This window comes from Dryobates pubescens, chromosome 17, assembly GCF_014839835.1.
Source record: "Dryobates pubescens isolate bDryPub1 chromosome 17, bDryPub1.pri, whole genome shotgun sequence".
NCBI lineage: Eukaryota > Metazoa > Chordata > Aves > Piciformes > Picidae > Dryobates > Dryobates pubescens.
Window position 1 is genome coordinate 14,703,318 of NC_071628.1, and position 144,179 is coordinate 14,847,496.

Genomic DNA, 144,179 nt, shown 5'->3' on the forward strand with positions numbered 1-144,179 from the left:
GAACGAGAACGTGGTAGAGTGATGTAGTCAATCTGCCAAGCTTCACCATACCTGTATTTGGACCATCTGTCACCATACCACAAGGGCTTAATTCTCTTTGCCTGCTTAATAGCAGCACAAATGTCACAGTCATGGATGACTTGTGTGATGGCATCCATGGAAATGTCTATGGATCTGTCACGAGCCCATTGGTATGTTGCATCTCTGCCTTGATGTCCTGACGAATCGTGAGCCCACCGAGCTAAGAATATCTCACCTCGGTGTTTCCAGTCGAGATCAAGTTCAGAGTCCTTGTCTACTTGAGAAACTCTTGCAGCTAGATCTGCCTGATGGTTGTGCTGCTGTTCCTCAGTAGCTTTGCTCTTGGGAATGTGAGCATCAATGTGTCTCACTTTCACTGGAATTCTCTCGATTCGATCAGCAATGTCTTGCCACAGTTCAGCTGCCCAGATGGGTTTTCCTTTCCTCTGCCAGCCATTCTTTTTCCAGTTCTTTAGCCAACCCCATAGAGCATTGGCTACCATCCATGAGTCGGTGTAGAGATAAAGCTTTGGCCATCTCTCACGTTCAGCCACGTCGAGAGCTAGCTGGACAGCTTTTACCTCTGCAAACTGACTGGATTCTCCTTCTCCATCCTTCGCCTCTGCAACTCGGCGTGTTGGACTCCACACTGCAGACTTCCACCTTCGCTTGTTCCCGACGAGACGACAGGAACCGTCTGTGAACAAAGCATATTTCTTTTCATCATCAGAAAGGTCATTGTAAGGAGGAGCTTCCTCAGCACGAGTTACTCTCTCCTCTGGAGGTTTAGTACAGTTGGTACCTTCAGGCCAACTCGAGATCACCTCCACCAGACCAGGTCTTTCAAGATTTCCCATTCGAGCTCTCTGTGTTATCAGGGCCATCCACTTAGACCAGGTGGAATCTGTGGCATGATGTGGTGTGGAACCTTTGCCTTTGAACATCCAATTCAAAACTGGCAATCTGGGAGCTAAGAGAAGTTGTGACTCAGTTCCAATTACTTCAGAAGCTGCTTTCACTCCTTCATAGGCAGCTAGAATCTCTTTCTCTGTTGGAGTGTAATTAGCCTCTGAACCTCTGTAACCTCGACTCCAGAAACCAAGAGGTCGTCCACGTGTCTCACCTGGAGCTTTTTGCCACAAGCACCAGGTTGGACCATTGTCACCTGCAGCCGTGTACAAAATGTTCTTAATGTCTGGACCATCTCGCACAGGTCCCAGACCCACTGCTTGGACTACTTCTTGCTTTATCTGGTCAAAGGCTGCTTGTTGTTCAGGTCCCCAGTGGAAACTGTTCCTCTTTCGAGTCACATCATACAGAGGTTTCACAATCTGACTGTATCCAGGAATGTGTAGTCTCCAAAATCCCACTATCCCCAAGAAACGTAGAGTTTCTTGCTTGTTCGTGGGATTTGCCATGGTAGAGACTCTATTTACCACATCCACTGGAATGTGTCGGCGTCCATCCTGCCACTGCACTCCCAGAAACTGGATCTCTGTGGTAGGACCTTTCACTTTGTCTCTCTTGATGGCAAAACCTGCATTCAGGAGAATGTCCATGATTTTGTTACCTTTCTCGAAGACTTCCTCAGCAGTTTTACCCCAGACGATGATATCATCGATGAACTGGATGTGTTCTGGAGCACCACCTTCCTCCAGAGCATCATGGATTACTGCATGACAGATGCTGGAGCTGTGGATCCAGCCCATTGGCAGTCTGTTGAAAGTGTACTGGATTCCTCTCCAGGTGAAAGCAAACTGAGGCCTGCATTCCTCTGCTATGGGAATAGAGAAGAAGGCATTAGCAATGTCTATGGTAGCATACCATTTGGCCTCTTTGGATTCCAGCTCATACTGGAGTTCCATCATGTCTGGTACTGCTGCACTCATAGGCGGAGTTACTTCATTCAGGGCTCGGTAGTCCACTGTCAGACGCCAGTCTCCATTCGGCTTTCGCACAGGCCACACTGGACTGTTGAAAGGTGAATGAGTTTTGCTGATGACCTTCTGACTCTCCAACTGACGAATCAGATTCTGAATGGGCAACAAAGAGTCACGGTTGGTTCTGTATTGTCTGTGATGCACAGTCCGAGAAGCAACCGGCAACTTAATGTCCTGAATCTTGTGTTGTCCCACAACTGCAGATTCATCAGAAAGCTCAGGTCTAGCAGACAGCTTCAGTTTTTGTCCATCAATTTCTACAGAAGCTACTCCAAAAGCCCATTTGTAACCTTTAGGGTCTTTGAAACGCCCTTCTCTCAGAAAATCAATTCCCAAAATACAAGGTGCATCAGGTCCGGTCACAACTGTATGCTTTTTCCATTGTTTACCAGTTAAGCTTATATTAACCTCCACTTTACTTAACTCTTGAGATCCACCAGTGACTCCCAGAATAGTTATGGACTCTGATCCCTGATAATTTGATGGCAATATGGTGCACTGAGCTCCTGTGTCAACCAAGGCCCTGTACTTCTGAAAGTGTGAAGTGCCAGGCCACTGGATGTACACATCCCAATAGATTCTGTTATCTGTATTACCCCTCTCCTCCCCCTGGCGGGAGGCAGGGCACCCCTAGTTATGGGGAACATGTCCACAGGTGCAACGAGCACACTGTGCAGTGTTAGAACTGGAGCCACTGTTGGAGCTACTAGAGTTGTCCTGGGGAACTGTAGAAGTAACAGCTACCCTTCTGGTATTGCTACCTCGGGTTCTGCCACTTTGCAGTTCTCTCAGTCTCCTGAAAAGATTAGAAGTTGGTTGACCATCCCACCTGTTCATGTTCTCACCAAACTGATCACGCAGGGTAATCCAAATAGTCCTACGTGACTGCCTTGGTGGTCTGTTTTGGTTTGATCTGTTTTGGAATGACCTCCTTGGAGGATGTCTATTCCTCACAGATGAAACCTGTACCCACCTGGAGGAAGAATTGGAATCATCTCTTTGTGCCAATTGGGAGATGGTGTTTTTAAATTCATCCTTCAGCTCTTTCATGCAATTCTCCAGTTTTCCAGACAGAGTTTCAATGGCTGAAACCAAAGAAACACGTGTCATGCTATCATCCAATTGTCTCAATTGATCAGTGAATTGGCCAACCGTAAGAGGAGCTCCACCATAATTTCTTGCTACAATTCTGCTTGCCAGAATGTTTGCATAATTAGAAGGAGCAAGCTTGATGAGCTTTTTAGTAAGACCATTTCCTACAGGAACATCATCAGGATTCAGAGATTCATGTTCACCATAGAGTACCTCTCTAACAGCAAATTCTCTCAGACGCTTAATTCCCTCATCTATGGTAGTCCAGGGCTTAGGATTCCACGGAAGATCATCTCGGGAAGGGTATCTCATGAGAACCGCCATCAGAAGGCGTATCCACAGATTAACCTTACCGAGAGCCTTGCCTAGATGTCTATCTATTCCATTATCCTTCGAGAGAGTTCCTAGCTGGGCTGCTGACTTGTCTCCAACCATTAGAGCTGGAGCACCTGTATCATAACATCTACCAAGCCAAGCGAGAACTGGCTCCTTATCTGCTCTGAGATAGTCTTTTCTCACATTTCTAAGCTCCTCACGTGGTGAAGAGCAGTCGGTTATGTCATCTTGTTCTTGCTCCTCTGCCTCCTGTTCCTCAACTTGTGGTCCCAACAACCTCTCAAAGATCCCTTTAAGCTGAGAAGCACCACCACTAGCTGCTGTCCTACCAAGAGATGCATCTCGATCCTCTGATGATCTCAATAACTCAGCTATATTTTTAAGACAGATTTTCTCTTCCTCCCCAGCAGAAGAACCTTGCTGTGCATCCCCGTCAGCTCCTGAATCAGCTTTAGTCTTACCCTTCCTTGTTGTTAAAACTGCTACTTGCTTTACTGGAGCTGTGTTTGGGTTTCCAGCTGCCTTACTATCAGAAGCTGATAAGCTTTGAGACAGATTAGCTGCTTTAGAGGACGCTTCCGCTCCTGCCATGGAAGAAGGAGGAAATGACTTTGCCTCGTTAATGGTGGCTGCCTGGGACACAGGAGCCGCCATGTTTGGGGCTACTGTAGCCCCTGGCTGCTTGCCAGAATCATCACCATTGCTATTCAGAGCTGCCTTGCCGATTGACTTTTTAGCTTTATCTTTAACTGACACAGATTCTCCATTATCATCCTCACTGGATGTTCCTGAAACAGAGCTAGGGTGGCGTTTTCGTCTCTTAACCCTCCGTTTTATAACAAAGCATGCCTTAGAAACTTTTTTCTCCCGGTACAGTGCTACCAACAAATACACATTAATCATCACCGATAGCAGGACTACACACATCGAGAAAATCAGCTTTGGATCCCAGCCATCACTTAAAATTACCCTTTCACCGAGCGGAATCTTAAACTCTTTTATCTCAATAGGGAGTGTGCTAGATGTAACATTCCTGTACTTTTTAACATAAAAGAATTCCAGGCACTGATCATACAGAAGCCGAATCTTGTACTTAAACCACAAATATAATTTTTGCATTATATATTTACCTATCTTGTCGATAATCATACCCAGGCAATACTTGTAGATCAATACACCAAAGACCGAGAAGAACAGACGCTCAAAAAGCCAAAACACCTTCATGTTTGCTCGTTCGACTTAAGCAAGCAATAAATCAAACTAATTTGTCAGCAAGCCCCGAGTTGGGAAGCCAATAAATGTGGTAGGTTGAGAGAGGGCTTAGCTCTCCCTCCTCCACAGAGTAAGAAACCACAGCTAACTCAGTCGAAGAGCAAAAGCTATATATTTACAAGCATATATGGAAAGCAGGTTATATATAACACAATATATACAGGTATTTACAATATATACACAGAAATACACAGCAAAGACAAATAACACAACAAAAATCCCTCCCTCAGGGAGGGATCCCCTCTTTGGAACCCCCTCTCTCCCCCCCTTACCTCCCTTTTTCCCCAAAAAGGGGTTAGAGAGAGAGAAAGGCAAGTTACTAAGGAAAAGAGTTGTTAGCAAGCTTCAAAAGCCCATGCAGGATTAGTGTTTGCTTATCTGAAGGCCAAGTCCAGCAGTTCGCAGAAGAAGCAGGCAGGGAGAACAGGCTGAAACACCAAACTCCCCCAACTCCCAAACCCAACTGAACTGAGGAAAAAATTTTCCAACCGCTTCACAATCTAAAGCTGAATTTTTGTTTATCAACCAATGAAATTCGTTTAGAATATCAGAATGTTTTGGTTCTAGTACCAAAAACATTAGCCAGTGTGTTCCAGCAGTGTTTGTTCTTAAAGGCACAGCCTCAAACGACCACAATCCCACACTGTGTATCTCACTACCTTTTTCTGTCCTTCCTCTTTGTATTGTTGGCATGGATACTCACAGTCAACAGCCTTCCAGCCCAAGCACCTACTAGTTGCTTCTCATTCTGCGAGGAAACAAATGTGGGGACTGTCCTAGTAAATTTTAACATTTTTGAACACTCCATGTATCCTGAAATCTAGTACAATAGAAAAAGTAGTAGCAATTCGAGGAAAGCAAATGCATTATAATGTCCGAAACCCCAAACAGTAGCACCTGTATTCATACAGATATGACACATTGCCTTTTAAACACTGATATTATGAAGTTACAGGCTTAAAGGTATACATAACTAAGCTGACATCCATCTTTAAAGTAATAATCCTTTCAGTTGATTTTTGACAATAGTATTCTTAAACATGGTGTTTCAGAATAAACTCAAGAAAAGGCGGAGTGGATTTCAAGGCTTGAGTGCTGCTGCCATCTACATGGCAGGAAGACTATAAACCAAACACCAAAAATATGTATGTTGCATTTACTGGGCAGAGCTGTACGCCTGTTTGCCAGTGCGATTACAGAAAATAAAGTTCTGAAAAGGAATAGAATCTTTTATTACCCCAAAATTGCACATGGAAAACTAAATAATGATTCAGAGTACAACTTCTCCAAGTCCTTATTATCAAGAAGTGCACACATTATTTAGATCAAATTTAAGGAGAACATGATTATTTTCCAGTGCTGGATGTTGTTAATAGTTTTCTGCTGAGTATTAGGTTTTGAAATGCTCTGCAAAACAAACCAAACAAAAAAACCCACAACCAAAAAAAGCAAAACACAAACCAACCAAATAAACAAACAAAAAGAGAGACAATCTCCTAGCTGCTGTAAAATGAAGGGTGCAGTGCACTTCAGGAAATGACATATGACTGCTTCTTCCAGTGATGCTATTTTCCACAACTATCTGATTGAGACTATTACTAGAGGAAGAAATAACAGTTTTTATCCCTTTTTGCAAGACATAAAGTAAAGTCAGGCTGCACAACTCTGTCTTCTCAAACTTATGTTTCTAGAAACACATGGAAGAACAAGGTAAGTACAATTAAATTTGTATGTTGTTACAATTCTACCAAATGTACAGTCTACTACCAAAAAAATCTCTGATGTTTTTTAAGCTTTATAATGTTTGAGATGCTTTAGCAACTCGCACTGCTTCCCAGTCACAGCTGTATTTGTACTTACCCATCACATCATATCCAGGACACTCAGATTCATTGGAGGACGAGGAAGGTGGTCTTTCTGTGACATGCCTCTGTCCTGCATCACAGCTCTCAGACACACACAGGTGTCATTCAAGAAACAAACTTCCCATGGTCCCAAATAAGACAATCCTGGGTTACTGTGCAAATTTGATGTTGCATCTAAATTCAGTATTATTCCTTCAAAAATAAGATTGATGAATTTTAACTTTAGGGATCTATAAATTCCAACTGTAACCCAACTCAAAATCTTACAGCTTTTCTGACCAAAGTATGCAGTTTGCTTCCATACACTATGAAGAAGGAAAAAGGGGAAGACCAGTCCTTGAAATTCCTCTGCATCCTTTCTTCATGCAATAAAAATGGCCTGCAAAATTCAGCAGAAATATCCACTGCAAGAAGCAGGACTTGGTCTTCACAGATACTCCATCAGGAACATGTATGCAATGCTATTCAGCACTGGCACAATGACTTTGAGGTCTGTGCTGGACCTCACTGCCCTAGTCTGCCTTCAGAGAAAATGCTCTTTTAAATGGAGCAAAACTTGGAGAGAAGTAATGCTGCTTATTGCACCTGTCTCATTCTTTTCTGAATTTTCAACACTTCAGCTCACCCAGCCTTGCAAAATCATTTTTCTTGCTAGATTTCTGGTGTCGTTTGGAGCTTGTAGCCCTGTTACACAGCGATTCTGTTCAAGTGTCTCTTTTTCTAAAGAAACCCTGAATCTCATATACGTATTTAAACTTCCACGGCAATTTGCCTTCAGAACATTGTTCACTGGATTGGAAAGGAGCGTCGCTCAACAAAATACGACCCCAAAATGGATGCAGCTGACTTCAATGATTACATTTGAAGTATGTAAACAGCACCAGAGATTTCAAAATATAATGTTTGCCTTTGCAGCCATAAATAAACAGTTCAAAGTTTAGGGATGTTTCCAGGCAGGAATATAGGTCATTGAATATTTAGCACGTACGAATCATTTGGAAAAGTCAAAATTACTCAAATCAGTGATGTCAGTGAGTATTGGTTTGGACATATACTAAAGGAACAGTAACTTCCTATACATGGTTTATGTGTTGATTTTTATGTGTGTTTTTTAAAATTATTTTTTAATAATAATAAAATTAGCTATGCACATAATGTAAAGAGAGACCCCTGCATATAGCATTCCAAAACTCCAGTCCTGTGCTGAGCTAACACTGATGCATGTGCAGGTTGTCCTACACTTGCATAATAACTGCCTTGTTTCTTCCCTGGCTTGCTTGTTCCACCTCTGCTCTTTCCACTGAGGTCAGTACTTGCTTTGATGTGGCCTGGCCATACAAGCCCTAATACAAATGGAAGTGAGGAGACATAGAAGCCTATTGCTAGAGTGGGGAGAAACTACCCTGATTATGAAACCACAACTTGAACCATCCACTTTACTGGACCCTGGAACTTCTGGATAAAAAAAAAATACCCCAACATACCTTTCTCCTTAAGCAGTTCTGGCTTTCATTAATTTCTTAATCCATGTCTAAAATTTAGAAAACTATTCTAAAATATTAGCATATTACCCATTTTGGCAGGATTCCTTCAGCATAACAGAACAGAAATATATCCTTAATTACCTTGTGACTTCGTTGTAAAATCCATCTCCGTAAGCATGAATACAGTGGCACATCAGACTGCTTTAGTATAGAAATGCTTCTTCAGTTATGGCTTACGAGAAACAATTTCAGAAGGTTAAGATGTGTTTTTGTATATAGCTCTAAAATTGGCACTAATGCAGAAGGATTGTTCTAAGCAAGAGTTCATCTTGAGCATATGCTGCAAAGTTGGTTGTTTCAAAGACATTCAGAACATGTGGGAAATATATTTGCTTTACTAGGAAAGAAATGTACCTAATAAAAAAAGTTCCTGCCTTACCTTACTAATACTGTAATTATAATTAGCACAAAGCACGCACAAGCATGTGCCAAACACCAATCACCACTGCACAAACCATTCTAAAGGGCTGTCTGTATTGGCAGGCTGCTGATCTGCACTGCTTTGCAGAATTAAAGACAAGCAATCAAATATTATGTTGCACAAATGTAATTGCTGCTTACAGCAGTACTGGTGTTACAGACAATGCCAATTCCTTGGGCTATGAGACTTCTTCAAACACATCAGTTTTTAAAACATCAAGTAGAAATAGTTTTATGGAGATTTGTTACTCTGGCTCTAAGAACAGAGCTGGCCCAAGAAAGCTGACACTGATGCAAAGCAGAAACGTTTGTTGTGAAGGGAAGTAAGACTTTTCTATAGCAATGGAACACTACTGCAGCAAACTAGAGGTGACTGGTGACAAGTACATGTGACAAAGGAGATAGCAAGGTTCACCCTTTATTTGCTGTTTTACTGTCTGGTGATTCTGTGATTCTGTGATTCCTCTAGGTGCACACTAACTTCCTGTGGTTTCATTTGCAATTGTACTTTTTCCTTCTTGGTGACTGCAGCTCTGATTTAACCACAAAAGTTAAGATATATGTTGTTACAGGTTTAAGAGGCATAGAGAAGAGAAGTCCTCCAAGTACCAGAGAGGTGCAGGGAGGTGGACACCAGAAAATGCAATTGTTCGTTATTTCATTCCCATCAGCCTCCATCTCCCTTCCATCTACAAACTGGCTGCATAGTCAAGTCTCTTCCCTTCTCTCCCTCTCTCTGTTCCCAGACAGACCTTATCTCTTGTGGGGGAGGTTTGCGGCCTGGCTTCACCCGTGGCAGAACAAATTTTTACTGCATCATTCGGGCCTGGGTATGGTATGGGGCGGGGGGGGGGCAGTTAGGCCTGGTTGCAGGGGAAGGTTTTGGGAAGCTTCTGGCCTAGCGAGATCTTGGTAAAGCCCAGACTGGAGAGGACTGGGCTGAGGCTAAATAGGAATTGGTGTATTTAGTATATTTTTGCACTGTTGTACATAGTTGTGAATAGTACTTCCATTTAAATTTCCAGCTCTTTCCAATTGCTTTCTTTCACTCCTTTGGGAAAGGGTAAAAGGACTTCTGTCTGCTCCCTAAAACTATGGCATATGTCAGCTGGAGATGTATTCTGCTCTCTATTGAGTTCTACAGGTACAAATAAGTCAACAAAATTATTCCAAACATCCAACACAGTAAGTGAAACAATGAAGCCATAACACTCAACATCCAGATTGTCTAGTCACCATAATTCAAATACAAGGAAAATACCTGCTAAGAAGAAGTAGTTTCTTAAAAAACATCAACTGTGTAAAACCCAGTGACTTTTCTGTTAAAAATTGTCACTATTTTTCCTGCATGATAGTTATAATTACAGAATAATAATATAAATATCTTCTCTGGGTTGCAGCCTGTTTTAATGGCCCATTCTTTAGTTGAGTAAGGACAGAAATACTCTTTCACAGGAGGTCCTTCTACCCTGTTTCTCAAGACCTTGGTGTCATACACTGCAGTTAGAAACATGGACTCATGGGAGACAAAAAAGTAGAAGTTCCCATGTCTCTTTCATGTGTCAGTCCTGTAGCCATGACATTTCCCCATGAGAAAGCAAGCTTCACTGACAAGAGAATCTTTCCATACTGAAGAAAACTTCACTCTCCTAGTTCAGGCAGCTTATGGCTGACGTGACAACTGAAAAGGATAACATCAGACCACGACTCCCACCATAAGATACAGATACAGAAAAGCACATCCTCAGGTCCCTTTGACTTCATTAGCACTGACTGCTGGGAATACAGAGAGTGAGCTTACTGCTCTGGGTGGCCCTTATTTGTCAAACCAGCATAAATCGCCCAGAATGTTAGATGATAAATGAGTCTAATAAGCTGCAAATATTCTCCAAACATAATGAGATTTATTAAAAAATAGAAAGAAGACAAAAATGTATAGCTGCTTTTTCCCAGTAAGTGTAAATAGAAATTCAGTGAAGTATATAATTTCAGAAGAGGACTCCAGTGGGCTTCTCCACCTTCATATTGGTACTACATTTCTACAGCTGATGGTGATGGCAGTATTTATAGAAAATAAAAATTTGCATTCAAGACATGACCAGATTTATAATCAATTTCCCATGCTCTCCTGCACACAGAACATTCATTATGTTTTTAGTTGTTCCTAAATATTCCCCATTTAATTAAAGATGTGCATTTTTCCTTTAAATGCAAACACATTTTCTAGTTATTTCAAATGCATTTGGTTTTGCTCAGTGTTAAAAGTGTTACTGGTAATAAAAGTCAGAAACAAGGAGTAAGAGAAAGATTTAGAACTGATGTACGTAAAAGCATGTTAAATGAATACAAATGTTTTATGGCCAAAGTTTGGTGATTTGGGATCACTACAACAACTAGTGAAAACTGCCTCAAAATAAAGAGTTTATATCTTCTATATGAATGCTATGTAAATTTAATTGAATAAATGTAAATCTATTAGTGATGGAAATTGAAGCCAACAAATCAGCAAGAAGAGGCAGATCTTATGGAAGGTATTTCTTCTGGAAACGAGTTGCTAAAGGTACACAATAATAAATACACCAAGTCATTTCAAGTCTGCACCACTTGTGTCCTAGTTCTTGGCTGTTCTTGTGCATCTTCTTATTTTATCAGCTAAGCAGGGTCTTCTAACACACCTTACAGGAGCACACCTTAGATATCCAGGGATGTGGCTTCATGTCATCTGGAAAATAAATTAATTCATCTGGCTTAATGATTTTACAGTTTCAGGTACTAGATAAGACTTTGTTTTGAAAAAATAAGTTATTTGTCAGTATTTTTATACAGTAGTAAACTTTGTAATTTTTGTAAAGGAATGCAGTCTTTCACCACCACCATCCAGAAGATTGCTATACTATGAGATGCAGTATGAAACCCAAACCAGCTCGAGTATGTATGCTGTTCCTCAAAATTTTCCCCTTGAGCAGCCTTCTGCTTCTTCTTTTCTGTTTAAAAAAAACCCCAACATTCCAATGGATCAGCAAAAAAAGATAATTTCTGCTTTAAATTAATAGACTCCTTCTGTTTCCTCTGCAAATATAATTTCCAAATGATATGTATTTTCTTTCAGGAGAAATAATCCTTTGATACCTGTAAAAAAAGGTAACAGAAAGTTATACTAATAAAGCATTGTATTTTAATTCTGTCATGGCTTACCAGAATTCCACAGAAAAGCTCTTTCTTTACCTTCATGTATGGTAGTATTTACAACTCAAATTTTAAATATTACTTTGCTTAAACAGATACAACACCTTCCATAAGTACATGAACATCAAGAAAGCAGGACACTACTTCCCACTTTTAGGGTATTTTGTAAATTTATCATGTTTGCTACCATTTGTGTGTCATAGACACACACCAGTACACATTGTCTTGATATCTACTATGTAGTCTTCAGCTTTTACAGTTTGATTGACTATTAAAAAACTCCCAAACAAACAACAAAACAAAACCTAAGACTCATGATACTAGCAATCTGGATGTTACACTACAGCTCTTTTCAGTGAAATTCTGGATTCATCTGTACCTACACTGGAAACCTCAAGAACTCTTTCTGGAACAATTCCTAGGCACCAACATGTTACATGCAGCCACTGAGCAGTATGGGCTATCAGTGCCTGTCATCCGTGGGCTGCCCCAGCATTGCATCTTCTTCCTGCTTCCTGCATCACCACCACCAACCTACAGCAGTCAGTTCCTGAATCAGTCCTCATTTACTGCTACCTACTCCTCATGATGCAAATTCAAGAAACCATGCTTTTTGAGGGTTTATGTGACATGCTACTGATGTAAATAGCATACTCCCCAGCGGACAGAACTTGAAGCTGCTAAGTGAATATTCAACACAGTAACTATAACTTGCCTGATTGTAAGACAGTTGCAGTTTTAGTGCTGTATTTTAAAGCACAGAGTGGCTAATCTCATATTGATACCTTCTCATTTCTATTTGCTGCAGTTCTGTCTCACAGACTATTTCAGGGACAGTCAGAGATTTTTCCCATCTCTATGCCAAGGCTTATCTAGGACAAGCAACTAACCAAGGCTGTGGAAACTACTTGGATTCTCACTATTATCTGTTACACACCCAGAATAACATTCTGTTCTAGAAAGTCAAAGAATTAAGAGAGAAAAATTTAACATGGCCAGTGTTTTTGTGGAATGAAGGGATGGGAAAGATTATGAGCTGCAGAAAGGACCAGCTGACTCAGGCAGAGACTGTCTGGATACTGAAGGCCATAAGCATATCGGGTTCTTACCATTTACATGGTATTCAGCCAAAAGACAGAAACCACTCTCTAATCTGTCTACAGCTTCTGACTCAATCTTCCATTAGGGAGGTTCAATTTCCCTCTATTACCAAGTGAAGTAATAGTCTATTGTCTAGTCTACTGCAACATCTCTGTTGAGGGAAATAAGATGCAAGAGGCATCTGTGCCTTCATTATTTTTTGTGACTTCAGCTCAAATCTATTCCTTTTTCTCATAAGAGCTATACTTGAAGAATCCTCCTCAGTGGCACTGCACCACATATGAAAGCTAAGAAACCTCAAGTTGTGTCAAGTCGTGCTACAATCCTCTTACATTGTGACTGACAAAATTCAGAGCATTTTCAAACCCTTTAAAATCCATCTCAAGCACTTCCCTTGACAAGATGATCTGCCCTCTGGAGGTGTGATTTTTCCACCGTTTGTACAAGAGAACTTCAGTGAATAGGTCAGACCTTGAAGTTTAACTTGTACATTCATGTTCACTCAGTTTCAGCCTCTTTCTCATTTTCCCTAAATGCAGAATATTTGTCTGATAACATGGAAAACGCTGCTGGGAACACTCAGGGACAGGGAATTCTTTATAGGGGGTTGATACGATTAAAACTCAAGTTGTACAAAAAGCTGTTGTAGTTCTTATCTGATTATTATGTTCAAGGCCAGAGAAGAGACAAGTTTGAAAAGCCAAGGCTTTGCATGTCAAACAGAAGTAGTCCTCAGCATGTGGGGAAAATGGCAGTGATAAACCTACTATTAGGTATCTGAGAGAAAAGCCCAGTATCTCCTCTGTGTGGGGGCTAAAATAGACATGAGCCACTATCACAGATAATGGCAGCTTGTAGGCACATGAAGGGAGCAACTAAAATCCATTTCACTTAGACAAGAAACTGCAGTCTGGTATTTACCTGTGTCCATCACATCTGAAAAGTGTTTACTGTGAATTATCCAAGAGAAAAGTGCAGGTTGAGGGGTTTCATTACCTATCTGAGAGTAGTTTAGATCACACATTGAACACAAGAAATCACAGGTAAATCTCAGATTGGTGTCTTGGGTAGCCAAATGGATTCCTGCTATTCATCTGAGTGTATGCCTTTTTCTACAATTGCTGGAGGTCCAAATCCAGAGCAGTGAGGACACGTGCAGACACACAGGAAATGTGAAAGTAAAATAAGCAGAGTAAGCTATATATGATTTTAGAAAATTAAGACCACTCTGAGAATAACTCTCAGTCTAATGTGGAGGTTAGAGACTGTACCTCTCACCATTAGAAAACACAATGCACAGATATGTCTGTTGACAGCTGCTCTATAGGCTTCCTGGTTCTGGCAGAAGTTGTAATAAAGAACCCTGAATTTTTAATAAAATGAAGAACTGTTCCCGAGGAACAGCTGGATTTCCTTGCAGGTATATTGTCATATTTCCCACCCTTTCCTCATCAGAAGAGAAAATAAACTAAATATATTGCTTAGCATCACTTTTGCACATATGACAACACACTGTAAGTGAAGCTCCAGAGCCTCTGCAAAACACACAGATAGACTTTTTAATAAGAACTTAGAAATGGAGTTCCCAAGTTTGCCCAGACTTTCAATACATGTGAGAGGGCTTCTAAAGTCACAGGTTTCACTAAAGCAAATGCTGACCTCCTAGGCACTCTCACATTTCAAGACACAATTCAAAGCTAAAGCACCTGAGAAACACTGGAAAAAATCATAGCCAGCTGAATGTCATATTAGTGTTTCAATGTTTGCTACTAAAAGTAAGTGGTAAGTTTTAAGTAAATGTATTGTGTTACCAAATCTTTCTTTTCAAACAAGCACTTCAGGCAGAAGTGTCTTAATTTCTTATCACAGAATTTCATCCACACAAGGAGCAATAAATAATTCATGTTCCTAGCTCTTTGTTGTGTGTCCCTGAACTGCACAGAGCTGGAAGGCTGACAGCTGTGTCAGGACAAGCACCAAAGATCTGACATGACAAGTGACTAACAAGTTTCTTTCAGTCTATAGTGAAAGAAGACAATGGCATAAAGTGCAAAAACGAAATCCTGAAACAAAATGAAACTGTTTCTTTCTCTTTACCTAAGTGTTTGCTATGAGCTTATTTCCGACCCATAACCTCTGGTCATTTTATAGTACTGCCCAACCCCCTTTGCTCCTCACATTCGCCTGGCCATTTACGCCTGTCCACGGATCAATATGAGCAATTCTTGGAGAAATACGATGTCTCCATGACAACCAAGCCACAAATTCTCAGTGGAAAGCAGTGAGACCAGTAGTGAAATCTCTTGAGGTTTTCAGACCTATAAGACAAGATGTCTTAAAATGCAGGAATGGACAGAAACAAAAGCCAGAGTAATTCATTGTTTATTACTAGTTTAATGATGTCAGATGGACCGAATGGAACTCAGTTTTTAAGTTTAGATGCTTTATCAACATGTATTTTTGCCAGTCAATATTCACCTCCTGACAGGCTTTTATTTCTTCCATTACTTCCTACAGACATGCAGAGTGCAGAATTGGATATTCAAGTTCCCGTCCAAATGAGTACACTTTGCCACATGGTGAAAATTGAAGGTGAAAACTAATGTTACTTTAGGGTATATTAATTCTCACCAGAACACTTTAGTGCCACCTTGTTTTAATTCCTTCTTACTTCAGAAGAAACCATACTGTAGGTGCAGTAAGGAATTAAACTTGTCTCCTTCTGGAGGCGATTAGGTATTTCCTTCTAAATCTCATGCTGGATTCTACTGTACAGCATTGAGTCCAAGCCTGTGTGGCTTTGAAATGAATACAGATTTACAATTCATTGGTTTCAATTATTCTAACATACACTGCTGTCCACTTCTGTGGAAAAGATGAAAAGGGAATGTAGTTCAAATCAGGTATATGACAGCAGTTGAACTCCCATGGAATCTTGGAGGAGTGGAGAGTGCTGAAATATAATCCCCCAGACATGGGTCCTATCTGGGTTCTGAGACGACTTAGGGGACCTGACATGGATTTCAGACTGCACCCTTTGACTGAAAATTAAATCTCAGCAGTGTTCCTTGGGGAAGGATCAGGGGACTGTTGGCAGCTGCCCCCTGTCAGCACAGGCTGCAAGATTTGGAAATCTCTTAACTAAGCTGACAGGCCACAGAGACGATGAATCAAAAATATGATACACGGATCAGCACACAAAGATGCAAGAGGGTACACAGAGACCAGATAAAGCAGGGGAGGAAAATACCAAGTAAAGAAAGGTATTTAACTCTTTCACTAATGAGGACTGTGTGCAGGTTACATACATGGTCTATGTGGGTAAAGCTCACAGTTTGCTTAAAAGATCTTAGTATGCAGTCACACAGAATGTCTTTAATCGGCTGTGACTCGATACACTTTGTATTTAATTGTTTCCCTTTGGAATTCATTTAATAAATTTTGTAAATGTTCCATAACGAGAAAGATAATGAAACTATATGAAGATAAATCTTTTAGTCACCAAATAGGATGCACTTTATGGATGTTCCTGTGTTTAGCTGAATCAATGTAAAGAGCCATTAAAATGAAGTAATGGTTGTGAGCTGATTTAAAGAAAAGAATCAAGCTATTTAATGCCACCAATTTGCTTTCCTTCAGAGATACAGTGTCTGAATATCTGCTGCTACATTCAGCTGTAGTATATACTGAGTCCTTCTAATTTTTCATAATCTCATGCTACCTTCAAAGGGTCAGACATTGTACATACATTAAGTAAGCACTGTAGTCCAAAACTAATTATAATGGACTAGTAGTGTCAGCTTTCTTTTTGGTTATAAAGCCTTTATCCTTTCTAAGACCTGAATTCTTGATGAAAGAGGAAAGGATAACAGCTCCACACTGTGACCCCTGGAGGTGACCATTAATTTGACATTGCAGCTGCTAAAAAGGAAACAGCATTACAATGTGCTTTTTTATACAGACCCAAAAGCTGTATCAGATTTATCACTTGGTACTTGGTGGCTGTCTTTAAGTGCCTCTCACCTGGACTCTCAGACTCTTCCAAGACACATCTGTCAGGCACATCCTCCACATCTTGGAAGTTTGCCGAGTTTGAGCTGTTGTCATGCTTCAGCGCACTGACTGGAGCAATAAAGGAAGAAAGAAACGCAATGTATTCAAAAATAAACACCAACAACTAAAATAAAACAGAAACTCAAAGTACTGATACACAACCATACCACACATGAAAAAATTTGCAGATGAGAATTTATTCAGGGAGAAGTTTGAGGTGTTGGATTAAATGTGATCCCTTTGAAGTAAAAAAATAAAACCCAAACAGGTTTTGCTTATAGAATCCTAAAATAATAAAATAATTTACAAGCCATAAAAAATGCTTGTCTGTTTCAGCAATGAAGCCAGTAAACAATCTAAAAGATCAATTAGGTGGTTTTGTAATTACTGGAATCATTCACCAGGGAAAGAAATGGTGTTTGTTTTAAAATGAAAATATGTTGCCTATAACAAATTAGGACGTGTAATAAAAGCAGTGATAATTCCAAGGTGCAGTAAAAACCAGACTGTGTTGCAGTTCAGAGATCACCAAATTTGATTCCTGCAGCCTGGTTTTGTCCTGTTTTCAAAGCAAGAAACATGTTGCCATACCACTTTAGGTTGTTTTGTTTTGTTTTGTTTTGTTTTGTTTTGAACAAAATGAACATTTGCTGAAGGATTACTTAATTCAAACAACTATCTAAATTTTCCAAAATTATAAGTGAATCAACAAAGCCTTAGGGCATTATCCAGACAGGAAGATCTCAAAAGACACATATTCCACTTCAGTGCTCTGCACTTTCCGGTTTGCAGCTATTGATCCCAGGTTGCCAAAAGGTTCCAGCATTCTCAGCTCCTGCACCTACACAGAGCCCGCTGGAAGCAGTTGGGGTTTCAATACAATTGCAGTTACATCCTATAAAATGCAACATTAAGAAACAAAAAAGAAAAACAATAATCTTTGCATTTCACCTAAAAATAAAAAGCCAGAAAGTTTTGCTTAAATATCTACCTTGGATAGCAACTACGCAGCATACAAACCCCTGCCCAGTAGAGCAGGAACACTGGTTACGTTTCTAAGCTTACAAGCAGACAGTACACTTGTATCAATGGGCAATTTATGCACTGGAAGAGAAGTCCTAGTTCATGTCTCTGCCACATGACCTGCATGAGGTGAGCTGACACCTAAGAACAATTAACAGTAACAAATGTTCTTGTTCACACATGAAAACACTATGGTATCTGCAGGAAGAAAGCTCTTCAAAGGCATCTGTGCTTTGCTCTGATTTCTACAATACTTAAATGGTTTTCAAATATACTAATTGAAGGCCAGAACTCCTATTTCAAAGAAAGAAAAACTGTAAAATAGCAATATGTTTTTTTTTTTAAAAAAAAAAAAAGGTTTTGTGCCACATTTATTAGAAATTTTCTGAAGTAATTGTTGCTATTAAGCAGCCAGCTCCACTATGCTGACTGATAAGAGTCATTACATCTGCTCGAATTCAGAAGTCAGAATTACTCAGAAGCAGAGCAACAGGAAAATTTCCAACAGTGTACCATGATAAAAGGAAGAAAAAAGAAAAGTATGGCTGTGCCTCTACAGAGGAGGGGAAAAATCCCAAGAGCTGCTCTTTCTCAAAAATAAAGCAGTGACCAGAATTTCGGCATCAGCATTTTTAAATGACTGGCATGTTTTCATCCAGGGAGGAATTCTCATAGTGAGACAATGGAGGGAGATGCTTTCACAGCAGCAAGCACCAGTCCCATAGGAGATTGCAGGTACTGCCCTTGACTGAAGACTGTGCTCTAATTGCTGTTGAGTGGGGCTAGGTCAAACTTCTACAAGTGCTCCTCCACTGTCCCAGATCACATCAGCATAAGCAAGAGAATTTAAACTAACCTGCTGGATTTTACAACAAAGCAGAGCTAAGCAGTGTTTTGAGGGAAGGTACCAGATTAAGTAAATCATAACATGATGAGTAAAAGAAAACTAGAAGCAAATCCATACACAGATGAGATACATCAGAAAGAAAGTGTGAAGTGAACATGAAAGAAACCAAGACAGACTAGCAGAATCCTTGGAAAAAGCAGGAGGATCTCCAAGTGATATTTTTCACTAGAGATAGCAGTGGTTCAGGGATATCTGGGAGAGGATGAGGTTACTGAAAGCCAAGAAAGACAAAAATGAGACAAAAGGGATGAGAGGCACAGCATGGCTGACAATTCCATGACGAAACACTTGCACTAATAGTTAGTGGTAAGAAGTATTTAGGAGCAGTTTAAAGGCAGTGGAAAGCATGGATAGAAAGGGTTTTCATGAGCATGGAGACAGAGATCTCTAGACAACTTGTGTAAAAAGAGCTGCCAGACAATGTGGTTCAGCAGGAAAAAGTGAAGGGAGGAAAACACGTATTTCAGAAAACCAGGAGACAGCCTGGAACAAGTAAGCATTGGATCAGCAGTGCAAGTGAGAGATGTGTGTCTTAGCCTTGTCATTTGCTCAGGAATACACATATCTCTTGAGACAAATAAACTTCACAATACTTCAGGTTACAAAGTTACATAATGAGTGTATGCAGGGAGCAAGAAAGGGACCCAGGCAGAGACCTTTAGATCTTTCTTTTTTAAAGCATCACATGTTATATACTCAACTTGAAGAGGAAAATTCCTTAAAAATATCATAAAAGAACAAAGGGAACTGAAAAGTTAAAAATAAGGAAAGAACAACCTGGCCTAAATAAAGAGTGAAAGTAAAAGAAAAAATGGCATTATGTAATCAAGAAAAAAACAGCAAAAAAAAAAATCTGCACACCCAGGTTATTGCATTTTCCCTTAGGAGAACAGGATTTTATGTTCACGTGTCAACAGAGAAAATACTGTTCTGAACTGCTCACATGTAGGATGCTGACGGGATTTTAAGTTATTTAAACATAAACAGTGTGATCTTTATTCATTCTGAGGATACTCTGTCCTACTTCGGGCTTAAATGGACCTTAAAATTACTTTTCCTTCCACTTGAAAGATAATTTGTATAGCCAAAGTGATGTAAATGTCTGGAGTAAAAATGAGTTCCAAATCTACAAGTCAGAGAAAAATAAGCAACTTGATCTAATAACTCCAGTGATATTTTCTTTCTACTCAGTACAATTTCAATTATTACATGGGTAGTAGAAATTACCTTTGTTAGCATAGAAGTAGGGCAGAAGGGTAGATTTCATTGAGGCAATTTACCTTGAATTTAGCATGTAAAAATGACATTCATCTTTATTGTATGGGATCAGTCCCAAGAACTGTAGCACTTTTTTTTCCCTGATACATCTTAATAAGCACTCAAGAGTTGTTTACTGATTTGATAACCATTCTCTTACATTATTGAAACCTATTAAAAATAAGTATGAAATGCAGAATAGTAAAACAATGTCATAAGGTCATAATATTCGATGAAACATTTACGTAGGCAGTTTTGAAATAGTTCAAATTCTACGAAATAAACCCAAATGATTTCCAAAATGAGATAGCAGACTCATTGGTGCTCAGCCTATGAAAGAACACTCTTTGTGTGAATGAACTGTTAAATGAGAAGCTGTTCTCTCTGAACATACAGTAATCACTAATCACAGCGACAACTCAGCACTGGCTGAGTTTAAACTCTACAGTCATGCTCCTCCCTGGAAATAACTCACAGTAAGGTCTAAGTAATCTGCCCTGCATACCAATTTTCAGAAGGCAGACACTGGAGAAAAAAGTTTGCATAACACAGGTGAATAAAGCAGTGTGTATTTTCTGAGAAGATGTCTTTGCTATTGATAAGGTGAAGGAGTAACTTAAAAAACACCTGCCTGCGCAGCAAATGAGAACTTGTCATTCAAAGTAAGCAGACAGGGCAACAAAAAGTATTCTTCAGGTAGGCTATAGGTGATAAATATATTTAAGATCCAATATAAAACAGAAGCAACCTGAACCTAAATAAAATTGCTTGAAAAGAAGCTGCAAAAGCTAACAAAGCGCTGGTATTTAAAAGAAAGAAAATCTCATGAATGGGTAAACCAATCATGCTGTAATGCCACTGCTGGGATGCATGGGATCCACAGGCACTGTATTACACCCAAGGAACTTGATGGAGAGCTGGGCAATAAATGCTTTGAGTACTATTTTTAAAAGCACATTTAGATGGTGTTGGGTGATAGGTTGGACGTCATGATCTTGAAGGTATTTTCCAACCTGGCTTATTCTATTCTATTCTATTCTATTCTATTCTATTCTATTCTATTCTATTCTATTCTATTCTATTCTATCCTATTCTATCCTATTCTATTCTATTCTATCCTATTCTATTCTCCTAGAAAAAGTAGAAAATAAAACTACAGCAGCCAGTCTGGAGCACCCATCCTGCCATTCCAAGGGCAGCACTCTGCACTAAGGTATGTGCCAGCACATAGGGAATCAGACAGGCTGGGGACATGCCCTTGATGGCACCAGCGCCAGTACAACGCGAGAATTACTTAACAGGTTCTACAGGTGCTACTCCCCTTCACAGAGCCTGGTGTGGTGTTTGCCTTTGCTGCCACAGCACAAGCACTCTTTGCTCATGCTCAGCTTGTGATCCAGATCCTTTCCTGAGAAACTGTTACCTTGTTATTTCTTTCCCATCCTGTCTCTCTGCAGAAGATTAATCCTACCTCAGTCTAGATCCTCACTCTCGTCCTTATTGAATTGAACCCTATTTTTTTTCCAGACCATTTCTCAGGCCATAAAAACCACTAATTCATCTCACTGATAGAAAACATCAGTTGCTGGTCGTTTCATAATTTTTAGTGTCATTTAGAAAAACCTGCCCTGATGTATGGAGTTGTCATTTAATTGAGAATGGCTGGCTGTTATCTTATGATTAAATATCACACTGGCACGGTTTTCATTACATTTTAATTTTAAAAAGAGAGATTAAGAAATTAACCTGGAGAAACACATTATTACTCCGAAGTGAATGCTGCAGCATATGGAAATTGGAACTCTCCTTGAAATAAGCCAGTATGGAACGAGTCAAACTGGAGGCTACAGCAATTTAAATCCATTACCTTGAATGCAGAAGTAGGACCTAACATTACAGAGCTCGGTTTGCAGAAGTACAAACCCAGCAGGAAGCCTGAGCTTGCTGGTGCACTCTGTGAAGTCCCATGCAAATCAATCTCATTCCACTCACTAAGTGAACTGCAACTAAAGGACATTTTATCTTCTGCAAGTGTGAAATGTCTTCTAGGGGTTTTATATATTTCAAAATTAAAAAACACTCCTGAAAGCCTGTTTTCGCCTCTCCCATTTCTATGAGGACTGCATTACTCCAGACAGGAAACCAGAAATTTTCAGTGATTCTTTTCCCAATATACCTTGAAGTTTTATTCACCCAGAGGGACATCTCTACTTCTCTCAACTAAAATATAATGGCATGTAACAAATTACACTCTCAAAGGACATTCTATTTTTGTTTCATTAGTGCAATGAAACATTCACTCAATTTTAAGGCAGTTGTCTTGATCTTAGTTGTGATTTATACCAGAATCTGTCCATGTATTCTGTGTAGTATATATAATAAACCACCTAACTAGTTAAATTTGTCTCAGTGGGTTCTGCTGCAGGAAATAAAATACTCTCCCACTAAATACCCCACAATGTTTACTGCACAGCTCTGAAGCATGTGCTCCTGTAAAACTTAGGAGGACTTGAAAAAAAGAAAATGTAACCCCAAACTGTCTTCAAGGAATTCTTCTATCATTATACACTCCCTTTTCCTCTTGATGTCCTCTCTGGATAGAAAGACCATTTTTAAATTTCTCCCCCCCCCCCGATTTCCTGAAATGTGTGGAAATACATAATCACCCACCATGGTTATTTGATCACATTTGATCAACAATATTTGTCTCTCTCTCTGTCACTCTTCTTTTTCAACTGGCAGCTAGGAAGAAATAGAAACCCAATTTTTACAGGAATCAGTAAAGACCAAATTTCAGTTTTGGTAGTTACTAGAGAATTAGCTTCTTTATAATTAAATTATATAGCATCCCCTCATCTGCATAATTGTCTAAACATACATAGCAAAATTCCCCCTGGTTTCTGCACATGAATGGTGTGGGAGAGTACGTACTGCAGCTGTGACTGCCCATCCATGCAAGTGGCTTCCACAAAAGCAACAACAAAAAAGAAACACTTTGTGATCTCAAAATCGCATTATTGACAGTATTGACATTATCTTCATGACAGTAGATTGATTTGGCATTCAAGTCTAAAATCATTAATCAGGGGATTTTCAGAGGATTCAGGTTCAGTCCATTTCTACAGAGGCACTTTGGCTGCAGAATGCCTCCATTTGCTTTTAAAATCAAAATGAAACCAAAGTGTGTGCAGCACAGTTATGGCACTGACACAGCCTTGTGCATAATGTGAATGTTACAGATTGCATACTCCTCCTGTCTCTCGATCAAAGCTGTCCAAATAGCTTAATCCATGGGAAAAAAAATATACACAGAGCCTCTTTATTAACCTCTTCTGGCCAGATTATTGTTATTATTTTGCATTATGGCCTTGAAGATGTATTACTGATAGGAAGGTAAAGCCAACTGCAGCACAGCATGACTCTGCTGAATGGCTGCTGTATGAAAGTGGAAGTACTTATTTCCAAGACATTTCTGTGATGCTCCCTACTGTTAAAATATTATCTGACTTTAAAAGATTTTCAGTTCAATTGTAAGCAATAAGTAAACTCAGACAGCAGAGTGCTGTATACTGAAGAGTTTCACTAGCTAGTCAAACAGGCATTATTCCAAGAAACTAATGTTGTATAGGACTGCTTCCTGGTGGCTGAGACCTCTGATTGGCAAAAGCAGTGGACTTTTCAGTCAGCAAGCTAGTTACCCATGGATGTGGCTCAAGGCTGACACACAGATTGACTGGTTCACACTAATTTACTTCACACAGATTCCATTTATCTCCTAGAAGATCCCCTGGCAGCAGCTTATAATGGCATATCCTAGGATGCCTGCCTGCATGAGTTTTTAAAGCGGCAGAGCTTGATGAATCTAAGTCCAGAAAACAGTTCACAGATTGAGGACTAGGTGCAATCAAAAAACATCAAGTAGCACAGCTGGGACTTGCTAGCTTGCTTGACTGGTTTGAGCAGCTGAGCATTAACTACGCTTGCTTTCCCGCTGGCAGCCCTGTGACACTAGGACAAATCGGAGCACTATCCAACAGAAAAGGAAAAGGAAAAAAGAAAGAAAAAACAAAACAAAATAACAAAGGAAAAGGAAAAAGAAACAGAGGAAAATAAAAATATTTTGGGAAGGGAAGGGAAGGGAAGGGAAGGGAAGGGAAGGGAAGGGAAGGGAAGGGAAGGGAAGGGAAGGGAAGGGAAGGGAAGGGAAGGGAAGGGAAGGGAAGGGAAGGGAAGGGAAGGGAAGGGAAGGGAAGGGAAGGGAAGGGAAGGGAAGGGAAGGGAAGGGAAGGGAAGGGAAGGGAAGGGAAGGGAAGGGAAGGGAAGGGAAGGGAAGGGAAAAGAAAATCTGAGAAGATTATTGCATTGTGTGGGTGCTACTAACAGATGCAGGAAAAACTCACTAATATATTTAATCTTTACACAACTCCAGGATTATGAAACTAAATAATGTACTGGTTAGCAAGTTTTGACTTGGGAAATCTGGAAATTTTGTTTTGTTCATGCTAACAGTTTCTAGGAATAAGACCTGAATAAAAATAAAGGTGTTGCCATTTCTTTCCTATAGAAGATAAAACTATATTCAATCTGGTAATACATGTCCAATGAAAAATAGTTACTAAGATACTGGGGTTTACATTTTAACAAGGTGAGGTACAGGTCAACACAATTCTTCACCTCCACAGAGAACAGCAGAATTCAATAGGTGTAAGTTTATAAATTGTATTTTTAAAAGGACAGAAAACACAGGCTCACACCATAGCTCTACAAATTCAGATAGACAGAGACTTATTTTTTAAAGTCCTTCCCAGAAAGGAAGCAAAAATTAACATTATTAGACAATAACATTTGACAGCAAATGTATTGTGAGAGATCCAAAGCACATTTAGTACTTAGGAGGTTAAAGACTCAGCTGTAGTGCTAGTTGATGAAAAAGTAGGATTAAGGCTTTAGTATGAGTCTTGACATGATCATGTTGTCTGCCTGCTGTCTTAAGCTTCGAAAAACAGCTGGGATCATCTTCTTATAAGCTTCAACTCAAAGATGTTTAAGCAGTTCCCAATCCAATTAAACAGAGGTAAATATAGGGAAGGGTCCTACTGAGCCAAATCATCTTATTTTTTTTAATGAAAAACAGCATAATTGCAGGTTACACAACTCCTTAATCTCACTTTAAACCTAACAGACTGCTGCTTTATAGTGCACATGGCAGGCCCAGTTAACCCAAGCATTCTGGATTGGTGTGCTTAATTTTTGATCATTATCCTTTGTTATGTTACTTGTAATCCTAAAAGCCTATGATTGTGTCCAGATATTTGGCAAGGATTGTACCTGGATATACAGGGATTCCTCTTCTAAGAGTAATGGATTAATTGGATAGCACTGTGTGACTAGTAGATGGTTTCCAGTGAAACTCCTGTGCAGTTTTTAATTTGTGAAGTCCATTTCCTTCTGCCTCGGTCCCTATCCTTTAAACAAATAGCCTTTTTGAACATCCAGTGGTGCTGAAGTAGTAACCTAGCTATTCTCACCCTTAACGTGGCAGTACTATAGAACCAACACTGCCCTACAGAATGGGCTGATTACTAAATCCTCTTCATAAAAATTAATAGAAGATATGGAAATCCTGTTTTTTAGATGGAATTGCAATGTTTCGTTTAAAAGTGGCTATCTCACGCACATGACCCCATCGCAGCATTATTACTTAAAGGCTTAGAGCATTAGGCTACTTATTTTCCATAGAGTCAAAAGATTTTGGTGGTGGGCAGATGTGGTCATATTGTGCTAAGGTATATATTTTTTAAATGATTACAGTTTATTCCATAAAAGCAAAAATCCACAAGCATAATCCTTCTACTTTGTTCTATAAATAGGCACAAGGACATTCTCCAAGGATGCAAAATCAAAATCTCATCAGGGACTACTTCAAATACAGGCTCCTCATGTCTGTAAGAGCAAGAAGGAAATTTAAATGATAAGGAGTGAACTGTTTGCAGTAGCTGTGTTACATTATGCATGATTCCTGGCTGCACAGGATTTAATTAATGATTTCCAGTTACATGGTTAAGATTTGTAGTGAACTATGTTTAGGGCAGCAAACTAGCATCTGACAAATTTGTGTTCTTCTGTGTTTTTTCCCCAAACACCAGCTAGCAGAACTTGCTGTCCCTTTCTGTGTAGCTGGAAATATATTTTGTATTTATGGAAAATTACTCTGGGCTGTGTTGCAGAACCATGAATCTGGATTAGTTTTAAGGCAGCTACTCTCCTGATGCAACTGAGAACACAATCTGGATTTTTCTATTTTGTGAATTAATAAGCAGAATTTGTTGGTATGTGTAAGGTGCATTGTTGAACTGATGGATGATACATAATTACACCAGTAATGAATGTGGACCATCTGTTTCAGTTACCACAAAACAGACACAGGTTTGGGAAACAGGCTCTCTACAGATAAATCTGTAGAAAAGGAATGTGGCTTTCCTCCAAATAGGTGGATAAGCAAGGAGTGTGAAATACTGAAGGGGCAAAAGATGGACGCTGTATAATAGTGAACCCTCACTTCATTCACCCACACTCAACCTTATTCTTCAGGTCATTGGGAAGATGTATCTGTAAGTGGACAAAAGACCCTCAATCCTCTCTCTTTGAGAGGGGTAATAAACACATAAGGCAGAAACTACAGGCACTTTCAAGAAGACTGATATCTAAGGAGGTCTCTGTGGTCCAGAGGCAGTGTGGAATCATGTGTGAGGATCTAAAAAGCATGGTTCCAAAAAATACAGATGATCTGCTCTTCATAGGTGAAACCTGGTACAAGACCTGTTTCATACTGCAGTTAAGAACCATGGGAGGATGAAGAGGCAAGGAAATGTGAGCTCTTCCATGTTTTCTTGGGTGTATTCAAGTGCTACATGAGAGTGCAAAACAAAGACAATCTAGGTGAAGAAGTGAGAGGATTTTTAAAAAATGTCAAATCCATTGCATTTTGCTTAAGTAGGGTTGGCCAAATGTAACAGGAACATGCTGCTCAGTAATGCCAAACTTGAAAGCTGGCAGTTTTAGTACTTCCCACCTGCAGCAGAAAACTTAAGTCATCACAGGTATGAAGTTTTATTTAGGTAGGTTCTTTTACACTTTATTTTTATCGAAAGGTGTTAACCTTTTTGGGTGTTCATCCTTTATTGCCCAGAGAGATGTCATTTTATCTGTGTTTCTCTTAGTTTTATTACAATTTAGTACTTCCAAGTTATCCCTTTGCTATAATCACTGTGACTTTCAGAAAAGAAACACACAAGACACCGTAAGATTTCCCATAAAATTATGAAGGCTAGTGAAACTCCCTTACATTCACTGGCTATATATCCATGGTAGCCAAATCACAGGCTAGATTTTAATTTTTCATTGATATCTGACCATCAGTTTCTTGTTATTTCAGAAAGCAAAGATTTTATTGCTTTCTAAAATATACCTAGTCAAAAGGAGTTGGAATGTATTTAGATATTCTGAAATCTACCTGTCCCAGGGTGTTGCTTATCTGCTTATTCCAATTCACATATAGAAAAGACACGCATACACTAAGAGATGACCCAGCCCTCAACATGAAAATTCCCTATGTATGTGTCCTCCCTGTCTCCTGCAGGTACACCAAATTGTATTGCTGGTATTCTTCATTACTGGATAATTTGTTGTCTGTTCCTACATGCTTTCAACTAGCAGCTTGCCTGCACAATCAGAGGTGAATCTAGGGACAGTCGTATATACCTCTCCAGATATGAAAGTATAAAGACAATTTCAGTGTTTCAGGAAACAAAACTGCAAGTTCAGGAGACCACCAAAGGTTGCACTCCAACTTGTTAGATGAGTGAAGTGGAAATGCCAAAAGGGCTTCTGCACAAAAGAGGTACAACTGTGCAGCAGGACCTTGACTGCAGTTTCAAAAGTGCAGTGCAATGGATGCAGCATAATTAACAGAGACCACAGCGCTCTTGTAAAACAAATCACCGAATGCTCACCCCCTGCTCAGGGCACTGAGTTCAACTCTCTGTTAACTAGGTATGCTTTTATAAAAAGCAATACAGCTTCTCTTGATTTACCACAACATGAGTTTGGCCAAGGTGGCTGAGATGAAGCAAGCAGCACAGAAATTCTAATGGATACATAAAAATGATGAGAGCAGACACTGCAGAAGTAAGACGACTTTCCATATCTATGTTCAAGAGAGCAGAAGAGAAATTGACTTTCACCAGAATATAACTGGCACTCTGGAATCTGCCTAATTTCTTCCAAAATAACCCAAATAAACTCTTCATCTCCAAAATAAAGTTTCAGCCGCCTTAGCCCAATGATTTGAGACTGCACAGCTGTGCTCAGCAGTATACCTGATTTCAATGGTTAACGAAATGCACAAAGCCCACTGAAGCTCATAGGCACCCCAGTCTTTGCACACCCTTTATCACAACTAAGTGACAAAATCAGCTGATCTTCCAGGTATAAGCTGCTCCCATAGCCTATAACATTCTTCCAGACAAGGAAAGCCTATCTCTGCAAAGAGAGCTCTATCTCACATTTTTACATTGCTACAGAATTGCAAGAATTCTTGTGGCAGTATATGAAAGAATATCCGCAGCGCACGTGACCTACAGGACTTTAAGAGCATGCAAATCCATTTGGGGTTTAGTACCTAGGCTTGTCAGTTTGGTTAGAGACACTCTTTGTTCCCAGGAAAAACTGAAAGGCTAAAGAGCAGATTAAAACAGTTGTATCATTATGAAGAGCTAAATTCAGGTTTACAACGCTGGGATCACAGAGTTACTACCATATTGTATTATTATCAAACACATCTGTAGCCATTTGACACTTTCATAGCTGCCACTTCTCGCTCTGTTACAAGAGAAACACTGCCATCAGACACAAAGGAAAGGGAAAACATGGTTTAGAAGGACCAACCACTTGGTTTGGTTTAGATCATGAAGACAGCTATTGAGTGTAAATGAATAGCCAGGACTCACCATCCTTGCTGTCTTATTTTTAATTCTTGCCATGCCACCCACTAAAAAGCAGATTTTTTGTTGTTAGTTTCATTGGGACTTTTTGTTGAGTCTTTTGGATCTACATGCATTTTCTTTCCTTTACTTATTACTTGATAGGAAGTTTCATTTAAGACTCAAGATAGCATGTTTTTCATTTAGTTCTAGCACTTAACCCTACTGAACTGTAAGAATAATGATTGATATGTGTAAAGACATGACAGTCTCTGAGCATTTAAATGTTTCTTAAGAGAGTAAGATAAAACATGTTCACAAATCTGCTTTGTACTGTTTCCTCTACATTTTTCTTCTCAATCTCAGCAATATTATTGTGCAGTTGCTTTTGACTTTTAACTATCAGTCTTGGGTTTTTTCAGCACCAACAATGGTATGCCATTCTGCACATTGCTCCACTATAAATTTTGGAACATTTGAAACATTTTTATTATACTATGAAACACATCCTTGATGCCTTCTATACACACACCTCCTGCAAAGTACCTTTCATGGAACATGTAACATTTATAGTACGCAGGAGAAAGAATGACATGCGCCTTTTTTCACTCTGTGAAGTACACTGAGATATGTTGCTTTGGTGTGTTTTGCAAGTGTTAAGATACAGTTTCTCCAGCTGACACATATGGTTAACATTTACTGCACCACGATAACAGTCTGCATAATAATGAGGGCTGAAGTTGGACCTGCAGTTAGCTCACATTTAACAATATACAGAGATGTCTCTAAAGATTCAGACAGAATACTGAGAACTCTCACCACAGCTCACCTAGACTTGTTGGAAGCATGGCATGTAGTTAAAAGCAAACAAAATTTATGTATACAATTAGAGAATATCTGCGGGACACAGCTTACTTATTAATAATACACACTGTACTTCAGACTCTGCACAGGCACAACTACTGTTCTGCAATGTTAATCTACATTTTGTTAATATCCAATAGCTTTGTTGAATCTTTAGTTGAAAAACCACCACCACAAAAAGCTTTAATGTGCCATCAAGGCAGCTATCAAGAATGCAAGACTATTCCTAAAACTAAGGAATTTGTTCAAAAGGCCACTACATCATGTTATCACTCTCCCCACAACTGCTGGATGCCCAGCTTCCCCAGCTTTGAAGAAAACACCTCATTCCAACCAGATGTTGGGCACACCTAGACCTTACCACTATATGATTATTTTCCTCTGCTACTAGAAATACTGAGAGAGTATCTGACAACTGTACTGAGTACTGATTTATGACAGCACTGCACTTAGGAAGACAACTAACTACATTCTTTTGAAACACTAAAAATAAACTATTCACAACAATTTAAGAACCTCTACAAGTATGGATGTTCAGGTTTATCACATAATTTTAACTCAGTGCCTCCTTGTTTAAAGTACTCCTCTTAGTCCATGTGTATATGGTTGGACAGATTTCAGATATATGTACATTCTGTTATTTAAAGAACAGGTATTTTACAACAATATTTAACAATCCATAAATTTATTAGAGTATTATTGGAGGAAATCCATTTCTATAAAAGCTGTATGTTCACAATATATTGTTGAAGTATATATTGCATTAATACTTCACTGTGCTTATAAACGTTAATATAGGTTATTTGTTTATTACTATGTCAAGGTTATTCATCATATGCAGTGTCAGAAAGCACAAGCTGACATCTCATATTGTCTCCTTCAAGGGCAAGGCCAACGTGACCTTTGGCTCCTTCTTTTAAAAAGGATGAAATCATTCCTGAGGAATAATGCTGAACTACACAGCTCCCTTTAAGAATCAATCTGCCATTTATGGTTTCCAATTTTCCATATTGTAGCACGGCTCGTTAAGATCTTACGGCTAATTCTCCCTTCAAAGTTTAGTGTTCTGAAATTTCAAAAATACTTTGCTTATGGCAATGTGATTTATGATTCCTATTTATCCACCATGGAACACAAACGTCAAATCATCAGTTCCTTGTGCATTTTGCCAGGGTCCTTCTTAGTTCTGTTGAGGACTGAAATCATGGTGGCCAGCGAGTTCCTAGATCTGTATCCCATTTGTGATCAGAAAATATTTTAATAATTATTTGCATTCCCAGATGTTTTTTTTCTTTCCAGAATCTGTTATAATCTCCAAGAAAATTGTCTTTCTATTTATTGGCTTTTCTTGATTTATAGTTCTTCTAATTTGTCCTATATTCAGCTGATGCCTATCTGCAGCTGAAGGGGGAGATAGAGTTACTATTGAAGAGACATCCAATATATATATATGTGTGTGTGTGTATGTGTAAAAGGAATCTATCTAAAAGAATGGGAATGGTAAAAATGAGAGGCCATCTATTAACTATGGAGCTCTGCCTTTAGCTGCCACAGTACCACAAAAGCAGAAAGTAGATAGACAGTTTGAAGCTTGACTTAGATGCAAAGCTGCATGTGTTACTTCACCAGGATGACAAGATATACACATGATCCTGAAGCACACATGCAATTCTACAGGCAACTCTTTGAACTTCATCAACCTTAAAGTGAGTATATTTTTGAAGAGAGAGAGAGAGAGAGAGAGAGAGAGAGAGAGAGAGAGAGAGAGATGAGGTTCACATGAATTGGTAATTATATTATCTGTGCATGATACTGATTTCACTATAAAATTCAACCAAGGAGAATGCAGCATTCTTTGACCTAGCTGATAAAAGGTCAGAAAGCAATTTTGAATAATAAATGAGACCTGCTGACCTCATGACCCAAGTCTGGCAGGGTCAGCAGCAGCCCTCTCACCAGATGCTGATGGCAGATATACAGACGCAGACAGCTCAACTAATGAGCTTCCTGGATAAGGGGTTTAGATTCAGTGACATTTAAGTGCTATGCAGTACATAAAACAAACGTACAAATAATCTGTGTCATAAAAAAATAAAGTGATATTTACAGCAAAGTGTAATATGCCACATTTTGTAATCCTCACTACAGCAATTATTTTATTGCTTCTCCTAGATGGCCTTTAACCATGAACCGTAACACCTGACTAACATTTCCTTTAAGGTCTTTTCACATTTATATGGTTCCCATCCAGTGGCTGTACTTTGAAGAGATGTGCCTTTATAGTGCATTTGGTCAGTACCTCATTTAATACAAGTCAACAAAGATTACTTTCAAGTCTAATCTAGTTTTATTTAAATTCCAGTTAATGTACTTGCTCTTCAGTGAGTAAAGGACAAGTGTAGAGCATGCAAGTCCAAAACCTACTTTTTCCTGATCACTTCATCAACAGTTCCACTCAGGAAAAGTTACAAAGTAGATGGCTCATGAAGATGAGAAGGCAATATACCAGAATTTTGTCTCTCTGTCACCATTAGATTGCACTGTGGCCTAGGGTCACAACTCCCTTCCAGACTTTGGAAACACTAAGTGTTGACTTCACCCCGGGTGCTGGGCCAGAGTGCCACAAACTGTCGTTTCATTCCCCAGGTATGCTACAGATATGCTTGTATAAATTTGCAGGAATATAGCTACACATTTGCTTGTGTTCTGCATGAAACAGCAATGTAAGGCCAAATTTTTTAATTCCATTATTGGAGGCTTCTTGAGAGCTGTTTGTAAGGAAACATTACTGCTCAGCTTTTCCTGATGTCTAAATACTTTGCTGTGAATACAGTTAGCTACAGGAGCTACAAAAGCCAGAGGAGCTTTTCTGTGTCTTTTCAAAGTCACAATTACTTTTACAGAGGATGTCCTTTAAACACTGAAGTCCAGAGGCTACATAAAAAATTCTGCAGAAAAGTTATGATGCTGTACCCAATTCTGTATTGCTTTCCATAAGTTAATTTTAACTTACATAACAAGTGGCATTTAAGAACTCAGAAACATTCAACATTAGGTGGAGAAAAAAAGGCTGCCCCTTTTCATTGAAGGGGAATCTGAGGCCTTAAGTATCATGAAAAAATGTTTTATTTTCATCTTTTTAAAGCTTCAGCCTTTCAGTTTAACTGCATGCCTGCACATTCTTGAATTCTGAGAAAGAATAAAGAAGGATGTGTAGCTGATTTACTTTTGCAAAACAATTTGCAATTCTGCAAACTTCTACAATGTTCTTTCCTATTGTGTCAGTTTGGGCTGGGTACCTCCCGTTGCTGCCACATAAGTTACATCTCCGGTGTCCCGAGTGTTCAACCCAGTAAGGCGGACACAGAAAACAGCCTATTTCTGCCTATAAATCCATCTGCATCTTCCTCTTTCTTCCCTCTCTGCTCTTGTGGGAGATGCTCCCTATCAGGTAATGGTGGGGGAGTATCTCAAGGATTCTTAGGCTTAGCTAGGCCCACTGCCAGGAGGAGAAGGTGGGGGGCAGTCTCAGACCTGGCCAGCTGAGTCTAGCCTAGCAGTTGGAGGGGGGAGGAGGGTGGGCGTTGTGCAGAAGAAAGAGCCCTGGGGGTTGTGGGTGTACCCTCAGGTGGGGAGAAGGGAAGTGTTGGGAGGCTTTTGAGTGTGCTACAGGGGACTCTGTATGCTTTGGGATTCTTTTGTCACTATGCTTTGTAGCTTCCGTAAAATACTTGCTGCTTTCCATTTAAACTTTCCATTACTTTTGCAATTCATTTGTGTGTCATTCTTTCGCCCCTTTCTTGAGGCAACAGAGGATCTGCCTGGCCTCAAACTAGGACTATCTCCCCTTTAAAATAATTAGCTTTTAAAATTACACTTACGCAGAATCCTGGTTTTTTTCCTGCCTGTTCTTTAAGGTCTCCACTATTCAGGCCATATCTTTCAGAAAGAGTCAAGAGAAACAAATATGACCAAAAGAGGCTAAAAGGCCTCACAACCAATGCACATAACAACTTTGTAGTATATGCAGTGTTATTTACATTCTTATACTTTCACAGTGTATCACTCTTCTGAGTGCCACTGCACAACTTTTGAGTGCAATGCTACTCCTGACATTTATAGACGGAATTTACCTCCACAGTGGTGACTGGCATACCACTAGGGAGAGAGCATCTGTATCCTTCTGATCCAGGGGCTGCCAGGAGCCATTTAGATCTTTTTAATCAGTGCTGATTAAGGCAAGTCAGATGACTATCCTCAAATTTATCACTGCCTTTAAAGACCTTGCAGCATCCAATAGCCAGGGTAGCTAGTGCAAGGGATTGTCTTGACCACATGTCCTCCCTCTGCACTTGTGAGGACTTTCCAAGGGGAATTACACACTGTCTCTACATAATCTATCCCAATTTTTCACTGAGTCAAGCGTGTGCCCAGAATACAATTTTGGGACTTCAGTACTGTGTGTAGACACCAATTAAACTCATTCTTAGTGAACCCAGCTTCTAAATCTTAGTGCATTCATTAGAGAATCAGGAACAGTAACCAGCTCCTGTGCTTCCAGCCTGCATGCAATTGAAATAAAATTTGATTATAAATAGATTATAAAAGTTGCTAAAAAATCTGCTTGGAGCTTTGCTTCATGTATTTAAGACAGCACTCGCCTCCACAAGGGAAAGAATTTCTTACTGCATCTAGCACATCAGTAAAATGTACTTAGTCTTGCTTTGATTTCTTTCCTGCCACTAGATAGGTATATTTTTGTGAGTCTGCTGGATTTCCTAACAGTATTACATTCACTCTGCTTTATAATTGACATTGCTCCACAATAGGCAACCAGTGTTTAATATATAGCTGTGCTCCTAATTTAACCTCTTCTGTGTTCCCATCTCCTGAATAGTGCCTTGGTATTACAAAGACACATCTCTCCAAAAAGCAATATATCTTGACTCTCTGGAAAATATCATAAAGGGAGGGGAAAGAAAAAAATCAGCCAGAATTCTTTATGGCTGCTCCATTTTACAGCTATGAAAGCACAAGTCATTTTGGAAGTCAACAAAAGAGTTGGCCACCATTGCTTCACACCTATTTTCCCCCAAAAAGACACAACAAGGTTGTGTGCCAGCAGAAGGTTTTGCCTAGCAGAATAAAGCTTCCAGTACATAAATCAGCTGGGCTTATGTACATTGTTTGCTGGTAAACCAATGTGAAGCAGAACAGTGTGGTCTGTAATTAGATTCTAACTTTGAGAGGCATCTTAACCAACATCTCAAAATGCTTAAATCAAAGAGAGAAGAGAAGCTCAAGAGACTCACCTAGTGGGATCCCCTGCAAGCAGAAATTCTACTTGGCTTTGCTCAGCAGTAGCACAAATTGCATAAAACAGAGTGGATCTCACTATAGGCTTGCAAGGGTGTAAGTATGGAAGCAGAAGTCAGGAAGGTTACTGTACTCAACCAGCACTATAATAACAAATAATTATAGAAAAGAATCCCAGATAGGTTCTACACAGTAAATTTGTTAAGCAAGTCTCCTAGCTGTGCTCTGGTGTACCCTCTGCTCCTGTGCCACTGTAGTGACAGCTAATGCATGGTGGGATGGTGCTTTCCATTACTTGTGCACTTCATTTTTTTTATTCTGCATATTTATGCAGTGGCATGGACAATGAGAATTGTCCCAATATATGTATCTTTTACTGCAGCCACCAAAGGATACATTTTTAGTATTACTTCTGTGCCCTGAATAAGAAATGTGTAAATCAGCACTGTCCATTAAAAATCAACATGCTTTCCAGAGTATACAGTATTTGTTCTTCTCAATGTGGAATAGTGTCATCCCAAAAGCAAATAACATGCCTTAAGCTCTTTCTTCTTCTCCTACTGCAATAATTTGTTTTCAAATGAACAATTTCTCTATACATAAGCTCCAAGACGTCTAACAATACAAAATACAAGGTTTTGGTTTTACTTGCATTCCTTATTAGGGCCTTAATTTTCTATGACACCTTTTTGGGGGGGGGGGGGGCAGGAGGGAGGTGTTTGGGTTTGCTTTGTTTTGTCAAAAACCATTATAGTCTTGCAAGCATTGAACTGCACTTCACTTCAGTCCTCTTTTTAAAATTTTGCAAGATCCTAAGTGTTAAAAATGTATGAGCCAGACAACTGCCTCTGGACTTTGTGCCCAACTACAAAACCTCTTCTGCCTCCTCCTATTTTACATATTTGTCCCTATATCAAATTTTTAACCTTTACCAACCTTGAAGTCCTTTTTACATCATATGAGGAGCAAAGCTCATTTGCAGACAGCTGCAATATGAGTTTCCTCACCCTGCCCTGCCATTGACCTACAACCTGAGCTAAAAGAACCACCTTCTTTAGAGTGAGAAGTTACTCATTTGCTGTAATAGCTCCATTTTGGGCCTCCTCAGCAAAAACCAGACAATTGTACCCAAACAGCATCAGGTTTTGTGATACCATCCCTGTTTCATGCCTACTGAAAAAAAAAACACACGAATGTTACCGAAAAATTTCAGAGTATTTGACTGGATCACAAATCAGAGGCAAGAAAATCTAGGTTTATAAATGGGCTTAACATGTACTTCTCTAAAAACAAACAAACAAAACCACCTTAATTAAATATTAGAAATGTATACTTCTCATGCGGATTCACTTTCATTTTATTCTTTTTACTATGCAGCTTGTTTCTGGACTGAAATTTAGGTTTTAGGCATTTCACTGTTCACATCTTTAAAATTTTACCATAGTCAGAGAAAAAATGAAAAAGGAAGGATAATCAGGGACTGTGGAGTAATAATTGGAAATAAATAAAATGTTTCTGATGAAAAACAATTAGTCACATGAATTACAAGTTGAAATTCAGTTCAGTGTTAAAGAGACAGGTTAGAAGTACATGGTACATTTATCACAGCTCCACAGACAAGTTATTGAGCTGTCTGTGAGAAACAGAGCCAAACAGGAAAGCTTTCAGCAGAAAGCAGTGGTTGAGGTCCTTGATTGATAGAGTTAGATGATGCAAAGCTGTCTGATGGCCTTTCTGCAAAATAAAGTGAAGGAACTCAAGGTCTTTCATGACGATCTCTGACCACAGATGAACAGCTACTTTATTAGAGCACAGATTGAGGTTGCACCTTAGTCCATATTCTGCCACTTTTGGATGCACACAGTTAACTTTACCAACAATCCGCTCTGTTTAACGTGTCTGCCATCTTTATAAGATTTTAAAAGGGACACCAATTGCTGTAGTTAAAAGCTTCACCTCCTTTGCACTTAACTGCAGTGACTGAAAAAAAAAAAATCAGCTTCTTATTGCAATGATAAGGCTGATTGTTCAGGAAGAAGTGCCTTATTTAAAAGACACAGAGAGCCCCCTATTTTAGTTGAAGTTCCAACTGCATAACTGGCTGGGGGGCTGCTAAAGCAACTTTAAAGAGGTTGCTCTCTTTCACACTCGTCAACTCTCCTTTGAAGAAAAATGTGTTTTCAGACATTGATAGTCCTTTCACCTTAAGTATAGGTCTCTCATTGGCAAGGCCAAAGTAGCAGCTTAGACTAGATGATTGGTATAGGTCTGTTCCAACAGAACTAGTCTAGTGCATTTTATACTTGAGATGTTTTCATTCATCCTTACATTCATTTGTGTGCCTCAATTTGTGCAACTCTCGCAGCTCTAGTGCTCCAGTGTGAGCAGAAAGGTGTAGGTGGGAGTGACCTCATATCAGAGCAAGTCACAGTAAGGCCCAGAAAACTTATCTTTCTCAGGAGGCATCTCAGTAAGCAACCAAAGCATCAGTGACTGCAAAAAGCACAGTTCCTATGTGGACAGGTTCATGTATTCAGGCAATGTCTAAAAGAATTATTCCACCTTCTAACAATTTCTGTTCTGCAGTGAAGTGATGGCCCTTACTAATACCAACACATTTCCTCCCCACCTATTTGATGGTCTTGGATTTAAAGTCAGCGCTAATCAATGCTCCCCAAACTCTCATCCTCATAATAGCTTTTTCTTTCCATTACCTTAGTTTAATATTTACTTTGGAGACTGCTGCCGAAATTGTCTCTGGTTATGGAATTCAGTGTCTTGGCCATTAAATGACTGCCAAGGGGAAGCCTGCCTAGAAATGCTGATTTTGGAATGGCTAGTTCTCAAATGCTTTTAAAACTGTTTTTACTAGTGCTTCTCACTAACTGCACACTTCAAGTATGAAAAATGTGGGGGTTTGGGTGCTAAGCTCCAGTCCCCTAACTCGGCCAATATAGTTGTTCCAAAACCAGTGACTGATCAAGTAAGGCAAAGAAGTAGAGAAAAAAAAAAAACAAAAAGAAAAAAACAACAGTGGAGTAGCTGCCAGAATTTAGTGTTCAAAATAAATACTGTTACTTAGAAAAACATTCCATCATTCTGCAAGCTATTTAATCAAGGTACATGCAGTAGATATGCTTTTTAATTAGTAGATGTGTACACAAAAATGCATCCATTAATGCCAAGCTATATGAGTATTTTATAGTGTTTGAATTCACAGGACTGCCTAGCTCGTTTTTCATGGTTGCTGTGGTATATAGATACTTTAGCATATGTACTCAGCTTTCTGCTCAGTTATTTTACAACAAAAACACCCAGTGTGTCCAGTAACATACTTCAGCAGCAGTTTTAAATGATAATATTTTTTAACACCTCACTTGATGTTATATGGTTGTATTTACTCTGACTGATAGCATAATACACTGCAAGTCTTACAGGATTTTTCTGCAAAATGAAATTTAGAGTATGCCCTACCATTTTCCTTCTGCATCATATAAAAGACTCCTCACCACAGTGCTAACTGATAAAAAGGAAGATGCACTCAATTGCCTGGGTTAGATACCTGTCCAATGGAGTTGTGGAAAATGAAAATAACATTGATTGCTATTGGTAGAGACAGGCATTGAGAAATAAAGATTTCTCTCAAACTTCAAACTGAAATTGTGTGTTTCTAACCACAAAATGCAACGCAAACTTCATTTAAAATTATTTCAAAGCAGCATTTCTCTCTGGTTAATATTGGGAACACCCTGTTTGCACATCCTGAAGGCTGTTTTCGTAAACAATTCTATTATTACATCTTTCTGTTGTGTAAGCTCAGTCTTGGAATAAAAACCCTTTAAAACAAAACACCGTGTCTGGTTCATATAAATAAAGGTGTTTTAAAAACCTGTATTGACTTTTCCATGTTATTAAGCTTTTCAGATGAATCCAGTTGTTAAATGGCTGTTCTAGTAACTGGCCTGTCATCCGGAAATGTTCTTAGATTGTTTTTTTGACACAATGTCCCTGCAGAAAGTTGGGCAGTGTGACATAAAGAGCACAGGTTTGCCTATCACACTGATTACTTGATGTTATAGTAAGCAAGCTTAAGTGAACTGTGTGTCTTCAATCTTTCCAATCACTTAGGGATGGGCACCAGAGGATACCATCCATCATCCATGGCCTGAAACATATGGTGCATCAGCAATCTTAGGCTGACCTAAATGATAGTAAAAGCTGCTACGCTGTTCACAATAAGAAATTGTTGTCCACTGAATTACAGGTTTGTGATTAGATTGCTAACATGGCCAACTTGATGTATAAGTGAAGTGTCCAGGAAAGATATTCCCTAGGATCCTTTGAAGATTAATTTATACCCTTGAAATGTGCACCAATCACAAAATGAAAAAATATGTCAAGATATTTTTCTTGTGAACAAAAAAAAAGCACTGCAGTGGTAACAGCTATTAATTTATTTTTGGCAGCTTTAGCCAACAGAATTCAATAAACAAGGTTCTTAAAGGTTTTTGTTTTGTTGCAAGGCTTTTAATTCTTGCCTCCTGAAAGGACTGAGCTCTACAGCACTACCATAAGAGGGACAGGTACCCTTCACATTCTACTCTAAAATCTTACATACAGTTGCAAATACCACACAGACAACTGGAAAATATTTTTATGTACCTAGCTATAACTGATGAAAATTATCAACCATGCATATTATACTCTTCATGTTATTCATTCACTGGCTTAGGAAAAAATGTATCCACATCACACAGTTAGTTTCAAACTGCCCCATCAGCCTTGGTGAGACAGCAGGGGGAGTGGGTAGGCAGTGAGGGAAGGGAGGGCTAAAATCTGCTTAGGTGGAAGAACACAAATGCTAAGAAACACTTTAAAGAGGCACAAAGAGTGAAAAAGAATAGTGCCTTGTAATAACTGTGACCTATATTAGTGCACAAACAGCAATATGCTTGACCTGACCATTCAAGATCCTTTACAGTGTACTCTGGGCTGAGGGAAATTATAAGCCATGAAATGTTATAAAAATTGTTTTTTAAACATGGTTGCTGCATACAATTATCATGAGAAGACTGGAAACAATGGTTCTCTCTGCCCTGTCTGTCAGTCTACTTTTGTTTTTTGTGTGACATGCCTTGCTGTCCCTGTACACATGAGGGAGACCTGCTTGTTATGCCTGGTAGATTAGATCTTATACTAATGCTTTAGCTTTATTTCTAGCGTGCTTATCACTGACATAAGTCCTTAACCACATACAAGCCCCATTTTAAATCATCCCCAACCGTGCAACTAAACCATTAAATTTAATTACAGAAAAGCACAGGCTTACACTCACGATCTTTTTTTACTGTTCCCTAATACAGTCTATTGCCAGCAGTGTAATTCATATAATATACCATATCTTACACCCTGACATGGATAACAATGTCAGTGAAAGGGGCTCCTTTGGAACCTTCCAAGAGGCACATGCTAATTAAATAATGAATTCTTTCCTGTGGCTGGAGGATGGCCTTAATCTGCTAAGACTGTCTGGGACATACCTATTTGAAAGGTCTTACCAGCATATGAAAATGCTACTCTTTCCTGCAAACACAAAGTAAAAGCAGGGCCTGCTTAAGTTACATAGCAAGAAAAAAACCCCAACAACAACAACAAAAAAACCAACAAACACAACAAAAACCCCACCACTCAAAATAAACCAAAACAACCAACCACAATTGTCTTTTCAGTCAAAACACAGATTTATGTTCGCTGTCAGCATTAAACTCTCCAGTCTGGTGAGATACAAAACCTTGACAGCATTCAATTTTCAAAAAACTCCAGAAACATTAGCAATAGAACATTATCAGTACATAAAATGGAGCAGACATGCTTCTGTCAGATACATTCTGTCTCTTTCTTTTAAAATTTTACTTCCAAAACCTATCTTGATATAATGGTGGTAGGGAAGAAAAGAATACAAAGACCACCTATTAATTATTGTACAGAAAAAACGTCCTGGTTTCAGGTGCATACTTCACCCTCTTCGCTAGGCTATCTGAGCATCTTTTAGTAGTGCAGCAGGTGATGTGACTAACATCCATCATATGAGAACAATACAGGCATCTGGTCTTTAGGGGATTACTGATACAAGTTGGATTTTTCCAAGAGTAAGGAAAAAAAACATTCTCCTGCTTATACACTGGATGAAAAAATTTCCTCAGATGTACAAGCACAGTTTCTGTATTCACTGACATTTGAACTGCCATCTATATTACTAAGTACAACTGAAGAGCTAACATATAATACTGAAGCAAGATATGACACTGGGTGGATATAACTTTGGGCCTTAACATAAAGTATGTACTGAAACATTAAATATGAGGCAGACATACGAGAAGAAATTGCCGAACAACACACTTAAGTATCAGACTTTGAAAGTAATTCTGTGGTGGTAAGTCCTATGCACCATCCAAATATTAAATACTATTTCTAGTAGTAATGTTTATCTGTTCTGAAGCATCTTTATATGAAAAGTAACCTAGACTCTGAACTAGGTAAGATGTCAAACATCAGTGGATGTACTAAGGCTTCTAAAAATGCATGAAGGTGCAGAAGTGCGTGCAGACATGAATCACAGAATCACAAAATATACTTGGTTGGAAGAGACCTTCAAGATAATTTAATCTAAACTTCAACCCAGCATGAGCACATTCTCCATCCTGAAACTGAATAGTTCTGCTGATGTATGTTCTACATGGTGATGGATATCTGCCTTCGACTGGTTCAACATTTTCTCAATAGGCAAAAAAGGCTTCATTTGAGTTATTCCTAATTTTTGTTTGCAGCGACTAATGTCTTGCTCTCTTATTATTAAAGATGAGCCCTGATCAGTAGTGTTGCTCTGCTGGGCAAGTGTCAGCTAGCCTCAGCTTCAATACTAATAGTGAAGCCCTGTGTACATAAAGTAGTTCTGCCTTTCTGTGTGCTGCTCACAAAACGTGTAATAGAAAATTTCCATCCTGCTGAAAACTATTAGCAGTAGTTTAAAGCAATTTATCTTTTTTTCTGCAAGGATTTTTTTTAAAAAAAAACAAACAATACTATTGAAGAATTACACTTGTCTTACTGCCAGGTAATTATTGCACTACTGTTTACTTCAATATTTGAGTTGATTTAATATTGTAATTTCCTTTCACATAAGTTAGGGGAGGCAGATATTAGAATAGAATAGAATAGAATAGACCAGGTTGGAAGACACCTTCAAGATCATCGTGTCCAACCTATCATCCAACACCACCTAATCAACTAAACCATGCAACCAAGCACCCTATCAAGTCTCTTCCTGAACACCCCCAGCGACGGCAATCCCACCACCTGATCGGGCAGCCCATTCCAATGGGCAATCACTCTCTCTGTGTAAAACTTCCTCCTAACCTCCAGCCTAAACCTCCCCTGGCACAGCCTGAGACTGTGTCCTCTTGGTTCTGGTACTGGTTGCCTGGGAGAAGAGACTAACCTCTGCCTGACTACAACCCCTCTTCAGGTAGTTGTAGACAGCAATAAGGTCACCCCTGAGTCTCCTCTTCTCCAGGCTAAGCAACCCCAGCTCCCTCAATCTCTCCTCATAGGGCTTGTGTTCCAAGCCCCTCACCAACTTTGTTGCCCTTCTCTGGGCACTGAAATTCAAGGACAGGAAGATTTCAAATACAGTTATAGCCCAGATTCAAGAATCAACTCAGTATCTGCTAAATGATTAAAAAATATAGGATTTAAAACTGGGAGGCACATTGCTTCACATTAAAAAAACCCCAACTTGAAATAAATGCTATTCTGATCACATACAAAAAGACTAGATGAGGCATGGGAAAAAAATAACCGCACACTACAGATTGGACAGTGTGGACAATGAACAGGAAAGAATGTGGGCAGTTAAAGATTCTGAGTATTGCTAGGTTAAAATCGTAGAGGGACAAACTTCAAAACATAACCTAAACAGTGTGGAAAATGGTAGGTTTTGTTCCCTCTACCCTTTTGGATGAAATTAAGACGGAATTTTGGATGAAATACATTACATAGACACAGCCTGATGAAAACAAAGTATGACATGCAAGAAATGAAAACATTACATTGTAACTTAGACATTTGCTTTCCATGGTATGTTTACACCTCTTCCAGTTCTAAGGGAACATTTGGGAGGCTTACCCAGGGCTCTGTACACAGCAGGGTTCCAACTAAACTGTGAAAATTACCAATACTATGCTAGTAGCAAGGCTGAATGCTGCGTTTGACCAAGAACAGCAACGTAGGCAGAGACATTCAGAATAAAGAAATAAGATGTGACAAGAAGTGTCTCTTTAAAAAAACCCAAACAACAAACAGCAAACAAAAAAGGAAAACAACAAAAAACAAACTAAACCCCCCCAATAACCACTTACAGTAGAATACAGAGGAGGCTAGGCTTGCTCCAAAACAGTTGGGGGTGCTACTTTAAACATAGAGTATTTGCAGCTACTTTAGTTGTTATTTTGAAGGCCCAACTCAGAACCAGCTCTCAAATCCGACCAGGATTTATGTTGTATTTTGCCTGTACCAAATGAACTTCTAAATAAACAGCAGAGACTAAAACCAAACCAATTATAATTTTCTCTGTTCTCTATTAGCATCCCCCCAGACCTCAAGACCAAGAAAAGCACACAGAAAACAAACTTGTCTAAACAATACTGTGTATTGGAATTTAAAATACATGTCATCCTTCCTACTTTCTTGACCAGTGAATTGTATCCTTCCTAATGTTTTGGAGGAGTCTGAGATGGCGCCTGTACAATTTGATTTTGTGTAAAAATACACACCAAATCTGATTTCTGCTACATTAAGGAGTTCTCTGGTAAAATATATGACGCATGGAATGAAATAAACTGTAGTTCTAGAGCAAGTTTTTAAGCTTCCTTCCTTTAGTACTTGACCACTAATACTAAAGACCACTGGATCAAAATACAGTTTTAATTGTATATATAGGACATGATACAGTGGTATAGTTAAACCACAGGTTAGATGCTAAAATATAACATTGATTTGTATTCTTTTACTGGAAATATTTGTAATATGAGAGTAGGATCTAATACACTTATTTTTAATGCATATTCAGTACAGAGGAAACCTACTGCTGTCACCAGCTTATACTCAAAGTCTATTCAAACAAATGCTAGATTAATTGGCTGGCTGTTTCAACAGACTAAAAATGAGATTACAGCTGAATCTAAGTCTCATTAATAGTGATGAAATCTTGACCATACAAACATTTCTTATACTACTTCTTGTTAATGCATGCACAAAACTGGGCTCCCAGAGAATTTTTTTAAAGCCACCTGAAGTAAGTCTAACAGTTTAATGAATTGTGTTATATGCAATAACTTATCCCAGAACAGAAAATTTCAATTCTATCCAGAAAGCTTTTTTTGTTCATACTGGCTGAAGTGATTGAAGTACTATGAACAGAATGGACAGCGAAAAGAAATTTTATTTTGTGGATCATTTTTAACATCCTGGTTCTTCAGGTAAAAAAGGAAGTGTAAGATGGGAATGCAAAGGAAGAAAATAACCTGGAAGAATCTCTGTGGAAGACGTAACGTGCAACAGGTGAAGAGGGTTAAATGGGAAAAATGTAAGAGATGCCATACAGGAAAATTTTGAAGTCAAGAGTTAAACCAGTTAAAAAAACAAACAAACAAAAAAAACCCAAGAAAATATAACTGTAGTGTTTGTTTTGGATGTTGCTCTAAAACAAATGTATGGAAACACTTCACAGATTACATAGCAACAGAGAGCTTTGATCAGTTCATTTTGTGAGGCTCAGGACATTTCAGTTCGTACATTTTGTAGGATCCATGTATGAAAAGAATTCCTGAAGTGTAAAGGTTTCTTCATATCAACATTTTCACTTTTACCAAAGCTTCCGATTACCTCATGACAAGTCTGATTGTCTGATTCAGATTTCAACTTAAATGATCAGGACTCTACTTTGACCTAACCAGATCAGACCACAATATATTTTGCAAACATCATTTTGGCATAGCATAGAAATGTTTTTCTTGAGAAGAATTTAGATAGGTTCACCATTACTAAGAGCAACCTATTAGTCCTGTTGCACTTGCTTTTTGGCCAGTGGAAACATAAGGTCTTGATTTTCATATGCTAAACTAAGGATACTTAATCTCAATATCCTTGAAAAACCGAACTATGAGAAACCAGCAGGAAGTACTATTGGTTCCTTTGAAAAGCAATACAATCTTGGAAAAGCCTGTAGAATACATCACCTTAGGGTTTTGTCAAATATTTGCATTACAAAACCCAAAACCCAAACCAAAACAGAAGGTAAAATTTGTCAGTTTAACAAATAGGATACAAAGACAAACCTATGATTTGATTTCCTTTAGGGTATCTGTCATAATGAAAGGTGCTTCCTATTGTCTTTGGGGTTTTTTTTCTCCCTGTTTTTTTTTTTTCCCTGACAATAGAACTATCTTTTTTTTTTTCTCCATGTGATTTGACTGTGCTAAAAAAACCCAAAACCCAAAGAAACCAAACCAACCAACCAACAAAAAATACCAAAACAAAACCAAAAAGACAAAACCCATGCTGTTGGAATACAGGGATTCTTTTCTTTGTTTCTTTCAATCCAAACCCATACATGCTGTGTCAAAAGTCTCTTGTGCCCTTGTTGCAACTAATCTCAATCATCTTTACTATACTAGATATGGCAATAAATTATATTCTTGATTTTTTCAGTCAGCAACTAGTTTCCCAATTGTGATTTCCACTGGAAAACTGGTAACCTTTTTTACATGTTCACATTGTTATGCTTCCACAGTATTTTTTTCCTTCTCTATTTTCCTAGACTTTTTACCTCCCATTCCTTTGTATCTCATTCTGCTCTTTTCTTTAGCCTTTTCTTCTTCTGTTCATCAGAAATCCTTCCATAAGTTTCTCCTCTTCCCCTCACTGACTTAATCCCTGCTTATACAAGAAGTCAATCCACAAGAGAAGAGATTTCCCAAGAGCTGAACTGATAACTTTCATTTTCTGGCTATGTGGATTTCTAGTATCCCAAAGAAATGTCATCTGCTCCTTTTCCCAGATTTTGCTTGATTGCTGTCTCCATGTCGGATAAGGAACTCAGCAAGACAAACAGTTTCAAAGACTGAATATGGTACACACATCACAAGCCAAAATCCAAATTCTTTTACTTTTTAAATAAAAGAAATTTAAGGGTATAAGGACAGCTGGATGTTTACCTGAATGTAAAATTGTATGCCTGAACAACTTAGATGTTCAAGATTTATGGGCATGTAGTTTTTCACCAGAACACAAACAACGCAGGGAACATCACGCTTACAGAAAATTAGCACATGAACACATTTGATGCATTAACCCCTAGAAGTTATCTCGCCAGGAATCATGCAACCAAGGACAAGTTCTCATTGAAATCTTGTGCATAACATGTGTGATATCAATAGTTCAAATGGACCAATGCTAAGTCAGGGCTGTCTTTTGGGGTTTCTTTTTTTGCATGTTTACATAGAGTCAGAATGGTTTTTTTTTGCTAATATGAAAAGTGGTAGGTTGGAGCAAGATGACAGTATGAGCCAGAACATCCCTTCTCCTTATCATCACTTCCTTGACGAAAGCTTAAGGCTTTGCAGGCAGGCAAGAAGATTCATTTGCTATACAGAAACACACGGTCACAGAATGACTTCCTAAGAGGAGACATGAAAAAGTTGCTGCAACAGGACAGATTTCTGAAACCCAGACAATAGAAGTGTTTGAAACCCTCGGCTGCAGGTCACTACACTTTCCTGGTGAACAGAAGCTGTTATATCCCGCCTTTCATTGATTTACCATTACTGAATGGATTCCTCATTTTAACAAAACATTGTTATATTCCAGATAAGTCTTTGCCAATTCTTTACACTAACCTGTGGAATTCAATGGCCACCATTAATTTCACTCCAGTATTTATCAGCAGCAGCTTTTTTTTTGGTGAAAGAACCAATTTATTTAATTGAATAGTTTAAAGAGCTCCAAAACCACACACAAAGATGAGGTTATAGCTAATAGCTTTGCAATGTACTTAAAAGCATGAATTATCACCAGCTTCTTAAATACAGAATTTTTAAGTGCAAATCAGAATTTGTTGCAAACTTGTCTTAATGGTATGATATTTTTACATTTAGATATTTCACAAATAAGAAAGGCAGTTAAAATCCTATTTTGTATTTAGAAATAAAGCCTGTACACTTTCTGCTTTCCTTTGACTTTTCCAGTTTTTGGCATTCCTGAAATATCACATACAGCAGTTCCCCAGTTTAATATCTGAGCACAAATGCCTTAAACAGGCTTATCCTCACAATTTTACTCACAAAGGTAAATACATGCAGTTCTTCACATTCTAAAACTACCAAGGCACACAATTTCAGAATAACTTGTGTGCCATAATGCTGTTTCAGATAAGATAGCTTGGGCTCCCTGAACATTAGAAGAAATGAACATCCAAGGATGGCACAGAGGAAACTGTTTCAGTGCAGTAGCTAAAAGATCACAGTCATGTATGTAGCACAACTGGAGATGAGAGAATCTCATTTCTAATTCTTACCATTGCAAGTGTTTTGAGATTTCCATGAAAAGTGAAAAAAAATTTCTGTAGATGACTCACTGCAGAATGTCTTGAGGGTAGGCAATGAATTTAGAGAAGGATATGGGTTCAGATTAACTACAGGAGGGACTGTCCAATTTTTTTGTAGCCAATCACTGGGCTGTTGACAGAGAACAGCAGCATTTCTCCTCCAAAGTTCTGCACATGGCTGAGTATGGACTAGATATATACGTGAGAAGATCAAATACTACAAATGAAAAATGAATGAAGAATGCCACCCAATTTAGTTCCTCTTAGTTTATGCAAAAGAAAGTGGACAAATAGATCCTTAAGATTTAAAAATCATCGCCTCTGACTCAGATGGCAGTGGAAAACAGGACCACATTGACAAACTGTTAAACGGCACCGTTAACCTGAGATTGCCAGCATTTAGGAAAAAGGCCAGAAGGGATTAAAGCATAATGTCCCTTTCCAGAATTATGATAGCAAAAAACTTAGGGAAAACCCTAGCTACTTTGAAGAACTGAAACAAAGCTTGCAAAAAATCAATGCTAAAATTGCCATTGGTATGTTTGGAAAAGGTCCAGAATGATTATCTCCAACATTAACAAAGAAATTGCAAGTGTTTGCATTTATATCTCTCTTTAGCAACAATAGGAGGATGTCCTAGGACAGAACACACTTAACTCTTTCTCTGGCATGCTCTACACGAACAGCTCTTCTAATTCCCTATCTTTTGTTTCTGGAAAAATATCTTACAGTTTGGGGGGTTAATTTTTTTTTTTTCAATTTGTTTTTTCAATTGACAAACAATTCTGTCTGTGTGAAAGCTAACACTAAAATATGGCACTTCAAATTATTCAGCAAGTGAAGGTGTTGTCTAAATGCTATCACCCTTAGCCATGAAGTTAACCATGCAGGTACCTCATAAGGAGTAAGGAGCTCTGTATAATGTACTATAAACTTTAAAGATAATAAAAACCGAAGATTAAACCCTGAACATTTTGTTTCTCTTTATAAAGACAACTTCTAATGACTTCGGAGGTTAAGTGTCTCCAGAGCAAATCTATGAATTCCAATTAAGCAAAAATGCAATACAATACCATGATGATGGCAGATAAGATTCAGATACTTTTACTTTGGGTCAGATTGTATGATCCCAGACTTGAATTATTAGTTAAAAACCTGAAACAATATTTAACCTTTATCTGGATGACAGCTATTGTACAATGCTTAGAGTATCTGACATACATATCAGATGTACTACTTAAACTAGATATAATTACTTGTCTTAGTAATTACACTGGTTCTGGACTTAGTCCTAGATTGGTTTTTAGTAACTTCTGCTTATCATTACATGCCACAAATGGATTGACTCTTTAAACATAATAGAAATCGCAAAAAGATATTTGTTAATTTCTGAATGAACTAGAAAATTTCTGCAGAAAAATACAAACCAAACCAAGTATATTTGTGCTATTTACATAGATATACACATAATGAAACAAGCTAAACCATGAAAGGAAATGAGAACAACAGAAAACTAATGTTATGTACTCGTAGCACAACGTCTCTTTCTTAATCTTCCTGTATGTTTTTAGTATATTCCCAAATACTTTAAATTGCTGAACAATGATACATCAAAAAAATCACTCTGATGTCCAGGATATATTTATATAGTTCAGGTCATAAAGTATGAGTGCCAAAAAACACCCAAAAATGACAAATGCAAATGAGTGCCCTGCTTATTCTAGCCAAGCAATTTTCTTGTTGTTTGTTAGCCTTCAAGGTCACTAACAAAATGACAGTAAAAACCTTTTCCTAGACATACAAACAACCAAATTCTCCCTTCAAAGACTGGAAAGCTCATCTAAAATCCCCGAATTCAAAACTTGTGTGAGCCTTAATACTTAGAATTGAGTAACACAATTGACTACTAGAGTCTTGTCATCATTCTAGTACTACATAAGAGAAATACTTTTTCTTCTGCTATAGAAAATTTTGAAACAAACCTGAAGGCCTACATGGATCTGGAGTTTGCAGATACCCTCCATCTGCAAGTTCCAGTTATGTTTCATTTTTTGTGACCCATTTAGACATACCACACTGAAATACACCTTGAAAATTCAGGAAATCTGAATTCAAGCCCATATATGAACTTCACAGCTGGAGATATTTTAGTTACAACACATCTTTTTCCAAACCACACACAAATAAATGATTCAAACCAATCTTCAGTGTAAGCAAAGCTCAAACTCATACATGGCAATTATTCAAAGTGGTTTGAATTTCACTATATTTCAACAGTCCAAATTATAGAAACACCATTTTGTTTCATGGCCTGAAGCAAGAATCACTGCTCATTTTTAGTATCCTGGAACAAGCAGATCGGTAGCAAATTTTCATGACAGACACACACACTCAATAAGATTATAAATTAGTTTCCCAAGAGAAGGCACACTAATAAGATTGGATCTAAAATTTAGGTCACTTAATTTTAAGACTCAGCTAATGGGCTGGGGAAAAAAAAAAAGAAAGTATAACTTCATAACATAAATTTAGGTTCAGTGTTTTTTACCATAAATATTAGCACCACTGTAAAGTTGCAAAGACCTAACTGCAAAACACATTTGATATCTCTTGCAGGAAGGTTATTCCTACAAGAAAAATAAAATATTCTGTTTCACTTCATGAAGTCAGAAGATTTAAACAATTAATTTTTAGTGCAGCTAAAGTTCTGACGTCATTGAAAATACAAAGTTCTAAAACTTCTTTTCAATATGATTTATTGATTGTATTTCAAGCACACTGTTTCCTATATTTGCAAATGTATTTAATACCAGAACTATTATACAATCAAATAAATGCTTTCTTATCTTCTTTAACATTCAGAAATGACAAGAGAGTGTTAAAGTCCTTTAACTCCTGGACAACCATGTGAGGAAACTCAGCCTGATAAGGACAGCAATAGGACATTTGGCTTGTCTTACACAGAAATAATGTATTGTGAACTCATACTCCTAACTTGTTCTAAGCACTAGAGAAAGTTCTTCTAAAAGAATATACCAATAAATTTCCCACCTATATGGCAAAGAAAAATGTTTAATGTATTACAAAACCCTCTCCTCAGTCTTTGGCAGAGGCTGCAACTTACCATTTCCATTCTCTACTATGGCCAATGGCTCTCTGCAGATTGCCGTCTTTCTCAAGGTATTCATAGTCCTTTGAACTTCTGCCAACAGCACTGCTTGCATTGCCTCACTAATCTGTCATAAATGCAAATCATTATTGGGTGGTATCAGTAGTTCAATTATTTATCTAAGCACTTGACAATTTTAAATAACTACTACAAAAGTTTAAGACCGTCCCAGTGAATGTCATTACAAAGTCAACACTGATATATTTCAGACACTGCTAATCATGTGTCTCTACATCCATATTGGGAAAAAATGTTAATTGGATAGCAATAAAATCATGCAAGCTGTTAATCCAACAGCTCCCTATTAATTACACATTCATTTTCATTAATCTCAAAACTTGAATCAGTTGTCTACTGCCCACTTCACTTTCAGGTGTCACAATAATACACATTAGTAAACCACATGGTGATAATGACTACTAAGAAATACCCTAATTATTTTTCTATCATGTGCAAAAATGCTTCAGAGACTGAACAAGGACCTGGTATTTTGATTTTTTCTTTTCTTTTTTCTTAGAATTTTTGATGTCTAGTCTCTCTGTGAAAAGCTTCAATTGGTAATGCCTTCAGAAAACAAATACCATTTTTCCCCCTCGGGAAAGCGTTCATTCTCAAATACAAGAATTTGTTCAGGACAATGCACTCCACCTCAATGGAAATATGAATTCAAATTGAATATGAAAATGTTAAGTTTAATGTTCCTAAACATTTTATATTACATTTATATTATAAACAATCTATAAATATTATTTTGGTCTAAGATGAATTGAAGTTGATATGCAGGCTCCCTCAAACTGCCTGGAAGAGAGACAATTTCATCTCACTAATCAAGTACAGTGAATTCGTGCGCTGTCCTCAATCACATTTCTATCTGCCCTTGTAAATTCAAATCATTAAGCAGAACAAAGGCTGTAGGTGTCCTTTGTGACAAAATCCTTTATTGTAGACAAGTATAGCATAGTCAGGTTCACGGTGTGGAAGTTCACAGCGAGTGAACCCAGCCCTATGTGTTTTAACATAGCACAGATCTTTATCTTGTTATAATAGCACTTTATTTTACAGGGCAAACCAAAAGCAGTTTCCAATTCCTCACATCTGTACAACCCTAAGCTTTGGGGATTACAGATCCTGACTTTACAGCAGACTCCTACAATATATCTACAATAATTAAGAAAGAAAAAGAAACACAGACATCATGTCATTGTCCTGGGAAAATGTGTGACCAAGAAAAAAAAAAAAATCAAAAATCTTACAAAGGTGCAGGAAAGAATTGCACACATTGTGGTTTTCATAGTGTTCTGACCTGCTAAGAGCCTGTCACAAGTCTGATCATTTTCATTGTACCAGTGCTGTGTATGCCAACTAGGCAGCATTTGTAATGTGCAATCTCCTCTAATATCTTAAAATGAAACAAAAAATGATACAACATATATTTGTATATGCACTTGTACATCTCTGTGTGCTACCTGTCTATGACTTTAATTTGCATTTTCACAGTGCTCAGTGTGGCTTCATACGCCTAGTTTTGTCCTCTCACTGTGTCTTCCCGAAGAATTCATATACTTTGTCTATCGTTATCACCAGTTTTAAGGATCTCCAGAAGATTTGCCTGTTTCTAACCTAAAAGAAACCTATGTGAGAATCTTTCATTTTCTCTGATGGTTTAGTTTCCACTTTATCTTGCATCCTTCTGTATTACATGTTTATTGGCTATCTTATTGGCTACTAATGTATGTGTATACTTCCCAGGATTACTATTCTCTTTATAATGTGTGGGTTTAATGTGTGGTTACTGCTCAGGCCATAACCTCTACAGGGCTGAGCCTTGAAGAAACTGCCTCCTAGATGCCTTTATAACACAGTCACATCGGTGAGCAAACCCACAAAAATCAAAACATCAACTTAGTTGCCTTCAGGTAGAGTCAAATGCTGTAAAAACAACTACATTCAAAGCTTGTTAGAGAAATTACTGTAAACTTGGCTATCAGTAAAGAGGGTACTAGCTCACCAGTACGACTCTCTGCAGTCACCTTAACATGAAGTGGTTTATTTGAAAGCAAAGTCCTGTGTAGCATCTCTCAGATTCATCACAACTTACTTTAGATATTAATGGAAATGAAGTAACTGAAGTGGAAAAATATAGGTGCACTGCACAAATCAATAGAAATAGATGAGAATGTCCCAAGACAATTCATTCCTCTTAAAAATCTCAGCTCTCCTTTCACAGTGTCTGTCTTTCTGTTGCTGAAAGAGGGAGGCTAAAGCAACTGCATTCCTCATGCAGATGATTATGTTAAAGATAGAAATATGACATCAACAGTTTTCCTAAGGGGGGATTGTGCCCAATAGGTAGCTGATAAGAGAACACAAATTTGTTTTGTAAGAAAAAGAAAAAAAATATATATACTGCAATGTCAGGATGTTGTATGCTGAAGCAGTATAAACTATATTTCTGATGATGTTTCTGAATTAATACATCCAAATTCTAACAAGGTCTTGGGACTACACAACAGGACCATTTCAAGGCTGCAGGTGACTCACGTCCTGGTAACTCAGAACAAGTAGGAAGAGATATATGACTCCTACTGATCCCAAATGCATTAGCACTAAATCTGATAAAGCATGGTTATTTCTATGCAGGTGTGTCACAGCACAGAGCCCCAGTACAGCCATGTAACAGAAAGGCAAACTGCTGCAGCCCCATAGACTGGGGTGCATCCTGTGAGTATGACAGATCACCCATATACTGTCATGTAACTAAAATCTTTGACCATAGATACAAAGACTGTACACTTAACATTTTGATACTGGAACTACTGACCATTAAAGTTTAATGCAGAACTCACTACCATCTTTAATATTGAATTTCTGAGAAGACAGCCAAAGAGACAGAGTCATTTATTCTGTTTAACAAATGGTTGTCCAGCTCAGGGAATAAGATGTATTGTAGAGGAAGCTTACCTGGTCTATAACCATTTTTAGAAGAGACAAAGGACTTTAGGAAAGTCAACCTAACAAGAGCTAACTTCACTCAATAAGGTTTAAAAGGATCTTAGAGCAAGAAGAAAGGAAAGCGAGTTACTTCTTGCAAAACGTTTTGATTGCACCACAGTTTGATTATTCTAACTTGAAGTTTTATTTAAATGTTCACCCTTTCAGCAAAAAAAGTTCCATAAAGCTGCAATAACATGGTATTATTCTACCAAAAAAAATAAATATATATATAACCAAATACCTATAGATTAAAGAATAGGTTATTTTAAATATGGAGTAAAAAAAATTAAGGGTAGACATAAAATAACTATTTCCTCCCACAGAATGGGAGAAGGGCAACAAGCAGCTATATGTTAACTGAAAGAACATCAAAACACATGAAGATGATCTTTCACTTAAAATTATCTAGGGGGGAAAAAATCCTAGAGAAATTTTTTAAAATATAAGGCTGAAAAAGACCTCACTCAACCCTTCAACAAGACAGTCAACTGCTGATCAATCATTTGCAGCAGTTTTCTTCTGTCTCCTTGTTGGCACAGAGTTTGTTACAGAGGAATCACTAAAGGGCAAGTCCTTTGGGTCATGTCTTAGAGTTGGTATGTAATTTTAAAAGTTTAAAAGCAGTGTTGTTTTGGTGAACGTACATAAGTGCTTCACCAGGCTGCTCAAGATTAGTAAGGTGGCTACAAGTCTGTGTCAGCATAAAAAAAGATTTTAAAAAGTCATCCTACTACCAATGAAATCTATAATTTTGTATATTTGACTAGTAGCTGAACACCCATACCTATTTTTGCAGACTTGAAGTGTGAATCAGTTACTCCACACCATCTTTCTGAACACTAACCTCCTGTAGTAAAACAGACCACTATTGCATAATCTGATCAGCCAGTAAATTCACTGGAAAATATAAATACATAGATCTCACATAATCAGCTATACTACAAATCCAAGTTTCATGGCTATACAGCTCTAGTCTATAACGAATTTCAATGACTGACCAGCAAGAGACTAAGTGGAGTTCACATGACAACTGCAGCTATTGAAAATGAGGTCCTATATTTGATTACTTTTATTAAAAGGACTCAAAAAAAGTAAAAAACAAAACAACCCATTGTAAGGGAACAGGGAACAGTTTGTGAGGGAAGAAGAATGCTGAAATATTATGGAAGATGTGCAGAAAGCGGGGCTATAATACAAAACTGATAAGCTCAAGATAAAATGCCAAATTCAATTGAAGGTGAGGATTTGCCAAAACCATTACTGTCTAACAGAGCAGGGGACTACCACTGCAGTGTGCTGAGCACCTTAGCTCTGGAAAATATTATTCATACTTGGAATGCAGCACAATTGCACTCAACTTTAAAAGCAACATAATAAACTTGTAATACTTTTATCCCTTTTCTGGAGTAAAAGTTCCTTGTGGTCACAGCACACTGTCTTGAGTTTCATCCTCGCGAATATTAACTTAGTCAAGCAACCAGACAACTTTATTTAAATGCATATTTCCAAAATGAAAAATGGGCCCTGAATTTCACTGTTCAGACTATTTCACAGTTACCTGTCAACTCTTAAGAAACAGCAATTTATCTCTCAAGACATCAGATTCTTCACTAACAATAGGCATGATCTTCATCTGACCTAGGAACCCATAACTTCCTTTTATAAGTAATACTTGAAGAGTGTTCTAATAACTAAGGACTCAAGATTAATTACTCATCCCTTTAGGAAAGTATTTTCTGTTTCTTCTGTAATACCACATTGGTATATGAAACTGGCCTGATTTTGGCCTTTATTTTCATGGGCCATAAAATAGCATTTGTAAAGTAAATTACATCTGTTTGTTAGAGAACTCATTGTTAAAGCACATACTATGAAAAAGATCACCTATATGAAAAACTAGTAGGAGAGTTACTTTCCCATATCTAAATGTATTTTAAGGCAAAATAGTTTCATGAGTGTCATGCTTCATGCTGACATAATAATCTGCTTTTCACAGATCTGATTTATGTAATAATTTCACTATAAATTGGTTACTATTATGTTACACTGCATATTCCATATACTATTACAGCCAATGGTACTTAAGGATTACATTACAACAACTGACTCAGGCTATTTTCTACCTTTATAGATTGGTCACTCCAACAACAAATGAGTTTCAGCAATGAAACACTCCCAAAGTCCGAGGAATGATACCTACTTTTACCTGAAAAACACATACAGAATTTATGAACTGACAACATACATGGAAGTACACAAGTAAAATGATATTTAACATTTTAAATTTTTCTCTTCAGCAACAAACTTGAAAAGATCTGAAATAGTGTCATTTCCTCAAATGGTTTCATCTGATGCAATAAGCACAAAGTGTTCAGACAAAATACAGCTGTATTTTTGAGCATTTACTCTTGTCAAAAATCAGACTAGTCTCTTAAAAATGTTATTTAAACAGAGTTCTGATATCCCAGAGAGTATGCTTTCATCATAATTTTCTACAGATACTGAGAATACTTTCTAATTTGGACTACTTAACTACGGATTTTAGTAGGCAAATTCTAAGATTGCTTGAATATGTGTTTCTTCAACGGTAGTGTAGTTTTTTTTAATCAAGAACAGCAAAGCCAATATAGTACTTCTCAACTAGCTTTGTCCTCTGTCTCAATACTTCTGTTTCATGTCCAGGTATGCAAAAATGCATTGAGGACTCCTGTCCTAGTTTGGTTTTGTTCCCATTTCTTTGCACACACGTAAACGTACACAAAGTCCAGAAACATCAGCAGTCTTAAGATTTAACATTGTCTGTTCAGCTGTCCAGTCTATCCTTGATGCTAAAGAACTGATCATTCCTAAAACATCTGAGAGACCTGCAAGTCTCACATATGATTTTGATTTTCAAATCCAAACAGTTGCATGCACTAGGAGACATGGGATATGAGTTAGATTATGGTAGAAGTTTCAGGTCACTCAGTTAGTTGCATACTGTAAAGAAAAACTTAGACTGACTTGCAAAAACAAGATTGGCAAATATCCTATGGGATATTAATGTGAAGGGATTATTTATTCTACCCTAAGCCAAAAGTCTAAGGGCATTATTGAACAATCAAGATGCCTCTCATATTACCAGGGCAAGTTTACTTGAAGGGCTGTATATACTATTGGGCAGGCATGTAATGGTGATAAGGGAGATGGGAGAAGGAGAAAACTGCTACATTTCTGTTTTTCAGATTGCTAGAATCTTTGCTTTTAGAAACTCAGATAAATGTTTTGCCATCACTGAAAAAATATCCCCGATTCCAGTGTTAAAGTTCACATCTTGTTTGCATGCTTTTGCGATATTCACAGAAGTTTCTCTATTTGCAAACTCGACCTCAAAGCTAAAGAATATAAGTATTTTTAACTATTGAAGTGAAATTATTCATTTTAGCAACAGAAAGCATGAGGGGAAAAATACACAAACAAACAAAAAAACCCCAACCCTCCAACCCACCAACCAACCAAAAAAACCCACCAAACCACCAATTCAACATTTGAAAGCTAATATTGCCATTTTCCCCATATACTTACTGCTTGGTAACTCTTCATAAAAATTGGGGAATGAAGGTGTTATTGCTTCTATATTCCACCATTTGTCATGTATGGATTCAGATTTCTGTGGACTACAAGAATATTAAACTAATAAATAAAACCTGAACGTAAATGTAAAACCCTTATGCCTTAAGGTAGGATAATTTTTTTTCCTTTTTAAGGTAGACTCTCTGCTATCAATGACTACCAAGAACAATTTAATTTCTCCTCAAAACTCACTTTCATTATTTTGCCACCATGGTTCTTTTGGTACAGGAATATCAAAGAATGCCATCTGTATGTAGGAACTTCACATTTGGCTCAAAACTTATTCTATGTTGCAATAAAAGCAAAACACAACAAACCCCAAACAAACAACAACAAAAACAACAAATAAAAGGTGAAGAATTGAATCAAACTATTATTTTCACAAAGGACTCGTGCTGTTTTCTCTTCTGTTACATAGGAAAAAAAAAATCAAGGAAACCAGCAGCTTTATTTTACAGGTTTTCCTTTTTTTTTTTTTTAAGCTAATAATTTAGAATATTATTGTAATACTTGAGATTCCAACAGATAGTTACAATTTAGAAGACTAGTGTGTATGTCTACTGCTCTTCTGTACCTTCTCACTAATTAACCCAGACCACTAACCCCTTTAAACAAAGGGTATGCAACCCTGCACAAACTATATTTAGGTACCATTAGAAAATAATATTTTTCACCTTTTGAATTTACTACACTTAACACTAAGTCACATTTTAAAAGCCTCACAATACTAATCAGCTCTGGAAGATTTCAGCTTTGGAGCTTTACATTGCAGATATAAATCTCAAAAGGCAGGAACAAACAAATTCTTTGAAGACCCTTTCTTACTGGCTTATTCCTGATCCCATCCCACTTTTATAAACTGACACATTTCACTGCAAGTTCCTTTATTTCCACAGGCTGGGTCAATGTGGGGGAAAAAAAAAGGGGAAAAAGAAAAAAAAAGAAAATTAACAGATGCACAAACACATTTATGAACAAAACACATTTACAAACAGCTTCCAGACTCAGGTCTATGTCCTTCCAAAGCCATGTTTATGAGTATTGGTCTGACAGCACATGCTTAAAGCATGTCATTCACTGTTCACTGTTTTCATATTCTACATGTTTCATTTCTCCAATCAAAGAGCTAATAGTTTACAGAAGTATGTGTCCCAAATCCAGAACACTTATGTCTGGGAACAGTGTAGCACAAGATAAAATGCAAGCACAAAGTCCTTTCTTGCATGGAATTAATGTTCAAATTCAAATCCTGGGACTAAGCTTTCACATAAAAGCTTGTGTTGAAAATGGACCAGTAGGCAATATTATTAGCAGTAAAAGTAACTACATTTGTCCTGTGAGATCAGTCGTATCTCTTGAGATAAGCTGAATGCCTAGAATTTAGTAGAAGATGCACAGACATTTGCAGCATCAGGATCAATACTTTTTGTACCCCTTCTTGCCTCTGGGCCATGGCATCACCAACACTGAAGTCAATTTTCCCTAAAATGCTAAATACAGACCAACCTAGATTTGTTGAGCAACAAAAGCTTGTGGACAATATCCATTGCCTGATTAGCATGCTCTATTTGGCTTGGTCAAATAATGTCAAGCATGCTTTTTTTCCTTTAATGCTGAAAAAGCATTTAGTCAATACATTTGTTTTGACTAACATAAATGTTATTTGGGATGATTCTCATAACAGAAGGGCTGATAAGGCATTCCCTTCTCAGTAGCTGCCAGTATTACTGGGGGCGTTGTACTTCAGATAGTGTAACTAGGACAGAGTGTTATTGTCTCATGTTTTATTTATCTATGAAGCCAAGGGTTTCACGGTAAAGGAAGCATATTGCTTACAGAATAGAAGTTCAAAGAGAGCAAATGTGCTTAATGTATGTTTGACAATGTGCCTGAAGAGACCTCATTATTCTACTTAGTTGAAATTGTGAGGAAAAGAGCAATCTCTTGAATAACAAGGTGTGGAGCTGGATAACTTCTTGTTCTGTTGAAAACAATTCTTCCACCAGTTCTTATCTGCTAAGTAAAAAAGAATATAAAGGTGTTTAACTTCATCCTGATCTACTTTTGTCCAAAGAACATCCTACAAGAAAGTTCTAGAGGAAAAAAAATAGTCAATTCTAAAAAGCTCTAGAGAGGGAAAAAATTTAAATAACAACTCTAGCATATAAAATCCATATTTATGAAGTGTTTCATATTTTTCACTTTTGAACCACTACAAAGGAAGATTCATAATAAAAAGGCTCTTACCTTTCAATTTCACCTGTAACTGCTGAAGGCATGTTAATTATCCTGTTGATTAAAGCAATTCTGCTAACTAAGAAGGATACTGTTTCCAGCTCCATTATTCCAGAAACATTATTCTCAGGCCCATCCTTCTTTCCAGTTTGTCCTTCAGTTGCAGCCAGGTACTTGTTTGATAAGTCAAGCACTCTTTTTGAAAACAAGTTGACTGCTGCATGTTCTTCTAGCACATCACAATCAGTACATTTCCATCCTGGCAACATTAATGATAGGTGATTTTCATTCGACACAAGTCCAAAAGAAACAGGACACTGAAGCCTCAAGATATCTAAGTGTCTAACACAAAGATTATCTACTTCTTTATCTGCACCCCACGGAAAGAGACATGACAGAAACAGTTTAGCTGTATCAGTGGTGATATTCATGTCAATGTTTCCTGATGTCTGCATTCTAATCTTTCTCGAACTCTTCATTTTTTTCTGTCTTTTCATGCCAACACTTTCGTTCAGAGGCTTAGCTGCATTATTGTCTTTGCAGACCTGGTTTGGACAAACAGAATCTACTTGCCCATCCACTGGAGATACGGAACCAGCAGTTTTATTTCTTTTTAATGTCAGTACCCTTTTCTCAACAGTACTTTTGGCTCTTTCTAGAGTTTCAAAGTTGTGGAATGAATTTGATGACTTTAATCCACTGAGTTGAGATGACAGCAGAAGTTCCTCAAGTCTCTCCAAATCAAATAAGAGAATATGAAAGTTTGCATTGTTCCATTTTGTCTTAACTGGTAAAATAGTAAAGGGCTGCTCACTGCTGGGATCAGTTAACTGAAAAAAAAAAAAATTAAGCATACAAACATAAACCCATATTTTTCTTTTTACTTTTCAAGATCAAAATATCATCATAGAATTGCATATGGCATAGACCAAGCCTATTAATTCCATTAAGTTCAATTTAATTGCATTTATTCACTTCTTACTAAACAAAAGGGATTTTTGTCTAAATAGCTTAAGGTACAGAGAGACACATGCATGTAAATACTGTAACACCTTCAATTATAGAGCCATGATGTAGATGGCCTACATCGTTTTATGGAGAACAGATAACCTCTAAGTAGAGCCTGTGGAAAGAAGGAAAGAACAAGAATAAACACAAGAATGAAAAAAAATATTCATATAAAGCCATGTCAATGGAAGACACACAGAGACAGGAATAAGAGCCTAAGGAAGAACAAATCAAGAGGGAGAAACTCCAAAACCTGTACTGTAGGCCTTGGGGTATTCCTACACACAGAAAACATTCCATACTTGCTTTTCCCCCCCTCTCAGTTTCCCACAAATACTTCAGCTCTGCCTTGGCCTGCTCAACCAGCTAATTTCCAAGAGTCTTTAATGAGACAGAACACAGCAAGCTTTCTCAGATACCATATTCCAATCAAGATCCACTTACAAGAATGAATTTTCTGTCTTACACTGAAAATTCAGAAGAAAAACATTTCACATTCCTTATGCTCTTTCCCCCATACTCCTCTCTGTGTTTGCATATTCACAGCATGAGAGAAGTTTTGACAGAACTTCTGCGGGCTTCAGAAAGCAGAAAAGACTTACTATTGAGGTCACAGTAGAATATTAGCCTTTTTTGCTGCATCTTTACTTCTTTTTTTATTGCAAAAGGACCAAACCTATATACCACTAAATGAAGAGTCTGTAATAATAATGCTACTAGTGAGTTAATGAGATTCAAAAATTTAAAAGGATGGTATCTGTTGCTAAAACCCATTTTTCTTTCTTCATTCTAGCACCATGAGCTTCTCAAAAGAACAAAAATCCTATTATTTCTGTATGCAACTAAGAAATGTCAGAAATGGAACTAAATGACAGAGTTGAATCCTTAAGTACACACCAATGAATTTCCATTATAAAGACCAAATTACTTGGGTTTTTTTCCCCTCCAACAGAGACTCCAGGTAAGCTTGTAGAAGAGAAACTGATGGTTTCTTTTACAGGAATCATTACGCTGCACTAGCAAGTAGCATTCTATAGAAGGACCATCCAATAGTAAGGTTATGTTCTGAGATTGTGACACATTTCGTAATAGACACAGCAGGATTCTGATAAAGAGGTATCTTTAACCTTCAGGGTAACAGCAGTTGTGAGGGAGTATAAATTCCACATTGATGCTTTTGCCCTTTTCTTAAAGCACTTAGGACTTGTTTGTTTTTATTGTGTTGGATAAGCCTATGCTCACAGCACTGTGTTCACTCCAACTATTTCACCTTTATGAGTGAGCATGTATGATGCAGAAAAAGAGCATCAAGACGCAACTTTTCAGCCCAGTGACGTTTTTGTAATCATTCTGGCTTCATATCAGAAGTGATACTGACTTTTCTAAATTACTATGTTAGTTTTCATTTTCTTCAGATAATTAGAAATAATCCACTAATGCAAAGAACTGTTTCCTTGGAAAACAGCTGAATCTTAAATGAAACCAAGTGTTAATAAATAGGGCAACAGCTGGCTTTAACTTGAATGCAATTTTGATTAACTCATCTATCTAAAGACCACTCACTACCTACCTCCTTTTACATCTAGGATTTTTATAGGATTAGCTGTTTTTAAAAACTGTTTATATTGTAGTTATGAATATCATGAGAAAAAAAAAATGATTCTCTGTAAGTTATTTAACTACTTATTTTGGGGTAATATTATAACTCAGCTTTCTGTTATTTAAAGAATGATGTTCCCACCAGATGAGGATGCACTCTAAACACATAATCTTATTTAAAGATCTCCATAGGGAGTCATAAGTAAGAGATTATAACTGCTTGTTCAGGTTTTCTTTTTATCCCTTTCCTTTTTCCTTTTTAGAAAATAGTACATTGTAGTTAAGCACTAGGATTATTTTAATCTTTAATTATGCTGTTTCCTAACACACAGGGAGAACTCCATGGAATGCAAACACTGGAATTCACAAGCTAGCTCTGATATTAAAAGCTATTACAATTTGGCCTATCATTTTCTCTGTTCTGTATATTTATATTAGGTTGACTAACATTCATCTAAACAAAGCAAAATTCTGTGACAATCTATTGAAGCATCTGGTGATGCTACTGTGTACAAAGTCACAATAAACATTTATTTGCAATATGAATGCTTATTGACATTGATCCTAAAAGCATCTACCAAGTCATCTCAGCTCTCTGCCATAAGCATTTCATTCCAGTGAAAGAAGGTAGACAACCAAAGCTTTAGACATATATGGACAAGATATTCTCTATAACAGAAGATGGCAGAAAAGGGAAGGAAACTCCTAAAATTAACTATGAACTAAAGAGCTGGGAATAGCATTTGATGATGGATACTGAAAAATACATTAACACATATTTACGTTCTATGCTGTGCCTTTTCTGAAGTTTTGGAAGTAACCAAAATCCAAATCCTACTATATTTTGATAAATATTAACATTAATATTTTTTCAGATGTACATAGTAAGAGTTTAGTAGCTTGCTGTCAAAAGATAGGCTCATGTGAATAGTGATAACAAAGCATGACTTCTCTCTGAACCACAGTATCCAAGTTTGAGACCTATCTGACACATACTGAGACCTGTTCCCAACACAGAGGATTAATGAAAAGATCCCATTTTCTTTCTTTTCTGACAATTTTTACTCAACTCAGATTCTATTATCAAAGGATTGTCCTTCAAACCCAAACTGCTTTAGAAGATATACCCAAATATCAAGCCATTTAAGTCTTGCTTTTCTCACAGTGAATTTCACAGTGTATGAATACAGAGGTATCACTCAATTTTGCAAATTAAAATGACTGCCATGCTATGATATACTGAACACAGCCTACAGCTTTTAATAATCAACACTTTGATAGACAGTGCAAAGGCATCTTTTCTAGTTTATTATTGCTAGTTTTAAATTTTAGTTTTGACATGGCAAACTTTCTGCTTCCCTATTTATAGTCCTCCTTCACCAGCAGTGTTCCATCTACTTTAATTATTTTGCCAAAAAATTGAGAAGACATTTTCAATTATTTACATATATATACACACACACATATATATATATACACTTTTATATATATATACACACACACTTATATACATATATATATACACACACATATATATATAAAAATAAATCTGCTGGAAGAGAGGGACAACCTGACTTTTCAGAGCTTCAAGTCATTTTATTCAGATTTTGAATGCTGATCTTGTTGTCCAACTGTATGAATATAAAGTAACTACAAATTTTAAAGTCTCCTGCTGTAGTTATGAAAATTAGTAGAATGTGCTATCTCTTTGCTTGAGCATCACTAGCAGTACGTTTAACAAGGAGTTACTCCAAAGGAGGTGTATGTTAGCCAAGCAAGAAAAGTTTAGCAATAAGGTCATATTTTCATACAGCGTAAAAATTATCACGTTCAGGGCTAAAAGCAGTTGTTTATTGTCATAATACAGCTTACCACTGGGTTTTGTTGGAGACTGAAAAGTAGGAAGCACTTTTAATTATTTTGCCTATGCATGCAGTATTTCAAGATTAATCTAAACAGCAGTAACAGCCATTTGAGTTAAAATCTTGGCTAGTCCCTAACAAAAGCTCATGAAGCTTCTACAATTATTCAATCTTAATTTAAACATTTCCAAATCCCAAAGTAAAATAGCCTATATTTTAATTTTGTTAGAATTAACAAATCACTGTCTGACGCTAAATACTTTAGTATTGAGACTTTGTTCAAAATAAAACTTTGTTCAAAATAAAACCATTTGTGTGCCAGTAACATTCCTACTTAACAACTGGAACATTTTTATTGCTTGGAGAGATCTCCTTGGTAAGGCTCCCTATAATGTGTTCACCTGTAAGCTTTAAAAAAATGCAGGAAGTCTGACTACAGACTAAAATTATATCCTGAGACTCATGGAATTCATGCGCATTACGTCTGACTGACAACAGAACAAACTGTCTACATCCAGAAAAGAGCAGGATTCAGAGAAGCTTTGAAGTGGCAAGCTGTATTCCATGCATAGCAACTCTGATCTCTGTAATCGCTCCCTAGTTTGCCACTGAGGATGTTTGGGTCAGGACAAGAAAAGAGCTGGGACAATAGATTACTTTAGTTGAAAGCTGTAGGGCAAGGAAGTTGCTTTCTCAGCTTCTTTTTCTCCAAACTAGACAAGCCCTAAGTCCTTAGCTGCTCCTCTTCGGACATTTCCTTCCAGCCCTCTCACCAGCTTTGCTGCCCTCCTCTGGATGCATTCAAAGGACCTTCATACCCTTCAACGATGGGGCAAGAAACTTTGATGACTCACTTCAATTGATTTATTCTGGAGTGGAATCTCTTCCTGCTCCTCAACTTACCAGTCTGTTCTAATTCTTTCCTTCTCCCTTTACGTATCCTTACCAAACCATGCTAGCATCCAAGAATTTTTTTTTTTCCTGTATCTATAGGAAGGTGGAGGCAGGGGGCTCTCCTTACTGTGGCCCCCAAATACATCAATACATGCCATTATCTTTAACAGGTTTAAGACAGACATACCACATAAAAATTTCATAGGAAGCACAATTCAAGTGTTATTTTACCTAGTTGCCTTCTCATCTCTAAAGGCCTTTTTCCACTGGGATCCAACCTGTTCAAGGAACGCTATTCCACTTAAAATACACACTTCCATTAGCTGGCAGGGATTCCCATACTGTTTCAGCTCCTCATATATGTGTACTTTTTCCCACAAACCAGCTCTCTTTACCAGATGCATTCTATTGTGGGTTTTGTGCTAAAAACAGATTTGACAAGAATGGTCTTGACGTTCATTTTACATAGAGGAAACAAAGTGGCAAAATCACATGGCAGATCTTTAGAAGGCAAACCAGACTCAAAATAAACTTAGATGTCACTTTGATACTACTGAAATGAAATTGCTCAGTCCTGAGTGTGGGTAGTATCAACTTCTACATAGAAAAAGTGCTGACGTATTAAATGTGATCTGTTCTCACAGACTTTTGGCACCATTGTGCTCCCATTTTATCCCATATAAAACAGGATAAGCAACAGAAAATTGTCCCAGAAGTTCCCAGTGCCTGCAGAATGAATCATGCTGCATAAAGTATAAATATGAGCTATTTTCCTAATTCTCATCAGTTGTTTTATTTTTTTAATTGTATAATACTCAATTGCGTTCCTTTGTGCTTTCTTTTGTGAGAGTGCATTTTGATTAATGCACAAAACCAAAAAAAGTAGCTCCCAGCTTTATCCACTACTTGCTGCCTCTAAAAGCTCAAAAAAGTATTAGACAAATTCAACAATTTATTTTAAGGTGAAATTTTAGTTAGGATTCAGGTGTGGGTTGTGGGGGGTTGTAAGAGAGCTTAATTGAAGTATTGTCAAAGAAGACAGGAATATTCTTTCATTAACAGAAGATGCACTGCTGCTGATTATTTGATGGTGTGGGGGGATTTTCTATCTCTTAATTGTCTAAGGATTTCCAGCAGATTTATTCTTTTCTATTTTGACAGCCTTAGGACTGCTAGTTTTTAAAACAGGTCCACTATAACATCACACTTAAGTATATGATAAAAATCTGTCAGATAAGGAAGACTTCCTCTTTTAAGGAATAATTAAGTTCATTATTAAGTATACTTACTATAAATAAATCTGCTAATTTAATCAGCAAAATACCACCATCCTATTATCTGCTCATGTGTATTCAATGAAGACATTCTGTGAACAATTTACTTGTACTTCACCTTTTGAAACAACTGGTTTTAAGCAAAATCCAATATGGCATCATTAAAACCACTGCGTCTTACAGTCTTGAAGCAGTTTCAAGATATCTATAGCAATATGCTTATATCAATGTAATTAACACTTCTGTCGTGCTTTACTATAAGCTGACCTTTTATTACTCTACAAAGACACAAACTTTAAAGAGCACTTAACATATTCTGAGTTCACTCTGTAGCAATCAGTAACATTGACAATAAACAGGATTCTTTGGTTGTTTTTTCAGAAACTAAAATGTGAAAATCTAAAAATCAGAATTGAACAAATGGACAGAAGAATCTGTCAACCAAAATGTATTTATGGCTTACAATTTTCTTTCTTGATCATACCAGTCACTGGGATATCAATAGAAGTTCAGAGCTCATGGCTTTTCTCAGAATCACATCTCATCACTGGTCTGGCTCCAGGCTCACAAAAAAATAAGCACGCCACACCGCTGCTTGTAAAAGTTATTTAGCTACTCCTGCTCCATCTCATTCATTTGTACTTCATGGAGCTGGAAGAACTGTTTTAACTGAAGCATGGCTACCACACCTAGGGCTCTTAAACATTAACTTAAATTGCCAATGACAGCTCTATTCTGTTCTTCATGAAGCTTTATCCTTGGTGCTAGGGAGTAACAATGGTGTCTGGATTTGTGTGGTTTGGGTTTACATTTTTGTGTTAAATACAGAATAGTATAGTAAATGTAGTAACCTAGACAGTTTTTCTTTATTCTTTTTAAGGAAAATAGTAGCATTACATATAACATAAGAGAAAAGAAAAATGTTTGGGAGATATATTTTCAAGTGCTATCTCATATATAGTTTTGCAAAATAGGAAACCTGTAATTGTCTCATGGAATTTGCTCAGAAAACAAATACATAAACAATGCACAAAATGGCTGGCACAGTGTAAATTAAAGCATTAAATTCATTTCTAAATCCTCTGAGCCCTCAGTTGCTAGAGATGGTAGTCGATAGTAGCAAAAAAAATTGCCTCCTTGAAATGTGCTTGGTGGACAGCAGCTTGATGATTGGCAGCACAAATAGAAGACAAACAAGAAAGCCTTCAATCTGCAGCTGATGCACAGGAAGAACATGGGGAGCTGAGTTTACAACAGAGAAAACATTACCAAGCTAATGGCACAGGCAATCATTTGACCACCATGCATCTCTGATAGCAGCAGGGCATCCATTTTCAGTTAAGTGTTAGAGTACCTTTTTGCTTTCTCTGACCACTGCAGGGGTAAAACAACCTAGTGCGTGAAACCCACTGACTGGTAATAAATTACTATATTGGATACTTTTTGTTTTCTTTCAGCAATGACTTTACTGTGTATTCCTGCTATCATTACCAATTAAAGTGGAGATGGCGTTAGCAAGCTATATCTAACTGCATATCAGTCCCTATGCTCCAATTGCTTTGGCAAGTATCACGGGGTCAAGAGGCTCCTTTGACCTTTATCAGCTAAGTCTCTCTGACCACTCACTATTTGAAGCAATCTCAGCTGAACAGATGGACACTTTCGCAGACTCTATAAAGCTTAGAATATAAAGATAAATGAAATTGTGTTTGGGGCTTCAAACTGGTTTATGAACATAAAACATTGTTAGCAAGTTCCACAAAAAATCTCAGATTTCCAACAGTACAATTTTAAGCTCTGCCATAAACACAACACCTTTTTAAACACTAGGAATTTGGGGGGGTGGGGTGTTGTAGCCTCTACAGATAAAAACTAAAACCTCTATGTAACTTACATTCTAGTTAGTACAAAGTAATTTCTGAATTTAGAAAGCCTAATTTAATGACTTCAATCATCAAAAGACAAGAAGAAAATTTAATATGATGACAGTCAGAGCAGCATGTGGAACATGGGCAAAGAGATTATTCAGTGCAAGAACAGTAAAACAGTTGAATGCTACAGAGGATACTGAGAAGGCTTGGACCTTCATTTCAAATTTCCCTATCTTAAGTTTCTTTAAAAAACCTAACTCTTTACATTACTGCACCAAGATATTAGTCATAGCACACATAAAAGTAAGTTTAAATTCCCCAACTGATGCTTGAAGCATTGGCAATAATTAGATATAAATGTGGTCCTGCAATCATATTTATCTATTTGTAACTTAAAAAAATAATCTATTGTTCAACAATAACACTGAATGGTCTTTTGCTTGAACTAAATTACATCACCAAACCTGCACTGTTAAATTCATAACCTTAAGTAATAAATGTTTTACAGGCTTAACTAGATTTAGTGTTGAAAATGTCTTAAATTGGATAAAACCATATAATTTTTTTTTAAAGTCTGACTTGGTTTTTAGACTAATTAATTCCCAAGAGGTAAAATTCTCATCTGCATCTTTCTGCGTGGATATTTCACAGGAATACTTCCCCCCAAAATTTTTTAGTCCTTCATTCTAATATCCTCCCAATTCAACCAACAAATCAAAACAGAATTACTATCAACAAACCCACTGTAATAATATAATACATTAAAGAAAATAAGAAAAATCATCTTATTCTCTCACTCAATTGAAAGGATGAACAAGTCTGTGTAAACATGCATTAAGTTAAAAATAGTTACAAACAGCAGGTATATAATTGAAGTAGCTCTTAAGAGATACATCATACACCATCACTAAAAGAGCCTGCAAAGGAAGAAAAGATGTAAATTATCAGCTACACTTTCATCTCCATGTAAGGACCATATGCACTTTCTAATCCAATACAGCTTCTATCAGCAATCCACACATGCACACTCCTACATCCAACTCTACCTTCCTCCTAGAGCTTCAACTTTAGGAAGCATATGAATGGTTTCTGTCAGTTAAAGTATCTCGAGCCTCCAAAGAGGGCAGACAGCTCAGGCCTACTCTCTCCAAAACAACGATGGCCTTATGCATAGCATGAGGATCATATAGAGCAGAGGTGTTACTGTACTAAGGTTATTCACATTCCTTACCTTCAGACACTTCACTTAGACATAAGACAGAGGATCCTCTTGAAAGAGGCATTTAGAACTCTCATTCATTTACTGTTTTTAAAACTCTGTACTCGCATACAAAAGACTAATCATAAAATGTCTAGAGTCAATAGTGGTGCCCCAGTTTGCTTTCATACACAATCTATGTGTGTCCTGAGGCTTCAACATTTGGACAATGCAGTCCCCAACAAAGGTGCATGATGAACTTTCCCATATGAAGTAGTTTTAAGAAACTGCTTTCAACTTGCCTTGCATTACTTTTATTGTATTATTCACTACAGCATTTCCAGGTCATATTACTGAGGACACATCCATCTCCCACACAGAAAAGGCTACAATATTTTTTGAGCTTACATCACCAATGTTTGCCTAACAATTTAACTGCAACACAACTGAAGTAAATTTCTTTTTTTCCAACAATCTTTCTTCTCCACCTCCCCCTCCCCCCCCTCCATTCTAAGTGGAAAATGTTAATAGCTTTGCAGCACTTTGAATAGTATTTGTGCCATCTCTCCTGATGAGCCTGTGGTACAGAGTAATTAAACCAAAGAGACTTCAAGCTCAAGCTGTGTGATGAATAGACTAAGCAACTGGATAAACCCCTCTTTTTATGACGTATGGATGGCCACCATCAGGCACATTGTTGGACAGATGGATCTTCTGGGCACAACAGTTTTTAATTGTTCAAAGAGAACTGCTAATGCTACATTGCTCAATGTAGAGCCCTGGTATGAAAATTAAGCTTTTCTCACATTTTGTTTTCATATCCACACTGTCTCTCTCCATCAAATACTGAACTTAAAATTTTCACTTGATTTAATGCTACTGTACATATAAAAATTATCCTGGAGACAAATTGTAACATGATATTGAAGAACCACTGCTAAGTAAAGCTAACATACAGACTATTCTTCACATTCATTTTCGGTGGCAGGAATCAAGTCTACATTTTGTTTTTCAGGAAAATATTTGAAAAAATAGATATATGAGATATTAAACAACTTCATACAGGCAACTTTTGCTTTGCTCTAGAATTCATATCACTACCTGTGTGGGCAAACTATCAGAAAGGTAATTCCAAACACAATACTTTTGATAAAGTCTCTTCTAACATTATTGCTATTACAGAAAGAATACAAAAATCAACTGGAGGTCCACTCATCTCAAAATAAGACCTGTCTTTCACACAGTCACTGCACCATGAGAGGTTTAGACAGAAGGATAAGGTGTTTATAACTGAAGTCTTAGTCGTTTATATAATCAACATTAAAATGTTGTCTGTATCTCAATATATGAACTTGGATGCAGAAGTGAATTCTCTAACCATATCATTAGAAAAGGACAGGGCTCAGCAATGAGTGGTAGCCAAAACATTTTCAGCCATATTCAGCATTTAGGAAGAAAAGCCATAAGATGGAACATCTCCCATGTTTCCTAGATCATCAGCTGGACAAATGATGCTACAGCAATCCACAAAACAGACTATTGACTCATGGATCTAAGAATTATTATACTGAACAATTCACTGGATGAATGAACATCCAAATATCTGTAATACAATATAATATAGTATATGTAATACAATTCTGAACACAGAAATATTGCTAACATGATCTTAAAAGCATAGGAATATTGCTTTGTCTTAAGAAGGGCTGATGTACCCAAAAACTAATTTACCAACCTGTCACTGGTTGCTGACTACAACTGAAATAACATAATTTGTCCTGGGTTGCTCTGATAGTACATTTCCCATATTGGATTACAGGAGCCCCACCCATAACATTTATCTACATAAAAAGTACTACATCAAATCTTAAGCAAGTCACATTCTAGTAAAGAAAAAGAAGAAAACATGTGAGACTGAAGTCTTCAACATTAAAATCCTGTCTATACAAGAGAATGCAACTCTTGAAAACTCAGGAATAGGCAAGCTGGACTTTTCTTCAGATCCAGTATCATTTTAGGATGTACTGGGACAGGTGCTAAGTGTCTGCACAGATTTCACACTGTTCTTTCCCTGAGAGCTGCTCAATCTTACTGAAGGCACTACAACTGAGCAGAGTTCCAAAAGGACATATTTGCAAAAAAACTCCAAACCTTCTCAGACATATCTGGTAAGCTGATTCATCCTTTCCCATAAGTATTGAAGGAAAAAAATCTGACCACCATAAAAATTGAAGTTTGAGTATTAATACACAGAAAAATACCAAGAGAATAGAAATGTAACCATTGCTGTTGCTTTGTTTAAATTGAACTGCAATTCAGCTCAGCATTTTATTTCTGCTCTTTAACTGAGACTTGAGATTTAGTTAATTACCAAAATGAATCTAGATGATAACAAGTCTCTCCTTTGCAGCATAAGGCTTGGTATTGCAAGTCACAGCTCTGTAATTGTATTTAAGGTGCCAACCTATTTTTGAAAAAGATACTGCCCTCTTTCTTGAATAGGTGAGGTGGAAACAGGAACATCTCACAGATCTGAATTTCTGTTGATATTTCTTTTCACTAAACTAATACTAACCTATAAGAGGCCAGGAATTTAATGTTTAGAAGAGAAAAGTTTAACAGAAGTGTAAAGATTCCACCATTCTCCTGTCATGAATAGCGATGACTTTTCAAGAACAATGCAAAAACATAAGGGGGTTAACAAAGATAACGTAATTTATTTTAGAATTACTAGAATTTGGTAGAGCACTTACAAGCAAAATTAATTAGGCTCATCTACATAAGAAAACACACTTTAGGGACTAGAAAATAGTAAATGTAAAATGCAAGTTAGGAAAATTCAAACTGTATACAGCTCTATACCCAGAAGTAAATGAAACAGTCATAAATGGAGAATAAAGTATCATGAAGAGCACTTCAGCAAGATAGAAACTGTATTACTCTATCTATAAAGGTAGGTATCTTTAAAAAAAATATAAATAAATACAACTTTGTTACAGTTTCCAAGGGACAGACAAAGGAAATGCAGCACAGCAGTTGAAGTATGGAAGAAGACAAGAAAAGAGGAAGACAGTGGTGACTTCCTTAGCCTCAACAAATGGTCCTTCAATGTGAAATATTTCACAAGGTCTATTGATATTGACCTTAGAATTATTTCTAGCAGGACACTGTAGCACCTTCTTTGGCTGTTGCACAGGGTCCAATTAATTGTCTAGGTAGGGAAAATAAAAACTTTTCATGCAATCACCTACAGTATAATAACAGAAAAAACCCAACCAGTTTGTAGATGTATATAGAAACATTGTCCAGTGTGCCAAAATAAAGGCATATTCTGAGATTTATGTCAGACTGTGTTACTTACTATGCACATCTGCAAGAGTACACTGTGCTACAATATCATAATGGCAGCTTTTTGCCTGCCTTTTACCTTGAGGTACTCAATGAAGAAAACACTGAAATCAACAAATTCTTGTCTTGGTGGACCAGTTCAGAAACCTGCAGTAACTTACAGCAAAGCTGACATATGGTCCAAGTTATCAATATTTCTGAAGATTACGACGCCTTTAACAGGCACCAATTTACTTTCATAACTTCAAAGTTATTACTTCACTGTAGCTATCTTGCTATCTCAGTCCCTTGATAAAATACTCAATTATGAAATTTCATAGGAAATGCTGAAATGCTTTGCATCTAACATACAGGAAATGGATATATACATATACACACACCCCACCCCCCTTTATTCCTTCACTCATTTTCCTGTTACACTTCATTTACATACTACTAATTATGGCTTCTGAATATCAGCCTCAGTTAAAAATACAACAGATATAGCCTGGCAGCAACAAGATTATCAACTTTAAGGAGAAATATCCCACTACTTTCTCTTTTGCTTTTTTCTTAATAATCCACTTCATACAATTCATCAAGAGCTGTAATTCCTCATAATAATATTCTAAATATTAAAAAGGGAAAGAAATAAAAAGAGTCCATGTGTAACATACCTTTGTTTATGGTACTACTCTTGATTTTGTATTTGATAGTTATTATTTGATATTTCTGCTTGTAACTTATTTCCATTTTTTTAATCAATTTTTCCATCAGGAAGATTTAACTAGTAGTGATTTTCCAGGCTTCCAACAACAATTTTATTTTCAAATTATATCCTTTACTACACTAAACCAAATAACTGCTATTGTCCTACAGTCTTCATTTGTCTTTTACTTATTCTGTGCAGCAACATAAAGTAGATACTTCTTTTATTATCATTTCTGTATGTTCTTCTTTTAAGGAAGTATGACAACAAACTTTGGCTTTCCTCCTAAGAAAACACCTCTGTCTCAGAAGCATCCTGTCTTCAGACATTTTGTTTAGAGCAGAAGATGTATGCTATTACAAAAGGGAATACTAAGTTCTTTAGAATGATTAATGCTAGGCATGTCAATTTAAAATGTTTAAAGTGCATTCACAAGTGTTACAGTAACTGGTTTTTAACTACTCCCATATAGTTATTAGGAATAATTATGACCAATCAGAACAATCTTTTACAGATTGTGTGCAATTTCCCATTTAGATGTTTTGACACTTTCTGCACTGTACATGAATGTTCAAACAACTATTTAAAGAAATTGAGTAAATATACCAAGCATTCCTGTAAAAGTTCTTACATAAATGAGTACTTTTTTCTCCCCCTCATTTTTCCTGGTCTAGCTTCTCAGTAGTAGAATTCAGCAGTCCAATATTTAGCAGCTATTGAACAAATTTCAGAAGCAGCTCCTCCTCCATCGTTTTATCCAGAAGCAGGTCCAATTACATTGTTGAAATGACTGAAAATATCAGGGCATGATAAACAGAGATTACATCCAAATTATTGAAGGTAAAAAGCTACAAAACTTTCTGAAATATCAGAAAGCAACTCCCAGACATATCCAGCTTTTAATGTGCATCCATAAAAATCTTCATATGATGCACTGAAACAGCTGATTATTTTTTTTTTAAAACTATCTTTTTACACAGCTCTGATTTCCAACTGTAACTATGACTTTAAGGTATGAGAGCTAGTACGTATAAACACCATGAACACACAATCTAGTGTATAGTCTATTGTAATTAAGACCAGTGATTCAATACCTATTGCTACTGGCCAGGTATCATAGCAACCTTATGTCACTGAATACTGCTGGAAAACTGTTCAGCACCAGCAAGACTATGCTTTAGGAAAATCAACAATGGCACTACAGATTGTCAAAATCTGTGGGGGTTGTTACAGGGAGAACCACAAAGAAATCTCCTTACAACCACTCCATGCTTTGAAAATTGGCAGTAATATTACAGTGACACTACAAAAAAAGGAAAAAAAAATACAGAGCGTAAAGAAAGACTTTTTTTGGTCATTAGTTACATAACTCATGCACCCACACTCTAATATCCATTCATATAAGCTGAGAGTTAAAGTAATGCTGCCTTGTCACATTGTTTATGTATATCGACAGAGGTACTGGCCTGTTGGTGTCTTTTCTTTTGTTTTGGGTTTTTCTTATAAACCAAATGCAGGCATCATTCACCAGCAATATTAATCTGAAAATCTAACAGACCCACTTTAAAATCTAACAGACCCACTTTAAAAATAATATTTAAACTTCCACAAATGAACTCTAGATAGTCTTGTATAAATCTGCAAAAAAGGAAAAAACCAGGTTACTATGAACAAGAACCCAATATTGATTTTTCTGCGGTGCAGTAAAGCATCTCCATTCTATTTGGCTGCTGTCAAAGCCACTCTTTAACAGCTGGAGTCAAATTGCACTATTTACAGCAAGAGCCCTTGTCAAGTGGACCATAAGTATTCTAACAATACACTATTCAAATGGCACTTTGCCACACAAATTGCTGACTTGATGAATACCCTATGTCAATGACTAAGGCCAATATAAAAGTTTCATTTTTATGAGAGGTTTTACATTCACATATTAAGTAAAGCTTTCTTGAAGAACTATTAAGCTATATATTTTGAGTCTTTTGACATTGAAAATAATTAAAATCTGTTTAAATATATCAAGGGGATTTGACAACATTAATATGGATCTTGTGTTAACTGCATTTGTCACACTCATCTGTTATTGGTACTCCCACTGGCACGTGCAGCACAATAAGAGAATTAAAATGGTCAAAACACCATGAAATCAAAGCATTCCACTTTTGTATCTGTGATTTACATGATGACAAATGTTTTGAAAGAAAGCCTTTGAAGCTGGACTGCTATGTGAGGATATTTTTCTTCTTTCTTCTTAGGATACAGTAAAGAGATATTATTACTTTGCAAATGTTATTTTGTCTTAAATATAATACTGATGACAAAACAACGTAACCATAAATATTGAGAAAGAATGCTGAATCTTACTTGTGATCTTCATGTGGATCATCTCACTGTACAAAAGAGGGATCACTCACAAGTGTGATACCAAAACATAAATCTTCTGAAATTGAATTCTTAAGAGAGGATAAAATTGACCATGTTGGCTTTTTTAAATAGAAACGTTATTAACAATTTAGTGTGTCATTAAATTTCTAATGCACAGTTTGCCAAAGAAGCAAATTAATAATGAAATACTCATTGTAAACACACACACTACAACCTTTTGATAATCAGAAAGTTTCACGATAGCTTCATGTGTATAGCCATTATACATTTATTAATGATATGGAATGCTGAAGTCTGCTAGCCATAGAACTTTCACCAATTTCATAGGACCTGGATTTCACAAAGTCTGGTTTAAGATGCTAAACTACAATGACCCAAAGCAATCAATACAGCACTATTTGGAAAACAAAACAACCACCACCACCAAAATCAAAACAACTATGAGTAAAAATGAACCAATAAAAACAGTGGAACTCATAACAAGTCTTCATTTTAGCAATAACAAAACAGTGTTAAAAAAAGCCATAGAGCTCCACACTCCTTTTGTGTTGCCCTCATTGAGTTTCTGGAATAGCATTAAGAGGACCTCCATTGTTAATATTCTTGCCAGGTTCAGCTACACTCTACATGTTTAGCCTCCAGCATCTCCCACACAGAACTTGTTCTAATGGGGATGGAGATAGAAAGAAATCACTGAATGTAATGGATGACAGATTTTTGATGAATAGGAAGTGGTATCCGAGGTACAAAACTTCATTTGTTAGGAAAGTAAACTAACATAACAGGATTATAATGACAAAAAGGTGAATTTCAAAAAAGTCCTATTTTTGACAGTCATAGAGGAGTCTAAGAGACATCTATAATATTCTCTCAACAAAAAGTTTTCATTGGGACAAACCAACTAATGAGCAGTGTTTAAATAAGAACAAATCAGAATAACACAGAGAAAAGCACTATAAATATTACAACCCCACTGTCATCTACAGTATTATTACTTCCAATTTAAGACCAAGGTAATTCCCAAAAGCATGTTAAACTTGACATTTTAAATTTCATCAAAACCTGTTTTCCCTTAATTCTGTGAGCAGCACATTTTCTCTTCAGCCACTTTGCTAAAGTCAGGCAATTTTCAATTTAATAGATATAACCAACTACACACCAAACACAACTATTAAAACTTTTCTCTGTTGTTCCTCTTCACAAAGGCAGGAAGAAACTATTCTTTTTAATAAACTAACAGTGAGATCAGATTCTGTGTCAATGGCCAACTAGTGCACCATCTGCCCCACAACATGCTCAGAAGGATTATGCTCTAATAAGACTTTTCACAAAATGGGATAAAAAAAACACTTTAGAAATCAGACTAAGGTTAGCAAAAGGTCAAAGACAAATATTAAGAGTTGGACAACAATTATTATAAACACAAATTTATATCTAAGTGGGGTACAATAAAGAAAAACACAAAAAAACCCCAAAAATTCAAGAATGAAGACTTGACTTGTCTGACAGAGTTTTGGAATATTCAGTATTTCATTTACCAGAATTAGTAAAACCAGAAGACTGAGACCACTCTAAGGGCTCTTTTAACACTTGAGGGAAAGCATTCTTCATCTTCCCATGCATGTGGGAGGAAACTTTTTATCTATACTCAGGGATGTGACTTCCTCTGTTTATGGCAGAGAATGGAATTCCCCAAGCCCATGATTTAAAGCAATAAACATGAACAAATAACATTGAGGGTCTATCCCTAAGACATACTCTTACCAAGAGCTCAGTGACTTCTGATGCATTAACAGGGATTTAAAAAAAAAAATGTATGTACCTTAAATAAGGTAATACCTACCTCATTGTATGTGAGATTGTGTTAAATTTGAGAGTTTTGATAATTAGTTTCACATTTAACAAGCAAAGGCTTTTCAACCATCTACAAATAAGTAATAAAAAGAGAGACCTATCCAGGCTACAAGTAAATAGAATGACTATTCAATTTCCAACCTTACTTCTCAGCTCACATTAATGCTAGTTTCAGTATGGTACTCCTGCTGTTTCTTGTGTTTGTTTGTTTTTCAAAACAAAAAGGAAGAGCGCGTCTTTTCTATCAGTTATTTGGTATCTGTAAAAAAAATTGTTAGGTAAATTCAAGTACTGGCCAAATCTCTCCTGAAGGCTGTCATACCTATTTGTATCCCAGGCTCTCACAAGAAGCACCACCATCCACTTTTTAACCATTTAGCTACTAAATTTAATCACACTAATATAAATGTAAGGCACTTAGACTCTGTTCTGTGATGCTAAACAAACAAATTTCCAAGCAAAAAACCAACCACCAAACAAACAAAACCCCAAAACCCCTAACAAGCACACACACACAAAAAAAAAAAAACCCAACCATCCAATAAAAACTAGCACTGAATGGCAACAGGAATGTGACATTTCACAGAAAAGCAAAAATGAAAAGGCCAACAGCGTTGTACCATGATATGCTTTTACTTGGGACATCCAAACTAGTGGGTTCCATTTTCTGGGGGTACTGGTAAGAGGTGCAGTCACAAGCCATAGGCATAAGGAAAGCTATGGGTGGCAAATGCCTGTGAAAATCCTTCTGAGATGACCTGCTGGTGACCCTGCATAAGGCACTCCCCTCTATCTTCTCCATTTGTCCTATGAAATGAGTTTGACAGCATAAAAATGGAACCAGTCAGAACAAACCTTTATAACTAAGATAAAACCAAGCCTCCATGCCGCTTATACAGTGCTACATGTCACTGAGGGTGAAGGGTAAAAAAATTTGAATCAACTTACTGCTTTTGAGAAATGGTCTACTCTTCATTCTTACCTTATCTGAAGATTTTTCTGTATGAGTAAAATTATAAGAGATCATGCCATGCTTGTACGAGCTGAAGTGTTTGTAGCCACCATTTTTATTTCTTTTTGACTCTTGAGATACAGGAAGCACAGCATCTGACACTAAGTATTCTGAATCTTCAATGGAAGTAAGAATTGCTTTTGCTGATTCACCTGTTTCATGTCGTTCCAGTGTGCCTAGAGAAACACAAGAGAAGCTGTAATTTTTTCAAAGAACTCCAGTGCTTCATTTTCCAGTGTAAGTATCAAAGTATTAAGATAGTACATTTGAAGTGAGCAGATAAATCACGAAACATTTATGAGTAAGCCACCTAATTCCTCGTTTTCTCGATTGTAACAAATGTGGATTGTTATGCAGTGCTACTATGTTAAAAAACATAAAGGTTAGCTCCTAAAGCAAATACCTTAGATTCAGACTACTGACTTGTGAAGTCAGATGCAATTTTCAAAGGAAGCAAAGGAAATTCAGAAGACTAAAACCTGCCTTAACTCTATTCAAAACAGACTAATTTGTTTTCTCCTCACAAAGCCCTCAGAGCACCTATATCATTAAGAGTGTAAACAATAACACATTTAAGTAATATTTTAGTGCTGTCCTCTAGTGTTCTAGATTACAAATAGCAAGGGAAACCTCATATTTTTGCATTCATTCCTAAAAACCTTTGTTAACTCTGACACTTTTTAAGCACCCAATTATACTACATGTAGCTTAGCAGTCAGGAATATGAACACAATGTTTCAGATGCTATTTAATCACTAGGTAATCTAGTTCCTTTAACTGTTATACCAAGTTTTATTCTTTCAGTAATAACTTTATTTGGTAATAATTTCAGTAATAGTACTTAATTTAAAACTAACATTAAAGATATCCAAACTGAGCTAAAATGTAATGAAAAGAACTCTTATTCCATACTATACATTTCCTATAGGAATTAAACTCAGAAGAAAATACTGACATGGCATGTTTCCTATAAATATCAGAGATAAAAGACACATGAAGGATTTAAAAACTATTAAATATCTGCTATAACATGAAGTGTTTTTTTCCCTGAAGTTTGAATTCTTTGTAGCCTCAAGTAATACATGAATTTTCTCTTTCACTGCTACCAGAAAAAATGTGTAACATTGAAGTTCTATCACTAACACCTGCTAAAAATATTGGACTGGGATTGAGGGATCTCATACGCTAAGTGTTTGTGTGTGTATATGTGTATAAAATCTCTTTATCTGAAATTATTTCTCTGAAACTCATCCATTTCTGTTCACTGCAGTATCACGTCTGTTACTTATATGACCAAGAGTCTGGACTCGGAGCAGAAGAAACGAATGCAACTGATTCTTTGTCCCCTACAAAATCAATTGAATGCCACAGATTACTATAACATTGCACTGAAAAAAACCAAAAACCCAAGGATTGGCCCCTAGCTGTAACATGTCATTTTCTTCATCCCTGCCCAGTATTTCCAGCCAGTGTCACAGATCACTAAGGAACTGAATATTTTCTGGAAGGAAAGCAAGTTGTCCAAATATCTTCACTGACAAATACTTAAAAAAAATACCACCTACAATCACACAGATAATCTTGAATTTCAGCCTCTTTATATATGCAACATGGTCTTTCAAGCTACAAGCATGTCCTCTTTCCCCACATAACTCCCCGAATGATTTGGAGCAAAAAATGAAGAAGTGTCACCAAGGAAGTTGTTTTCTCTTACTGTGAAGTGTGAAGGACCAAGATTTCCCTAGTATCTTCTGCAGCAAGTTCACTGTAGAGGGAATATTTCTATGTATACACACACAAACATATAACCATCCCTGCCTTCTGTATCACTTTGTGCAATTCATGACTAGAGTTCTCAATGCTTCAGAATATCCCTGTGAGTTTACCGAGCGTCATGTTATTTTCATGGGCAAGGATCTAAGGCAGAGATTGCAATAAATTTTTAATAAATCCAAGAATTCTGGGCACATGGCATTAAATTTCAAAGACTTGACTTTACATACTCTTTAGTATTAGACTGAACTCCAAAATCGGGTTTTGTTAGCTCGATTCATCTATGAGTGCCTTGTCACCAGTTATCCCTCAAAATCAAACTGCTCTGTGGAATAACCTTGTGCATTTATCATAGAATACAATAATTTAATTAAGGCTATCACACTACAGTAGCAAAAGAGGATACAATCATGTTTCCAACAAAAATCAAGATGTCAGTTGCCTGACTTTTTATCCTCTAAACACACATAAGGAGTCATGAATACAAATGAAAATATATTTAAGACTTGCACTATTTTCCATATATAAGAGCTTCCCTGGCAACAGCTTCAGAGACAAGTTTTGAACTTCTGGATGAATGGAATATTTTTAATTGAAACAAAAAGAAACAGACCAGAAGAAATGGTAAAAGTTACCTAAGATAGGGACAGCAGCATTTCACCTGTGAAGACCGTGGCCTGAATGAAATAAACAGGCAGTCTTGATATACATGAAAACAAACTGATATTTTATATATTTTACAAACACACACATATCCTATTTGCAACTGTTGCTAGGCATACTGACAGATAGACTTTTACATATTATAGTTATGGATGCAAACAGACAAAACTGAACAGGCTGATGTGTTACTGAACACTTCCACTACCTACCAAACTCTTTACTAAGTGCCAGGGTCAGGATCATGCCATAGCAAGTGTATCCTTTTGTATGTGTAGTTTAGAGGAGAAAATTAATTAATAAAAAAAATCCCCCCAAAACCCAAATCAAAACAAACAAAAAATCTCATCCCTTCTGGTGTCTCAGAGCCCAAAATACTAATTTGCAGAGTGAGAAGATGGTAGAGACAAGATAAAGATCTACATTCTGTTATTCTTGAATACATCTTACAGACAAAAATGCGGGGGCAGTGGGGTGAGGAAGGGAAGGATGGAGAAACCTGTGACAAAAACACTCTGACCACTGCAAACAGTCAAAGGAATACTGAGGCAAGGTGATTATTGTTCCAGAAACAGCTATTTCTTAGGAACATGTTAGCTCAAATTTTGAAGGAAAATTAAACCAAAAATAGTGAAAGACACAACCTTGTTTAAAAAAACAACAACCAACCACCACCACCAACAACAAAAAAGAGGTATGAAAGGGAAAAGATAGGATATTCTAGCAGCAACACCACTGCTATGACCCCCTACTATACATAGAAAACACAGGAAAAGAAAGTCTTTATCTCTTGAAAGCTGTGACCATGGCAACCAAGTCTCAGGAACACACAGGAGTGGAGTATTTCACTCTCCTGGGCAGCTTTGGACCACCAGATGTGACTGGCTAGAGACTGTTACAACATCTTATTCTTCTGGACCAAGTACTACAAATTGTGTCTCTTGGCATTAGTGCTGTCCACACAGTTCTCAGGGTTCTGTTCTGTTCTTAACTGAATTATGCATATTATCCTGCCTCAAGTTGTGCTATTTATTGCCATCACATGACCTGTCATATCATCAGGTTCCACTGCTTTCTGTTTGCTGTCACAGCTAAAGTATTGAAAATCCTCAATACTGCAGTGCTGCTGTGACCTAGTAACTCAGCTGAATCTTAGAGTGCAAAAGTGATCTGTGAATGAAAAATTGGTTTCAAAATTGATTTCATTTGGTCAAGAACAAATCCTTTTCCTTATTAGTAGCTAAAACAGAAAACTCCCCTTTCAGAACATCTTTGCTGTTGTTTTGTTGGGGTTTTTGTTCTGGGGTTGTTTTTCTTTTTGTGTGTGGGCATGAGGGCTTGTTTTGTTTGGTTATTTTTGTTTATTCTTTGTAAAATACATAATATTACTTCATTATTAATAAAAAAACCACCTATTAAGTTCAACTGTAAGAAATATATACTTCTAAGGACACATAGACCTATATTCCACATGTTCCATCCAGTATGAAGTATAAAAGAGTATGTGTGTGTATGTATAGATATTAATATAAAGATACATGACTACTCTCAGTACAAGCATGCCCTTAGCTTCTGTAGATTGGGCAAAACATGACACTGCCTTTTTTTCCCTGAGAGATTTTCCCAAGCACCACTGCCTTCTATTATTCTACATCAGTAAGTAGTTACTGAACAATGACTCAAATGTAGAGAGCTATGAAATATTTAAGTGCAAGCTTTAGATTGACCTGGGACTTAGATGTATAAAGATGCTGTTAAAAAGGCAAAACATTGGTTAAGTCTTAACTTCAGCCTGATAAACAAAAACAAACAAGAAACCCCCAAACACTGAATTTCCACTACGTGTGTATATTCATGCTTATGACTTATTTTCAATCATTCACACATTCAAAATATGGTAACCAATGTTTCCTCATCCTTCATGTCTTTTAGAAAGCGATTTAAATAATAATATTAGATGTGCAGAAACTCTACAGCAAAATGGAAGTCTTCCACTTATTGCATGTTATCATTTTTATCTTCAACATGCCTTGAATCTCTTCACAGAGCTTTTTTCATAGAGAATGGTTGTCCAAGCCAGAAACTGTTTAATGTTACAGTACTGTCGGCCTCAGAAGTTACCTTGTCCAAGTTCAATAGTGCATAGCTAGGTTAACTCACTTCCTTTCTCCAAGGATGCCTCTTAAGCATGAAGGTGGAAAGGGGAGAGAAATGAAGATCTCCACCCACCTAGTGTCTGCCTCGACTATTAATGCTGAAAGTAAGATCATGACCCAAGAACAGGAGAGCTAAATCACTAGAGCCTCTTCCCAAAGGGTGCTTGATATTTGAGCCATAGTTTTGGAAGGGCTATTTTTTTATGGTTTCACAAGGCATGATGAAATTATGTGCAGTTTAACTCTTTGATAGGTCAGTATTACAAATATCAAATGAGACAAATTTGCCCTAATATCCAAAAGAGTACACACAAAATTGTTTTTTTTTTTGTATAACCAAAGAGATTTTAGGGCCAATATTATGGGTGCTTTCACAGATGCACCTGACAAGATAAATCTGTTATTTAAAGAAATTGTTTACCAATATTATAATGATAATTATAAAATGCAGGAAACAAAAGATATTATCTGGGTATGAATTGAGTGTGTGTAAAATTTTCAAGTGTGTGCGCAAGACTGACTGAAAGACAGGACTTTGTTTTTATACCATAGGGTTAGACTGAAATGAGAAATTTTACTTAAACCAGTGTCTTGGAGAAACACACCAGAAGCAAGGAAACAATTTGTCATACATCATCTTTTCCTGAATAAATTTCATCTCTCCAAAAGCCTTCTAATGCTTGAATATTTTCTCTCACACAAATTATGGCAATTTTATTAAAAGTTTAATTTTGCTATCTAAATGTCTAACAAGAGTTCACTAAAACAACTCCATAGGTATCAAGTAACATCACAGTTTGGTTGTTTAGTATAGTAAAAGGTTAACACCACGTAAACAGCTTAACCTGCCTCTTCCCCTCCCCCAACACAGAAGTGAGGGAAGACAAAAACCTCTGGGTTGAAACAAAGAGTTGAGATAAGAGTTTGACATAAAAAAACGTAATCTGAGTGCACAATTACCTTAGCTTAGCCTACTTGCAGAAAAAGTGCAGGAAATGCAAGGGGAAAAAAACCAAACAAAACCCACACCACAAAAACAACAACAATCCCCAAACACAAAACCAGCATACAGCAGAAAACCAAACCCAGAGTGCTACCCAGCTCCCACCCATATCACCACCATCACTGCAGAAAAACAGAGCCAGTGTGCAAAACCCAGAACCCAAAAGCAGCAACCACAATAGGAAGCCTCTTATGTTGCAGTTTGAACGTCAAGCCCCATAATACTGTGCTCCAGCCAGCACTTCCATTTTGGAGCTGGCATGAGACAGGATTGTATGAATAGCAGCAGATTCAAACTCAGCCTTGGACAGGCACTTTTTTATTTTAAAGATTTATGTATTATCATCAGTTGAAGATGAAGCTCATTGCTCTATTCACATGACCTGACTAGAGACCAAGCTGGTGCTCATTTCTGTGCAAGTAGTGAAAAGCTACAATGGCACTACTAGAGTAACATGCAGCAGCAACCTTCTTTGTCCACTGAAAATGATCAAAGGAAAAGGTTTTCTGCATTTTGGATAGACTCCTCTGATCACATGAGGCACTGGCAACATTAATACTATGAATGCGAGAGCCATATCTGTACTTGAATATTGTGTACAAGCACTATACTCAAACTATTTCTGAGTTACTTAACTGGACACAATCTTCCAATCTAACTACACAAATCCAAACTTATTTATTGATGATTTTGACCTTTTCTAGTAAGGATTGTAAGTATACACTCAATTTTGACTATACAGGTGATCTGACCTCAGCAGAAATACTTTTCAGGATGTTTCAATATTTTTTTGCCTGTGTTTGGGCTAGGAAAATGCTGAAAATGTGCATTCCCTGGGTGAATATGAAAAATACTATGAAGCTACTGTGAAGTTAAATGCATATTATTATAAGAACTGAACAATCTTAAATTATGTTACTCTACTTTTAAAATCACTCTAAGCATGTCATAAGACAGTAAATCAGAACAAGACTTGCAAGGAAAGAGAAAGTAACAGGAAATTAGGAGATCATTCATTCTGCAAGCATGAACTTCAAGGAATAAATTCATATTAAACTGACAAATCAAGATTAAAGAGCTATCTTCCTTGCTCAAAGGTAGTAGAGTCTACTCATTCTTTCCTCACATTTCTAATGTGGCTCAGTAGACATGAAGCCATGCGCTGTATACAGCAAGAAAGAAAACACTGATCCTTTTATTACTACATCATGCTGATATTTACCTTTTCATAAAAAGCAAAGATACCAGCTGCTTGGGAAAATGTAAAAGCAATACAGATAACAGCTAATTTCCTTACTAAAGTGGATTTCAAGTGGTGGCTATTGGAAGAAATATTCAGCACTTTAATTAGAATATAATTTCTTATTGATTTTTGTATTTGTCTTCTAGCACACAAGTTTGGAAAACATCCTGTACACATGCTCTATTAATATTCCAAATGTATTATTAGATCAATATTTATTGTCATGGAAAGACAGTCCACTGTAATGGGACATTGCCTTATCCATGTACTAAAATTTAGACAAAATGCATTAAACTATACGGATAATACAGAAGCTGTGAACTACCCTTTTCTTTATCACTATCTACATGCATAAGCAATAACAACATTTAAACTTAGAATAATTTTACTTTGTTCTGTAAACCAAAGAATTAAAAGGATGGGACTCACTTTTTCTTACACAACTTGTAATAACAAAAGGCAATTAGTTTCTTTAGACTCCCCCTTGCAGTCGGTGGGGAAGAGCTACAGAATTTTACTGATTTCCTATCGCTCATTACAAAACCAACAAAAACCAGGAAGAGGTCTTAGGTATTGAAGTCTCATGTTAGATAAGGTACTTTTCATATAAGGCCATCTATACTCCTGGTATTTAACACATTTCAGTATAAACTGTGCCAAAACGATTATTTATTTGGAATAAAGGCAGCACATTTTACTCATGCAACTTCACATTGGCCGCATAAAATAAGTGTTATTTGGCAACCTCATGAAGAGAGGTTACAAGTTGTACATGTAGTCTTACCTGCTTAGATTTTAACCTTAGTCAGTATTTCTTCCAACCTATAAAGTCTGTAAAACCTCCTAAAAGACAACTTAAATATTTTTAAATCTTCTGAATGGATGTCAGCCTCTGTCATAGGAAATTGGGATATTGTTATGCATAATTAAGTCTTTTATCTGCTCAAGAGGTCACCCTCTTAATTTCCTTATGGAATGACCATTTCGGAGCTGAACTGGTATGACTGAAAGACATCCGAAGGTATTACATGCTCCTAAGCTTTACTGAAGCCACCTGTGAAATTTGAGACAGTTATTGCTGACTCCACAAAATAAATATTGAAATATTCATGGAAATTCCTTAAACCACAGCCTGAAATTATAAACAGACTGGCTGTTTTCCCAGTTATCCATTAACTCTAGTACAGTAATACTGTTCAGATTTTTTAACTGTAAACAGAGATATACGAGTCTGACACAAAAGCAGGTCCTTCACTGACTTTCACTTAAAGAGGCAAAGCCTGAGTTGTGAAGCTAATTGCATAATTGGAAGAAAAACAAACAGTTTCTTTCTGGAGCAACAATAAAAACTTTATGTCCATTTCTGTAATGGAATCCAAGCATGAGGCTAGCACTTAGGCTTTACCTTATGCAAATCAGGGAAGATGCTCACAGGTATATACAAGTGGTACTATGCAGGGTTGCCTTTTTGTTGGCCAACATGACAACAGTAATGAAAGGCTACTGTGTTTCTGCAGAAGTTTGTCTGTGATGCTGCACACATCTCTCCCATACATCTGAACAAGGCTTTGCCTGAGTGGCACTGAAGTATCTACATAGCTCTTGATCTAGGTCAGGCCAATTTCAAGGATCAGTGCCATGACCTCTCCTGTTCTCCTGCAATACAGATATAATTTAATGTTAAATCAACTTCACTACACCTTAGTAGGCTTTTCCAGGTATTCACATCAGATGGCATCCTGCTATCAGTGTATAGCAAGAACAAACTAGTCTGTTAATTTCTAATGCAAATAACTTCATTCTTTCTTGCCTTTCAAGAGGTGGTCACTTGAACTCTCATTCTTGCTTGATACTAGCAATAAAAGATACAGAAATGGCAATTTTAAAAAGACACTTTCAACCCTCTGCACCCTTTCTGAATACATAATACTCATGAGCAGCACCATCAGTCTTACTTCCTCTTTAATTCTGAAATAGCATTTTTACAGCTGAAGGACAGTTAATATATACTCTTATTTTTGTCTCTATAGTATCATTACAGTCCAATGATATTAAATCTGACTTACAAAGAAATCCCTGCACTGTAGGATGAAGTTGTCTATCTCTACTAAATAAAAATATGCACCCAAGATATAATTCATACTCCATACCCTTAACTTCTGGGATGCGTTGAGGAGCATTGTTTGGTGATAGAAACTATTCTCTCTTATATTGCTGAATGTACCAATTTGCACCTTGGGGGAGGAAGGTTTTTAAGCATGGGGGTGTATGGCGGGGGGGTGCATGTGTGTGTTTATTTCCTTTCTTTTCACTATTACACTAAGGAAGAACCTCATTGTACCATACAGTGGGGACAAAAGTAAAAGTATACCCACTGTCAAGTTAATTCTTATGCATTCGCTGTATTAAGTACCATTCAAACCTGCAAGACACCTTTCTGAGCAGTGTTGACTGGGCCTTCTCTAACACCATGCATGGAACTGTCCTTTCTCAAGCCTACACAGATGACTTCAAATCAACAGCCAAAAGCATAAATATTACAGAGTGAATTATTATTTAACAATCATTCAGCCCCAGAAATCTGAAGATATAAGAAAACTGAACAGCTGGGAAAGTAAGAGGCTAGGAATTCACACTTATCTTAACCAAAAAAAAGAAGGAAAGAAAGAAAAGATGATGACACTACGTGTCTCAAGAGCGAAACATAATCCCCCTTCTTAGTTGCACAAATCTTCCAGACAGAGAATTGAGCAGAAGATTAAAACACATGCTCCTGACTGGAGAAAATGCACTGAAAACCGTAATATACTGTATCTATGTAAATAGCAGAACACATATAAGAAGGATATTACATATTTACCAGAAAACAGAATTCAAATTTCTGCTGGAAATGAATAAAAGCAGGATAAGAGATTAAAGATCTAGTGTTTACTTTTGACAATTTTCCCAATGGTGCAACTAAAGCTTCAAGTCTAAGCAAAACAATCAGCAACACCAAGACAGCCAAGAAAAATAAGTACAACAGTATATGCAATCTAACATTCTCCTAGAGTCACACCTTCTCAATTTTTATTGCTGTTTTTAAATAAAAATATTAAAAGAATTTTAAAATAGCGGAAAACAACCAAAAAAAAAAAAAAGAGAACTTTATAAGAGAACTGTGTTTCTGAGTAGCTGTTGGGGAAAAAAGAGGCTATGACTGTTAGTTACATTTAATCTTATTGTAAATCTTATTATTAAAAGCATCAATTTAGTACATTTGGGAAAAAATATAAAGACCAGGAGGCATTTCCTATGCCATCTTAATGATATTAAATAGCTTACAACACACAACAGGCTTGTAAGATGCACTCTACTCCATTTGCCAAGTCCTTCATTAAACACAGATATTTCATCCTTTAAAACAAAGGATGCTTTTGTCCAAAGCAGACTGCCTAGACAGTGGATTGTAGTAACTTGTAAATTGTGATCTCAGTATTACATTAGTAAAACTGTTCTGATACAGTATTAATATGCTGTGTATTTCAGCAGTTGTAGATTCATTATGCACTTCCCTCCTCCCAGGGCAGAGAGCTGTGAATCACATGGAAACACTGCACTGTAATGCTAATACCAGTACAGCTTCCAATAGTTCTGTCTCTCAAAGTTTAAGTAACTGCATTTATTACCCCTGTGAATCAGCAGCATGCTCCTAACAGCACATGGTAATCTACAGTTTAACCTGAAACACACAGTGATACCTTTCTTGACCACACAACCGCAAGCTTTACAATTATCCTCCACTATGATTATCAATTAACACAAAACCTTTCTTAGATTATGATTTTGATGAAGAAAGCAAAAAACTTCATCTGCTAACTTGAATGCCAGTACTGAAAATTGCATTCTGGAGACTTAACATACGTATCGTTTAGAGCTTCCTGAAATACTCAAATTCAGTGCAATGTCAGCTCATAATCTGTCTGATGTGACTTAAGCTATTGTATTTTATTAGCTATATGAATTTTTGTTTCTTACTTGTTCATATACATTAGAGATTTAAAGTATTTTTTGATGTGCTGGTAATTCTGCTTTCGCCTTGTATAAGACAACGGTTTGTATAAGACCAAGACAGACAAACAAAACTTAAAGAAAACGAGGTAGAAAAAAAACCATCCCTGTCTTATTACCTGTTTCAATTTCCCAAATATAAACTGAGTCATCTTCACATCTAACAATCAGCAGATTTTCAACAGGGTCAAATTTTATCTTCTTCACAGGAAAAAGATGCTTTCTGGCATGTAAGAGACATACTCTCCTCTGAAGGTGTAGCATTGCTACTGAGTGATCACTGCATACACAGCACACTATGCTGTGGTCTTTTAACTGCAAAAAAGAAAGAACTTCAGTTTCAACAGTTGTAACCACAGTCCTGGCATTTTAATAAGCCTGGTGAAAGTTGTCCAGTGAGGGGGCCAGCCTCGTCTTGGTGTCAAGTAACAGGACTAGAGAAAATGGTTACAAGCTGCACCAGGGGGGTCTCAGGCTGGATGTCAGCAAATACTTCCTCACTGAAAGGGTTATCCAGTGTTGAAATGGTCTGCTCAATGCAATAGTGAAGTCACTGTGCCTGGAGATGTACAAGCACATGCTGGTGTGTAGGGACATGGTTTAGTGTTGACCCTTCAGTGCTGGATCAAGGGTTGGACTGGATGATCTTTGAGGTCTCTACCAACTGGATGTGTTCTGTGATTTCTTTTTAGAAAATTATGTTTCATTTCAGCCTGCACCTCCAATTTTTTTTTTTAATTTTTTTTTTTAAACAGGATAGGCATACAACCAATCTCCCAACAGGAAAATATACAATCTATTCTATTTTTTTTTCAATTTATAATAAATAAAAACTTTTGAAATACTATTCACAATATTTAGCCTATCACAGCAGTGATTAGATAACCAAATACACAGTTGCAGTTGCCCTAAAAGAGAAAGTAGTAAACACTGCTTTAAACCAAACTATTGTTCATGTGATACAAAATTATGTCAGGTCTTACAACACAAAAGCCAAGGGGAATGGATTTCTAACAAAAGCCTGAGTACAATTTCATTTCACTTTGTATGGATCGGATTCTGCTAAGTCTTCCTTTTGTGCTATGGCTTGTTACTTTGGAGAACAGACTGACTGCCACCTCACTTAAATTAATAGCAAACTTCAAACAAGATAATTAAGTGAATGCAAATTAAGGGTGAAGTGCCACAGGATAAATGTATTGCCAGTTGTGTGGTGGTTTTTTTGCTGTTTGGGTTTTTTTTTCTCTCTTGTATATAGACACAAACACACATGTATGTAGAGATGGCGTTTTTGAGACATCATTTATTATGCTTTTACTTACTCTGTAGTTTTCTGGAAATCGTAAGAGTTCTGTCACTGGACCAGACTGCAGACTAAATTGGTGTAAGATGACTCCAGTAAACATATCCCAGCAGATCACGACAGAATCCTGGCCACCTGATAGCAGCCAGCTTGGATCAAATCTTACTGATTTATCATGTGGGTAAAGTAAACAAGTGACTCTGCCACTATGACCATTCAGAACCTTGTAAGGTAGATTGTCTGAAACAAGACAGTACATAAATTATTTCTGATTTTTTTTTAAGAATAGGTCTTCCATATTTCACAGCACATTTGTTAACAGCCTGGAGATTCAAAAGGCCGAATACAACAATCCTTTACATGGAACCAAAGAATTTTGGACATGTTCTCTAAAGAGAGGAAAAAGGTCTGCACTCTGAGTTTCATTTGCTGAGATGCCCCCTTTTAATTCCTTCAGTGAAGAATGATCTTTTAGAGGAAGAATACTACTGCCCATATCATGTCATCCCACATATGTCACTTCCAGGTCACTCCATCCCCAGAGCCATTCCAGGACTCCTAACAGTGCAAAGCACCTTGTTAGTACTGAGCTGTGATTAGATAGATCAGCTGCAAAGGGAGAAAGAGCATCATAATCTTCAATTTTCCTCACTCGATGCCTGACCATTACCCGGATTTTTCAGAGAATTTTCACAGGGATCACTGGAGGGGCTGACAGAAGTATGCAGTCTTCTGTGCTTGACTGAGATGAATTTGAACAAAATTGTTAAAACTTACCTTTCAGCAAAGGTATGTTTTCTAAAAGTCTTGCTCTTGCAGCTTTAAAACCTACTGTTACTAAAATGTTGCCATTTTCACATCCACATATGAGTTTATTGAGACTGGGTATGTACAGAGAGGAACTGACAACTGCACTTCTATCTTCAGATGCACAAAAATGATCAATAATATCTTCTGACATTGAATGTTGCTTATCAAAATTATCCTGAAGAGTCCACGTTGCTGTAATTGGGATCTCTAGAGCATGGGGAGAAAGAGTTAGGAAATTTATTTTATTTTTCATTCATAACAATAAAAATCCAAAGAAAATGAAATGTGCATTTCATCCCTTTGTCACATTTCCTAGCTTATCTCTTCTGTAGCCTAGGGATGAATAATCAGCAGTTGCTATTCTGACACTTGATCTGAATCCTTTCTTTTATACCTCCCTATGAACAAACATAAGCAGGATTAAGTAAATTATCATGACATTTGGCAGAGAAGCATTTAAGGGCAGATGGCAAAGAAAGAGGAACATTTATATTTTTAGTTCCATGAAGAATTTCTAGACACTCATCTTTGTATCTTGTTCCTTTTAACTACAGATAAGCATCACACAACGACTAAGAAAAACTTTCTAATGTGAAAATATTTTCATGCAAATTGACTTTAAGACAGTATCAAAGGACACAGAATTGCCAAACCTTTTGGTGAACCATCAAATGTTGACACAGGGACATCAGGAACATGCCACAAAGTGATCCTTCCTGAAGCTTCACCAGAAAAAAGAACCTTATAGAAAGGCTCCTTTCTTTCATTCATGAAGCCCATGACAAAAGGAAAACTCTGCCAAAAATAACAGTTAATCAATATTCTGATATTTAAAAGCTGATATATAATAATTGCAAATGACAAGTTGTTGGCTGGTTGGTTGATGGCCTTTTTCTTTTTTTATGTCAAAAGCTGTAGGAATCAAGAACAAAAAAAGACTGAACCCTCACAGGTCTCTAAGCTCTGCTCAGACCAGGTCTACTCTGCACGGTGCAAGCCTCTCTAAGATCACATCTGCTTTGCCAGTACTCTTGGCTAAGCCTAAATCCTACATGGGAAAGCAGAATGGGAGGACTTTCTAGGTTTAGTCTCTCTAAATGGAGAGCCTAGCAACAGTATCACCAGTATTATAATAAAAGGCCAGAATAAGCACAAAGACCAGGCAGAAAAAAATGCTGTGAAACACCACTAATCTTCACAGCAAAATAAATTCAGTAAAGCTTCAATCAAGACAGCTTAAATTACTAGAAGTAAAGAAAAGAAAGAGAGCTTTTATGTAGATAAGTTGCAGTCTATAACACCACCATTCCATCAGCTGGAAAAAGTTATGTATTAGAGAGGTATAAACAGAATTATTGACCTTTACCTAGTTTCATTTATTCAACACTAAAACTTATTGCAGTGTATTTCTCTCCCACAAACACCATGTTTCTATTCTTTCATGAAGACTAGAGGTCTACAAGGTTTTCTATGCCTGTAGGTATAACACTATAAAAAATTCTGCATCACCACATCACTAACAATCAATCTCAATGTGGTAATCTACTGGTGACTTGCCAGGAACACCTTGTTTAGTTATTGAATAACTTCATTCTTGAGTATCAGACTATCAAAATTGGGTGAGATGTTGTTCAAACTCTTGCAAAATTCCTGAAAATTAGGAATCCCCACCTATGTCTGCATTAATATGCTTACAACAGCCATGTAGTTTATAAGTGAACACTTTTGGTTTTGTTATGGGCTTGTATGGAAACACCAAATCAGGCTTTTTGGTGTGAAGATAAACTGTGAGATGTGTGCAGGAGCATGCAAAAAACTCCACACCCAAAACCCCCAAAAGCACACCCTATACTATTGATAGTGGGGATAGAAAGGTCTTGAACACAAGCTATTTTGACCCACACATCACCTTTACTTAGATAATACAGGCACAACTTGACTGTTTGCTCCTTCAAGACATTTTAATAACATCCTCATATGTTGGACACATTTTATTTATAACATTGAAGTTTGGGGGCAACTCTACTTTAAGCCAAACTACATCATGATACAGTAGCTTATAATCTAAGAGTAGAGACCAAAAGAGATCCCCAGGTAGTAAAGTAAATATTAAAAATGGAATATTAGAAAAAGGCAGATGACATTATTTAGAAATTGCATGTGTTTGGGGGGAAGCAAGTATGACAGCCTCCTACCATGACTGCAACCCTATTTGCTAAGCCATGTCTTCTAGCTATTTCTTTTCCTTCAGTATATCTGACCTTTTAGCATCCTTCAGCAGTTATCCTATCTGATTTTAGATCACAGCTTTTGGGGGAAAAGCTGAATGGCTTATGCTATTGCCCTTCAACTGAAAAATAAATCTGTCAGGGTTGCCAAGAGTACAGAACAAAAACGCTTTCTAAGAGCCTATAATTGTCAATAGAAAGAAAAGAGAACATAAAGAATCTCACATAGGTACATATTTGACAGAGTTTCCAGTCAGGTACAAATATGTCTCCCTTGCATATCTTCAGAAATTGCTTAAAGATCTGCTTGAACTCTTAATGTAAATACCTAAACTAATGCAACTGCAGGCAGGAATTAAATCCACATCTTCCAGCAATTTCCATTTCATAAAAAGCATTAGCACTAAGATTTAGCAACAAAATCAGGACCAAAGATACACAGAAAAAAAAAGTTAGACTTGTTTTAGTTCCGTTTTTGCCAAATTAAGCACACTTGCCATACATTTTTCTTCACCAATACTTCCTGATTTTAAAAAGTAGGAAATTGATTAGAATTAACTGGTTTTCCTTACCTATTTTTTTTGTGATCACAAAGCACTACTCAAGAAGTGAGCCAAGAGGCAAGTTTTCCAACATAACTGAGTCCACTTGAGCTACTCTAAATAGCAACTTTTAAATTTGAAATTGGTGTGGCATGCTCTGTTAAACCTGACTTCTCAGTTAGAACCATATGGATTCACCTACTTTTTTAAATTCCTCCTTTCTTAACCTTCCTCAGGCAGAGACCATGGTTCTGAAGAGAGTCACACGTCTGATTATGCATCGTGAGTAATGTCAGTCTCCTCACAGTGTACAAAAGTTAGGCATGTGACTGTGCCTCTGCAGGCTCAAGACAATGGTGTTCTGGATAAAACATCACAGGTTCAACCTCATACACATGGCAACCAACACATTTATATAGCTAAACTGAAACATACCTTTTAGTTTTTTAAGTGAAACAAAAGCTAAGCAACTTTGTTTTGCATGTGTTGCTGTTTTTATTGTTTGGGGGGTGATTTTTTTTGGGGGGTGTTGTTTCTTTTTTAATTTTAGATTTAAAGTAAAAGCTTCTAAAGCTGGTTTACACTACCCTTACCTAAAAAAAAGAGCCCTCCCTTTTTTGCCACAATTTAGGGAAAATAAAACAAAACAAACCACTTCAATTAGCCAATCTAGAGCTGGGGGGGGAGCGGGGGGGAAGGAGCTTTTTTCCCTGTGAAAAAGTAAATATTGCCAAAACTTAAGATAAAAAACAGGCTATGAGCATCTCCAAGTGTGTAAGTAAAAAATTTTAAAGGAGTAAGTCTTAAATCAGTGTTTTCACAGAACAGTTAAATCTGTTGATGAATTCAACGTTTTTCAGCAATCATTCAAGTAACTGCAATCAAATAGGGAATGAACTTTTGAAACTTGTGGTAAACATTTATGAATTTACCTTATTTTCCTTCACAGCAGTAAAGCACAGTAAATGAGGATAAACAGTTTCTCTCAGCACCTTCCCATCAGCAGGATACATGCTTTTAGAAAGTCCGCTGTGTAATTTGGAAATGAAGAAAGAATTAAAAGCTTTGGGAAGTCATATTTTCAGAAAGCAGAACAGCAGTGTTCGAGATTCGCAAGTTCAATTAAAAGTTACCGAATAAGTAATTACAAGCGACTTTTTGAAATCATAGCACCAGCTGCCCAAGTTCTACATGACTAATCTTATTCCTATGTCCCCTGCTGTGTCAAACAAAGACTTGGGGCTGTCAAACTCAGGGTAAATCTTTGAGTGCCAAAGTGGTTTTGTTCTGGTTTTTGATCATTTGCAACATGCAGAGATTTTCCATAATAAACCTTCCAAAGTTCATCTTGTACCTGAACTTTTTGTGTGAATTTCCCATCTGAGCCCACCTGTTTAGCAGCTGGTAGATGTAACTGTGGCCATCTTCTGTCCAGATGATAAGTCTGTAAGCTGCCAGTACTTCTCCACCAGCAAAGAACTGACCACTTTTACAAAACTCAGTACAAAGCAAGGAGAAATCACAATAATCATAGACCTAAGCTCAAGGCGGGAGGAAAAAAAAAGAGGAATTGGTACATTCATTGTAATTCAAGCTGGTTTGGAGTAATGGATCAGTAAGTTGAATGTTAACTTGACTGTAGTTCGACTACCTCTTTTAAGACCAAAGCTATTTTCATACTATTAAACTACTGCAAACCCAGAATCAGAACCTTATATTGCAAAAATAAAGATACTGACAATTAAAAAACCCCACAACACTGGATCCTTCTGTTAGATTAGGTGATTTTGGATGGGATTTACTTTGTTTTGCCTTGCATTCATAATTAACATTTACTGGACTATTCATTTTCTAAAGAGGTGGGTAATGATTTTAGCTCAATATTGAAGACAGATAGACACTATAAATGCTTCTGTCTGTATTCTTTAAAAACTTATCTGCTGGCATAATCACAGCACATCTTGATAGAATTTTTCTTAACTGAAATAAAAAAAACCCCAAACACAACAATCTGTTTTGCTTGTAAAAATTTTTCTCACTTCCATTTCTAGACTTGGCAAAAAAAGGATTACTCGTTTGTTTCCTACGACCTTTCCATTTTAAGTCAAAACAGGATACCAGTACAGTAACATAGGATATTGTCTGCTCGTTCACATTCCTCATGGAGACAGTATTCACAGCCACACATTTTTATAATTTATTGCAGCAGTGTGAGGAAACAGATTTCAAAATGACAAAATTTTTAAATTATCTGTACCTAATTTCTAGCTAATTTGTACCATATTTTCATTGCTATAGAAGTGAGTTAAAGAACCACTTTAAATACACATGTGAATCTTTTCTACTGTACATATCACATACCATTCTAATTAAGGGGTAAAAATGAGAATCTTTTTAAAATTTGTATATTTATTTATTGAAACACAGAAGCTGAAAATCCAAAATTACTTGTATATACGTCATTAAGCAGTAAAACATTAGCATTCAAATGCATAATGGAAATATTATATGAAATGTACAACTTACAGAAAAACAGATATTAATAGAAAACAATGCATGTTACACAGACTTTTCCATGAAAATCCTGCCTGTTCTAGATGTGGGATTTCTTTATAAATGTTTTTGTACAGAATTTTATATAGCCCAAGAAAAATCAAGGATACCCTGCAGCTGTAGTATGCAAAGTCAGCTCAGCTGTATGTGAAACTGCCCCTCGCCCCCAAGCAACAGTGCTTGGATCAGGTAAATGTGTTGCACTAAGAGCTCAGGACATAACACTGGGTAAAAGAAATACAGGACTTTTACAATAAAGTTCAGTTCAACTAAAATTTAAAATAAGTTTCAATAGCTTCAGGAAACTGTTTTCTTACAGGTACTAGAAAAAGTGATATTCAGTCCTCAGTTTTGCTGGCTTCTATAAGTGGAACCCAGGCTATTTGCCCTGATGGAACAAAGGCCCTTGGTTAGCAAGGACTTGCCAAATCTGATTACTTCTCTCATACTTAAGCAGTTTTTGTGCATCTTTGTCTCCTTTTGAAATGCACTGTGGAGGGAACTATAATACACTCAATGCTCTAAAACTGACTCATACTTCATGTAATCCCCTTTCTACTCAGCCAATTTAATGTTAGACTTTTAAAGCAGAAATACATTCATTAAAACAAATACTTAATTTCAGTTAGGCAGTCAATATAAAAAAACAAAGGGATACAGTACAGTACTGTATATGACAATTTAGTGAGCACTTTTTCTTTAAAAAAAAGCAGAAGTGAAAAACCAAGTATCTGCATGTAAAAATCACATTAGCTTTTCAAAGTTATTGATAAAATTCTAAAGTACAATGCTCAATAATGTACCTGCCAACATGTGGAAGACACAACTAGAAGGAGCCTTTCTGTGTAAGTGCAAAATCGTACTGCTTGGCAATTTATGCAGTCCAGAGATTTCGATTCCTTCTCACACACACTTTGTCTCTCCTTTACAGCAGAGGGAAAAAGCAGCAAGATTTATTCTAGATATCTGAATTTCTACTTTTAGGGTAGGAACAAACCATGGAAAATAATTTTGTTAACGTACATTTTCAAAATGCAAAGCAACATGCAATTCTTAATCAAAAGCGAAATAGGAAAACATTAGGGTTCAGAAGTACTATGTGAACAGAAGACATTCTGTATGGCTCAATCTCAAAGAAGTGATAATGAATATGGAGAAGGACTAAAGGCGTGTCATATATAATAGAGATTCATTACAGCAGATGCTAAGTATTCTTCTGTCAAAAATAACTACAACCACCTATAAACTGACAATATTACTTTCAGAATGGATGGTGGATATTCTACTTTTCCACTCATCCTTGTTGCACCCAGGACAGTCTGGGACACATGGTGCTGTCATGTCTTTTTTGACCTTAACACCTTTAAAAAGTCATGGAAAAGTAATTAATTTTCTTAGTTTTTCACTGCTGAATGTATAGGTGGCTTTAAAAAAACAAAAACAAACCAAAACCAACGTACTTTCACCCTTTGTAAATATCAGATCAAGGCCATCAGGCTCAAAACTAATATATTGGAATAATTTTTACAAGTCATTCAATGAATCACTGAAAAAGTAATGCTTTCTGTTTTGAAAGTTATCAGCAAAGGAAGAGCTATGCTGGCCATGGAATCAAATGGAAACCAATTCAACCAGTATCAAACTGTAAACCATTCTCTCACTACATCTTGAAACCCCAGTTAATTCTAATTAAATCCAACAATATTTATTACCATACTGTAATATGGTATCTGGATCATTACTAACTCCTCCCTTCACCAAAGAGAGTCCTGGGCTGTAAAAGGATGGCACTGTACATGCTTCTCTGATGTCTGTAAACAGTTGTTACAGAATGTCTACAGTGACAGTATTTTTTGCTGCAGAAATGTTGAAGAGACCTTCCTAAAACACTGCATATAAACCAAAACTATTGAAAAAACACCAACAGGGTATCAAACTTGACAGATTCTCCTGAAGGGCCTGATTCTACTCATTAATAAGTAGTGCTGCTGCAAGCTCTGCAGTTTGTCAAGCAAAGTGATGTACTGCAGAAAATCAGAGAAGACAGTTGACATTTGGCCACTTATGTTGATGATTCATAGTACTTGATGCAATACTGAAGTCTCTTCATGAAGCCAGCTCTGAGTTTAATTCAAACACAAAACATTGTGTTCCAGTTCTAACACTGTGCATATCAAGTGACAGCTGCTAAGATTACTAAACACAGAGAAGTTGCACAGAATAAGCAAGTTTGAAGATGGAGAAACCAGGCATTCAACACAAGAGCCTTTTCCAAGTGAAGACAGCATTGTGGAAGGCAGCCAGATGAAAACAGTTTAAAGGTCCATTTTGAAGAAAGTAACAAGGGTGAAGAGGGAGCATACAAAGGTTGATTTGGAAGACCTTTAAGGACAGAGTGAAGGGGTTCAAAGAACAGTGACATTTTCAGGACAGCAGGAAAGCATTACAGCTTCAACATCATGGAATATGGAAAGTAAGAAGCCTAGGTGAAAAATACTGCAGTTAAAGGCAAGAGGTGTCCAAGGGTCCAACTAACTTTTAATAGTGATATGAGGCTGTGTTCTCAGAACTTCATGATGAAATTCATCATTCTGTTTAATACATATGGCTTAAAAATATTCTGGATTCTGCTTCAATGTATTATTTTACCTGAGATTATTACATTCATGTCACTGGTTCATACAAACTGACCTGTATGCTATTTAAAGATGAAGATAGGTCCCACACTTTCAGAACTCCAGCTACAGACACTGCAACCAATGAATCTTCTGTGAAAAGTTAACAGTGAGATGGTCAACTTGAAACCAAAAGAGAACCATGGCACAGACACTGATGTACTATACAGCACTAAAACATGGATTCTGCAGGACACTTAAGATGAAATATTAATTTTACATAAAAATAGATAATTGGCATACAGAAACAGAAGCAGTGCAGGCAGATAGTGAATTATTTTGTACAATCAGATCTAGTTCAACAAGTCACAGAACAGTGGTTTTATGCCCATAGTTGCCATAATATTACAAAATTAATTTGTACCTATAGCCAGGAAATGAGTTGCTTACAACCACTGTAGAGGCTGCTCTTTTTCTCTTTAGAAACATATTAAACTCAACAACTTCTTAGGTGTTGTCAAGGAAATGTTAATATCTTGTACATAAAAGCACTGTAAAACATAATTAGATACTAAATCTAGTAGGGGTATACTATTTATACAGAAATATTTTCTTACCATTTAAGTGGCCTAGATAAATACATCTATAATGTATACCTTGAATTCTTGCAGAGTGTACAATACACATACAATTTATCCAATCAGGAGACTGAGATGATAATAAAGTGTGAATAACGTCCAAAGTCTTAGCATCAATAATAAGCACATCTTGATATTCTCCACAACAAAGAAGCCAGCCTTCACCTGTCATTCGGAATGAACAATGGTAATACTGTAGAAGTGGAAAGAAGAGAGTCAGCATACAGAGCTACACAAATGTGCACACCTATTTTTCACGTTAAGCATGTCATACTTTGATTCTAATCAACGCCTACTGCACATGCGAGCCCATACACAATTCTGCAAGTGACACAAGTATTTTGCATACATTTGTGACACTTTAATACAGGCATACAGCTTAGTAAGAAGTGCTTTGTAGGGGGAAAAGTATTTGTCCTGCCCAGCTATTAGGATTTTTGGAAGTGATCAAGGCATTAATTTTCATTATAAAAATCACTAAACATTTTGGGAAATATTTCTCCGAGAAGTTTCATCTCTCTCCAAACATCTGATAGAGCTCCAGTTATGCAAAGGTTCATAAGCATGAAGAAAAATCATGTGAAAATGCAGAAAATTCAACATTTTTTTTTTATAACAATATTTTGACTTCACAATGTATTCTTTATTTCAATGTTAAATGCCCAAGTGTTCAGAAGGTTCACCCTTTCTCAGTCATGTAATGAAAGAAAAAACTGACACAGCAAAGTCCTATGGAACAGAGATGATGGTGCAGAGGAACTGTGAAAGCTTCTTTTTTGCTGGGTGTTTTCTACATGCAAGGACATTTGCATTTTGTGTAATGTCTATCTGTAATTGTACATTTAACTGCTGTAAATACTCAGAGAACCAACTCAAATTGAATTTACAGGTAAATACTATCTTTAAAGGGAACAATCATGTAGTCAGGAAAATACCAGATGGCTCCACAAAGTTGTGCCTCATTTTTTGACAGGTTCTCTGTATGCTTGGTTCTGCTTAGATAATAATTCTTGGTCTATCGGTTAACTAAATGAAATATAGAAACAATTATATTATATAATACCACAGATATTATGAATAACCAGAAGTAGAAATGCAGCAGTAAGGACATTTTGTAATTATTGTTACACTTAAATTAGGCTTGAACTGGAAGATTTGTATAGTCAGTCCTCTGAGAAAATCCTATCCTGGTCAAGATCCACAAATGATTAAGAGTTGACCCTGATGTTCAATTTCATTTCAAATGGCAAATATTCAGTTTGCACTATTTGACATCTGCTATTTAGAGCTGAATCATCTAAGCTGAACAAAAGAAACCTACTAGACCAGATAAGGTAGTAGTTTAATTAAAGCCTACTGCAACTAAAAATAAAGCAACAATTTTATGCCACAAGTAATTATTTATTGTACAACAATGGGAAAAAAATCCACCACCACAACAAAACAACCCACAACAAACATTCACACACACAAAAAGCATTTTATTATAAATATCTGAAGGTTGCAATTTTTGAACAGTTTTTCCTTCTAGCAACATCTGTTCCTTCTCCCATTAGATGTCTTCCTGTTAGATGCTCCTATTTTCTTTTAGCTGTCTTGCCAAAGTTACAGAAGAAAAACACTTTTTTTAGCCAAATTTAGGTCTAGCTCACTTCCACTAATAGAGAAGAAGCAATAATTTTCTATAAGTATCTGCTATTTGCTTTTCCTCTTTGAAGGGTATGAATGAAAAAAAAAAAGAATAGTACAGATTGTCAGATAATCAGTTAGGCCAGATCCCCCCAGTTCTCTGCAGAATTCTTCCACAACTTTATTAAAATGTAGTTAAGCACTACCACAAAGTAGGTCATGCCACGCCTCTGTTACGTTGTAATCAAAGTACTGGTTTGTGTATAAAGACATATATATGCAAACAGAATATATGCTTTAAACATATACACAAATAAATTCTGAACAAGCAATGTGTGTATATATGTAGAAACATTTTAAAAGTTATTCTTCTATAATTTTTATTTGGGAATACAGCAATTTTTTCTCCTTTTCCCTTTCTCATTAAGAACTGTGCTTGCATTCATCATGAAAAATTGTTTCTTCTGGAAGCTTTAAAACACTTGCATTCTGAATTTGGCCACAGTTTGAGTCACAAGAGGTCTCAGATTTCAATCATTTGGAGGCTTTGTTCGACCCTAGACTTTCCTTGAAGAAAAACAGCTGTTAATTAACCTAGGAGCCCTGAGCTCTTCTAATATACCAAGAAACTAGCTATCTCTCTGAATCAAATCCATACATGGGGGCTTCTCAATCATATACACACAGGTATTTCAAACACCCTCACAATCCAACATCTAGATGCTTAGTGTACTGGATACAGTTCAAAGACAACACTTAAAATTATCTGAAGCAATATTTAAAGCAATTTGGTTTCCCAAAATAAGTGATCTATACCAAGTTCTGCAATGAATGAAAGGGTATTTTCGGAAACAGGGCAGAGCAGTCTTTTGGAGGTCAGCAGTTCAACGTCAAAATCTTTCAAATGTTTAAAAATAAGATCTTCAACAGATTGTCTTACAATGTTCAGCTAGGTTGCTTGTACTTCTTAAATATGTCATCAAAAGCCAACATTAAGCTTGAAGTTTCCATGCAATTTTAACACAGGAGGATAGTAAAGCTAAAGACAGTTTCATTTTGCTACTTGGTGCCCAAACTTTACAATAAATTAATCGAGACTGCATTCCAGACAGTTGTAGCCTAAAAAGAATCAATTCGTTTGATTAGGGAGTTCAAAGGAACATCAAAGCCTTATTTTCTTAGAGGGAAGTCAAAAAAAGGAAAAATAACATATAAAACTACTTATATTGCAACAGGTTATTTTCTCCTATTAAGTATGCTATGAGTTACATATTTTAAATGGAAAATATGTTTCTGAAAAATGTGTTAATTCAGCAAAATTCCTCTTGTAATAAACAGAGCTATTCCATGAAAAGTTGCTATACTTACATAGATTGCTGTATGCCTATAAGGAAGCTTTGTGTTCTCAATGCATTGTCCACTAGTGACATTCCAAACACACATCTCCCTGCCAAAGATAACTTCATATTATTCTCTGTCATTTCCACTCAATTGGCTGGAATAATTTTGTGCCACCAAGTTTTTCTTTAGCGTTTTAAGTGCGGTCTGGTCATCTATGGGGGGTTTTTGTTAGATTACTGGGTAAGAAAACGTTGTGGTCATTAGGAGGGGATGACATACACTATCTGGTTAGGCCTTTTTTTTTTTTCCGGGGGTGGGGGTGGTAATTGCACCCTACTGCCTCACAACAAACCTGACTTTAAGGCCAACTCCAGTCTACAACAAATTGTAGGTATACTGCCATTACAGCTCATCAACACATCACTGTAACTATCTGTCGTTGGAACGACATCCTCCTGAAAATGATTTATTTCACTGAACTTAAACCACACATTTTGAAAAACAGAATGCATCTTCTGCCGCATCAGACTTCAGCTCTCGAGAAAATGCAAGTTCTGTTAAGAAGAAACAGTGCCACCATGAGGCTATGCCTGAAATCTGTTACTTTATCCAGGTACCTGCCTCTTCTGACAACCTAAAGGTCTGCACAATGTTCGAGGTGTGCTTAATTACATTTAAGGTTCATGTTTGATAAAGATACATTAGCCATTTCGACATTACTCAACATACTATGGAACTAGAGTACAACAGATCAAACCAGGTGGCACAAATGAGGCTGAGATACGTTAGCATAGTTCAGCAAGTGAGCATCAAACTTGATGCCTTTTGATTTTATTTAAACAGCACGTTATTTCCACAATTGAAGCAATCATTTTATGATCTCTGAAATTATATTCACACATTTTCTGAACCATGCCTTAAAGAACACATTGGGGGAAAAAGTTTTATTGTATCAGAAATACTATTTAGTGATCTGCATTTTAATCTAACACTCTCATTTTATAACAATGTAAAAATGTTACTTTTTATTTTTCTGGTGAGAGAGAAGCAAAGGCTATACACCTGCAGCATAGTGTCAGAGTTGGGAGTCCAAAAAAATTCATAACAGAGCAAGCATTCTGTTGGGTTATCCACAGAATCACAGAGTTGGAAGGGACCTCTGGAGATCATCCAGTCTAATCCCTCTGCTAACACAGGTATGCTTAGATCAGGTTGCACATGTCTGTCCACACAAATTGTGAAAGTCTCCAGAGAAGGAGACTCTACAACCTCTCTGGGAAGCCTGTTCCACTGCTCTGTCACCCTCGAAGTAAAGAAGTTTCTCCTTGAGTTCAAATGAAACCTCCTGTGTTTGTACCCATTGCCCCTTGTCTTGTCACCAGCCACCACTGAAAAGAGGCAGTCCTCATGATCTCCATTCTTTAGATATTTACATGCATTTAGAAGATCTCCTCTCAGCCTTTTATTCCAGGCCAAAGAATCCCAGTCTCTGAGCCTCCCCTTGCAAGAGAGAGATGCTCCAGCACCCTAGTCACCTTTATGGCAGTCTGCTGGAATCTCTCCAGTAGTTCCATCTCCCTCTTGAATGGGAAAGCCCAGAACTGGACATAATACTCTGTGTGTAGCCTCACCATCATACAGCAGAGGGTGAGGAGAACCTCCCTTGACCTACTGGCCACACTCTTCTTAATGCACCACAGGATGCCATTGGCCTTCTCAGCCACAAGGGTACTAGCAGGCTAATTGTGAACTTGCCCACCAGCATTCCCAGGCCTTCACGTTTCAAAGCAGTTAATTTCTCCTTTTTTTATATCAGAGTAACAATCAGTTACATTACTGTGATACATAGGTGCAAACCTGCACAAATGAGATCAGAACACTACTTCAGCCCCTGCATGTTGCACTTAATTTACTGAGTATACTAACATGGAGTGACACCACATTGATAAACCTGTCCTACAGCATATGCTATATGCATGCACAGGGCATCGGTGAGAACTTCTGACTCATTAAGGACTAATTTATAGATTTCCATATAAAAAGTACAAAAAATACCCTGTTCAATACTCATTCTTCTGGGATAAGTTAGTCATACAAACGCTTCAGAGATTCTGAAATAGGACCAGGGGAGAGTATCATCTTCAATCGAAAGAGACAGAAGTTTGAAAACAGCAGAAGTGAATGATTCAGAAGGCAGAAAATGCAGTTCAACACACTACATCTTCTGAAGATGAGGCTTCCTATTGGTGATTATCTTAGCTTCATGTTGCAACTTTCTAGGGATCAGTGATGGATGTTTTGCCCTTATGTAATACAGATAAGTCAGCTGTAATTGGTAACAGTGAACATTTAAAGGGGCCAGAAGACTATTCAGTTCTACTTGTTCACATTCCAAGCAAGCTTGGTGATCCTTCAGAGTCAGAACCTTTAGGATGAGAACATCTCTCTGTATGGTGTATTTATAGCAAAGCCCTCATTTGTTTCCTACTCTATTTCCAAAAAGATAGGGTGGAAAACATTAAGAGATGAGCTCGTAGCTTGACTATTCTGTACAAGATATCCTTTTCATATCACAGAAGTAGTGGATTAAAAACCTGCCAAATGCAGAAACTAACCTATACCTGCCACACATGTCATGTTTAAGAGATAAGTGAAATCAGTTACCTACCCATTTTCAGTAGCACTTACTACACATGGCTGTTTCTCAAATTCTCTTGCTTTTGCCAAGCAAGTTACAGAAGCAGTATGGCCAAAGAGAATTTCTTTAGATGAAATCTAGAAGAAAAATACAATGGTTTAACTTAAACAATGTTTTATGTATAAACTAATGATATCTAAAAGCAAAAGAAAACTACTTGTAGTGAATATATATATATATGTAGTGAATATATATATTCTCAGGTTCTTTGATCACATTTCTGGAATGTACAGAGATGTGGATGAATCACTCAATTTGCATAAAGTAGAGTCTTTGTATTCACTATAATCTCAAAAATGCACCTTCTGAGGAATTTATGAAGCATCCAACGTTATAAACCAGGAAATGTGCAGATAATCTCTGGCCTCCACTCTACAGCATGCAGCAAAAATGGCAGCATGAAGCAGGATTTTGATATAGCAAAGCTCTTAAGCATGTATTTCATGCAATGCATTTAAGTAAACCCTTTGATTAACTTCACTGCATGCAAAGATCTTAATGGAAAAGGGTAGCCCTACAGAATCGCAAACAAAAAGTTGAAGCTATATTTGAGCACAAATGGGGCAGCCAAATAAAAATTAAAAAAACCCAAGAATCACAGTTGTAGGAGTGCAGAATAAAAAAATATAGGAATTCCTTTACTCTGTTCCATGCTCAGGAAAAATAAATATGAAACAGCTGATTCTATGATAGCCAAAGCAACACCAACAACATGCCAGGATGTCTGCAGCTTAATTATACCAAAACATAAATATATATTTCATCATACCTACCATCTTTCTACATTTTTCCCACTGTTAACCTGGTAGAGAGCCCTGGTCATATAAATGTCTGTTGGGGTATTTGTGTTTGTTTTGTTTGTTTGCTTTGTGGTTTTTGGTTGGTTTGTTTGTTTTTCCTTAACAGACAAACCATGCTCAGAAACCGATTAACAGACAAAACAAAACCACAATTATCATGATTCCTGACTTGTAAAGTGTACATTTGCCTGCTGTCACTACAGCACACAATGTCAAATTATAATCCACAGGTCATGATAAACTATGAAAATTTTTTCCAAAGTCTGCAAATAACTGGTTGCTTAGGCATTTCAGCTCTTTGTTTCACAAATTTCCTATAACAAATATCACTAGCTTTAAAATTTAATCTAAGTAAGAGCAAGCCTGGATAATCCCATTGTTTATAATAAAACATGAAGCTCCAAGCTGCCTATTTGGCACACTGCAGCATAGCAGACACAAACCTTTAATTCTGATGAAAGATCCCAGAGACATATTTGTCCTTCTTGACTTCCCGTAACTATAGTCTGCTGGTCATCTGTAATCATAACAGCAGTGATGCTGTGAGAAGGAGCTATTTTCCCCCAGACTGCTACAGCCTGCACTGACACCTTCATAGTCAGCACCTGAAAACAGAAACATCATGATGATCCTAAATTATCACAGAATGTAATAAAAAACAACTCTAAAAAAGGCAATATAATCAACATCTGAAAAGGGGAGCTATAAAACACTGCTGCAAAAATGTTGATGAGGCATTGAAGCATTTTCTAGCTGTTGCCAGCATCATGCTAACAGTTTCATTAAGACACAAGTCAGCTGTATCAAAACTCCCAAATTATTAACTGGAGAAGAACAGCTTCCAGCACTCACCATCTTCCTAGATAGCCTGTAGAAACACTTCAGAAGCATCTCAGTTTATCTCCCTTCCTTTACAGCTTTCTGGATAAAATGCCAGAAGGCTGTTGTCATCAGCTTCTGACTGTTGTCAAGGATGGAGAAGGGTATGAAGTTGACACGCGCCTGTGAAGTGACTCCACCGAAAACTGAAATTCTCTTAAACTTTATTGAGGGCACTTTTGACTGCCAACAGCATGCAGGCAATAGACAGGCATCTGACAGATACTGAGCAACATCAAAAATGAATACAGCAATGTGTTACTCACAGGCGTGAGTGAACAAGAAACAACAGAGTTTAGGCTCTTGAGATGTGTTACTGCTGGGGGTCATTTAAACAGATTTTAAATATTATTTTCAAAAATACTGTATGTTGCCTACTTTTATCCAAACATCAATAATACCATTGCAGAGATACCTCAGAGCAGCTGTTTTGCAGTCATTAAGCAAAATTCATCTTTTGGAGAAAGTATGCTCCTGTTCATCTTAGAGAAAGGGGAAGACAACAGAGCCCTCAGCACAAATAGTGAAAATTAATCAGATGCCTGTAAGAAAGTGCTAGAACAGCACAGCTAGAAGAGGACACCAAAAAGACATGGAAGATGAAATCTTGTGATAAGAGATAGGAATGAGGTAGAATGAAATGAATGGCAGAAGGTAACAGCCAGCCAAAAGTAGTAATAAAGCAATGATTCAAAGACACATGAAGAACAGCTCCTGCAATAATTCAGAAAAGACCACAGGACAGAAAGAGAGCAGCGAAGCAGCCTTTTAAACTATGTTTAAAGAAACTAATAGAAACCATCACTAAATTCAGCGTGGTAGCAGCTGAAAGCAGAGACAAGGGTGAGCGGTATCTTCATTACTACTAATACAAGTCTTAAGTGCACAGAACTAGAGGAATGGCCCTGCTTCCTGACAAACACATGAAGGGCTCAGTTACTGGGAAAAAGGGCTGAAAAGACTGGTATGGTAGACTGCCTAGGTCCTGACACACAATCTTAGCCAGAACTTCAAAGGCAGAAGAGAGGAGGAGGAATCTAAGAGAAAAATCAAGGTCAGAAGTGCTAGACTAAATCCTATTTAGTTTAATTTTAAAGCTCTTCATGCACACATCACAAAATACTAAGAGATGTTACTGATCTCAGCTTTAGAATTTGACATTTCTAGTATTTCTTTTTTAATGTCTAGTCATACAAAGCTAGAAGTCTTTTTCTCTTCCCATTTATGTCCTGAAATGAAAGTTGTTCCAACCAAACTCTTAATGATGCGGTTTTAGGTATCTGCAAAGCAAGGAAAAATAACCATTTTCATAAAGCTTATAAAATGGTAGCTGTCAAGTTAGTCTGAGATGTCAAATCCTGAGTCTTTACAAAGCATTTTCTTGCATATCATGGAGTCATTTATACTTGTGCCATGGGAGCATTCAATTAGTGTAAAACACCATAAAGCAGCAGAATTCAGGTTTGTACTGCATTGAATATAAAGTCATAAATTACATTTTCTTGTAGAAGAAGCATAGAATCAAGATCAATATTCTTAGCAGAAGACCTACTGCTGAGCAAGTGATGAGTAACTGAACTCAGAAGACCAACAGAAGTTAAAAGCTAAATGATTTAATCGGATTTACTGATGTATAGATTATCTATTTGCACAACAATTTTTCAGATATCCATGAGTGTCATGAATTAATAAACAGCTACCACTATGGACAAAACACCAGTTATGTAAGAGAATTAATCTTTGACTGCAAAGTTACAGGAACATTTCTTACTTTTTCCTTACAACTGAAGCGTAAGTGAAATAGAAAACAGAATGTCCACATGAATATAACAGTCTTTAACTTCTCCCATCATGCTACTTCATTAACTTTTCTTTTGGATTAAGATATTCTGATGCACAACATGAGTCTTTTGCATGAAAGCTTTGCTTCTAAAAATACCAGAACTTCCTTAGAAATGATGCATGCACACATCCACATTTTGCCTGACAATATTTAGTTTTATCAAAGCTATTTAGTGATGCTGATGGCACCTAGAGCAAACTTTTAAATAATAAAATCAACAGATATTTATCAGACTGTTCCTTTAAAAAAGGTAAAAACTGTTTCCACAAAGTCAAATATCGCCCAAGGCATCTCTGAACTGCACGTAGCTTATCAGCACGTCAAATTCCTCCAGCTCTGTCCACTGAAGCATGTCTGATTTGCAGTATTAACCCGTAATTCAACTTTAAATCAAGTTCCTCATTCCTGTTCACAATCTAATGAACTTTTACTTGTTTTACCCTTACAATCACACTGTCCAAAAGAACTGCCTACAAAAAATTCCTTGTCCTTAGTTAAACCATACCAGTTCATCCCTCCACTAACTTGTCATATGAAGGCTTTTCACACTGAAACCATACCACAAACCTCTCTTGGCTTGGAAAATTTCCACAGCTGCAAGGACTTTGGCTGTATCACTTTAACAACATTTTGTCATTTGTACTGTATTAGTCTCATTTGAAAAACTGAGTACGCTACCCTCCACAGAAGATGTGAGATATTTAAAGTCTATTCAAAAGCTTTAAAAGGCCAGAAAGCTGGAGATCTCACCTTGAACGTCTTTTTAAGCACATATTAACGCAAGGACTTTTCCTCATCACTCAACTTTGACTTGGGCTGCTCATGAACTGAGCAGACCGCAAAAGGTCAGATTATACCAAAAAGAAACAGTGCTACCATAACTTAACATATGCTTTCCCCATAGAGCACTAACTCCAATACAGTAAACATATCTTTATTTCCTCTCCTCTACTAGTAGCTTTAAAAAAACACATTTGTTAGCTTCTCCATTAAACTCATCTCAGACTTTCCAATCACTGTCACATAATTACTGCTTAACTTTAGGCACACATCTCAGTGCTGCATTTTCAAGATAAAAATTATACTCCTAGATCAAGTGGTTCAGGAACATGTAGGTTAAAATGGATGAATTTCTTATGTCTTAAGAGCGTGCATGTGCACATACTCAGAGTGATTTGCAGTGCAAAATCTGGGTTTTGTTTTCCCCCACTGAAGTCTGTAGCTCAAGCTCTGTATTTACTGGTCCTTGCATTTACACTCAGAATTTGCTCAAAAGCATCAAGGACTCTTTCCAGCAGAAACACCCTGAACAATATTACATTATTAACTACAAGAATCACAACTTTTCATGAAGAAAACACATGACTTGATTTTTAAAATTAATTCAGAATTTACCAGATCTCACATATATCAAAGTCCGTAGAACTAGGAACTGAACTTCTTAGAGACCAAATATCAAACAGTTCACATGATCAAACACTGGTTGTGGCAGAAACCTTCTTCTCACAGCTACAGCCATAACAAAAGCTACCAAATAGGAAATGATAATTTAAGAGAAAGAGACTTTGTACACTAAAATATCACTCAATAGGCAACAATGTGAAAAAAACAAAAACAACACACAACAAACCCCACAAACAACCAAAACCACCCAAAAACCAACCAAACAAAACAACCCTTTTGTGAATTTATATTCATACTTATTTCACATTTCCTATGAATCCTAAACTATCAATACAAGATCAGTTGTTTCAAAGTCCAGTTAAATGTATAGCAACCAGAGTGGGCATGAAAAAGACACAGAAATTGGTCTAATGAAAACATTAAGAGATTAGCAGCCTTTAACTGTTTGTTTTAGAATAGAATAGACCAGGTTGGAAGAGACCTTTGAGATCATCATGTCCAACCTATCAGCCAACCCACCTAACCAACTAAACCATGCAACCAAGCACCCTATCAAGTCTCCAATGAGATGAAGAAAGAAACATTTGGAAAAAACCAAAACCAAAGCAGGGCATGTGGGCTAAATTAATTAAAACTAATTACTGAGAATTTTAAAACAGCAGCAGATGTCTTCTCAGTCCAGCAAAATTCTACTTGCTCAGGCTTCAACATCCTTGATATTGAAGTAAAATAATAGAAGTTACACGCAAACTTTAGATACATCATTTTAGTAATGTAACCTCCTGTACAATGATATATCTAAAGAGGGTTACAACGATGTTACATCATTATAGTAAAATGCTAGGAAGTAAATTTTAAGCAGAGCCTGTTAGGTTTTCATGACCAATTCCTGATGTTTGTGTGTTCCCAATCCATCTGATTCTCATATTCCCATCTACTCTTTGGCTTTAACTGACATTTTTTTCCTATACATTCTGTCTATATAAGAAAAAGATCTAGCAATATTTTTGTACTGTTAATAAAAAGCTGATTATTTTCCTTAAAAGTAGCTTTGACTTTTAGTCTTCCAATCCATTCTGTATTGTCTTCACAGTTTTCTCAGTTTACTTTATGATGTGAATGCTGCACTCTCTTTAAGGATGCTGTATATTATCTCTGGTAATCAGCAAAGACATAACCTTTCCCAAACCAAAAAACTACCATCATCCCCCACTGTGCACTATATACAGCAACTCCATCTAAGGGACATGAATAATAAAACAGATTACATTTACAAAACACATGACAAAAGTATCTAAGCACAAAACCTAAAGAAAGGGAAGCGACATAGTGCTGTCTTTGTGTGCCTGTAGATGTACATTGATTTCATGACGCTGCTAACAAATTTTCTGTTTAGGTAAGCTGCTGTTCAGATGCCTATCTTGTCCAGGAATTTAAAAATACAGGTCAAGAATACCTGGCAATTTGTGAAGCAGCAGGGTATGTCTGCATTTGTGTAGGTATGAGCAATGGAATAGATTAGAAAAAATAAATACAACACTCAGAAAGGTTCTCTACAGAGAAATGAGACAGAACAGAGATACAGGGGGCACAGAGGGAAAGGCTAGGTATATAATGTATCCTCCTTCTTTTTCCTACATTAAGTTAGGTAAGCGGAAAAGGAACAACCAAACAAATGACAGCAAAGACAGTAAGACAAGTCAGAAAGTAACAAAAAGAGATTTGAAATAATAGCAAAAAATAAAACAATGAAAGATTTATCAAGAGGTTTTTTTAAGTACAATTAGAAGCTAGTTTGTATATAGCACATCAGATAGGAGCACGAATAATGGCCTCTTAAGTTCTGGAGTCTGCTGTCTGTGGCTATTGCTGCAAAAGGATGCCTGTATTTCAAGTATTTTAATTACTACATCTAATCAGAGAGAGGGCAACAAATAAAATACACCACTAATGAGCATTTCTATCCTAGGGCACACACCCTTGTGTTTTGATATCTTCTGCCAGAATGCTCAAAATTCCACACGTTTTCCTCTGTGTTGTGGGGTTTGGGTTGGGTTTTTTTTTTGTGGGGTTTTTCTGTTGCTGCTGTTGGTGGTGGTTGGTTGATTGGTTGTTTTGGGTTTTTTTGTGGCTATATTCTGGAGACCCTGCCTGCCTGCCTATCTACCATTGCATTTCCATTTCAAGATGGAATGGGACTTCCCTCAAGACCTGTCAGGGCTACACCCTAATGGGCCAGTGGAGTCACTGTTGAGTGACACCCAGATCTCCCCTGGGGTGTGAACACACTGCTTTTGCAGTCCAAGGGAGCAAGAGACCAGGACCACAAATCAATACAACCCATTTTAACTAGCAAGAACCACCTAGTAATACCTTGTTTGTATTTCTTGAACGAGTGACACAAGAAACACTTATTTCATTCCACACAATAATTCACCACAATCAGAAGGAGCACAGTAAGGGCAACACCATCTCCCAGCTGCTGATTACATCAAAGGTTTGCAGCACAAATTCAATTTTATGATGTTAATCTCAGCCTGCCACTCAGAAATTTTCTCTGAGGGATATGATTTTTCTCTGGATTTCATTTTAAGAATGATTTTCTTCTTCTACAATCAATAAAGATATGTTTTCATCAAAAGACTCTATCTTGGCAGAATTCAATTGGCCATCTCAAAGCCTTCTGGTGACACAATATTAATTAAAATAGTTTATGTTGCACCTAAGCTGGAAAATGGGGCAGTGAAAACAGCAACTCAGAACACTTGTACGTTACAGACTATCACAAGCTCCTTGAAGTTACTGGTTTGCACCACAAACTGTTAAATTAAGCTTGCTAGAAAAGTGTTATCGAATGCTCTTTTGCTAAGTAGAAAAATTAAAAGTGCATGCAAAAATAAAAATTCCCATTTTCCTTGTCACTAAAGGCTTCAACAACAATCAATGATCTAAAGCTATTTAGGTATGTTAGACAACAATTAATGCATGGAAATTAGCTAACTTGGGTTTAACTCAAATATATGCAGGATCCTGTATATATACAAATTTATGTGAAAAAGAAATACATTATAAAAGTGTGTTTAGAGCCATAAAAGATGTCTTTAAAGGTTTTACAGTCTGAATGTTCTGTAAGCTACAACAACAGTTACCTATAGGAAATCAAATGTTGCATAAGTACAATATGGAACCACATACATGTATGTCACTCATATTCAAACGGTGAAATACTTTGCTTAAGCAGAGTTTTATTCAGACATTAGGACATTCACCCATCAATTCCTAAAGGAAATCACACGTGACAGAAAATGGCCATAAGTTTCCACAGAAGGCAAACTCTGAATTCTACAAAACTTCATCTTACTGACTTAAAGACAGGTTCTAACCTTAGTTTTATATACATTACATTTACTGAAAGTAACAGTTTCCCACGTGAGAAAGTGCTGCTTCCTTATGCTAGTAACAAGGTAGCTCCTTACATTTTCTTAATTAAAAATTGTCTTTTGACCAGACACACATTTATGTCCTTTAAAGAGTCAACTGTCTCAATGAGATTCCCTTTGATTCATAATCCCACATGAATCAAAGGGTACATTAAGGTGGTGCCAACTGCAAGTTTATGGCTTCCATAACTTGAAAAGTGCCAAGTAATAAAGTTTAAGTCTGTCATCTACAGTAACTTTGATCAGCTTTCATTTGAATGAAATATCACAGATCTTGTACTAAACTAGACATAACTAAGCCTACAGAATTCATTCTTATTTACACAAGACATACAAAAATCTACTAAGGTAAAGTCATTAAACAAAACAAAAACTCAAACTGAGAGGCAGAAAATATTCATCAAAGCCTTAAGTCACTCATTTTGTCTTCCTTGAGTGACCTTGAACTCATGCAAGATAAAAAAACCTCACTGATCATAGAGGTGATGTTTTTGGTTCAGCTCCACTGTACTCTGGTATGTTGAAATAACAAACAAAATTGGAATCAGATGCTGGAAATAAAAAAACTGATCAGCTTTTTTTTTTTTTTTTAATAGTGATGTAATAATCACTAAGCAGTGGTGTAATTAATTGTACCATAATGAGGATTTCCTCCAAATTCTGACAACAAAACTCCTTATTCTTCCATCTTATTATTTAAATACTTTTAATTACCCAGCAGGTCTCTATGCAATGTTCTGACCTATGGGGCATGCAGCTGTTTAATGTAAACAGTTCTGAATGATTTATTATATATACAGTTGAATCTGCTTCAGTAAAAAGACACTGTTTATTGTGGAGCAGAAACAAAGTCCAAAACTGATTCAGTGCATTACAAATGCATGGATTGCAGTTTTCATTACAATAAACTTCTAATTCTAATACCGAACTATTTCAGTAAGAAAAACCTACTCTTGCCATGAAATCAATTCTACCAACTGACACTAACCTTTTGAGCAGAATTTTCTTACCATGACAGCCATTTTTGCCATGGGTATTTCCCATAGATCACAGTTCTGTACAAATAGCATTACTAATATGCTAAGGTTTCACGCCGTATTAAGAAAACACCAACAGTGTTCCCAGCATCAACAAGAAAAGTCATCATGACAAAAACACCACAAGGCTCTGAAGGATCCATTCTGGTTAATTTCATAATTAAGTGCATCTCCAAAAAAACCCACCAGACCTAACCTGAATTGTTTTCAAGTAAAAGTGGAACTGTTATAGATCAAATTTATTTCTTCCTATGGTTTTGCATCTACTCAATAAGGCATTACTAAAATAAGAGCATTTTCCCACATTTTGAACTCTGATGTGCCCTCACACAGTACTGTGTTTCTCTAGGAAGTTCAGTGAGTAAGTATACTCCAACACAATTGATGAATATACACAATTCAGTAGATTAACCTGGAGTATGAATTAGCTGACATCTAACAGACAGTAAAACTGCAATACAATCAAGTTACATAGTTGATGCTAAACTTACGGGGAACCAAGCAAAACTCGCTGAAACGTGCCCAAGGTAAAATGAAGAAACTGTACCAGTCAAAAGGGCTTCACACCCGTCAGAGAAGCTCTGTGGTACCCAGTATCCCTGCGGCTCTTTGCCACGGCAAAACCCAAAACCACCATCAGCTTTTTCCCTGAGATACCCGAGGAAGGCGAGCCTTACGGCCACCGACCAGGTCAGTGCCCGCAGCCCGAGGCTTCCCACTGAGGAGCTGGCCAGCCCGGTGTCACCGCCGCCCACGGTTCGGCTATGCTGGCGGAATCGGGAGGACAGCACCGGGCTGGAAGCCTTGCGGGCAGGACTGGCGGCAGAGGGTGGCAAAGCTCAGCTAAGCCGAGCAGGCGAGGCCCCGGCACAGTCCCTTACCTCCAGCTGCTCCAAATCACCGCGAGCGGGGGAGACCAGCCGGCGACTGCGCGAGCGCCGAAAACAACCGGAGGGAGCGGGAACGAGTTTAATCCCACCCGGGAGCGGCTACACCCAGCCCCACGCCTGCTCCCGCCCTGGCCGCTCCCTGGTCTCCCGCGGCGCGGGCCGGAGCCAGGGCGGTGCAAGCTCCCACTGCCCAGCGCCGCCTGCAGCTCCTCAGGCGCACCTGAGCTGTGTCAAGAGTTCTGCACCAGATGCTTCGCTAGCTCCTTTGCCCTTCTTTGGACACTCTCCAGCACCTCAATGTTCTTGGGAGGAGTCCAAGATTGTATACAGTATTTTATGTGCAGCCTCACCAGTGCTGAGTACATGGGAACTACCCTTGTCCTGGTGGCCATACTATTTCTGACACAAGTCAGGATGCTGTTGACCTTCTTGGCCACCTGGATATATGCTGACTATTGACCAACACACCCAGGTCCTTTTCCACTGGACAGCTTTCCTGCCACTCTGCCTCGAAGCATGGGGTTGTGACCCAAGTACCAGACCTAGCACTTGGCCTTGTTGAACCTCATCCTGCTGACCTGGGGTCATTAATACAACCTATCCAGATCCTTCTGTAGAAATACATTTCTTCAAGGTCTTGTTTTTATTTGCTTTAGCAGTTCCACAGTTCAGATTTCAAAAGACTTTTAATGCAATAAAATAAAAATGTTTAAAGATGAGGTTTCCAAAATTATTTCACTTTATTAATTATTTTAAAGAGGCAAGTTATAAACCCTGAAAATAGAACTTTAATGGAAAGAGTGATGTTTCACTTTATCAGGCTAAGTGAAAAACAAGGAAATACAGTATCTGAGGTGCAAACTTGCAAAGGTACTTCAGTTTTGGGATTGCTTCTGGGGCTTTCAGTTATAAACATATTGAAACAAAATAAGATTATACAAGTCAATTTACTTTAAAAAACATAATGTACTATTTCTCAGAAAAGCCAAACCCTGGCCCTTTAAAGTCAATAGTGATAGCTGGAACCTCAACTAGGTTAACTAGGTTGATAGGTTGGATGCGATGATCTTGAAGGTCTCTTCCAACCTGGTCTATTCTATTCGATTCTATCCTATTCCATAGTTTTGGTAGTCAAAATATGCTTATCAAGCAAGTGAAATAATTGTATGAGACCAAGTAACATAATGGACAAACTCGATATTGCTTGTGCTTTTTGGCACCTCACGTGAATTGTGAATTCTGCCTCTGAACCTAAATAAATTATTTTGACAGCTTCTCCTTAATCATCGATACATGCAGGTTTCCATAAGAAAAACTGTCACATACATTTCAGCACAATTTGACACAAAGGGAAGGTCACTCCAAAGACCTTAATTGCATCTTACGCTCAGAAAGAATCACGAAACCGTGTGATTCCTATTTTTGTCTTTTGACACCGTATTTGTTATCTTGGTGAAATAAATCATTCCATAAATGTAGTACCCATATTAATATCTCACCATTTAAATATATTTACAGATACATGTTTAAAATATAGCTTATGAAAGCTATATGCATTATATATGGTAGCTATAGTTCTAGATATGCAAAACTATCCTCAAAAAAGCAAATGGTTGTTTCATCCCCAGTCTCTACAATATGAAGCACTGTGTTTAAAAATACATAGCTTTTCATCTGTTGTAAATTATAGAAGTTTTAGCATAAGATGAATGTAGTGACATCCCAAATTATACTTCCTTTTTACTAAAGCACTGGTCCTATCTAAAAATAAAACCTCCCATGCCTTCTATAATATTTATGTGAAGCTATGGGAAGACTCTCTCACTGAGGCAATCAGCACCATTGCAGAAGCAACAGTATCTACCTGGCAGAAGATGATGGCCTCCTCACATGCTGCCCCCATGGCCCCTGATACAGCTACCCAGACTGAGCTTGAGGGAAGGCCTGCAGCCACTCAAGCATCAGGCTGTAGTGTGCTCAGCTGTGATATCGGTGCAGGAGGGCAGCACAGAGCTCACCTGTGAGACATGTGCCTGGGTAGAGGAGCTCATCTGCTTGGTAACAGAACTCCAAGAGCAGGTGAGGAGGCTGGGAAGCATTAGGGAGTATGAGTCAGGGACAGATGGGTGGAGTCACATCTGCTCTCCCCAGAGCAGATTCAGCCACCAGAGTTCACAATGAGGATGAACGGAAACAGACCCCTGAAAAGGGAAGTGAGTGACTCCCACACATTCCCAGTTGCCACCATGTAACAGGTACAGGGCTCTGGACTCTGAGGGATGGTCAAACCATGACAAAGATGGAAATGCTCCCAGGGAGCTGACAAAGGTAAGGCAGTCAACACCATGTATCAAAACTGCCTCTAACAAGAGACAGAAGAGTTGTTGTTGGGGAGTCCCTTTCTGAGAGGGAGAACGGGTCCTATTTGCTGACCTAAGTCATCCCACAGGGAAGTCTGCAGCCCCCTGGAACTTGGTTTAGAGGTGTGGCAAGAAACCTCCCCACCCCGCTGCAGCTCACAGATTATTACCCATTATTGACCTTCCAGATAGGCAATGACAAAGTACAAAAAAAGAAAACTGAGGGCTGTTAAGAAGGACTTCAGGGCTCTGAGTGAACTAGTCAGGGAAGTAGGAGCGCAGGTAACGGTCTCCTCTGTCTTCCCAGTAACAAGAACCAAGGCCCAGTCAGCATGAGTTAATGAAAGGCAGGTCCTGTGTGACTAATCTGATCTCCTTCTACAATAAGGAGACCACCTAGTCGATGAGGGAAGGGCTGTGAACATTGTCTACCTGGACTTCAGTAAAGCTTTTGACATTGTCTTCCACAGTATTCTCCTGCAGAAACTCATGGCACAAGGCTTGGATAAGTGCACTCTGCATTGTATTAAAAACTGGCTGCATGGCTGGGCCCAAAAAGGGGTGGTGAATGGAGTTAAATCTGGCTGGCACCCAGTTACCAGTGCTGTAGTTACTAGTCCCCCAGGGTTCTGTACTGGGGCCTGATCGGGATGAGGGAATTGAGTGAACCTTCAGTAAGTTTGCAGATAACACCAAGCTGGGTGCCTCTGTTGATCTGGTAGAGGGTAGGGAAGCTTTACAATGGAATCTGGATAGGTTAAATGAATGGACCAAGGCTAATTGTATGAAGTTCAACAAGGTCAAGTGCCAGGTCCTCCATGTGTGTCACCACACTCCAATGGTAAGCTACATACATGGGTATGTATAGCTGGAAAGCTGCAATTTGGAGAGGGACCTGGGGGTATTGGTTGATAGACCACTGAACATGAGTCAGAAGTGTGCCCAGGTGGCCAAGAAAGCCAGTGACATCATGGCTTGTATTAGGAATACTGTGGCCAGCAGGAACATGGAAGTGATCATCTTCCTGTACTCAGCACTGGTGAAGCCACATCTTGAGTGTTGTGCTCAGTTCTGGGGTGTCTCACTAGAAGAAGGACATTGGGGTACTGAAGAAGAGGAAGCTGTGGAGAGACCTTATCGCTCTCTACAACTACTTGAAGGGAAGTTGGAGGGAGGAGGGGGCTAGCCTCATCTCCTTGGTGTCAAGTGACAGGACTAGAGGAAATGGCTTCAAGGTGTACCAGTGGTGGTTCAGGCTGGATGTTAGGAAATATTTCTTCACTGAAAGGGTTATCAAACATTGGAATTTTCTGCACAGGGCAGTGGTGGAGTCGTCATTCCTGGGGGTCTTCAAGCGGCATGTGGACCTGGCACTTAGGAACATGATTTAGTGCTGGGTAGAGGGTTGGACTGGATGATCTTTGAGGTCTCTTCCAACCAGATGTATTCTGTGATCCTGTAATTTCCCCTGTCAGTGTTTGATTGTCCCCATGTGTAGTTTAATAAAAATGAGATTTCCTTACTTTATTAAAAGCATTAAAATCTATTAATGAACAGCACTTCAAAAGAACTTTGAAAAATGGTAAACGTTGGGCCTGGTTTTTATAATCTAGCCTTGTGTAGGTACCTCCACATTCTTGTTCTTCATAATTTATTAACCATTCAGACCATATCATAATTTCAATTTCTGTTTACAATTATTGTCATCCAATAATTACTTTATCCAGATTTTGACTCTTATGCTACTTTTAAGGATTTTCCTCTTTATCTGAACAGGCAGCAAAGTGGCTTCCATCATCTAAAATATTTATTTGGCTTCAATTAGCAATCAAGGCATGTGTTTTAGATGAATGAGATCAATTAGTGGTTAACAATGTTGTTGACAGATGTCACACTGAAATATGAAACAGCATTAGCTTAGATTACGTTGGGGGATAGTTGTCACATACTGAGAATTTATTGTATTATCTTATGTATAACGTGATGAAATATTGATGAAATATGTCACATTTCATGTCAATGGAGCTATTGTTTTGCAAAGATAAGCTATGGATATGTTCACCATTGGATATACTTCTCAGAGACTTGAGAATGCTGTTGATTAAATCAGGGCTTTTATGAGAATAAATGCAATTTCACAAATTGCTATTGGATAAGAGGATGAGATAAGTCTGTACTTGTTACATTCTGGAATTAAAGCAAGGCAGGGTTTGTTAATACAGAATTCAATCCCTTAATGTATTTCCTACTGGATTTAGAAACTGTACATTATTGGGTTTTGGTTTTTTTGGTTTTTTTAACGCTTGCTGTTTTGTTTTGTTTTGTTTCAGAGAATAATAGTGTTGTAGCCTCCAGGCCTGACAAAAGCATAGCTTCACAATACTTTTTTCTTTTTCTTTTCTTTTCTTTTCTTTTCTTTTTTTTTTTTTAATGAATAGTCAGTATGGTTTTACTTATTGACTGCAATGGTTAATGACTGTAATTATCCTTTGCGACACTAGAGGGGGCAAAGTGAAAACAGGGAGCGAAGTGGTGCAGGATGCGAAAACGAGCATCGTTACTGTCGAATTGCAGTTTAATTACATTTTAAGATTGTAGAAGTAAACTTCTAGCGTTGTTCTCCTTGTAAACATTTTTTCGTGATATAATTAATTAAGTCACAGTCTTGCCTTGCAAGATTACCAGCATAAAATGGGGTTAGCTTTTGCCTTTTTTGGTTTTCTGAGGAAAAGTGTGGAATACTAAATTATATTTTAAAGGAAGTGTTGGTAACAATTTTTCCCAATTTTAAAATTCCTCATTAGTATCATTACCACACCTTTCCTAGTATTCTCATTCCTGGAAGAACATATAATGTTATATAAGCTATATCTGTTTCTAGGTATTCCTCACCTTTTACTTTTGTGGGACATGAGAGTTCAGGACAAAGGAATTACCAGTTCTCTAGTATAATAAATATACTGATTTCTGGTAGCTAAGTGTCATGGAATGAGTTGAACCTGCTGCTGATATTCATACCATGCTGCACTCATGCCAGCTTCAAAAAAGGAAGTGCTAAGTGGAGCAAAGTTTTATGGGGCTTGAAGTTCAGATTGCAACATGGAGAGTTTCGTGTTTTGGTTGCTGCTTCTGGGTAACAGGTTCTTGGGTGTTGGTTTTCTGCAGGCACAGCAGTGGAATGGGTGGGAATTGGGTTGCTGCTGGTTTTGGTTTTGTGGTTTATGCTAGGTTGTTTCTTCTTCCCCCTGTACTTCACTCTGCTCCTTCTGCAAACAGGCTAAGCTAAGGTAATCATGCATTGTATTATTCAATTAATTATATTATTAGTTAAGGTAATTATGCATTATGCTTATGTTATGTTATATTAAGCTCTTATCTCTTTATGTCAACCCTGAGTTCTGTGTGTTACTCTTGCCCTGACTTTTCTTTTGGAGGAGCAGGCAGGTTAGCACAACATTACACTATATTTTTCATGTGGCTTTAGGGTATAAAGTATGTGGGGTGGTTTTGGGGTTGGTTGGTTTGTTTGTGGGTTTTGTTTGGTTGGTTTGGTTTTGCTTGTTGTTTGTTTTTATAAAAGGTTGGCTGTGTTGCCCTAGTACAGATGTTGTAGAAATATTCATTTAAGCATTTCCTATATACTCATTACAGAGAGCTACAGTAAGTAAATCTTTTTATTTGTATCTTTATTTCCACTGTGGTTCCATGGCTTTTCTTGAATATAGATATTTAAAAGTGAGCTGAAGAGAGAATTACAGGATTGAAAATATGGCTACAGAGCTAGCACAGAGTAAATGCAATCAGTAAGTGTCCCAGGAATGGAGAATTTTTGAAGCACTAAGGAACAATAAATGTGCAGCCTATGTAGACTCAAAAGATTGCCAAGGCTAACTGGGTTAGAAAACATTCTATTGAGTTACAGAGTAATCAAATTAAGAGTGTTATTCTGCTTGCTTAGAAACTATTTATTTATTTATTAACTTAAGATTAGAGGTAAAAGAATTAGTGAACTTTACTTAATTTCTTGGTAGCAGCTTTATTCTGCCACCTCTAAATGCTTGTAGAGCATTTCCATTGGCAACAAGAAAGTCAGCTAGGTCCAAGGACTCCACTAAATCACAAACTCAGAGGAGTGGTGGTATGCATGCAAAAGTACATGAAGCAATGGAAAATGGCATCCTTTTGAGATTTGTGTCTAGGAAGAGACAGAACGGCCAAAGTAACAAAATTGGTGCTTAAAATGAATAAAATTGAATGTTCTGGAGAAAAGAAAATGGTTACATTTTCTATGACCATTTACATTGAAAATACTAGATATATTTACTCTTCCAAGTGTGTATTTAAATCAAGAAAAAAAAATTAATTCTCATCTGAAACTTTTCATGTGTGCTTGAAATATAGTTCCTTAGACCTTTTTTTCTGTGAAGTTAAATGTTTACTCTGCTGTGTTTTAAAAGATAAGTAGGATCTGAAAACCTGTAAATTTCATTCAGAACTCAGAAATCATTGCTGTTTTCGAGAGCAAATCAGACTTAAGCCACTAGATGTCTCTAAATGTAAAACAAAAGTAGCTAAGAAGGCTTCTAAGACTACATTAAAAGTTTTGGAGTAGAGATAGAGGAGATGGGAAAACATTTGCTTTCATCCGGAACAAAGCTGTGCTTTTAAAAACCAGCTACTGAGTAGAATTGTTTGATTAGGCCTCTGATGAGCAAAGGTTCTTTAGAAATGTATTCCTCCTTAATTATAATGAGTACAGTCTAATTTTTATGTGGCAAAAATTTTCCAGAGATCATGCCAATGAGCAGGGCTACCAGTGAAATAAAAACTGTAAGATCTTGATTAACTTAAAATACATTCTAAAAAGCAAATACATTTTTGTCTTCACAAGATTAACAGGTCACGGTAAGGGCAGAATAGCACCCAATATTAAGGACAGTAATTGGGAGGATGTGATCCTCTTCCTAGTTAGTGTAGTGCTACAATAACTAGTTTATACACATTCAGTTTCTATTTATTTAAAATAGTGAAAATATTTCTTCTTCTTTTCATAACATTCTTAATGAGAAGATCCCAAAGCACTGTGCAGATGCTAATTCTGACGCTATTTTCCTAACAAAGGAGTGATAGTGTTTTCAGTCCTTATGAAATTGGAGTCAGGGAAGGAGACATGTGAAGTGCTATGCGAGATTTGTACACCAAAAAAAAAAATATAGGTTGGTCTGAACTGATTTTTTTTGTTTGTTTGTTTAATTTTTAATGCTTAGGGCCAAATTAAAAATTATACCATTTTCTCATTAACTCTGTTATTCAAAACTTAGACATTTCTGGCATTTCTAGTTGAAATACTACTTTTCTGTATTTATCTCACTTTTAAAAAATAATAATTTTCTTTCTAGTGTAATAATGTACTAGGTCCTGTGACTATCACAAATATGAGAGGTGGAATATCAATCTATGAGAAGTTATCATATTTTTCTGTTAGAACTTCAGGATTTCTTTTTTTATTGCTGCAGCTTGACTTTTCAGTACAGTGTTGGAGACTAATAACAAATAGCTATTCCAATAACATTTGTATCTATGTACTTGGTGGTTAATAGCATAACATTTTGAAGGAGTGCTCTTCCTTTTGTTTCCTATTGGATAAGGGTAAATGGAGTGCATCAAACCCATTTATCAAGGTGATTTTTGTGAAGCACGGAGCGCATCACCCATTATCCCTAGCCATAGCTGTGCCTATCTTTTGGAGGCAAGGACAAAACTGATCTAATTTGTAGTTCCTATCTTTAATATTGCTCATAGCTTCTCAGGGTCAGAAATCAGCTGATTGATTTTCTGCTTATCCCGTCACTTTGATGATGTATCTCTTGATAACATATTTTGTTACAGAGTTCATTAGTTCTATCTTTTATCACTTATGGACTCTACTGAAAATTATAGAATACATCTTGGGATTCAGAATCTATTTCTGAAATGTAGAAGTGAACTGGATTGAAATTGTTATATTTTTCTTCCTTTCCTGGATGAAATCCTTCTCATTGGTTTCAGCATTCTGTGTTATGATCACAATAATGATAATGTAGTTGTTTATCTTTCAATGTGATGGGAATAGTGCGTAATTTTTTCCCATAATAGGCAAAATTTTCTTCTTTCACTGGGCCTCATTTAAAGCCAGTTATTGACTTCAAGGGAATAGCAAAACCCTCCAGTTTATCTCCTAGTCTTCTGAAGTGACTGGCATATTTCTTCATGTGCTAATGTAAGGAGATACCGATGAATATTGATCAGGTGAAATTTTTGCTATATTTATTTGTGAAGGAGCAAATTCAATTTTGTCTTAAGGAGACAATTTCTGAAGATTTCCAAGGCCAAAAGTTTTTTTTAAAGAAAAAATGAGTCAGCATGACTCATAATGATTACAGAAAGAAATGTAGGGGATGCAAGGAAAATGCTCCTGCACTCCAATGTATCAACTGAAATTTGGTGAAGTTTGTTTTTTAATAGTCTCTTCTCTATGTAAAGATATCTGAAAACAACAAAAGCTGTACTTTCATTTTTGCTGTGCAAGTTGAGAGGTTATCTTCCATATGTTTTTGCACTCAGTATTCAAATGTGCTCTGTTCTTTGTTCTCCCTATGCAACATATTATATTAAACTCAGTGAGTTCATGAACACAGTTTGTTGCACTACAAGTATCCTGTAGAGGAGGAATTTCCTGAGAAGAACAATATGTAGTTTTAATGCCAAGTAGGTAAATCATCTGACTAAAATCTTGCTTTGGAATTAACTGAAAGGTGCAGACAGGCTTGAATTTTCTGATAAATTCATATATATAAAAAAGGAGAAGTTTAAAAACAAAAGACATTCTCACACACATGCACACACAAAAAGTAAAAGCTAAGCTCCTTTCATCATGAGATTTTGGATTGAGAAATAATTACTTACATCTTTTGGAAACAGATCACTTTCCAGCATCAGGTGGCACATCCTTAATAACAGCATTTTGCTTGATTACACTCTTCTGTTGCATAGAGTGAAAATATAAACAGTTTTGATGCAGTTTAGATTAAAATGCAATGTAAACAACTCCTACTTTCTTTCCCTTTTTTTGTTTTTTTTAGTGTCTTTCTAAATTTGTGATTCTGCATGTAGATCTGCAATGTTGACATCAGCTTACAGGACTGAAATGTAGTAACAGGCATTAAATGAGAAATGATAATATAGGAAAGGGAAAACATTGGAGAAACATGACTAAGTAACAGGATAATTACTTGAAGTACTGGAACTGTAAGTTTGTGAAACATGCATGTTGTAATACAGCTTCTACTCTTATGCCCTTTAGCCAAATACCACCTTGACAACTTTTTCTGGCCCAGTGCTCTCCATTATACGTTTGTTAAATACAGTAAATGCTTTTTCCAAATGAAAGAGCATTTCCACATGCTGTGTTCTCAGAGTACAATGACATTCTGCCTGCATTCATGTATTCTCTGCATGTTTCTTACCATAAAGTTATAACATCTTTTCCAGCTGCACATGTAAGAAACAGTCATGACACAACAGTGAAGTAAATGAACTTCAATGACTGCTGTTGCGGCTGGAACACAAGGATTTGAGGAGAAAATCAGTATTCCACATGAAGGGCCCTGATGACAGAATGGAAGAAAAGGAGGCAAGTTTGAACAGTTTCAGAAGGATACAAAGGTGCACCTGTATAACTTTTGTTCATGCTAAAGCTTACTGGGGATTCTGTTTACTGAAACTTAAGTCAGCGGTGAGATTGGATTTTTGCAATTATTTTTTTCATTTGACCCAAATGCATACTTGGGATCAGATTCTCAGCCAGCATGCATCAGACTAGATCAGTTAAGTTCAGTGGAACTCCATTGCTTCCACAAGGTGGTAACTTAGCTCTCAGACTATCAGACTGCTGTGGGAGAATCGTTCAGAACAAACAGAATTCAAGAGAGAGAGATGCAAATACTTTCTGATCTTGTTTTTCAGATTAATGTGATATGTCGACAATGTCATGCTATGACCTAGCACCATGATCTTTTAAAACAATGTAAGTACTATATACTTCTGGGGACTGGAAATCAAGACTACACATACTATGTAGAGTGACTGTAGACTTTCATGAAATCCTGCATTAGATTTTCTTAAGCCTCACACTTGACAGATTTTTGCCTTTGTGGGCTATCACAGACTCACAAGAAAGGAACCTTACAAGATCATCTAGTCCAACATCCCTGTTTAAGGTGAGCAAGAACAGGTTGCCTAAGATTGTGTCCAGTCAAGTTTTGAGTATCTCCAAGGACAAAGACCTCAAGTCCTCTCAGGACAACCTGTTTCAGTATTAAACTGTCCTCACAGTAAAAATGAGTTTTCTTATGTTAACCTTTGAATTCAATTTGCTCCCATTGCTTATTTGCCTGTTATTAGGCAACAATGAAGAGTCAGTTTTGTTTACACCATCAGGTATTTAGAAATATTGATCAACCCACCCCAACTCTCCAAACTTTTCTTCATCAGGCTAAACAGTCTTATCTCTCACCTATCATTCAAGGTGTGGCCATCATCCATCATTGTTTTGAATATTTTAACATTGCATGAGAATATTTGCACTACATTAGAATTAGAAACTGAGGTATGAATATTCAACTTGTCTTTTTGTGCAGTAATTATTCTCACTTTTGGAAAATTAAGCATACTTATGCTTAGCTATAGCCACTGCAATAATATAAGACTTCTGATTATGTGAATTTCTGTTTTAATTAAAAAAAAAAAAGGAAAAAACCCACTGTATTCCATTTCAGATGCTTTGCAAATATTAGAATCGAGTTTTAAGAGCTGCCAAAGAGTGTTCTTAACAAAACAGTTGCACTGAATTTGTTATTGGTGGCAGAAACATTTAGAGACCGCTTCATGGAGCAGGTAGAAGTTGAGGAAATGAGAGTTAGAAAAAAAGTTGTATTATTTGTCCTTTCCTCCTCATCTCAGGCTGTGTATAGAGGGAGAAAGCATGTGTCATTGATACTTCACTGTTCCATCAACTGGCTGGCTTTCTTCCATGTGAAACATGGGAGGAGCACGCAGGAAAAGTGAAATACACTTGCAGTGTGGAAACACAAGGAAGAGTAATTTATTCTTCAACTCTGTTTTCCTGTTTCTAAAAAGAAAAGGAAAAAAGGCACTTGCAATTTCTGTTCTTCACAATATTTTTCTGCCAGAATGGAACTTCTTTCTGTAAAAGGTAGGTTTTTCTTATTGTGCAAGCTCCTTTACCAATGTGTCAAATATTTAGTAAGTGGCTATAAAAAGGAACTTCATAGACTACAGATTTGCATTACTCATTTTAGATGATGGGAATTCTTGAAGTACTTCATGAGAAGCCAAAGTAAGTGTGGTGTGTAAATCCTATGCTCTTGCAGTGCAGTTGAACTGCTGCAGTATTTGGACTCTGCTTGTGTCTCAGTGAGTTTGGTCTATGCCCATTTGCACTGAAAATGAAAGCTTTCTTGGTGTGAGACACGATGGAATTATTCAGGCTGTCGGACATTCTGCACATAGGATGTGGCTTGTGAGAACGGAGTCAGAAAACAATGGAAGTCTTTTGTGAACCTTTGTGGTGTGAAGTTATGGACTCAACAGGGGTTTTCTCACTGAGTTTCACTAGGTCCTAATTATAGTAGTGAAATATATGATATGCAGATATATATTTTTAAAGCAGGTTTAATATTTATAGGACTGCAGTGGTGTTTCATTTGGATTGTACTGAACTGTCTTGGATGCATTGATAGGGGAGGAGAGTATTTAATTATATTATTTAAAAATCTAATTTCAATGACATTTTGTAGCCAGCCATTTGATACAAAATGATGACTGTTAGATTTTCACAACAACGATGACAACCTGGATCGCAATGCTGCTAGCTTCAGGGCATTTTTCATTAATGTTAGTGATACCATAGTGTGGAACTTAAGGCAATGGAACAAAGTAGGATTTGACATGTTTTCTTTTTAAGTCATAAGGTGTTTACTGCAGTGTATTTTCTGTTAGGCAGAGTAAACACAATATATTAAAAAAGAGATTCTTTGTAAGATGACAGAAGCCACTTTAGATTATATGAACTCTGTGAGCCTTCTGTGATTATTAGTGAAAAGAATTTAACTGGCATTATGAAGTGATGGATAGTATGCTACTCTTTCTGGTCATCTGATCTCTGTTCTGCCCTTTGTGTTTACCCATGTATTCACTAGGGTTGCCTAAGCTGCAAAGACTTCCCACAGATTTTCTTCCTCAAAGAATTCTGAGTAATTATATTATCTTACCACAAGAGTACTTGTTTTCATTTTTAGTTGAGGGTTTTTTGTACCATTGGAATTCCTTAGATACCCTTTTTTTTTCTCCCCCTAAAATTTAACAGCAAGCACTGTCAAGGTATTATTTGAATATAATTATTTTCTTTTTTTTTTAATATGTATAGTGAAAAGAGGAAGATTGGCTAAAGCAACTGGTAAGTCTGATTTGCCTTTTAATTTCTGGTTTACATTTTTATTTCTTGGACATGCATGTGTATATCACACCAAAGAATCATTTAAGCCTGGATCTGCTTGCCTGCATTTCATCAACAGTTCAGCACAAAACCAATGGAGAAAGAACTTTAAAATATACCTATATTTTAAAGATCAGATTATCAAGATTGTAGCCTCAGACAATATGTGTCAGTTATTATTATTGTCTTTCAAACTAGTGGTATTTAAGGAATATTTCCACTAAAGAGAATTTTACATGATTTGATGACCTGAATGGGTCTTCAGTCAAAAGGAACTATTTTTTTTTTATATAAAGAGTGCAGGATTTTAGTTTCACCAGGTTGAGGAGTAATAAACATGAATAAAATTGAACCACCCAGAGCTCTAAATCTGCCTTCAGGACCAAGATTATTCTGGAGTGGGAAAGAAAGTCCAAACTCAGCCAGAGATTGCTCACATATAGGTAGACTATTAATTGGAAGTTTCTAAAATCTTCAGAATTACTAATTCTCAGGAGAAACTGGCATACAACCTACTCAGTGCTGCAAAATTTGTTAGTAGATGCCTGGGCTCTGGCTTCATACATTTAAGCAACCTCTGCAAATTGTTTAAATTCATCAAGATCAAAGAAAGGCAGCCTTGAACTAGGCTAGGTTAAGCTGCTTTCTAGGAACATGATTAGAAGCTGACTCTCTGAAGCTGTCATTCTTCATAGTGATCTGTGAAGTATGCATGGAATGGAATGAAGCTGGAGGTGGGGAGATTCAGGCTGGACATGAGGAGGAAATTCTTCACCATGAGAGTGGTGAAGCCCTGGAATGGGTTGTCCAGGGAGGTGGTTGAGGCCCCATCCCTGGGGGTGTTTAAGCCCAGGCTGGATGAGGCTCTGGCCAGCCTGATCTAGTGTGGGGTGTCCCTGCCCATGGCAGGGGGGTTGGAACTAGATGATCCTTGTGGTGCCTTCCAACCCTGACTGATACTGTGATACTCTGATTCTATGATATGAAAAATAGACTGAAGAATCCTCTTTCTTTCACTGAAATTCTAACGCAACCAAAAATGATCCACAGGGTTCAGCAAATCTTATATTTGTTGGCTCTCAGAAAATGTGATAATTTACAAAATATAATTATCAAACAAATGTTTCATAAAAGTTAATTTTCCTTTGAATGCTGTTGAAGACTTGTTAATGCCATGAGTAATGTCAATAAAGTTTGCATAGTTTACTCTCTGACTAATGGCTGTATTTTCCTAGACAGAAAAATTCTGTAGATGGTGACTGAGAAGTATTGAGATGCCTGCATGTCTCTCAAAACTCTTGAATTCTCCTGTGGTTTGTTTGTTTCTTTGTCTAAGTTGCCATAAAAGTGCTGTGCTTTAGTTTTGGTTGAAGATATGAGCAAGGTAATAGCTTGCCCTTTCCACAAAGAAAACCCAAAAAAACCAACAACGTCTTCTTGGTGCCTCCATTTTTGATAGGCAAAGAGCTGGAACCTCCAGTAACAGTTTTGTTTTCACAAAACTTCGTATCATTAGGAAATCTTACAGCTCATTTCCACTGCCAGGGTATTGTGGTAATATTCACCCTTGACACTGTTGTTCTTCAAGGAGGTTTCATATTTGAGGTTATTTGGAAGGTAAAATTTCTACATGTTCTTGAAATAGCTCATGACATCTGAAGAAGGTGAATTAGTGGTAAAATGTGGAAAGGTAAGATTCAGATCCAGAGAAGAGCCAGAGGGTTCAAGGAACTACTGGAGAAATAGCCACTTTAAAAGGCAGATGACAGCATTCTGGGCAAGACAATGGTAATGCATGCCATCTGAAATTTCTTTAGTTTTTGTGGTAGAAAAGGAGGTGAGGAAAGATAGAAGTTTAATTACCTGGTATGATACAGAGGAACATGAGATGGCAAATATATTACAGGGTTCAATATGAACAATGAAACAGACTACCACTAAAAATGTGTCTGTAAAAGCCTGCATCTGGTCACCAAGAAGATAGGTTTTAATCCAGGAGGAGGTTCATTGTTGTAGTTTTCTGATTAAAACAGTTTATAGATGTGGGCACTCAAAGTGGCTGCAGTTGAACATTGTAGGTTGCTATTTTTTTTCAGACAGGTAGTTGATTTACTGGATAGTTCTGAAAACTTCTCAAACATTGAGATATAAGCCTCCAAACTGCAAACACATTTTGCCAGTTTCATGGTTTGTTTACCTCAGTTACACAGAATAAGTAATAGGATAGTAGGTAAATCACACATTGTTGACAACATTTCTCACAGATAAATCACAAGATTTCCAAATCTCTGTTGACTTTGTCAATTTTTTTCAGTGTAAGAACAAAGACATGTTTGAGAAGACTGGTGTACTGAATTATAGAGGGTAAATAGATAATACTGGTCACTGTTGATTTTGTTTATTGAAAAAAATAGTTCCCATTATATAACATCCTTTAGTCCTTTTGCCAAACATTATCATCAATCCTAGCTGATAAGATCTACATACAGGATGTACTGAGCTAACTCTTCCTTACACTTTTTGTTAAATGCAGTGTAATTTGATACAATCTATTCAATAAGCTTTTGTAGGTAGTGACAGCTTTCCTCCAGCTGAGACCACTTGATTAACCTGTGGTAATACAAACAGCTCAAAAATTTTCTTCTCATCTTGGCTACATCTCATATGCATATTTTGGCAGTAGGTCTATTTAAAATAGATAAAAGTAAAACCATTAAACTTTATGTCCCCGTTCATTGTCATGTAGGGTGTTGGAGGCTAATGAAGGATGTGTTGCATGCATGCAAGTTGAGAAGCTTAGCTGAACAGCCACGTTCCTTAAAATAATACAATATGCCCTTTGCCACCTTCAATTCTGATGTGAGGTTCTGACTGAATTACATGTTACTTGTCTGTGGCTCTGCCTTAACTGGACATAAAAGCCCATTAGCCAGTCACCAATATCATCATACCAACTGAAAGACAAAGAAAATCCTAATTTGCAGAGAGGGAGTGTGTACTAGTTTCATGTAAGATGTTTAGGAGATTGGTGAATAACCTGAGAAGCCATGTCTGCAAGATGATCTGTAAAATCCTTGCTCACATTTAGGACTATGTTCTTTCACACCTGTGATGGATAGAGAATAGTCCCTAATAATCCCGTCAGAATTAATAAGAATTTCCTCGTTTCAATCCATATATTTGTTTTGTATAGAGTAAGTAAGAGCTCAATGTCTACTACCATGAGGTTGAATGTTTCCAGCTTCTAGGATGATACAAAATGGGTTATAATGTGCTAGTTATTTCTTTTCCAGATGCATTCAAAACCTATGTTGTTTTAAAAGTCCAAAATCTAAAAAGCACTACAATAGACAGAAGGGGAAGTGAACCTTGCTGGGATCAGGACTTCATGTTGTAAGTATCAGGGTGTGGTTTTGTTCTGTCTTTGCTGTATGTGGACAGTTCAGAGCAATTAATAATATCTGGGACCATGCACAAACCATAAAACCAAGAAAAAAGTATCTAGCTCAGAGAAAAGGTGCCAGACTAGTTCTAAGGAACTGAACAAATGTTAATTTTGCAAGCCTTAGTGCAGGTCAAGGACAGCAGTCAAGAAAGGGAAGAAAAGATTTGTTTCTAGCATCTTTATTTTCATGTTATGCTTTAGGAATCTAGAAATGAGAAGAAAGAGAACTGAAACTGATTGTGCACAACTTGATTTCTGTTTTATTCTGTTTCCTTTCTGTATGAGTCATATTATTGTCAAAATAGTAATACATTTGTTTTTCTGTTGCTTTGATTTTAATCATATATTATGTAAATGACATGTATCATATATTATGTTCCATGACATCAATGAGAACAAGTAACTCAGTAGGCTTATTTTCTTAATTTGTAATTTAAATGTTACCAAAGAATGCAAAACCTCTTGTCTAGCAAATTCTATGAGGTTGTTGTAGCTCCATCTGCTGCCTACTCAACTACACAACACAGCAGACTATTAAAAGGCAGTATAAATAGGCATTTACAAACACATTTATTTGGACTTTGTAAAATCATACTGCATTTCATTTTTTTATGTCTCTCTCTCCATCTTTGCCTGTAAAAGGAAAACCAAACCACCCAAAAAAACCCCAAACCAACCAACCAACCCCCCCAACACAAAAACACAAAACAAGCAAAAAACCCCACATGAAAACCAAAATGACCATCACAAACCAAAAAAAGCCCTAACCAGCAAACCTGCTCCATTACATGCAAATATTACCACCTTGCATTTTAAAAATTAGATTAAGCTTTCAATAAGTAGTTTCACTGTTTAGTTATCGGTGCAACAATTTTAAAGTTGGGGTCCAAAAATACCATGGGATAAGAATTTACAATCTTTCTTCTGTAATCATAGAATCAATAAGATTGGAAAAGACCTCAAACATCATTAAGTCCAACCTGTCACTCAAGACCTTATGACTACTAAGCCATGGCTTCAAGTGCCATGTCCAATCCCTTTTTTAACACCTCCAGAGACAGTGACTCCACACGGTCCCTGAGAAAGGCTGGGGGTTGGAATTAGCTGACCTTTGAGGTCTCTTCCAACCCTGACAATTCTGTGATTCTGTATGTGCTGTAAGTTACTAACTCAAGCTGCATTTTCAGTTTAGTGGCTTGTGTATTCATTGTTTTTAGTGAAATCTGTGCTGATGGAAAAGGCTTCATTATAGAGTTGTGGAAGAAAGGCTTGCTCTGGGATAGCATTTTAGGAGTTTTGTGGATTCCCCTTGCAACTGTGGAACATGCAACAGATGTAAGTGGTATTTCTGTGGATATAAAAACACTGACTAAAGTTCAATTAATTTCTTATTCTCCCTAAATACTGTAATGACAATTATGATTCAGGTATGCTTCTATCTCATTTCTTTCAGTCTGTAATACTGAGCCATAATCCACATGTGATTCTCAAAGAGACAATGTATATGCATTCACTTTATACCACAGAGAAATGGCTCTCATGCTGAGTTGGGTATAGTTCAGTAAGTGCACTTACATGCAATTAGGAAGGCAGAGGAGTTTGGTTTAGGTGATTAGAGTGTGGAAAATTCAAACTAAAGTTCCTGGCCTGGCTCTAATTAGAAAACAAAGAGGGTTTCTGGAAGTGTGGAAATACTGAAGTGGTCTGCAAGCGCTGCAAAATTGTCTAAAAATGGAAAAAGTGGTACCTTATTCTAACATTCCACAGTTCTCCCATTCATAAATATGTGTAGTCCACTGCTATGCTATATGCTATGTGTAGTCCACTGAGTATAATTTTAACAAATAACTCTGAATAAAAAAAAATAAATCTGCAAATAAATTTGCTTTCTTTAAATTTTATAAAGATGATGAAGAAGAGAGAATCAGAAAACTACTTATTCTTAGAGCACATGCTATCCATCTCTATATCCATTTCTTTATAGGAGCCAGTAAATATTCATATGTACATTGAACTGACAGTTCAGTAATTCTACTCAGAGAATAGAAGCAGAGGAAGAAAGTAATCCCAATTTAAATTATAAGTGGCTCAGTATCACAGCTGCCAAGCACCTTTCAGGCCCCAAAGTGGGTTTTTTTGCTCTGCTACCCTGGCTGTTACTGAGTTACAACTTGCTGACTATCCTGGCAGTCCCAAACCTTCATTTATAATGAGGCCACTGTGGAACTTTGCCTTTTTTTTTTCTTTTTTTAATTCTGCTCATCTTAACTCTTCAGCTCTGCTCTGGGCTTTTTAACTCAGAAATAACATATAGAAGTGTTTTACTTCAAAAGCTCTTTTTTGGCATGCTCATTGGCATATATTGGTTGCTTTGGTCTTGCTAGAATGTGCTTGTTCGGAACCAGTTCAAAAGGAACTAGAACATCTCAGTTCATAACAACAGTATTTAATATTCATATTTCTTGTGTCTTCATAATGTGATGATCTTAATGTGTATTTGTTTGTATTGTAGAACAAATAATTTATTCTTTCAAATTCCATTCCTATGAGAAAACTCAGTGAAGTCCTAACTACTACTTATATAAACAAAATTTGGAAAAGTCTAGAAAAGATCCTTATCCTACTGGTGTCATAAAGAAACTCCTATTGACTTTCATTCAGGAAAAGGTGGCTAACGCTAATGGACAATTCCTGCCCAGGTAATATTCAGAACACTTTTTTTTCTAGGAAGGTCCAGGTTCCTGGTGGACATTGCATTCTGAAGTAATAAAAATTGGGAGTGAGATTCAAGGCACAAAAACACCAACTTCACATGAGATCTTACTAGATGTCTACTTTGCATTACCATTTGGTGAGTTATTGATTGAGATATCACTACAGCTTTTCAACCATTCTGTTCCCCTTTAAGTTCCTGAAATACAGGGGCAAAGAGTAATTTTTTCTACAGAATGTTATAGGTTTGTTCATCACTGGAGCATTTCTAGACTTGATACTCATAATAGAATCACAGAGAGCCACTTCCCATAAGGAGCTGGATGACCCATTTCACTGGTTAGCGTTCATCCACATGTGGGTTGTAGAGATAAAGGAAGTGCTTCCTTAAGGCTTAATCTCCTAGATCCTGCGTTAAGCTCTGTATCATGTCAGCTTTGACACACTGTTTGCACCATGTAGGCTTTGGTAAAATCTAGGGCTTTATATTAGCAAACCTTTTCTGCCTTTATGAACAGTGCCTGTTAAGATGGAAAATATACATGGTTTTCATACTCACATATGTATGAAGGTGAATATGGAAACTGAACATAAAACAATTAATCACTTCACATTATTTCCACGTATAATACAAAGGTAATCTTTGACTCCAAAAATTATCAATCCATCTACAGAGTTTGGTCCAATACACCAAATAAGTTCACAAAGATAAATTCACTTAATATTTCACTCTCTAAACACTCTAATGAACTATGACTAAAAAGACTAATTCTAAAATTTGTACAAGAAAAAAATGTTTCAAATGTGAAGATATGTGAAATACTATTTATCTTTTGAAAGGGAAGAATAGATCTCGTACCAAAAAAGATGCTATTCAGCTGTTTAATGTTCCTTTTGAAATGCATTGTCTGAAGCTGAACATGACAATAGAGCTAATGCTGACTAGAAAAGACTCATGATTTTGGATGTGTCTGGGTGTAGTCTGCATGACTACACCCCTTTTAATACATGTGATAGAATCTATACATTTTCACAGAGTAGCTGTGAAGTCTTGTGGATTCTTCTGAGTCACAAAAGGGCCTACATCCTTTTGTGTTTTTACAAAAATTACTCTTTATTTAATACTTCTGTGCCAACAAAATATTTTAAAATATAACCTAAGTCCTAGTTGCATGCTGGGTTTTGTGTAGTTTGTTTGTTTGGCATATTTTCCCCAGTAGCAACAAGCAATTTTCAGTTGTCTTAGTAAAAACTCACATGGGAGAGCTTTTGTCTTACTGTTCACATGTGCCTTCATCTAGATTATGCTCACTTAGGAGATAATTTTATGTCCTTTAAGCATGATGGACATTGTACATATTTGAATGAACTTGAGTTCTTAAGTATAAAAAGATAATAGTAGTACAAGGAATGAACAGTTTATAAAGAAGATGACAGTAAAGGACAACAATTTGTGCAGTAACAGTGAAATATCCATTATAAAAGGGGAACAAATGGCACTAATTGTATTTTTCTTATGTGCCATAAATTCTTCTTGAAACCTTTGAACCAGCAGAATGTTTTAAGTATGTTGTTATATAGTTTTCATATCTCTAAAGCTGGCACAACACTAATACAGAAACTAATTGTGTATTTACAAGTTGTAAATCCAGGATGTTACTGATTTCAAGCTGCTGTTTGTAGGCTGACACCTGTGTTTTGATTCCAAATACATATATTTGAGAGTGTTTTAAGACAGTCCCTGGGACTGCAGTTGTGGAAATCCTGCAGATGTCACTCTGACACTATAGTTTTCTGTGCAGAGGGAAGAATTCATAACTACTGTCTCAGTTATTGAGAAAGCCCTAGACTTATTTTTCCCTTTTACCTGGGCTTTGACTGTGGAGTTCTATTTGGGTTACTTATTCTGTTAAATCACTTTCAGCTCATCTGTAATCAGCTGAGAATCTGTCCTCAACTATTAGAATTGGTACAGCCTTTTGGTTAAAGAAAAATACATTGGGAAGCTAGAAAACTGGTTATTGTTCACATTTCCTGAAAGATGTCCATTTGAGAATGCCAGATACTTAAGAGATATAAAGAGCCTTCTGCGCTGTCACAATAGAGCTTCATTTGGACTTAAAGTAGTGTATGTAGGAACAGGAAGTGTTTTAACATCATTAGTTCATTCATGAGTACTTTTATCTACAAGTATTGTCTAACAGTAGTTGTGGTGGAAAAAAGTCATTTCACCATTGCCATGTAGACTGACCTCCATTCAAAAGACTGCTAATTAAAATAAAGATCTCATATATTTACAACTTTGGAGGAAAATTCACAGTAATAAAACACAGACTCTAGATAAATGCAATAGCTGAATTGCAAACATTTTTTAATGTTTCTAATATTCAGGAGTTTTAAAGGATAATCAGGTTTTGTTATGAAATACAGTAATTTTGCTCCATATTTAGTAGGTCTGGTTGAAATCCAACTCATTATCACTTTCTATCATATACATTAATAAGCAAAGGAACAAAGGAGGCAACAAGAACAAAGTAATAATGATGAGCTTAATCCATTTCTGTATGTCACCATACTAATTCACTTTTACACCAAGGTATTAAAAAATGATAAACCAAACTGCTCTGATACAATTTTGATCAGCCTAAAACAACATCCTGAAAAATCACAGCAGAGTGATCTTGCTCTCAATAAAGCTAACAGAGGCTAACAGAATGATTTATGGAGTAAAATATTGTGCAAGAAATCAGTTTGTACCTCCAATTATGATGAGATTTGTTAGGTTTCTCCAGACATAACAACTTCAAAAAAGTTCAGTTCTAGGACAATAGCACATGGAAATAATGAAAATTTTGGTTCCTTTAATTAAAACACAAAACCTCCCAATAAAAACAAAATAGAAACAAATGCAAACAAAAAATACAAACAACCAACCCTCAAACCCCACATCTTGGAGTGCTGTGCATGGACACATAAAAAAACCAACCATGACCAGTTAAGAACTGAAATCAGAGTGGAAAACTGAGATCCGTTTCTTTACCAGTCTAGTAATAGCTCATTTTTCAATTGTAAAATGAACTGTTCCTAAGACTGTGTAACAAAAAGGTAATTATTTTAGTCCTCTTGAAGTTTTCAGAGCAACAGTCTCAAGGTGGTCTTGGAACTCTCTGCTATTCCTGGAAAAAATTATGTAAATATAATAATTATTATTTTTTTAAAACTTATTTGCTTATTTCCCTGGTACTGTGGACGTAATGGATTAATTTCATGAATTTAATGTGCACTTCCTCTTTTAGAAATTCCTGCTGTAAAATGGACCAAAAGACTTCACTTTTTGGTCTCTCTGCAGATACCCATAAAGATTTAGATTCAGGAGGCTGGCAAAGGTGGACAACCCTCCAAAACACAAGACATTCAAATCAAGATACATATGATAGTCTGTTATCCATGGAAAGCGATCTCAGCCTACAAGAAAGCAAACTAAGGTATTTGTCCTATCAGACATGTATCATAACATTTAATGGTTTTTAAATTTATTTTTTAAAAAATTCTGAATGACAATGTGATTATTTTAAGCAAGAATGTGCTGGAAGTTTTATAAACATATAAAAAAATAGGGCATGTGTTTCCATTACTATGGTGGGACAGAGCATGGAATCTTCATTCATGAACAGAAGAAATAGCCTCAAGTTACAGAATAACAGTATCACAGAATGTCTGATTGAAAGAGACCATGAAAATCAACCAGTCCCTTGAAACAATTTCTTCTAGTCCTATTGCTTGTCATCAAGAAGAGGCTGGACTATTCCTTGCTCTAACCTCCCTTCAGGTGGTTATAGAGAGTGATGAGTTCTCCCCTCAACCTCTTCTTCTCCAAACTGAACAACCCCAGCTGCCTCAGACACTCATCGTAGGATGTGCAATTAGCTGTGGTCCATTCATTTAACCTGTCCAGATCCTGCTGTAAAGCTTCCCTACCCTCTAGCAGGTCAACACAGCCACCCAGCTTGCTGTTATCTGCAAACTTACTGAGGGCACACTAAATCCCCTCATTTAGATCAGCAATAAAGATATTAAAGAGAACAGGCCCCAGTACTGAACCCTGGGGGACAGCACTAAGGAAAAATGTAGGTGTCACATAAGCCTTTTGGCTTTGTACACCAGTTCCCAGACTTTCAGAACTGGCAGGTTACTTTTAAAATATAGAAATAAATTGACATTGTAATTAGCAGGAGTTTGGCATCTAATGTTTATTCTGAGGTTGTTCTTGAAAATGAAGCCATGTTACATAATTGCAGGTCCTGTGCCATTGTTTTAGAGAACTCCAGTTCTGTCACTGTGCTTTACTTTCTCATAACGTATACTAAGATTTTCCACACCTTTGAAGAAGGGAACAACTACTTCCCAGGACAGCAGCTTCATTTCTCATAGTAGGATGTTTCATAATAGTGAATATTCTTTCTAAGTCTTTCAGACATATTGTATTTACTGGAGTCTGTGGTGGTTTATTTGTGTTTGTTCTTTTTTGGAGGGGTGTGGAGGTGGGTGTGGAGAGGAGGGTGATATATATGTGCCTCCAAGGAATGCTTTCAGGCAGGGGCAAAGTTGGACATCTCAGCTGAAACTCACTTATTTAAATTTGCATCCTTTCTTTAAGCTGGTATTGTAGTGTTAGGCACTCACTGGTGCATTTTCTGAAAGCACAATCTATACGAGTAGAAAAGCCTAAGAAACATCTGGTGTCCATAACAGTTCAAAAAAGAGAATGCTAATCTTGTTAAGTGGCTGCTGCAGCTAGTTCTTTGATTTGCTGTCCCAAAAGAATTAGTTTATTTTTTCCTTGGATAGGAATTTCACTCATGCAACACTTGTGTGTTTCAAAGGCAGGGTAGAATGGCTGTTTACATCAAACACCCACTATGTGACTTCTCTAAATATGAACTATTTTCACAAATTAAAGATCACTCCTCTAAGCTTTTGGCATACTTGGGCATCTATTTTCTACTTAATTTATATAGAGCAGAGTGAGTAGGAAGGCATTCTGCTCTAGATGTTTAGTTTTATAGATCAGTCATTTAAAACTGTAAATAAATGACGTTATTAATTTATCTTATTAGAGTAAGGCAGATATTTTCAATAAGATAAAATTGGTGTAATAGTGGCTTATATATGATGTAAAATGAAGTCCTTTGTGCTGAGAGTTCCTTTCATTGTTCCTCTGGCTTAATTATCATCTGTCACTCAAGCTAACACACTCATTGATGGTCCTTCCTGCCTTTCCAAATTCAGTTCCACCCTCTTGCTTTTCTCAAACGTGCTTTTCCTTCACATCTTAGGGCAACGAGGCTGGTGAGAGGCCTTGAGCACAAGCCCTATGAGGAGAGGCTGAAGGAGCTGGGATTGTTTAGCCTGGAGAAGAGGAGGCTCAGGGGAGTCTTTATTGCTCTCCACAACTACCTGAAGGGTGGCTGTAGCCAGGAGGGGGTTGGTCTCTTCTCTCAAGCAACCAGCACCAGAACAAGAGGACACAGCCTCAAGCTGTGCCAGGGGAAGTTTAGGCTCGAGTTGAGGAGAAAGTTCTTCACTGAGAGAGTTGTTTGCCATTGGAATGGTCTGCTCAGGGAGGTGGTGGAGTCACCATCCCTGGAGGTGTTCAAGAAGGGATTGGATGTGGCACTTGGTGCCATGGTTTAGTTGTGAGGTCTGTGGTGACAGGTTGGACTTGATGATCTTTAAGGTCTCTTCCAACCTTGGTGATTCTGTGATCTTTTGTGGCTAAAACTATTGCTAATGGTTGGAGTAAAAGTAGTTATCATAGAATCATAAAAGTTCTGATAATTTTTTTAAATGTTGCAGTAGCTTTGCATAGCAGGTAAAGTATAGACAGTTTACAGTTAGAGCTGGGAAATACAAAGTCTCATACATATAGTGAATTTGAAATTTTAAAGGTTTTTATGGGCTTTGTTATATGCCAGCTTTGCAGCTGTTACCTGTTTTATTCTTATATGATACAAATTTTTTGAATTAAAATCATGGAAAAATTGGCAGGCAGCAGTATGGAAAGAAAAACATTGTTTTTTTTAATTTGCCTTTTTGTAAAGTTAAATGTTTTAATTCATGTTGTGAAGTTCTCAGTAGGATCTATTTAAAAGTTTGCTGTAAAATTACATAGTGCATAACTATGAATCCAATCTTTGTGGCACTTCTGAAAACAATAATCTTCATACTCAGCTATGTTTTTACAAACCCAGAATGCAGAATTAAGGCCTTAGGTAACTGAAGATGAGCCAGTGGAGCCAGCTACTCCCCAAGGGATAGGCAGTCAGGCACAAAACCAGAGTAAACAGGGCAGGGGCCTCACCGACCAGTGCCCCAACTCACTACCACCAGTCAAGCCTGGGAATAACAGCAAGTGTGAAACAATCGTGTGGATGATAGACATATCATGAGACAGGTCTGAAGTCAAACTGGTAAGTCAATGCTTACAGGCAAGGATCAGGTCCAGTGATGGCAACCAGACTAAGACACAGCATGATGATCACTGGGCAGATCCATAGCAATGATGCAGAGTCAAGTTCAAGCCAGGAAAGCAGTCTGAAAGATCTAGATCCATGTGTACATTGACAGAGCTGTACTTGAACTAGAGACTTGCTCCTGTCATCTCAGACAGGGATTGGAAGCCCAGGGCTGAGTTCAAATGGAGCTGTGGGGCTGTGGATCCTCTGTGGAAACTGCAGGTCAGGCTGATCTGATCCAGATCTATTGGTACACTCAGAGCCCTAACAGAAAAGGAGAGAGATGAAATATTGATTAAAAAGTAAAAACATGGATTTGGCTTAATTATTGATTTATTGATGATAAATGGAATTGATAAAAATTATTTTTTTAAATTTTAGCATTTTCCAAAATATTTCTCATTTAAAAAAAAAAAAAAGTAGAGCTTTATATATTCATGCTATGTCCCTCTGAAAGCAGGCACCCTGTTGCATAATTGAAATAAATTTATTTGACAAACCTTTTGGCATCTCTGCTTGGAGTGCTCTGAATAACTTGCAGAAATGAGGCATTTCAGATAACTGATTTCACATAGCATGCTTTTTAAATGAAAGATTAGGCATTGGCTGTGAACAGAGACACTACTGTACAAGATAGATTGAATTTAACTGAATGAAGAAAAATATTTTTCCAGCATAATTTGATAAAAAACTACTCGTATCAGTATTTTCTGAGTTGGACATTTTAGAAGGAAAATATTGTCTTAATGGTATGGTATTGAAATAGGTGATAAACAGGTGACAATCAAATACCTGCGTAGTGGCAAATAATAAAACTTCTGTAAGTGTCAGACATTGTTTTCTTTCTGGGAACAGTCCAAGATGGCCCTTCAAGATGACAAATTCAGGACTGATTAGAAACTGGCACTTCACAGTAGAACAGTATCTTACTAGTGTCTCATTCATGTCAACACACGTTTCTTTGTGTCACCTGTCTTCTATGATAGCCTTTGGTCTTGTCAATCAGTTTCTGTCCTAGTTGCATGTTCTTTTGTTCTGATAAGTATCTTGCACTTGGGAAAGAATGAATGAACCTATTGCAGCACTGAAGAGATAATGTATTTTGAGAAGATTTCTCAGGTAGCAAGACTGCCTTGCAGTATCCTTGTATCCATCAGAAAACCCTGGAGATTACTATGTAAGATGTTGATTTAGTGCCTTGGCACACTTGAAAAACTAGACACTGTCTTTGAAGCTACTCTTCTGTATGCAGGGGAAAATATGAGCTATTACTTACTGGCATGATACTAAATGTGCTAAGATCAAAATCACAAGCTGTCCTTTTGACCTGTCTGAATGATGACTTTCAGTCTAGGTCATAGTTTTGAGTGGCAAGAATTGCCATCTAAGTATTTTAGGTATGAATCACTCTACATCTCTGTTTTTATGTAGTTCAGCACTAAGACCTTCAGTGGCAGTGGTTCTTCAGAATAAGGTTGAATGTAATTGCGTAAATTCTTCCATCATAAAGAAGACAAGATGCCACCCAGTGTTGCAAACTAAAACTTTTGGGAAAGGTACAGGTTAGTGTTTAAGACAAATTGTTAATCATATAACAAGTCTCACTATGTCAAATCTAAAATCCACCTACATCTTTTAATGTGTGAAGTGACCAAAAAGAATTAGGAATCTATGCACTTGATAAATTTATTCCTAAATAATTCCCTGGTTGTCTCAGGAGCATAATAAGATGTCACATTCTGTAGGCTGTCTCTATAAACCCTGTACAAGCAGTTGTTTTCAGTGTGAGTTCAAGTTCCTGTATAAAATATCTTGCCTTTTTGTGTTAGCTTCTGCACTGGTGGAATTCTAACCACTGAAGATTAATAAAAATAAGACCTTTCAGCATTTTACTGTCAGAGTGAAATAGAATTCCTCTCTCTATCATACTGTAGAGTTGTGTCTCAGGGAGTGTTTAGTTTCATATGTAAATGGTAGTGTGAATGAAGCTTTTTCAGAGGATGTAACAGTAGGCCTTGAATGACAACTTGGTTTATGCTTCTTTTCTTAATTTTTCATTATATTAAAAAAAAACCAACAACAGCAAAAACATGAAGATGACAAAAGAAAATCCACAATCCAGAATCCCACAGAACTAGAATATTTTTCAAAAGTTATTCTTCTTTGTTCCTCTTGGTTCCAGTTCAATCCTCCTAAATTACCATTTCTCTATAAA

At 37.1% G+C, this 144,179-nt stretch overlaps 1 protein-coding gene across 1 annotated transcript; it reads right to left on the reverse strand.

The window, feature by feature from the left end:
• Positions 1–11,156: 11,156 nt before the first annotated feature.
• On the reverse strand, positions 11,157–107,480 carry WDR72 (WD repeat domain 72). The gene is made up of 19 exons (XM_009906445.2): positions 107,328–107,480; positions 106,055–106,161; positions 103,414–103,492; positions 100,435–100,609; positions 99,855–99,931; positions 97,967–98,086; positions 96,001–96,146; positions 95,543–95,639; positions 92,494–92,635; positions 91,808–92,047; positions 91,050–91,270; positions 89,847–90,042; positions 78,813–79,018; positions 59,862–60,679; positions 57,567–57,658; positions 56,126–56,208; positions 50,964–51,075; positions 16,801–16,899; positions 11,157–11,212 (listed from the first exon to the last, which is right to left on the reverse strand). The coding sequence occupies exons 1-19, from the start codon at positions 107,478–107,480 to the stop codon at positions 11,157–11,159; spliced, it is 3,219 nt and encodes a 1,072-aa protein (XP_009904747.2).
• Between the last annotated feature and the right edge of the window lie 36,699 nt (positions 107,481–144,179).

What these genes read in the sequence shown, in the direction of transcription:
- WDR72 (XM_009906445.2), bottom strand. Translation starts at nt 107,480, where the DNA reads ATGAAGGTGTCAGTGCAGGCTGTAGCAGTCTGGGGGAAAATAGCTCCT. An exon ending in ATCTACCAGCTGCTAAACAG is followed by an intron (nt 95,640 to 96,000) that starts GTGGGCTCAGAT and finishes CAAATTACACAG; the next exon opens with CGGACTTTCTAAAAGCATGT. An exon ending in CATAGTAGAGAATGGAAATG is followed by an intron (nt 16,900 to 50,963) that starts GTAAGTTGCAGC and finishes TTATTGCTCCAG; the next exon opens with TCAGTGCGCTGAAGCATGAC.